Genomic DNA, 144,179 nt, shown 5'->3' on the forward strand with positions numbered 1-144,179 from the left:
ACATCGTCGCCGTCGTGCTAACTTGTCGTACGTGCATTTTGGGCAAAATTGAGTTAAAGCCGGGGCCGTGGTGTAAGGGTAAGCGTGGTTGCCTCTCACCCAGTCGGCCTGGGTTCGATCCCAGAAGGTCCCGGTGGCAAATTTTGAGATTTGTCTGATCACGCCTTCCGTCGGATGGGGAAGTAAATGTTGGCCCCGGTCTAACCTAGGTGTTAGGTCGTTAGCTCAGTCCAGGTGTAGGAGTCGTCTCCCTGGGTCCTGCTTCGGTGGATTCGTTGGTAGGCAGTTGGACTCACAATCCAAAGGTCGTCAGTTCGAATCCCGGGATGGATGGAAGCTAAGGTGTAAAAAGAGGTTTGCAATTGCCTCAACAATCAAGCCTTCGGACACCTAGTTTCGAGTAGAAATCTCGCAATCGAGAACGCCAAGGCAAAGCTGTAGAGCGAATAATTTGATTTTTTTTTTTGAGTTCTAGATTAAATTTTCAAAACAACCTATCCCTCATGGGTTTCCTATGCAGATAGGGCCTTTTGAAAATTTAATCGAGAGTTAAAATGCCATTTTGTGCAGCTCTCAATGCCTCACCTTTTGACCTTCACAGATCCCCAAACCTCGATTTCAATCCTGAGATATTCAATAAAAACCAAAAACTCCGTGCATTTTTGTCACTTTTCATATGAAAGAAGTTTCAATCTTGTCTTGCTATCTTGTCACTCCCTGAAAATTGATGTAAGTGCGTCAACTGGCCAAAGGGATTTCAGGTCAGAACGCGTTTGACGCACGTACGAGTTAGACTACCGTAAACATTTGTAATTATAACTCGGGACTCCAGCAACCAACTTCAACCAAACTTTGGGACAATGCACATAATGTTCAGCCAAACAAAACGTGTTTGTTATTGTTTGCATTGCGTGCTTTCGTTTTTGTTTATTCAAGGTCAAACATTAAAATGCGTTTTTCTCGGAACGGCGAAATGGCGGGTGCGACAAGATAGCCCGACTACGCCGACATGGGGATTATTGGAAGAAGAATAATTAATAATCGTATCCACTATATTTTTGACATTCTGTGCAACCGATGTTATGGAATATTCTTTTTAAACTAATAAAGAAAGACGAAAACTGAATATTAATAAACGAAAAAAAAACAGCAATTTAGTAAGTTCTTTTTTTAACTTTTTTATTTGCCAATTTCAATCGCTCATACGAAGCTGAAATCAACTCAAAACTCTGTAATGTACGCACAACTTACATATTTTAACTTGATTGTACTTTAATGAAACTGAATTGAATTAAATTGTAAAGTAACGAAAAGAAATAAGGTATGTTTAAGATCAACAAACTTAAATGGGTTGATAAATATCTTTTGTTTTAATTAGGTGCATACAAATTCAAATTGCTTTCAAAATAACCCATTACGATTGCTTTCAAACCCATATAGGACCCCACAGCGCGTCGTCCAACTGACCTACCAAACATGTGCTGTGCCTTCACCAAGTCCGTCACCGTTCCAAGGTGACCATCGCATACGTCAGAAACATTAAAACACACAGAAATTCCCCAATCAAATTCCCACTGTGAACGTTGATCGCCCTTTGGCGCTGCTCCTCTCGCACAGTTTGAGAAGCTAAGCTAAAGCGATTTGATATTTGATCGTACAAATTACAGATTATGAAATAATTACAATAATAGTGTTTTTTGTTTTCGCTGCTTCTTCTTCACTCTGCCCTCGAAGTTCATCGTGCGCGAGCGAATTGAGGGGGCTCTCTGCTTCGCAATATTGTTTCAGGTCTTTGCTTTTAGATTGGATTTCTTGGACTGGGATTTGTTGCGGGATTGAACAGTACAAAAAGCATAATATTCACTTTAAAAAAATGAAGTTTTTTGAATCCTGAGCAAATTTAAAAAAATTTAGATCAGTTTGATATTTGTGATGTTTATTTCATTTGAAATTTGATATGATTTTGTTGTTTTCTCTGTGCTTCTAAAGGTATTGGTGGGCCATACCAGTTTTATTATTATGATGATGATCGGTCGGTCGGTGGATCTCTCGCTCTCCTGGGGATAAGCCACCACACAACGGAGCAAAAAGAGCTCAACACGACTTCAAGTGGACAGAAGTTTGAAGTCGTCCGAAGGGAAAAGACAAAGCCGCGGCCGAAGATCGAGTCCAAGCGATCGAAGGTCCGAGCGATCGACGGACCCTCTTTCGGTTTCTTCTTCATCTTTTGCTTCGTTTTTTTGTTTGCCCGCGATCGTGTGGAGTTTTTAGTGCCGTTTCGATGGTTTTCTAACTACACATTTTTCCCTTCTCTTCGCTTCTCTCTTCGTGCTATTCGTTTTGTGGAAGGCCGTTTTTGTTCCTATGAAGGGTCTCTCTCTCTCTCTTCTTTCGATTACGACGAACGAGAGTGGTTTGGCGGCTTCCTGTGTGGTGGTGTGTGGTCGGGAGCATGGAATTGCTAAAAAGGGAAATTAACCTGGCCGCGGTGATAAAAATTAGAAATTTAGGGAAATGAGAATAGGTGGTTAAGTGATTATTTTTGTTAAAGAGTTGAGTTAATTTTCGACTTTTTATGTGTATTTCTACTTTTTCATTGCAATTGCAAAAAAGAGTGAATTTACTATGTCAAATTTGGTTACTTTATACATGGTGCATTCTTCAGTTGGGCGGTCCAAAAATGCCTGGATATGTCTACATTTGCGAATAAACATGTCATTCCATTTTAACGAGAGAAAAAAACAAAGGTCATAATCCTCACCAAAATAGCATCAGTCACAGTCACTTATTTTTATCCTCACAAAACCCACGACGGAATCAACCATCAAATTATCCCTTGTCCTCGGTCGGTGATAAAAATATATACTTCACCTGCCCGACATACTCGCTTTACGAAGTTGCTGGTCCCAGCTGGTCCAATTTCGGCCCGGCCTCAAATCCTGGGCACCAGAGAAGGTTGAGGTATGGGTATGTAAATAAACTCCCGGACCCAGACCAAACAAGACGGCTAAAAGTTGCACCGAGTTCCTTCCGAGAAGTCATTCCGACGACTTCTATGAAATGTCATACTTTATTTAGATTCATTCTTTATTTTCGTTTCGTTTACTTTTTTTTTGCAAACCAACCATGTGCACACGTCGTTGACGACGACGGCCGAGTCGTTTTGTACATACTTTTTCAATTCACAAAACAAACAAAGTGCAGACCCATAGCCGACAGGCAGCGCGCACTCCCTTAATGCGGAGGAGTCGGTAGGAGGGAAGCGTTCCTTTGCTATCAAGGGTATCCAATTAGTGTTTAGGAACTGTAAGTTTTGAAACATCACACAGAAAAAAAAATGATGGTAATATTCATCAGGAAATGATGACAGATTTTGGCAAAAAAAATAATTTTACCTCAGAAAATGATGAGTTTTCATCAGTTTTCGATGAATATTCATCAGGTTCACATTTCTACACATTTTTTAAGTAAAATCACACAAAAAAGAGGTAATATTCAACCAACCAAATTTTCAACCTTCCAAAATTCAACTTTTTTGTGCATACTCACATTATTTTCCAAATGTAAGATTTTGTTTCTTTACTTACATTTGCACTTTTTCTTAAAAATTGAGATAAAATTACATCTCAAACCATTTTACACCTTCAAAAATTACACTTTTTAACCTTTATTTTTATTATTCTATTTTTAACGATATTTTAAGTTTTCTTTCAAAAAAATAGGTAACAGGTTATTCTTTCAGCAAAATCAGGAGGCAAAACAACAAAATATTAACAAATTTGAAATTTTGAATTCAAAAACGTCGTATGAAACTTTTATCCCTGGGCTTTGTCAAAATGAGTGTCATAGGTTTGATGCTTGTTTGGCAAAGAGTATGATTTGATTCGATGTGGAATTAAAATCGAAGTGTTCAGTATATTGCTGAAGCTTCCATTTTTACACATGGACACCACTTCATGCTGCGAGAACCCACTTTGGCGCAGTCTCAGGGCTTAATCGATGGCCGGTAAGCTGTCATCGAGACAAGGAGGCTTCCGATAGTGGAAATATCACATTTGTACAATGAACCGCTACATATGTGATTTTTCCCTATCTTAATGTGGGTGTCAGGTTAGGATGCGGGTTTTGCCTTCCTCACCTCACTGAGGCAAGGCTATAAAATCACTCGAAAAATGAACTTCTTAAATACGACTCCTAGATATACCTTCACGTATACCTATCGACTCAGAATCAAATTCTGAACAAATGTCTGTGGGGATGTGTGTAGACATGTTTTTTTTCCACACGATTATCTCAGAACCGGCTGAACCGATTTTGGCCGGATCCGCCTTATTCTGTTCGTTTTGGGGTCCCCTAAGACCCTATTAAATTTTATTCTGTTTAATGAAGTACTTTTAAAGTTATGCCAAGAAAAAGTTTTTTTGTAGCTGCAAAAAAGGGTGATTTTTGCATAACCTCAAAGGCCGGATCTTTTTGCTTACGCGCGAGAGTCGCGCAGCATGCGTAGGGATTTTGGTCCACGCGGGGGATTGGCAGCCACACCCCCTTGCAAGCGTATCGCCCGGTTGCCACATTGCTTAAGCAGTGTCTGCGTCTCTTCTGGAAAAAATCTGTATTAATTATGTTGCTGCATCATTTTGTCTCGACAAAGATTTACACGAGCTTTTTAATTTTTTTTATAACTCATGAGACTTTTCTCCTTTATTTTGGAGAGTTGGTAAAAAAAATAATTGAAAATTGCTGTTCAAGTAAAATCAATAATTATAAAAAATAAATGAAAAAAAATTAAAAAAAAACTCTTAAATTAATTTGTAAATACAACCTAAAATACAACATGAATGCGAGGAAGGCACCAACCACCTTAAGGTGGATTAAGTAACGTTTTTTAATTTAGTTTTTGTAGAATTTAGGATTTTAAAAATAATAAATATCAACTTTTTATGCTTTGCCTTTAGTTATTTAGGGACAAAATTAGTAACAGTGAATTTAGTAATTCTATCAGAATCGGTGATTTTCATTCAAGTAGCATAAAAACCATAAGGATTTGTCAAAATTTCCGTAGAGTCTCGATCAATCAATAGTGAAATTATATCGGACTAAATTCATTGATCTGTTGAACTAACGGTTGTCGGATTATGATTCTATCGACCATTGTTGCGAATCGAGGATCTACTGAAATTTTGACGATCAAATGGTCGTCTCTTTTTCAATTCACTACTTGTAAAATATGTACGGTTATTTTTTTTTGTTTTTTTTTTTTAAGAAGCCATACAGGTTTTAAAAGAAACGTTCTAGATTTTTTGGCTATTATCTATAATTTCGGGGATTTGAGATAAGAGTAGCTTTCGGATAGGTTACTTAAAATCTTGTATTCAATTCAAGTTAGGTAGTTATCCACAAATGAAAATTTGGACTTATATGAATAATTGAACATTTTGGACTTATGAATAACACACAACTGTGCATTTATTCTAGAGTCAGATCCATTCAGCGTCAGTGTTTATTTGGTCGAAGTGTACTAATTCATTGGCAGATCTGATTCTAGTTGTAATGTACGACAAGGATACTGACGGACGTGACAGGACGAGGGGCCCAGTTTAGAGGTTTCGAAATCAACGATGTGCGGCTGGATCACCATCCCAAAAAAAAAAACGTCGTATGAAACTTTTAAATTTTGATCGTGTCTGTACCAAATGGCCACAGTCAGAAAATATTTTTATCAAATTAATCGGAAAATTTCACACAAAATACTCTACATGGAAGAGAAGATTCCAAGATACAGCACTTGGAAAAAATACGCGCGCTTTGATGAAAAATTGTGAAAAGTTAACTTCTGGAGTTTTTTTTTTAAAGGTCCAATAAACCAAATATTCAGTTTTTTCCCTGACTTAAAGCGGTTTCAAAAACACCCAAAAAGCAAAATTTGGTTTATTGGACCTTTAAAAAAACTCCAAACTTGTGTCAGTGAAATGGGTGGAACTTAGAAAGTAAAGCGATAAAATCTATACATTTTTGAGCACCAAATGCTCGCAGTTTAAAACAGACATTTGATATTTATTCACTCAAGTATATGAATACCATAAACAATACCTTTTCTGATAAATTTCAACTGTTTCATCTAAATCAGAGCGCTCAAGTGATTTTTTCACATTAATCATTTTATTTTGTGTTTATATTTGGGTCATTCCACCTGAAGTGTGCAAGAAAAAATGCAAATTTGAAAATTACCATCTCCGATTCTGCTAAAATTTGGCAGAGCTGTCGAGACTATCAAAACATGCAAGAATCCCGAATTTCATCCAAATCGGACCACCTCCTCCATTTTTGTACCATCCCAAAAAATCGACTTTTTGGCGATTTTTGAGCGAAACCCCTATCTTCAAACGACGATAACTCAGGAACCACAAATCTTAGGCTCATTTTTGAAGGAAATTGGACGTAGAGTGCATTTCCGTGATCAAAATTTTGATTAAAAATTTTTTTCTACCTGTATTGCGCAATTGAAAACTTTAAATGGCCGTATCTCAAAACAGCCCTATTTATTTTTTAAATTTGACCTCACCATCGTATTCCCCGGCCAATTTTACATAAGAATCACTTATCGACAGAAAGGAATATGTTTCGTTCCAGAGATATCGAATTTTAAAGTTTTGAGTATTTGAGATTACCTAAATTAGATTTATTCACCGCATCTGCTAGAAGCACTCGGGCGCGCTGATCAATAACTGTTACCTGGTTATTTATTGAAATAAGATTTCATCCCAAATAATCATTAGCAAATTAGCCCACAGGACAGAGCTAGCTGGAAATTGCAATTAATCTTGTAAGTAACACTGAAGAAAAAGTGTACGATATAGTATGAAAAAATCTCGATTATTTGATACCCATACTGTAAAAACTGAAATTTTGAAAAGTTTTACAAAAATACGTAATTTTGTGAAAATGTTGAGTATTTTCAAAAAATATTGTTATTACATTCGAAATGTATGAAGAAATCCCGATCGTTTGACACCCACATTGTAAAAACGGACATTTTGAGTATTTTATTCAAAAATACGTAGTTTTGTGAAAATTTTGAGTATTTTCTAAAAATGTTGTTATCACATTCGAAATGTTTGAAAAAATCCCGATCGTTTGATACCCATATTGTAAAAAATTAAATTTTGAGTATTTTTTTTCGAAAAGACGTAGTTTTGTGAAAATTTGGAGTATTTCCTAAAAATGTTGTTATTACATCAAAAATGTATGAAAAAACCTGATCATTTGATACCCATATTGCAATAACAATATATTATTGATTTCTTTAGAGAAAAAAATGCATTTTCGAAATACAGAAAAAATACATTTTCGAAAAACAAAAAAAAAACTTTCATGAAATAACAATTTTAATGGATAGCTGACATCATCCCGATTCCAAAACACTCTAATTTTTTGATGTTTGCATTATTTTTCGTACGATTAAATCCAATGTCTCACATATAGCCAAAATCCCATAAGCTCTGTGCCTCGGTTATGCACGCCTCGGTTTTGCATCCCCCATATGCGGTGCTAAACCGAGGCAAGACTGTAAATATTCCTTGTACAAAAAATAGATTGTTCAAGGTATTGATTATCTCAAAATCGTATAAAATTATAAAAATAATTCATCTTACAGAACACCAGGTAGTAATTATTGATCAGCACGACTGAGTGCTTCTAGCAGATGCGGCGAGTGTAGCTGATGTAGGTAATCTCAAATACTTAAAACTTTAAAATTCAATATCTCTGGAACGAAACATATTCCTTACTGTCGATAAGTGATTCTTATGTAAAATTGGCCGGGGAATACAATGGTGAGGTCAAATCAAAAAAATAAATAGGGCTGTTTTGAGATAAGGCCTTTTTAAGTTTTCAATTGCGCAATACAGGTAGAAAAAATATTTTAATCAAAATTTTTATCACGGATTCTACGTCCAATTTCCTTCAAAATTGAGTCTAAGACCGACCCTCTATGATTTGTGGTTCCTGAGTTATCGTCGTTTGAAAATAGGGGTTTCGCTCAAAAATCGCCAAAAAGTCGATTTTTTGGGAGGGTACAAAAATGGAGGGGGTGGTCCGATTTGGATGAAATTCGGGATTTTTGCATGTTTTGATAGTCTCAACAGCTCTGCCAAATTTTAGCAGAATCGGAGATGGTAATTTTCGAATGCTGTTCCGCTTCAGATGGAATGACCCATTAATTGAAATTGTGTTTTATAACGTTTTTTGTGATTTTCAATATTAAGTTAAACGTGAGCATCTCGAAAATTTAAGAAAATAAAACGGAGATAAAGCTTATAATTTAGTTACTTTTGTGAATCGCAACTATCTATAAAGATTTTGCTGTGTTATTTTGTAAATTTTTAATTGTAAAATTCTACAATCAAAAAGTATCCTGAACTGCTTTTGAAAAATCCCTGCAAATCATATAGAAATTTCAAACACAAAATTACATAATGCGGATTCTCAGAAATTTCTCGATGAATCGTTTCATCTTTTTAATATTGAATGGATGAAAAAAAATCATTTTTGAAATTTTTCACTTTTGAAACTAGTTATGACTATTTTTCCTTAAAAGGCTATTCTAAAAAATACTCTGTAATTGGGCCGTGTCAATACTTACAATACAAGTTTGTTTCAAAAAGATTGATAGAATGATAATTGATTAAAAAAAACAGTATCTGCTGAAATACATTCTGAGAAAGAAAAAACTAAACATAATTAAATCTACGGTTTTCAGAGTGTTTTCGTCAACATTTACGTCAAAATTACGTAAACGTAATTTTCATATGCTGAAAAACCCCAACTTTCGTGAATTGTCGTTTCCTTCCGATTTAAATGTTTTCACTATTTTGAAACCAAGCATTGCTTTTCATAATATATATAAAATCACCAAATTTATTAACAACTGATTTCAATCAATTTGTGATTTGTAATTGAAAATTTAAAATTATAATTATGTAGAATCTTTGACATTGTATTTCCAATAGAAATTTCATTTATTTTTTAAGAGATTTTTTATAATATTTTCAGAGCTTCTTATAAAAATCTTCCTGATTTCAGTACTTAAGACTGAAAAAGTATTTTTTTGGATAGAAAAACAGTATATTCTAAATATTTTTTATTGCTCAAGATACAAAATTGAACAAATATTAGTCTGCATAATAAATTACAAAAAGCATAGCAATCCACTTTAACGAACCCCGGGTCTTTTGTGGTCTCTGTTGCATGTTTCTGCTCATTTCTAGGCGTCCGAAGGTTATGTGTGGTGAGTCACCCAAAACCTCTTTTACGCAAATGGACCGACGTTTTACTTCCCCATCCGATAGAAGGCCAGGAGGATAAGGCGGGAATCGAACCCGCGCCCCATAGCAACTTAAGGATCGGCAGCCGAAGCCGCTAACCAGTGCGTCACGAGGCCCTCATAATAAATCGATAAATAGCGAAAAAGAACTTGAAATTTCAAACCCCATTTGTATTTTGTTTAATTAAATTTCTGTTAGATTTTGCAGTCTCCTGAAAAAATATTTTCAAACTTCAAAATCAAGCCTATCATTTCAAAAGGACTGAAACTAAATGTTGGCCCTTTTTAAATGTTTATCTTAATTTTGATTTTTTTTAAGATTTAGAAATAAGAAATATTGGAAAGAATTCGGGTTAACATTGTTATTCGGACCAATAGTTGCCTAAGTATCGTCAACTAAAAAATGCAATTTTATTTAAAATCACTTTTTATTCTTTGCAATGCTCTACCTAGCCAGATATTTGTCCGATTGTCAAATACTGAAAACAGTAATTGCAGACAATTTTCTCAGCTACATGAAAAAATCAGAATAATCAATATTTCATAAAATCAAATATATTTTTTGTCTTTCCTGAACTTGAACTTGAAAACGTTTAATTGGAAAAAAAATATATTTTTTTTTCGACTGCTTATAAAAATGATGCTTGAATTTTTTAAAGTTTATTTTTGCAACTCATATTTTTTTCAAAAAATCGTATCGCCGTGAGAATGTTTTATCCATGGTTCTCTGTAGCTCGAATGTTACCTCTATCGGTCCACTAAAACAAATAAAAATATATTTATTCGGTTTTTGGTGTTTATTTTTTTGTGGAAAATTGTAGTTTAAAAAATGCTTCTCTTCTTCTTTCAAATATAAAATATATTTTAAAAAATAGATAAATCTTAAGATTTGTAAACATGTTTGATATGTTTGACATTTTCAATCTAAAACATTTCCTTTCTACAGATCCTTAAAATTACTGCAAAGAGGAACTGAGCAGGGAGTCAAGCCCAAAGAATGTAAAGTCTATGCTTTGTCCTCCTACAGCCGACCCCTCAGTTCCTTCTCTATGCCTCACTCTCCAAAGCTTCCTTCCTCCTTCCATGTAACCGAATAACTTCTCTTAAAGCCGCTGCTGCCGTTGATACTTCTGCTGCGACTTAAAACGCTAAACAATAATTGTGCAATTTTCCAACTTCCAGGCTAATCCACCTAATGCCTCCACCCTCTTAAGACGATCTCTGCGCCTCACCAGCACCACTTCCTCTCCCTTGCTGCTGCTATTCCGGTTCCAAGACTGCTTGCTGCTCCCAAGTCTCTCGACTCGACACACAACACGACTTGAGCCGAGGAGAGTGGTAAGTGTACACATTTTTTACTTCTGTTATTTTGCTTTTTGTTTCATTTCAATTTGCTACCTTCCTCACCTCTCTCTCTTCTTCACTGACTTATCTGGTTCCTTTTTTTACTCTTACTTTGCCGTGCTTCGTTCGCTTTACCTTTTAACATTTTCGCCCTGCCTGCTGTGTGTGTGTGCTTCCCGAAAAGTAGCAGTTTCAGCTCCCCGTCCAATGTGTGTCTGCCGTGTACAGAACAACGACCAGACCAGTTCGGCTACGGTTCAGCCAGAGTTCAGTTCAGTTCAGCTCGCTCCCTCTCGTTCGGCACAGAGTCGAGAGTTGAACTCTCCAGGCTTTATGCTTTATGCGCTGTGGGACTCTTGCATATCGTGGCCAACAACACACAAAGGTTGGCCGAAAAAAAAACTCGGAGCTCCCAGTAATGTTTGTGGTACCGAATTCCGAACTCCACCAAACTCCAGCTCTCTTTTCTCTGGAACAAACTGTTCGAAGAAGTGCGGTGTTGTGTGTTGTGGAGAGGTACTACCGAGAGCCGCTACCCTAAACCGTGTCTAATTTGGGTTTAATGCTGGAGAAGCGAACGTATTTCGGGCAGTGTTGCAAGCTTGGTTCTGGGCTGAATTTTAACTTTTTTCGCTTAATAAATTTGTTACCAGAAACGTAGCCATTTTTCTGTAAACATATTTAGCACATTTAAAAAACATTTGTTTTGTTTAAGTTAAGGCCATTGCACATTTGATTGCAATTTTTGTTCCCCCCTTCAAAAATATCCCAAAAAATAAGAAGGCAGAAAAAATTATTGCTAAAAAAAAATCACTGAAAAAACTTGTACAATTGATTGTAAACTATTTAAAATACATTGTATATCGTTCATTTTATATTTGTTTAAACAAATAGAGCACAATTTTGAGTTTTGGGACCACAGAAAAAAAAAACATAAGAAAAAAAATCATTAATTCAAAGAAATTTTGCAAGTTTTTGGGAGTAGCATGTGTGTGCAGAAAAAATGGTGTTGGATAATGAACACGTAACTGGTTTTTAGGAGATCTTATGACATTGCTGCCAGATTTTTAAATTCTTCGAGTTATCAAGTTATCGGTTATTTAAATTTCAAAAAATCTGTCTCTTGCTAACGGATTCACTGATCGATTTGGTGTCTCAAGGAAAGTGTTTAGGACCTTAAAAAAAATCACACTTTTAAAAATCCTCTATTTGTTTTAATTTACTTTTAACTCAAAAAAAAAAGTTTTAGACGACAAACAATTCCAACTTTTGAATTATGGGACAAATTGATACACATTCATTTAGCAGTGTTGCCAATTATCAAAAATTATACTTTTTGAAATACAGTCAAGACTTGATTATCTGAAAGCCTTGGCAAAATTTCACTTCGGATAATCAAATCACGAAAATTTATTTTTTCTTTGTCTTATTTTTGATTGTTAAGATTATGTATGATCCCCTAATTTAAAACTACTCTAAAGTAATTTAGAATTTTAAAATCCAAGATGGCGGCCAAAATGGCGGTGATGAAATATTGAAATAGTAGTTTATGCAACAAGTTGCAAAAAGAGGAATTTTTCAGCACGAGCCGTACACCGAGTTGGATAAATACGACCAGTGCTAAAAAAATCAAGTTTTGTATGGAACTCACAATTTTTTTTGCAATTCCGAAAACACAAATTTTAAGTCTAATTTTCATGTATTGTGTCAATAAATCGTTTAAATCAAAAAAAAGTTGAAAAGTGTTACTTTTCAAAACAAGTGCTAAAAAGTTCATGTAGTTTCACGATGGAATTGCAAAAAATGATTTTTTTTTTAATTTATAGACAATCATGGGGTCGAACTCGAAATTGATGTCTAAAATGAGAAAATAAGAAAATACAAAACAAAATGTTTTGTTCGTGATTCGTTTATCCGAAGTCCCATAAAAACCTTCGGAAAATCGAACTTCGGATAATCGAGTCTGGACTGTACCATAACTGTAATACTGTTAGTTTCAAGAATTTTAAAACTAAACTTGAAATTAGAATTTTTAAGCTTGAAAAAAATATTGGTTTTTGATCCTTGCTTTGACTTTGACCAGGAGCAAGATACATTTTTTTAATTTTTTATTGGTCTTTTTCTAATTTAAATATGACTGAAGTTTGTAATGGCAATTGATTTTACATACATTTTTTTTATAAGATAATATGATAGTTTAAAATGTGCAAAAAGAAATTTTAAATTCTTAATTCAGCTTTTTAAATATTTTTTTAATTTAACTATTTCAAAAACAAAATAAATAATAATTTGGCAATCAATGGTTTCCAAAATAGCTAAGCAGACGATTTTTTTTTCGGTGCTGAAATATCGGAATTTTATAAAAAATCAAAATATTTTTAGACGTGCCCGGACATGCTAAATATAACTTTCAACGCATTATAATGCATATCAAATTTTTTTTAGTTGATCAGATAAACTTTGCCCCATTATTTTTTGAAATACTTTTGAAGAGTAGGCGACATAAACTTCGATAAATATTTGCAACAGTATATTAAAAAAAAACAATTTGCTAATTTTTGACATAATTCTATTCAGTTGGGAAAGGACTAGAAAAAAAAAATGTCAAGTAAAATAAAAAAAAAATCTACGCTCACTTATGCGCTAAGGGTTTGCTGAGCAAACAGAACCATTTTAAAAATTACCATTGAATTATCAGAAACAAACAAACAAACAGAAATATAAAAATAAAATGCTTCGATTTCAATACATACGTGATAGATATTTTGTTATTCGCAAAATATATAAGGGTGTACAAATTTACAAAAACAAATCTTTAAATACTTAAAAAATAAAAAATCGTATCAAATTTCACCTCATTTTTGCTCAGTGGAGTATCAAAAATTAAGCGATTATGTATTAACACTTTTTAAAAGTACTAATTTGGAGCTCTTAAAATTGAAAAAAATGACTTCGTTTTTAAGTCAAATGGAATGATTTTTGAACAGAAATTGTGTGTTTTCGCAATTCGATTTTTTTTCATATCATAAATTTCAGGTTGAATCGCCTATTTTTAAGCTTTTGTATTTTATCGACTAGTTGTTAGATCAACAAAGTTTCAACAAGTTGAGAGTAATTTTTCGATTTCTTGGAATGTTTTTGTTTCTACTATGTTTCTTATTAAAATATTGAGAATGTATTTTGCTTTTGTGAATTTGTGAATTTCCAAAAACTTTTTTGTTGTAAATCGTAACTCTGGAGCTATATTTTACACAATCAGGCATTGTGTTTATAAGATTAAATTTTTCGACTCTAAAGAGATTTAACTTAATTTTAATAAACTGTCCATAAATGTAATGTTGTGTTTTTGAGATTATTCAAAAATACTTCTTTTATCATAATGTTTCGAGAAAAGCAAATCGAATCGATACCTAATTTTGAATTCTTTTTAAATACAATTTTTAGATGGTCAAGTCAAATTGTCCCATAAGAGTCGCGAAAATGTCCTTTTTCATTATAATTAAATTAGGAAAAATAATTGGAAAGACGGATGGGACAAGTATGCGTGTATATAAAATAAGGTTAGGAAAAATTACATAAAACGCGTTTTACCCATTTGCTTTCAAATGCGACAAATATGCGTTTGTCAGCAGTAATGTAAAATGAGTAAATGCCTAAAATTTTAGAGACCTTAATTTTGTCGAAGACACCAATCCGATCAGAAAACCCTTCAAGATACAGATGTGTTTTTAAATTTAAAACTATTTTGTAGATCCTCGTAGTATCCTCTATCAATTCCAATTAGACAACCATTGCACAATTAAACAACCTTACCCAACCAGTTTCCCTTAAAAATAAGAAAACCTTAGGAAACACCTGGCAACCCTTCACACACTCAACCCAATCCGCATCCCGATCCATTCGTTCCAGCCGCCTCGCCGTCAAACAACATCCAAATCCCACAAAAGCCAAGACCGTGCTGCTACGGACGACGACCGACCGACCGTCAGTCCACGGAAAGCATCGCCAAAGACCTGGAATGTTTGTGTTGTTCAATGAAAAACTAACTTAATCCACCTATGTGGTTTATGCCTTCCTCATTTTGAATATATGTGGTTTGCTAGCTATTTTTTTTTAGATCCAGAAAAATAAGTACACAGATATAACTTAAGTGGTCATAACTCGAGACATGGTTGCCAGATCTTCAATGTTGTGGACTCGTTGGAAAGGTCTCTCGATTACCTAACCAATGATGGGTCGCATGATGGATCCGGACAGCGTTTACATACATTTAAGTGAGATCCGGCTTCAAAAAGTACATAAATATCACTTAAGGGTGCACAGCAACGAAGGAAGTTGTTGTCTTCTTATTCCAAAATTGTCAAATTTACGGACCCAATCCTGCAAAAACGTGATTGTAAAAATAGTCAAACTTTGTTGTAAATTACTTTGTGGACAGTGCTTTAGGGGATGAATAAAAAAATATGTCGATAGTACCCGTAGTTTTGAAGATACTTAAATGTCTGTAACAAAAATCTGGGTGCAAAAACTCTGGTTGATGTGCACCGTTAAGTGGTCATAACTTGAGACAGGGTTGCCAGATCTTCAATGTTGTGGACTCGTTGGAAAGGTCTCTCGATAACCTAACCAATGATGGGTTGGATGATGGATCCGGACATCGTTTTCATACATTTAAGTGAGATCCGACATAAAAAAAGTACAAATATATCACTTAAGTGGTCATAACTCGAGACAGGGTTGCCAGATCTTCAATGTTGTGGACTCGTTGGAAAGGTCTTTCGATTACCTAACCAACGATGGGTCGCATGATGGATCCGGACAGCGTTTACATACATTTAAGTGAGATCCGGCATCAAACAAGTACATAAATATCACTTAAGTGGTCACAACTCGAGACAGGGTTGCCAGATCTTCAATGTTGTGGACTCGTTGGAAAGGTCTCTCGATTACCTAACCAATGATGGGTTGGATGATGGATCCGGACATCGTTTTCATACATTTAAGTGAGATCCGACATAAAAAAGTACAAATATATCACTTAAGTGGTCATAACTCGAGACAGGGTTGCCAGATCTTCAATGTTGTGGACTCGTTGGAAAGGTCTTTCGATTACCTAACCAACGATGGGTCGCATGATGGATCCGGACAGCGTTTACATACATTTAAGTGAGATCCGGCATCAAACAAGTACATAAATATCACTTAAGTGGTCACAACTCGAGACAGGGTTGCCAGATCTTCAATGTTGTGGACTCGGTGGAAAGGTCTCTCGATTACCTAACCAACGATGGGTCGCATGATGGATCCGGACAGCGTTTACATACATTTAAGTGAGATCCGGCTTCAAAAAGTACATAAATATCACTTAAGTGGTCATAACTTGAGACAGGGTTGCCAGATCTTCAATGTTGTGGACTCGTTGGAAAGGTCTCTCGATAACCTAACCAATGATGGGTTGGATGATGGATCCGGACATCGTTTTCATACATTTAAGTGAGATCCGACATAAAAAAAGTACAAATATATCACTTAAGTGGTCATAACTCGAGACAGGGTTGCCAGATCTTCAATGTTGTGGACTCGTTGGAAAGGTCTTTCGATTACCTAACCAACGATGGGTCGCATGATGGATCCGGACAGCGTTTACATACATTTAAGTGAGATCCGGCATCAAACAAGTACATAAATATCACTTAAGTGGTCACAACTCGAGACAGGGTTGCCAGATCTTCAATGTTGTGGACTCGTTGGAAAGGTCTCTCGATTACCTAACCAATGATGGGTTGGATGATGGATCCGGACATCGTTTTCATACATTTAAGTGAGATCCGACATAAAAAAGTACAAATATATCACTTAAGTGGTCATAACTCGAGACAGGGTTGCCAGATCTTCAATGTTGTGGACTCGTTGGAAAGGTCTTTCGATTACCTAACCAACGATGGGTCGCATGATGGATCCGGACAGCGTTTACATACATTTAAGTGAGATCCGGCATCAAACAAGTACATAAATATCACTTAAGTGGTCACAACTCGAGACAGGGTTGCCAGATCTTCAATGTTGTGGACTCGGTGGAAAGGTCTCTCGATTACCTAACCAACGATGGGTCGCATGATGGATCCGGACAGCGTTTACATACATTTAAGTGAGATCCGACATAAAAAAAGTACAAATATATCACTTAAGTGGTCATAACTCGAGACAGGGTTGCCAGATCTTCAATGTTGTGGACTCGTTGGAAAGGTCTTTCGATTACCTAACCAACGATGGGTCGCATGATGGATCCGGACAGCGTTTACATACATTTAAGTGAGATCCGGCTTCAAAAAAGTACATAAATATCACTTAAGTGGTCACAACTCGAGACAGGGTTGCCAGATCTTCAATGTTGTGGACTCGTTGGAAAGGTCTCTCGATTACCTAACCAACGATGGGTCGGATGATGGATCCGGACATCGTTTACATGCATTTAAATGAGATCCGGATTTATGTGAAAACACATTTTTATACATAACTTTTGAACTAGTTATCGAAACTTCAAACAATTCAATAGCGATGTATGGGACCATGAACCAAGTCGAATGCAACCGGTTTGATCAAAATCGGTTCAGCCAGTGCTGAGAAAACTCAGTGAGAATTTTGGTCACATACATACATACACACACATACACACACACATACACACACACATACACACACACAGACATTTGTTCAGTTTTCGATTCTGAGTCGATATGTATACATGAAGGTGGGTCTTTGAGCTTTTAATAAAAAGTTCATTTTTAGAGTAGGATTATAGCCTTACCTCAGTGAGGAAGGCAAAACGCCAACAACAACAACAACTCCATCTGTACGCGGAGCGTATTTGAGAAGAGTTCAAAGAGACGAGAGAGAAATGTTGGGAGAGCGCAACTTTAAACTAGTATTGGTGCGAGGACGGGATTGCACCAACATCACCAAGCGAAAAGAAGAGTTTGGTTTTAGTACAACGCAAGTTTCGAGCATGAATGGTTTGCTGCGGTATAACAGTACACAAGAGTTGCACAAGGGGAGGATGACCGAAACAAGATGGCTTCATGTTTGAAGGGTGACACACACGGCTCACGGCAAGAAGCAGCAAAGAGATTGAGAGTAAAGAGGGAATCGTGCGCGAGAGTGTTGAGGTTGTACTAAAATCTATGCTGGTATACGGTCTGGAACGGGGTTCAAGAGGTCAAGCTGGGAAGGTGTCCCGCAGGGACAGGTTGTGAGACAAGGTTTGGGATTAATTGAAGGAAGGGTTTTTTTTGGGATTAGGCAGATTGAGGAAGAACTTTGGACGGGATTAGCTGATTAATGAAGACTGTTGGGGAAGAGGTTGACGGAACCGTTCGGAAGCTCTCGCAAGAGAGATTGTCTCTCTTGGCGAAGTCGCGTATAACAGTTTCGCGACGGCGGACCTCGTAGTGGCCGCGCCGCGAGAGTGGCGTTTAGTACTGCTCGGGATCGACGTCAAGATGGCCATTTTGTTTACTCCCAGCGCTGGTCGGCTCGTCTAGGTTCGGGGTATTACCATACAGAGGTGGAGTAGCTCCATAGGACACCATAGTGGTGGGTTCCGAAAATCAATAAAATCCTGAGCGTGTGAAGAGTGTGTGCGGACCTGGTCACTTCCGGCGGGGCTTGTGACACTCCTCTGCGGTGGAGAATCGTGCGTTCCGGGACTCTCGAGTGCGAGGTGACCTCAATTCCGCGAGATTCGGGAGAGGTCGAGTGAAGTGACGGGTGCGAGTTCGATCCCCGGAAGATGGTGTAGGATTTTTTTGTCGGGTATCGCTGAATCGTCGTCGTCGCGCAGACGACAATCAAGAGAAGGAAAAAAGTGGAATGAAAATTCGATAAAATTTTCCTTTTCGGAAGCGAAAAAAAGAAGTGAGTGTCTGTGTCTGTGCAATAAGGCAATCTCTGTGTGTGCTCGGGGAGAGTCTCCAAAACCGGATTGTGCAAAGTGTGTGCAAGGAAGATCAGCAAGCACGAATTTTTCGAGGAGTTTGGCGAAGCAGATTTTGGAGTTGCGGAGAATCAACGAAGCAGCGGTAGCCGAAATACAGAAAAAAGTGGGTGATTAATTCAGCAGTTCCAGCGGTCCCGTCCCTAATTTTCAATTCAATGGCAGTAGAGTTTAATTCGAGTGGAATTCCGTGAAAAATTGTTGATTTTTTTCGCTTTCGCGTCTTGTGCCCTGGCCAAAGAAGCTAGAGAAGAGCGTTTTGTATGTAGGAGAAGGAGAAGTTTTTTTTACCTTTCACTTGGAAGAGTCGAGGCACCGCCGCCAACTACGATGAAGACACGACGGTGAAGAGAGTGGCGGTGGAAGCAACCGCGGGTGGAGTGCGCGAACGCACGAGGCAAAGGAACAGCTAAACAGTGCGAGCTCTAAACCGCGGCAACATCAGCAAAGTTTGGTGCAGCTACAACCTAAGCAGCAACAACAACAACAACAGCAACCTTTCCAACAACACAAAAACAACGACGTGAAGTTGCGAAGCAACTCCAAAAGAAAATCGAAACGAGAAGGTATCGCAGCGAAGCTGCGGTAGATGCTCTACCGAGTGGTGCTCACGCCAGAAAGAGAAAGAGCGACCGAGATGAGATGAAGCAGCGCATTTCTTAGAAAGAATACACCGAAAAAACGAAACGTGAAGCAAAGGGTCGCGCGCGCGACATAGACGGGGTTGGAGCAAGACGGTTGGACGGTGTTGGTGAAATGTGGGCCCCGAACGAAAGGTTGTCGGAGGTTGCCGTCGTCGTCGTTGTTGCTGGTTGATGAAGGTGTACGTACGCCGTGAGGAACTGTAGAGTTGGCGGACTCACTTTATTTGAAGAAGAGGGCACGACTTTGCGCGGATGCTGGGCGCAAAGCGCCCCAGTGTTGCCAGATAATTGCGCTTTCGGGATTATCTCGGCGAGGAAACTATCAAAAAGCGATTACCGGCTCCGTACGGAGTACGGAATCGATACTGTTCAGGCGGGTTGATTTCCCCGGAGGGGAACATTGACCAGTGCGTTGTTGTTTTTTTTTTTTGCGGAGCATCGCGGATCGTGAAGGTTTGTGACGGAGAGTGGGAAGGGGGCGAGATGACATGGGGGAAAGCAGCTTGGGTGGTCCGAGAGTTGGACACGGAGCGCTAAGCGATTCGGTGGAGGTGGAGGTGGCGCTAAGCGTTCAGAGAGTATTCTTGGAAGGATTGCGCAGCGCGCGCAGTAGCTGGGAGGAAAGGGTTTTTCGAGAACAGGTGGATTGGAACATTAACATTTCTCGGTGGAATGGCTGAAGGGGGGAGTTCGAAGAATGGATCTTGAACTCAGTTCTAAAATGACCACACATAGGTATACCTTTGAAAAAATGCGACTTTTTTAAACTAAATTCTTGAACAATATAATCTCAATTTAGTTTAAAGTCTATTCAACTTTTCAGCACTTGTATTGAAAAGTAACACTTTTCAATATCATTTTGATTTGTATAGTGAAATGTTAACATTTAACCCTCTACATCCCAACCCCGTCTTTAGATGGGCTTCGATTTAAAAAATCGCCAAAAATCATTTTTTTTTAACCAATTTATGATCATTAAAAAGCATTGGAAAGAAGAACTCTTAAAATTTTAGAAAAATTTATGGGTTTTCTTGTTTTATGTGACTTTGCCATTTTTTTCAAAAATGTTATTTTTCTAACATTTCCTATATTTTAAGTAAAAAGAAGTATGCAGTAATTTTTGTAGTGTCCCAGACTATGCCTCTATGCATTTTTTTACAACATAAATTATAATGATGAAAAAACAAGCAAAAAAATGAAAAGGTGACTGTAAAAACATGAAAAAATTAGATAGGCAAAATGTATTGATAGGAGGTGATAGAATAGACAAAATACTACCAAAAACAAACATTAACTAAACAAGATTAATGCAAATTAAAATACTAAAAATGAAACAAGAAAAACATAAAACCAGAGAAGTAATGTTTTTCGTAGAACAAAAGTTGCTCAAAATGACCTCCTGAACATGGGAAAAATAACAATTTTAGAAAAGAAATTGGGCAGTAAGGGGTTAAAATTGCATTCAAAGAGTGTTTTTCAACTTTACGAACCGGTACTCAATGCAAAACTTGATCTTTTCTGCACTCGACGTATTTATCCAACTCGGTAAATCTCGTTGGATTAATTTATGACTCGCGCTTAAAAAAATTTCCTTTTGCTACTTGTTGCGTATTATACTATTCTATCTGATAGTTTTGAGAGGAGTTAAACGTTAAAGATATTATTTCAAACGAAGTTTTAATTAATCTCTGTCAATTTCAATAAATTTATTACTAATATTTTTATTGAGTTTAATAACTACCTGAAATTTTATAAAATTTAGCAATATTTTAAATATAAAAAATCAACGTTGAAAATATGTTTTTAACACGTAGTACTAGTGTAAATAATTTGTATGTATGTTATTTTTGGCATTGAAATTTAGATCGCACAATATGAACTGTAAAAGGAACCATCCATAAACCACGTGGACACTTTAGGGGGGGGGGGGGGGTAAGCGATTGTCCACGCTCCATACAAAAGTTTTTTTTGTATGGACAATTGTCCACGATGGGGGGGGGGGGGGGGGGTTGAGATTTCATAAAAAGTGTCCACGTGGGATATGGATGGTCCCAAAATTGGCATGTTTTAATAATCTGCTTTTATTTTTGTGAAAAATGTAATATTCCTACGAACTTTTTATATTTTTCTCAAGATTCAAGATTCTTTAATATTTAATATAACAAAAGAAAAATATGCAAACTAATGTGTCCATAGTTTTTATAGATAAAATGACTGTAAAATGCATTCTTCAAGATTACACATAACTTGCAATCTCTAGTTTGTATGAAATCTAAGTGCTTACGATTCTAATTTTTAAAAATATATGAAAAAGCAGGAAAATGTATTAAAATGATATTGGTCGATTGTATTCCTAATTTTATTATGATTTTAATGTTTTAAGCTTAAAATAGTGTCAAAAATTAGCAGAATATATTCAAAAAACTCATAAAATTATTCATTTTGCCATTTCGGCTCAAAATTTAAAAAAAAAATAGAGTCAATTTTGACTTAAATGTAAAAAAAACTGGTTCAACAACATAAAGAACACATTTCAACACCTTGTTTAAAATCCGTCAACAAAAAATGCTTTGAAACAAATTTTCGCGAAAACAAAAGAAGCAAATAGTCTAAAAAAATACTTGAAACATTTGAAAAAAATATAAAAAAGTTTTTAAAATTCAGACAAAATTTTGAACAATAAAAAATATCAATGATGGTAAAGTTTTTATTTCAATAAAAAACATATTTTAATTTTGCAAATATTATCAAAAGCCCCAAAAATCAAATTAACTTTCACAAATCTGGGAGTGCATTTGAATTGAAAACTTTTTTTGGTAAGTTTCAGGAACTTAACAACTTTTTGAAAATGAAGAAATTTCAAAGATATTAAAGAAGAGGGAGTTGATATAAAAATTTATCAAATCATGATGATTTGTAATAATCCTGTTTTAAAATATCCAGAAAGAATTTTAAACACTCTTTTATGTGAGGCTTTCAAAAATATTTTCAAACAAGATATGAAATTCAGTAATTTTTTATTTATTTATTTCAAGGTTCTTTCATTTGAATAAAGACAATAAACATAATTCAATTGATAAAATATGTTTGCATTGGTGTTGCTTGATTAAATATAAAAATAAAACATTCGGTAGAAATGAAAATAAACAATTTGCAGGCGAGATTTTTTTTTGAAGATGAAAAATGTAACTCCTTCAAAATTCTTTTCAAAAAACATTACCAAAATGAAATTTACCGTACAATCCAACTGGTTTTTTCAAATTTGGACTTTATTTATGTGATTTTTTGCATAATATTCTAAGCATAAGTATCATGCATTTACTAGTATTTTTTTTTCATAAACTTGACAATTTAGTTTAATAAATTTAATTTTAAAGCAAATTCTATTTACAATCTGATTTGTACTTTTAGAAAAATATTGGAGAGCCTGTCACATTTCTTAGCAATTTTGATGATTCATTAGGAGATTCTTCGAGAGAAACATAACTGTTCCTCCACAAAACCTTCCTAATGATTCCTAATAAAAGACTACATTTCGTTCAAAGAGTACCCTTAATACGCGGTAACGAGTCCCATCATCTTCTTGCTCATCAATAGCGAGCTCATTTTCTGAATACTTATTTTTCTGACACACAACTGTCAAATCATCGTCGTTCCACCTGGGCACGTTCCCGGTGCTACCTTCAAAGAATCCCAAACATTCATCTGTCACCTTTCGCTCCCTCAAGAAAAAAAGAAGACGAAACCCTCGTAATTGATTAAGACCCGCCGCCGCGACTCAACTCCGAACGAAATCATCATAATAATTAAGGTGAGGCGGTTGATCCCTCCACCGCTCGCGCGGCACCATGAGAATGCTAATTCTTAATCGATTATGGCTATGAATCCATTTCAAAGTTCCGGCCAGGTCGTAAGACCCGGAGATAACGAACAAACTTCAACTTTGATGGAGGCGAGAAGAAGAATAATAGGGAAAAAGCAGCAACCAGTAGAATGCTTCCCCTTAATGAACCTAACAATGGCCGGTGGTTTTTTTCGTCGACCAGTTTCTGGTAAAGTAAATATTTGAAATACTTTTTTTTCGGGTTTTTTCCCTCCCGTCACATTCCTGCCCTTGCCTCTGTGAGCACTTATTTGTTTCCTTTCAACACCACCACCAAATCCATCTTCTATCGAGGTATCCTTGTCTCACCAACACACACATCTGCACCAGCTCGGTGCAGTTGATCTTTGGTGAGGAGTCTCAGAATAAATAAACTAAATTAAAAAAATAACATTTTGCACTCCGAACCAAGAATAAACTGAAGCAAGCAGAGAGAATTGAGTAATCGAGAGAATTGAGAGTTGTTCTTTTGCTCACTGTCTTGCCCACAGATTGCACTTTAAACGAGCTTAATCGTTCATTGTTTGTCAGAATTTCGCTGCAGATATTTCAACCATTGCAGAAGGAATGAAATATGTATCCTTGCAGGGGAGGACAAACCAGTTGCGTCATTTCTAATCTCAATGGAGTACACTGCGAGAAAAACGTCTGTAAATCTTCGTCAAATCCCAAAACATCTCACGAGGGACCACTCCAAATTGAAACACTTTCAAATCGAAAAATTAGCATGACATTCAAACAATTTGCCACGCCAACAGATGTCAATTGATGAGTGCGCGCAAATTGCCGTGTAAAATTACATGCACTTCCATTACGTAACCTTGCGTGCGTACGTGTTTTTTTTTTGCTGTGCCAGCTTCGCCTGTCCCCTTCGTCGACGAAAAATCATCAAACCGTTCACCCTTATGTTATTATTATCGAATGTATAAAATGCTGCCCGTCCCTTATGGCTGCAGGGAATGCATTAAATGCCGCGATGACTCCCGATAAGATGAGACGAGGGAGCGAAAAAAAGCCCCGACTCATCATCGAAGTCATTGTGAAGCGATTGAGTTTAGTTTCGGTGGTTGGTTTCCAGCTCTTTGGGCGATTAAAGGAAACGAAACGGGAATAAAGTTGAGTGTGTTTTTCTAACATTAACGACGCTTTTCGAAGGAACGATTCGCCCCGTGGTCACTTTAAGGGGAAAAACGAGGGAATAATTTATTGACGGAAACCGAGTTCGGCTATAAATTGAAGAAAGATGACTCAGAATAAAATGTGCAGCGCACTTTTCCTGGAACCTAGTTTTCCTTATCAGATAACGAGATGTTTGCCAATCAATTTCAATAACCTTACGGGGTACACAATGAGAAAAAAATGTAATTTTACATCATTTACATGTAATTTTTGTCTTGAGCTGAGCAATCTTAAATTAAGGTAAAATTACATGAAATAACATGTAAATTTACGACATCCAAATTCACACTTTATTCAACTGTGTAGAATGCAGTGTGTGTCAAAGTAATGTATGTACAATACTCAGCTTTGAGCAGCGAGAGCTATCTTATCAGGGTGGCTATCAATTTGCAAGTTCGCAAACATTGGCGGCAAACTGCGATGATGTACTTCGCAAGTGAGTGGTACTGATTATTTCCTGCGAAAGTCAATCGATCATACTTGAAGGGTTATCAAGTGGGTTGCATCATCGTTTGCACTTTTTATGAGGTGGAAAAAGGAGCACCCCTTTTGAAACGTCTTTTGAACTTTTCATTAAAAAAACAAGAAAAAAAAGTTTTTTTACGGCAAAAAAAATCTTTAATTTTTCAGGCACTTATTTTGCCGAAAGATTTCGGAATTTAGACGCTTTGATCTAAGTTTTAACATTTGCATAATTTCGTAGCCGGCCTTCAAATTTTTTTTCTACGTTGAAATTGCTGTAATTTTACAACACTCATCATGTTTAAAGCGTTGAAATTTGTTTGTGTAATCAAAAAATCGAATTTAAATGCAGTTTTCTTGCCAAATTCGATTTTTTTAGCACTTGTCATATTTATCAAACTCGGTAAACCCTTAAATATAGATTCGAGCTGAAAAAGTCTTCATTTTGCAACATTTCAAATTAAAAAAAATCGCAAGAAATTAATTAGAACTTACAGCTGCCGGTGACAATTTTTAATCAAGTCCCTTAATTATTGTCAACGGCAGTTAACTGCGCTTCCCATGCATAAAAAAAAGTTGAAATGTTCTGCAATTTCCTGGAACACATAATAAAAAATAGTATAATGCTATCTAAATGAAAAAATCCGCTGTGACACATGCCCACGGACCCCAGGAACAGACAGTGGCAACTTTTAATTCGCCCAGATTGCATCCTCCTTCCCTCCCACGTGAAGTAATAAAATCCAAACTTTTTTTTCACTATAACTTTTCGAAACAACAATGAAACACCACCACCAGTAATCCGACCATTATTGCCTGCCAGCTGTTTCCAACCTTTTCCTAGAACAAACATTCCACCTCGTGGAAAAAACTATGCCAGCAGCAGCAGCAAAAAAGGGGTGCCTGCTCGTTAAAGTTATTACCTCTTTGGCAGAAATTTTCCCCAGTTTTCCCACATTAGGTGGAGGCCCCCAGCAGGGTGAACCCAAATCACCACCACCCATGAGCATCCATAATTTAAACACTTTCTTCTCTGTTTTACCTTTTTTTTGCTACCGCTGCTCAGCTCCAGTTTTGCTTATCAGTTGCCCATCACTAATTTAGTGAAGAACTTTTCATTCCGAGGTTTTACCTTTTTGTTTGAGGGAAAAAACTGCAATTTACAAAACAATTAAACTACACCCACAGGAAGAAAGTGCTGCAGAAATTGTAATTCTGCCGTTGCGACATTCAGTGGTACCTTTTCTGTCAAAATGTTCATGAAAAACGCCCGGTCACCGCATTGCGCGGTGGTAACGTGTTGAGCTACTAACTTAGAGGTTGCTGGTTCAATCCCCAATCTAAAAAGTTTTTTTCTTAAAGAAGACTTGCCCTCCTTAGGAAGATTAATCTGTTTTCTTTTTAAATTTTATTTTCCCATCGCCACATACCATCACGTTTGGCCACACACACACCACGTGCCAAATCGATCCGACGGTTCTGACGTACGTGTGTGTTATTCACGAACAAGTTTGGCGAAAGCAGCCGCCATACTTTGGCTCGGTTTTGCGTCAATTTAAATTCATAATTCATTACCTTTAGGGGGGAAAAGGGCTGTCGTTGTTGTTGTTTTTTTCCTCTGCACGTGCGAATTACGCACACGTGCGCGAAAAAAAAAATAGGTTGGGAAATTTTTATTTAAAATATTTAGCTTTACGCGTAGTGTGAGTTTTTTTCGCGTTTGGGATGATATCAATAAAAAAAACAGTGAAAAAGAGTGACGATAAAATAAATGGCTTGACGGACTAACAGCGAGAAGTGGCGCATTTTGACTTAGTTTAGCCATTTTTTAAACACACTGCAAAAGTGACTTATTTAGTGTCAGTTATATACAGTCTAACTTGATTTATAACTACATAGAAAAAAAAGATGGTAACATTCATCAGGAAATGGTGACAGGTTTTGTGTCAAAAAAATGTGTAATATTACATGAGGAATCGGTGAATTTTCATCAGGTTCACATTTTCACACATTTTTTGAGTAATATTACTGAAAAAAGTAGTAATATTCAGCCTACCAAATTTTAAACATTTCAAATTTTAACTTTTTTTCGCTGTGTACCTGTCGTTTATGTTGAAAAAAAAAAACTGGTTTGAATATTTATTATGTCTTAAATTTTTGTTAACTATTTATATTACAAACCATGTAAAGTTCAATTTATTTTCCAAAAAAATCAACAAAGATTATTTTCACGATTAAGTCACATTAATATTGAATAACTGGCAACACTGTGATAAGTTTTGGGCACTTAAGTGGAATTACAATGCTAATTGCAGTAAATAAAGATCATCATGACTTCCGAAAACACACCTTTCTGTACATCGTTGGACAGATATTTGAAAAACTTTACTGATAAGTAGGGGAAAGTGGGGCAAGTGTAACAAGCTAAGCAAATGCTCGTTAAAACCCATTAAAAACGTTAAAACATCTGTCGCTTTTTTCATAATCATCTTATTTCAGGTCTTGACTAAGACTTTGATAGAACAAATTTTGAAAAAATCCTGTTTTTCAATGTTAAAAAACGATTTTAAAATTTTTGATTTTCCGTACGTTCTACTCAACTAGTGGGGCAAGACGAACAACCCGTTGGGGCAAGAGGAACAATGCATGAAACATCATGTTAATTTGCTAACAAGTGAACTGCTATCACTTTGAAACATCAGATTAGAATGTATTTGAAACGTTTCTTTCATTTTTAGGTTAAATAATAATATTTTACTAAAAATTTGATCGTTTTTACGAAAAAAAATAATTACTTAGATGATAAATAGTAAATTTTCATAGTATCACTTTATTTTGTATAGACATTTTTTTTAAACAATTGTTTATCAGTTTTTAAGAACTTTTTTGTATTTATTTCCCAATAAAATATGTTGTTGCAGCAATTCGTAATTTTTTCCATACTAAAAATCCATATGGTACACTTGCCCCACCTGAACAAGATTTTTTAAAAGCTCTCAACAAAAATAACCAAAAGATAAATCATACTTTCTAATAGGTGCAAATCATTGGTTGGAACACTACTGATCTAGGAAAAATAGCATTTTGATAAAATGAGCCTTATAACGATCCCTAAGCCTTATTTTGTACTTTCCAAATATTATTAGCAAACAAAGGTTTTTAAAAAAAAACTTCATTAAATCTTACGCTCCATGGCGTTTACGTCGTTTTGGCGGTTATGTGGTAGTAGAATCAGCTAATAGCACTGCTAGCAACAATTCCTCATACTGGAAATAATCAAAATTGTAAAAATTACGGCCGTACGAACGACTGTTCCTCTTGCCTCATATGGTCGTCTTGCCCCACCTTCCCCTAATTAGGTTTGACTATCTGAAAACACTGTTCTGAGGTGTTATGATTTAAGTGGCATTTGTGTAACGTCCAGAAATACATTCGAAACAACATTGGCTATGTTTTAACAAAACTTTCCAATGAGTTATTAAGTTTGATTTTCTGGCAACACTGTTATGTGAGCTATTTTTATATGATTGGAATTAATAGATATTTTCAGGTCTTGGATTTCACTTATCTGTATAAAAATTATGTCTGGATCTATAAGTCGATTTTTTGGATAGGTTTTCATTAGACCATCCCAATGAGCTCAAAAGATTGTATATCTGGCAACCCTGTCATTTTTTATGACCACTTAAGTGATAGTTATGCACTTTTTTGAAGCTGGATCTCACTTGTCTGTATTAAAACTATGTCCGGATCAATCACCCGACCTATCGTTGGATGGATATTTAAAATACTTTGTCAAAGATTCTAAAAACTTGAATATCTGGAAACCCTGTTTCAAGTTATGACCACTTGATTTTGTGTACTTTTTTGAAACCCGATCTCAAAAATGTGTATGAAAACTATGCCCGGGTCCTTCATCCGACCTCTCTTCGGAAAGGTGATCGAGACATCATCCCTACGAGTCTGAAAGTTTGAATATCTGGCAACCTCATCTCACGGCGATATGATGTATACGCCATTTTGGACATTTTCAATTTTATTGTACAGTCTGATAAAGAATCTTAAAAGCTACCTCCTGACGAAAGAATTTTTCAAAAAACTTCTCTGGGGCCCATTTTATTAAGCAAACAGACTTGTATACGCCAATTTTACTCATCATGATGTACAGTCATCCCTCATAATCGGAACAGTTTACAGATCGGCCAATGTTCAAAAAATCATATCAAATCGATAATTGAATTTGATGATTCGCTTTTACCTTCATTTGAAAGCTTTTCTTGCGATCTTTCGAATGCTGTATCGAACAACTGCAAATTTTAACTTTTATATCTAGTTTTTGAAGAAATACATTGACCCTTGAAATCCACAAATTCGGAACACTTTATTCTTACGATGTAAACAAACTTTTTTTTCTCTCCAGGAGTCGTATTTTTAACAAAATCATGACTTCACACGCTGAAACCAAGGAAACTCATCCCTAGTAATGTTTTATGAATGGTCTGATAATTTTTTTGTGAAAATATCAGTAAAATTCTGGTGTTCCACAATTGTGGGAGGGACAATAACATCCCACAATTATGGAACAGGCAATTTCGAGGCAGTGTTTTGCTGCTCTGGATAAAAAAGTGTTGAAATGAGGTTTATTGTTCAAAAAGTACTACTTTTACTAGTGAAATAGCAAGAGAACGTACAAATCAAGGTCCTAAAAATAGTATGGTCGACAGAAAAGCAGCATTTGGCATTTTATTGATAAATTATCACAAAAGTGTTCCGAATTTGTGGGTGTTCCGAATATGTGGGATGACTGTATGTATACATTGAGAATTGGAAGAAGCCAAATTCAATACTGTTTGAATGTTGATTTGAGGTTTTGGGACCAAATCAAGATTGGGCAATATTGTATTACATTATTTTGATTTAATTCTTAAGGGGACGTCCATTAGGCATCATCCATAAAGTACGTCACGTTCTGAGGGAAGAGGGGGGTTTTGAGCAAGCGTGACGTTGCGTGTTAAAAGCATAGAGAAATCGTGAAAAAGGGGGGTGGAGTAAATTTTGGCTGATTTTAATGTGACGTACCTAATGGATGACACCGTATCCACATCCACGTAGACACTTTTTCGAAAATTTTAGAATCACCCACCTCCCTTGCGGACAATTGTTCATGCAAAAAATGTGTTTATGGAGCATAGACAATCGCTAAGGGAGCGTTCTTTCATTAAGTAACGCAAAAAAATCGGATTTTTAACAAACAAAATTTCCATACAAATTATAAAAAATTTGTATGGAGCGTAGCACGGCCTCCGACCCCCTCTCCCCAACTTCGTTACGTAATAAAAGAACGCTCCCTAATACCCTCCCCCCCCTTAAAGTATCCAAGTGGACAATGCATTACGGGATCCGCTCAGCTATCAAAATAGCTGGCACAAAAAATAAAGCAAGCTTTGATCGAGCAATGTATACATATATCATTGGGCAGGAAAAGTAGTGATTTTTTATTGCTATTTTTTCGACCAAATGATGTTTGTGGTTTAAAATCGTAGAGAATAGGAAAAAACAAGAAATTTTGTAGGGGCCACATTTTTATTGTACTTTTTAACAGTTTCTACAGAGCAGACCTCAAATTAGTCATTTTAAATTGAAAAAATGAACAAAAACAGAAAATCGAGTCTACAGCAAAATCACCTCAATGGCGTATACATCATATCGCCGTAAAACGGCGACCTGTATGAAAACTATGACCGGATCCATCGTCTAACTCGTTGTTGGATAGGTCATCGAAAGGCCTTCCAATGTATTCAAAATTTTGAAGAACTGGCAACCCAGTCAATTTGTTTTGTGGATTGTCCATACAGCCAGTTTTTTTCTAAGTCCTTTAACCTCAAAATATAAATTAAGAACGATGAGTTATACGGGACCTTTTCAAATTTGTATGAAGTATTCCAGGACAGAATATATTTCTTATTAATAACAAATGTTGATGTATTTTCATGTTACTCTTAGAACATTTGCCTACAGTCAGATATGTATTTACTCTTAAAGCATCTCAAGCACGTTCCCAATTAGAATCAACACCCGTTCGCCCATATGGTCGCTGGTGATCATCTTCCTATTAACAGCTCCACCACACCGGCCATCCATCTCCTAAACGTCCAATAAATCACACACTTTCCAGCATTTCCAAATCGGTTGCTGCGGTGGTGCGCTAATAAATAGCTCAACTCCTTTTTCGGGTGCCGTGTGCATTCCTCTCCAAACCTCCCCCAGCTATCTTCGAGGGGTAACACCACACTCTTCCAATCTTCCTAACAAAGACACAACGCCACACACTCTCAAACTCTCGTTGAAGCTGCTCGAAGTGGTGTTGTGGAGATCAGCGCTCTTCTGCCCGACCTCGTCTCCAAACTCCGCCGCTACGAGAAGAGGTGGTCTCCGCTGGATCAGGTTTTCCAAGCCACTTCACCCCAACTCCAGTTGAGTCGTGCTGGCAAGCCATTAAAAGATACAACACAGCAGTGTTGGAGAGCTGGAGAAGTGGATGCAGTGCGGAGACCAAGTCGTGTTTCGTTGCTGCGAGCAGCACAAAGCCGACTCTGGCGAGGAATTCCTCGGCGAGATCCACACACAGCGAGTTAGTCATGGAGGGTCTGGCTAGTACAAGTTTCTCAGCATCGTCGACTCGACACGAACCGACATTTAGATGCAGTGAATCATAGGATCGCGAGCGCGCTGTGGTCGGTGGTTTATTGGCGTTGCCACCTCCAAGGACACCCTGGACGATCGGCAGCTTGAGCAGCTTTGAGGGTGTATTACAACATGGACGGGGCCGCACCTTAACAAAGAACCTAACCTCTATTCACAAGCCCATAAAACTGACCCTTTTGGCGAAGGTAACTTAATGAGCCCGGGGGGCAGGTAGGGACACGGTTCACACGTGTCATTCCGAACGTCCTCCTCCTGGAGGAAGGCAAGGATTTTATGGGGAAGAAAACGCCGTGGCATAAATCTAAACCCGGTGATTAATTATTTACCGACTCATCATCGGGCGTGTGATGGAAGGTGGCCCCGGCTTAGATGATGATGATGGTGATGGCCATCGTTTGGACGACCCAAGGTGATTTGGCATAATTTGGGTCGGCGATGTGTCACACGGGCAGCGTCAATCAGGTGGAAGAGATTTGTGATGGTTTGGTGGGGGAGAAGATTTTTTTTTTGCTGGCTTTGAAGCGATTTCAGGAAATTGCTCAGGATTAATTAATTGAATGAGGAACGGGAGGGGTCAAGACCTGGATGACCTGGTGAGTTGACCTTGGGTTGACTAATTGCGGAATTAATGGGAAAATTGGGAGTTGACCTGGATTGAGATTGAATTTTAGAGGATTGATAATCGTTTTTTTTTATTTAAATAATATTTGGATATGAAATTAACGCAAAAATGTGTTAATTTATAATAATTGTATTCACGATAATTACTGAAAATGTTAGCAGTACACAGCAAAAAATCCGATGGTAACATCGCATGCAAAAGCATGCACATGACATTCGTCACAATAGACACTTAATATTACACACTGCATGTACATTTTTTGCATACAAAAAAAAAGTTGCAACCGATGGGATTCAAACCGAGCACCAACAGTAAGGACTGGCGCCTTAGCCCACTCGGCCATCAGACCAATGTAAATCTGAATGGATAAACGGATATATGAGCTTGATATTTCGGTCAAGTAGGTTTCCCATACTGGTGGGCTACATATTTCAAGGTGTAAAATCACATAAAATTGCATAAAATAATGAAATATTTATTTTACACCCAGGCCTTTTACACGCAGCTGGATTACTACTTTTTTAGCTGTGTAGTTCAAGATACAAAACATGTCTACACAGCACAAAATCCGATGGTAAAATCGCATGCAAAAGCATGCACATCCCCTTCGTCAAAAAAGACACTTAATATTACACACTGCATGTACAATTCTTGTAAACACAAAAAAAAGTAATCGACGGGATTCAAACCCAGCACCATCAGTAAGGACTGGCGACTTAGCCCGTTCGGTCATCAGACCGATGATGAATGGAAAGGATAAACGCAGTTATGAGCTTGTCATTTTGGTCAAGTAATTATCCCATACTGTTGGCCTAAATATTTCAGAGTGTAATATTACATAGAATTTCTTAAAATAATGCAAAATTTATTTTGCCTTTTACACGCAGCTGGATTACTACTTTTTTTGCTGTGTAGCTTATAGGACATTAAAAAAAAGACTCTGGAAATACTCACAATGATTTAGACTAAGCTGAAAAAAACATTTTAAAATAATCTTGTTGCACACAACAAAAAAAGTTGAATTTTGGAAGGAAATATAACATCTTATAAAAATATGAATATGATGAAAATTCACCAGTTCCTGATGTAATATTACACATTTTTTGACACAAAATCGGTCACCATTCCCTGATAAATATTACCATATTTTTTTCTGTGTTAATATCTGAGAATTGCTCTTGTGAGAAGAAAATCATTCTGTTTAACAGGATTTTTAAGAGTTTAAAATCATCAACAATTATTCAAGAAATTATTTCTTCCACATGAATTATTGAAAATCCAAATTTCGTTCCCGTTTCGTAATCTGTCGATCTAATCAATCAATCTGTATTAAATCGAATTGTTAGATTCTGTGTTCGAAAAAATCTGTTATAATGCTTCTAAAAATATGTATATTTACATGTTTTATTTGTAATTTTGCTTATTCCACATAAATTGATCTAATGTTACATCAAAAATAGGTAATATACACATGTGCTTCGCCACGTAGCCTAGTGGTAACGCTTCCGCCTAGTAAGCGGTAGATCGGGGTTCAAATTCCGGCTCGGACCAACACAACTGGTGATCTTTTCCCTTCTGGATTCGATCGCTTAGTAAAGGGAAGGCAGTGTATTGTCACAAACTGGACCTTATCACGACACCTTAGGAAGGCGACCTATGGAATGTTAACATTAACCTTAACATGTTAACATTAAGTTGAGAATGAAATTGCCACTGAATCCGCTTTGTAAATGCCGGCCCCGATACTCTTCAAGGGTGTTCCCCTCAGGAACTGGGAAAGATTTACTTTACTTCGCAGTCAATCGTTTAAAGGAAAAATACCTGAGGTTAGAATACTCCTAGTATTTTTCTTTTGATTTATTAACATTTCAATGCCTCTATACTAACTTGGCAAGAAAGTTTATAATTCAACGATGGCTCCGTTTTGGATTACGGTTATATCAACGAGATGGTCCCAAAGACTTTGATCAAGAAATACTTTTTTTTTCGAAAATACTTCTAAAGATTCAGTATTTTTTCAATAAATTCTGATAAGACCATAATCAATTTCAATAAACAATTTTTTCTGCGACTTTCAGATATTATCCGATTGAATCCGAACTTCAGACAGTCGAGGCTTAAGATAATTAGTCTGCACTGTAGAAATTGCATGCATAGAACGCTACCTCGAGAGCATTATCCTCTTAATGACACTATTTCTCTTTCAATCCAAATCAGGATAATTTAAATCAAGACTTTGTTATTACGTATGTGATACGCATTAAAAATATCAAAGATGACTTTAAAAATGATAAGTTCTTTAGCCTTAAAAGACTCATCTTAGACCAAAATCCAAAGCAAATTTAAAGAACTTATCCATCATCACTAGGCTTAGTGATTTTTCACGCTCGAAAATTGCAAATTTCACGGGGACCTCAATTTCAAAACACCAAATTTCACGCAAATTTCGCGGAACTTGAAAAATGTTAAAATAACTCTGAAAATCCTATGTTTAAATCACAGAAACTACTTTTTATGCTTCATTGTGTATTATTATGTAAAACAAATCTTTACTAAATTTGAATGCGACAAAAAAAATTCTTAAAAAAAAAAAAAAAATCCAAATATTTTGAAACAAAATGTAGGGCACGCCTATTCTCATTTACTGAACTGCTCTTTTCGCTAATTTGCTTCTGTTATATCATTTTACATTTTATTGAATTTCATATCAAAGCTAGATTTGTCCAGTCAAAAAAATAAATTGAATTTTCTGCGTCATTTAGCCCATTAAACATATTTTTTAGGGGTTTTAGCTCATTTGTCAAAAACTAAATTTATAAACATTTTGCAAAAATAATATAATTTTTAACAAAATCGAAATTTTTATTCTAAATGAGATCGTTAAAATTTAACAGGCCCAAAACAAATTTGTTATATTAAAAAAAATGATTCCAAAGATAAAAAAATACTCTTAATTTTATTTTGAATAAAACAAAGCTTGATTCTTTTAATTTCTTTCAAAACTATACCTTTGAAATAAAATAGCACTAAAATTTTTAATACAGCGAATGAAAATATTACTAAATTTTGTTAGTTTCTAAAAAACTCAAAAATCACAACATTTCTTCAAATGGTTCATATCAACTTGACACACATATAAGTTATAAAACGTCCATTATGAAAGGGTGGTTTCTTTTAATTGATTACTCCAAAGTGTTGGAGTAGCAACCGTAGAATTGTAATTAGCTGTAGGAGGCTACGACTTGGGAGCCACAAATAAATTAGTTCATTCGTTGTCTATCACTCGAACCTACAAGACCTACTGCCTTTAGAGCAGCCGGAAGGATTCAAGGAATCAGGTGCCCCCACGAAAGTCTGTAAGCTGCGGAAGGCGCTGTACGGTCTGAAACAAGCCAGCCGGGTATGGAACCAGAAGCTGGATGCCGAGCTGAAGCGAACTGGGCTGAAGCGTTCGGCGTACGACACGTGCGTCTACTTCAAGCTGGAGGGCAACACGGTCCTTATCGTTGCAGTTTACGTGGACGATTTGTTGGTGTTCTCGAACAACCAGCAGTGGGTGACCAAGCTGAAGAAGGGCATGGCGAGCAAGGTTCTTGGCATGCGAGTGACCAGAGGCGACGGCAAGGTGATGTTGGACCAGGAGCAGTACATCAACGAGTTGCTGCAGCGATTCAACGTGGCCGAGTGTAATGCCGTCTCGACGCCTGCTGATCCGACTCAGAAGCTGACCAAGGAGATGTGCTCGAGCACTGTCGAGGAACGGGAGCAGATGGCGAAAGTTCCATTCCGTGAACTGGTAGGCGGACTGCAGTATTTGGCGCTGTCAACCCGGCCAGATATCTGCTACGCGGTGAACGCGGTCAGCCAGTTCAGCAGCAACCCAGGGAAGGCACACTGGATTGCGGCCAAGCGAGTGCTGCGGTACCTGAAGGGGACCAAAACGATGAAGCTGACCTACTCGAAGCACGGAGACCAGGGCTTCGTCGGATACAGCGATGCGGACTGGGGAAACGATCCTGAGACCCGTCGATCGAACACTGGCTACGTATACATGAAGGCTGGTGGTTCGATCTCATGGAGCTGCAGGAAGCAAACCACGGTGGCGCTGTCGACGATGGAAGCGGAGTACATGGCCGTCTCTGCTGCTACTCAAGATGCACTGTGGTGGCGCGGACTGCTGAAGGAGCTGTTTGGTGTCGCTCAACCGGTCACGATCCACTGTGACAACATGAGCGCGGTGCACCTGGCGGAGAAGGAGATCGGCTACTCGCCCCGAAGCAAGCACATCGATATTCGGCACCACTTTGTGCGCGAGAACGTCGAGGAGAAGCTGATCAAGCTGGAGCACGTCGCAACGGAGGCGCAGAAGGCGGACGTGTTCACGAAGCCGGTAGCTGTTGCGAAATTTGTTGAAGCACGGAAGGCTCTCGGGATTCTCGGTTGAGGGGGGATGTTGGAGTAGCAACCGTAGAATTGTAATTAGCTGTAGGAGGCTACGACTTGGGAGCCACAAATAAATTAGTTCATTCGTTGTCTATCACTCGAACCTACAAGACCTACTGCCTTTACAAAGTGTTGAGTTTGACGGTCCAAAACGTTCTGATTTTATTATGATCGAAAAGTCCCCCAGAGCCTCACACACGAGGTACTGAGGTTTTTGCTTACTGAGCATTAATCGAGCTACTTGCTTTAATCGCAGCGAGGTAAACGGAGTTTAGCTTTGTTCGCAGTTTGGGTTACTGTTGTCGGCTGTGCTGACGATGTTGGTGGCGTCGATCAATTATGCGGAAAGCAATTTCCGTAACTTATATAATCAAGCTTTTTAATTTCTTTTCTTTTTGAATGAAATATTTATTAAGTTGTTAGGCTGGTACAAATTTTATTAAAAGTTTTTGTCTCCCCCCCCCCTCACCCTCCCTTCGAAGTTGGCCCGAAAAATCAGGGGACAAAAAAAATATTTTTATCGAAGAACTTGAAAATTTCAATGGATCAGCTGAAATAAATTTAAAATTCATTCCCCTGCGTTTTTCATTCCATTTTTAGAATGTTTGGGATCATTTTAAGAATGTTTGGGTTGATTTAAAAATCTTTCGAATTTTTGAAAATTTTCGATGTTTGTTATCGCAAAATGTTTTTTTTGCCTTCCTCACTTTACTGAGGAAAGGCTATAAAATCACTCGAAAAACGAACTTTTTAGTTAGACCTCCTAGACCTACCTTCATTTGTACATATCGACTCAGAATCACCAGCTGAGCAAATGTCTGTGTGTTTGGCTGTATGTAGACATGTGTACCAAATCAATGTCACTGGAATATCTTGTCACAGGCTCAACCCATTTTGGCCGGAATGGTTTTAATCGATCCGTCTTAACGTCCCCTAAGTTGCTTTTTAAATTCATGCAGTTTGATCATGTATTTAGAAAGTTATATTAAAAAAACTGTTTCATATTAAATTAAAATTATGGTAAAAAGGGTGGTTTTTTCATGAAACCCTCAAATGTTATATATTTTTAGAAAGCATATGAGAAGACCTTTCTTGTGGATTAAGAATTTTCAAGATCTTACTTACCTATCTAAAATTACAAGCAGTTTAAAAAATGGTCTGAATTTACATAACCTCAAATGGTCCCGTCTGATCTCCACGAAAAAAGCCTTGTAGAGGGATGCCATTTTCCTGAAAGGCGGTGTCTGTATAATCTTGACAAAAAATCTGTAGGAAGTCTGTTTTTTTTTACTCGTCACTTATTTTTATTAGGACCTCTTAGGTGCTGCAATCACGTTAGGGGAGATCCATAAACCATGTGGACACTTTAGGGGATTGTAATCACTCTATAAATGAGAGGAAGGCACCAACCACCTAAAGGTGGATTAAGTTACGTTTTTTTGCTAAAATTTTTGTTTTCGTCAAATCTTACATTTTTTGAAAACTAATGATTGCAAAACTACTGAACTAGTGTAAAATGCATTTTAAAACACTTTTTCCATGCAAATCCAGAGTTTTTTTTTGAAAAGGACCAATAAACTATTGTCTTTCATATGTTTATAGGACCTAATAAAAAAAAAACTCTAGAAATGTTGAAACTATGGCTTGTTATTTCAATATTTATATTTTTTATTTTTTTGCCCAAATTTGCATTTAATGATTCGAGAAGATTGATAAATTTCACGAATTTCACGCCGTCTACGAAACCGTCAAAAATCATTAACCCTATATTAGTAATAAAACTAGGGTATTCACTCGCTTTATTCTACAGTAGTTCATAACATTATTTTTATTCCTTTTAAAGTTTGATAAGTTATTTCATGAAAAATCGTTACATTTTCACACAAACATAAAATTTCACGGGATTTCGCGGAGAAAGCCAAATTTCGCGGATTTCACGCTGTCCGCGAAATCGTGAAATTTCACTAACCCTAATCATCACTCATAAAAACTACAAAATCCCACAATCCCGTCATGATCGGCAACAAAAACGCTTGCCACAAAACCATCATTCTTTATATTCCGCTGCCATCTCCGAACATCATCTCTCCATCAAGGCTCACACAAACATTGCCGTCCACGTCATCGCAGCGCCACCCAAAGTCCTACATATCAGCAATCCCGAACCACATTTGCATCTTTTTCGCACAAAACTCCAGTTTTTTGCTCTGTCCCTTTTGGCATCCGAAGAAAATCGATACCCTGGCAAATACACACATACACTCAAGCCAGAAAAAAAACACGCAAAAATGTATCCAGTTGGGTGCACTGAAAAAAAAATCAACGTGCAACCGCGTCGTATGCATCGTATTAACGACACGAAAAGAACACAGGAAGAAAAAGAGGAGGAAAAAAATCAGTGTGTCCCACAATACCTTTTCTCGTGGAAGATTTTTCGCCTCTCTCCTTCTCCCAGGTTCTTAAATTCCCGACGCAAACCCGTCCTGCAGTCGTCGTCGAGCTGCATTCACACCAACACACCGCAAAAAAAAAATGTGTACATGGAGAAAGAAATTCGAAACTGTGCTACGCGACGAAGAAGAAAGGACCACACTAATACAAACGGGTGCGCGCGAGAGTTTTTACTGAAGCACACGCAGACACACACACAAATCGCGCACTGGGATAGAAAGAACGGTTCTTTTCTTGTTTCGTTTGGTTCGTTCGATGTTTCATCCAGCATCCACCACCGAAGTGATGGTGAACGAACGACGAGGGTGTTTCTTTTGCTGGAATCAACCTCGGAAAGTTGAAAACAACAACAACAACAAAAAGTGCTGCTGCTGCTCATGTTGGAAAGCCTATCAGCTACACACATACTCAAAATTAATAAAATTGATTAAAAAGTTGTCCCCGCCGCCACAAATTGAATGCAATATTCTTGGTTTCGGTGACCTGGGCTTGTAATAATAATCAGTAAATCCAATTATTTAATTAATTTCGAAGCCAATCAGGCACTAGGCCATTAAAAATTGGATACCGAGCAGCTCACACGCCAACCACAAATTGGAGGCTGGGTTTGGTTCCCAGTCGAAACATTTTTTTTGTTGTGGTTGGCATAAAGTCAATTTGGTGAGACCACAAGTTCGATCTGGTGATCAATGTCTTTGGAAAAATAAGCTAGATTTTGTTTTGAATTGTGTCAGCTGAATCCCATGAATCCAATGTGTCAATTTCATTCAGTGTTTTCAGGTTTAAATTTGAAATTCCTGATTTCAGAACATGAAAACAGTTTGATATTGTTTTGTTTCGAAAACTAACCCGAGACCTAAAATAAAGGAATTTGAACACTTTGTTACACCGAGAAAAATTAGTTCCCAAAATCGTGAACAAGTGTTCATGAATTTGGGAACCTGAAACAAAGTGTTAAAATGTTCATCTGTCAAAACTTGCATTAGAAAATTTATTTCGTACTGACAGCTCATTCCCAATCGCTGAAAACTGTGAGAAATCGGCAGATTTATCGCCACCGATTTTCATCACCCTTTCCCAGCCCAAAGTTGGCCACTTGTGCAAGAACTTTGGCGTCGTCGACGTCGACATCGTCAGTCACGCCAATGCAGTCAGAAGGGAAGCAAAAAGGTGAACTCTGTGGGCTTTTTGATTTGATAGATCTTGGGGAGAGTCGTTGAGAGTCGGTACCATTACCGACTAAGCCATAAAGCGCCGCTCCCCCCAAAGCACCGATAGCGATCTCCGGTCTGGCATCTCGTCGAACGTCTTGAGTCGACGTCGGCAGCTCCTCCAATCATTGCTCCATCCGCGTCCGTCCAAAGTGATGCTGTGGCGAGGCCTCGCAGAGATAATGATGTGCTACTTACGGAGAAGGCCCCACGACGACGACCAAGATCTACAAAACGACCTCCGTCCGCCCTAGCGCAAGCCTTTAGTTGGCCTAGGTTGGATTGGGTAGTTGGCGATTGCCCGAACCGTGTCAGTCTTCCTGCCCAAGATGAGCTTTTGCGCGGGCCCAGGCCACACTAAACGGTCCGTTTTTCATTAGTGACGTGCGCGAGGAGCAGTGCGGTAATTTCTAGGTTTTGTTGAAAAGATGGCCAAATTACAAGGTGGCTGCTTAAAGGAGAAAATTTGAGAACCGTTCAGTGGTCCCAACCATTAAATTGTGTGTTTCCAACATGTTTTAGCTTAGATTAACGCATTTATTCAAAATTGATAAGATTATTTTTTTTAATGAAGAAATTTTAATTTCTGTAACTTTCAGCATGGTTCTAAACAAGAGTGGTGCACAGCAAAAAATCCGATGGTAAAATCGCATGCAAAAGCATGAACATCACCTTCGTCAAAATAAACACTTAATATTACACGCTGCATGTAGAATTTTTGTAAACACAAAAAAAAGTTGCAACCGACGGGATTCAAACCCAGCACCTACACCCAACTGGCAGTCGCATGATTGTGATGCATGGCGGTATGAAAGTATATCAGAATCTGCATGAAATCTGTCCTCATGCATTTTTTGCGATATAGGGGTATCACATTTTTGCCCGTTACCGACAATTATCGACATTACCGACGGCTGATTGATTGTATTGGAGAAAAAAAATCTAAACAGAACGAGGATTGAACCATCAACTTCTTGGTTATTGGTCCGACACGCTACCACCGCGCCATGGACGCTTGATGAATTGAGAGGGACAGAGCCCCAACATAATCTTCTCTCTGGGGTGTTGCTCGGGGACGCGCCAGCATTATATGTGTTGGTGAGAACTGCAGATCGCTGACATGTTTACATGCGGGCAAAAATGAGATACGAGCTTACTGCAAAAACTGTTAGAAAATGTAACATTTTCTGCAGCAAATCCACTGTTGCAGATTTTGATATATATTTTTCCTTTGGGTGTACAGTAAGAACTGGCGCCTTAGCCCGCTCGGCCATTAGACCGATGAAAAATGTAAAGGATAAACGTATATGTGAGCTCCACATTTCGGTCAAGTAGGTTTCCCATAGGGACGTGGCGTTACATCGTGCTGCCACCTGGTTTTTTTAAGCGCAAGAGTGTAAAAGTGCTGAGTCATCGTCTAAAAATAGACGGCGTCCTATCTCGCCCAGCAAAATGAAGTCGATAAAGTAGTCGGTTTCGATGAGAAAAAGTGGAAAATGTGGTCTAAAAATAGCGACGCCATCCCCCTATACTGATGGGCTACATATGTAAAATTACACAGAACTTCATAGAATAATGCAAAATTTATTTTACACCCAAGCCTTTTACACGCAGCTGGATTACTACTTTATTTGCTGTGTGCTTGAAAATGGTTAAAAAGATTTGTTTAAAAAATCTAGATTTTAAGGATTTCGAAAAGATAACCAAAATCTATATGTTGTCTTTTTTCCTTTTTTTTAATTTGTATCTAACATAGATCTAGGGCTTTTTCTCAAAATTTATTTTCCCTAAAAAAACACCCAGTTAGCAAAAACGTAGAAATATGTATCCTCCCTGCAAAGGCTTATGAATTGATCTCAGTTGAAGGTTCTCCAAATCTCTGAATTGCAAATGTAACATCCTGGAGCAGAACTTTTAAATTCTAATAAAAACACAATTGAATCAAAAATAATGTTTTTTGCAATTCCGTCGTGAAACTACTTACTTTTCCTGTCATTCTTGAACGACGAAATAGCCTACTTTTCTGTACCAAAAATAACAGAATCGAATAGCAACACTTTTCAAAATAAATGCTGAAAAGTTCTACTTTTCAGCACTGAAATGGGTGCTGAAAAGTTGAACTTGTCAGCACTTGTTTTGAAAAGTAACACTTTTCAACATTTTTTTGATTCGAACGATTTATTGACAAAATACATGAAAATTTGACATAAAATTTCACTCAATGGGTGTTTTTCGGAATTGCAAAAAATGTTGTATGGAACTCGTTGCAAAACTTGATTTTTTCAGCACTCTTCGTATTTATCCAACTCGGTGAACCTCGTTGGATAAATGTACGACTCGTGCTGAAAAAATCCACTTTTTGCAACTTGTTGCATAAACTACTATTTTAAACGTTGAGAACTTCTGTAAGGTTTGGTTATATGCTGAATTTTATTTAAAATTTCATTAAAAATGTTTGTTTTTGAAAAATGAAAATTAATAATCAATATAAATAAAATAAAATAATAGTCTAGGAGGAAATCTAACAACATAGGTTAAGTACCATTGCTGTAGCAAATCTCAGCAAATCTCCTGATTTTTTATTATATTATTGTTTTTTTTTTTTTTTTTTTTTGAGAATGTTTTAGATGTTTCAGGTCCTTTTCTAGATAGATTTAAATATAAAAAAGAAGCGATGCATTTGTCAAAAATAAAATATTCAAAATTATTATTTCGACAAATAATCTCTAGTTTTTATGTACTTCTCAAAATAATTTTCCTAAAAAGCATTAAACATATTTTTTTAAAAACTCAGATATAAAAAAATAAATATGTACCCTCAAAGTTTCTAAATAATCAGAGACAAAAAAAAAGTTGGCTCAATCTTAACAAGGTTGCTAAAAAAAAGAAAACTAAAAAAAGAGGCCTTCTGAAAAAACAACATATTATATTAGAAACAATAATTTGCGTAAAATCTAAATATTTTCTTACCAAAAAAAAAAAAATGAGCAATGCTGTAAAATTTTATGAATTTAAATGTTTATTTATTAATTTTTTGAGTTGTTTAAAAAATATGTTTTTAAATATATTTGATGAATTCGGAAGAGGAGTGTTTATTTTTAAAAATGTTTCCAAAAGACTTAATCATCCATAATGTTGCATGTTTTATATAAGAAAAAAAAAACTAATGGGAAAAAAATAGAAAAGATTTCGTTAACGATTTGATGCCGTCGACAAAGCAGTAGGTTATGATTAAGGCTTTTTTAGTATAAACAGGTTTGTAGGATATAGATTTGCCTATTTTTTTTTTTGGTTTTAAAGTTGAATTATCTAAATACGTATTTTTTGCCTTATTTTTTATGTTTTAGGAACTAAAAAGGCATTTTTTGCTGGTGCAAAATCATGTACCAGAACCATACATTTTTGAAAAAAATGTTGGAAAAAATCTAATATATTGTCGAAAAAAATTTAAAAATTCGGATAAATCATATTATCACTCGAAAATGTGCACTGTTTTCAAATTACCAGTATATTAAGTGAAATTTTTCGTTTTTTTAACATTTTGCAAATATAAAATACTTTGCGACGTAAAAGCAATCCCTCCAAAATATATTTTCTATAAGTTGAGAAAATTTGCTATAATTTTCCTATTTTGAATTTGTTGATTCCTTTTTTGAGCTGATGCTTTTAAAATATAAATTTTATGAAAACTTAGTTTTTTTCAGTGTCATCTAATTTGCTCTTTAATTCCATCTAGCGATTTCTTGGAAACTATGCTAGGCAGGGCAATTTTTGTGAAATTTCCTGCTCTTTCCAATAAAAATTGTATTGAAATCTGCCCAACATTTGAAAAGGATAAAAATAAATGTTTTAGCCCTTTCAAAAAGTTATTCCTGATAATAAAATTTCGAAATTATATTTCTTGGAAGGAGCAAAAATTTTCTCAAATGTGGCTTTTTTAGTCCCCTAAAACATAAACAAATCTGGCAAATTTGAAAATACATATTTTTGGATTTCAACTTTTTATGATAAAAAGTCAAATTAAAGATCAGGATTTTTTCCGTGTACCGGTTTGTTCAGACAAGTCCCAATCATAACCTACAACTCTGCTGAAGACACATAATCGATCAAGAACACGTGGAAAACTATAATATTTACAATATTTATGTTTTCAAAGACAAGTTTAGAATGATAAACTTGAAATAATATTTCAAATATTGGGAAAAGTGGACAAAACGAATTCTTGACATCAACTTGAATTTCGTACTACGAAAAACTTTCTTAAAACAAAAGATTTCTGAGCAGTCACCCTGTAGCTTCTAGAGGTCCGAAGCTGCAGAATCTCGTCGTCGTCGTCAACATCCACAGCTCCGCCGTGGAGGAAGTTTTGAAATTTTCCTCCAAAACAGAGCAGCGGCACCAAACCTAGCGGACGAAACATCTTGATTGGGGGCTCTGCCGGTCGTGGGTAAATTGGTGATTGCTTCTCGCTGCTTGTTTTTCTACACAACTTCCCTCCCTCAATCTGGGGCTCGCTTTTTTCGCCCTCAACAACTTCAATTTGGCTTCTTCCCCTGGCCCCGATTTCGGGCCCGGGTCGGATACTTTCATTCTTAAATAGACTTTTTTGTTGTTTGATGTTATTTCTTAAAGTTTTTTTTCCGCTTCTTCTGCTTCTTTTGAGTGGGTTCCTCAACTCCACTCGAGGTTTGTAATGCACGTCATCGCATGTACGCATGTACACGTGAAACTTGAGCTAGTCTTGAGGTTAAATTACGACGACGACGACCCACCGAAACTTTGAATAATGGGCCTCCCCCCACCAAAACAACTCCGCGGTCGAAAATTAGAGTATAGACCCTGGGCCTAGCTGGGGTAATGGGCTCTCTACAAGAAGGCAGTTAAGACGCAAAGGAAACTCGAATCAACTCGAAAATCAACCAAGCGCGTAGAACATGCAAACCGTTTCTAAAACACAAAAAAAAACGTTTCCAAAATAGGAGGAAGGTAGACACCGACTAGTTTTGTGAATGATCGTGTTGTTGTTTTTTACGGGGAGGGGTTCAAATTACCCTAGTTTTACTAGCTTTTTTGGAGTGTGCTGTGCACCCCGGCAGAATATGGATCTTGGGTCGCGGTAATTTCCGACTCATAAATGTATGCCAACAAGCACAAAAACAACAACAACCATGTTCGTTCGAGTGTCTGGTTTTTAGAGCTGAGAATGGGCATTGTTTTTTGGGGGTAAAACTTTGATGAAGATACACCGCGGCGAGGAAGTGCTTGAAGGTCTTGTGGCGATGAAGGGGATTGTCGTCGGTGTACTACATGGGTTGTCAATCGGGGGGAGGAAGTTCACATACGTAGTTGGAGTGTTTTCGTGAATGTTGCTTCCGATTTGTTGACGTAGGACGACTGAATTTGGAGAGGGGTATTTTTGGACATTGTTAGCCTATAATTTTTTAACTCAAGTACAGTACTTAATTAAATAACTTGTAACTATCAGAAAATGACTGATCAAGTTTAACAATAAAGTTTAATTATTCCTTCCCAAAAAACGTCTAACTCCAAGCGAAACTTATTTGCGACAACCGTGGAGATTTTCCCTTATCCTCTTAAAAAAGTGGAGCATCAACACTTCCCGTCTTCCAAATCCCTTCCCTTGTCCCTGGTTTTCGGTTAAGATTAGAGCGGCTGGCAATGAAATAAGCTAAAATTAGGTTGATTGGAAATCTAGATTGAAATAACATTATTCAAACCAAAAAACCCGATTTAATATCACCAGAGGTGAAATACAGCCTTTCTTACAAAATGATGAAACTCCGACAAATATATTGGTGAAATTAATTTTTCAAAAACAAAATGAATTTGACCTAAAGCTTCGAATATTTGTAGGCTAAACCTCGAATGCCACTTTTTTTAATTTCAGAGGTACATTATGGGTCGCAAAATATTTAAATTTAATAAAGTAAAACATATTGGATTGACATTATTATAAAAAAATAAAGGGTACTCAGTCTTTAATTTTAGTCTATGATTAACTTAAAAATATATGTATCGCTATTGCACTTTGTCGATCTATTATAAGAAGCCAGAAAGAACACTTTCACGCGCAGCGTAAAACGCGCAAGCGTAAATGTGCTGGCGTTTATGCTTCGACTTGACGACTTTTCGAGCGAGAACGAGCCGGGACTTCGAATTTGATGTTCAGTATATGATTCCGTATAAAACCAAAAATTTAATAGGAAAAAATAGGGTAAAAATAAGACGAAAAACACTAATATGGCTATATCTCTGGAAATAAATTTTGGAAAAGCTTAAATTTTGGGCCCAAGCAGATTATGGCGCATGTTTTCGAATGGATTTTTGTTTGAAACTGAATTCTTTTAATTTGATAGTGTTATCTGTAAAATTGTCCAAAAAAATACCTCTATAAATGGCTTTGACCACATTTATTGGTCGAAAATTATGAATCGAAAAATAAAATGTTTGTCTTCGACCCCATGGCTACAAATCTGAAATATAAAAATTGTGGGTTTTACGAGCGGTTTTCCAATGATGGAAGACACAAATTTTTGAGAGCATATACAGACATCGCTCAAGTATTTCAGGAAAAGAGCTCTCAAAAATCAGACTTTGAGTTCCGGGTTTCGGGCCAAAATTCAATCGAAAGAGCGCATTTAAACCTTCAATTTAGTAATAGGATTTTTTTCTGGGACGATTCCTCGCCACACACGATTTTTTTAAGATTTCTGAGAAAAGCGTTTTTCCAAAAGCAAACCTTAAACCTTTCTTTTGTAAGAAAGGCAAAAATGTTGAATTTACTAAATTTATTGATGACAATTCTGTCAGGTTAAAACAGTTTTTTTGAAAACTTGAGGCTTGCAAGTAGTTTCTTGTTGGCCTAACTGGTTTTCTGGTTAGATTTACCAGTTTTGTATTCCGGGATTTTTGTTTTTTAATCAGCATCTTTCTTAGAAAGCCAATACAAAATTCGTCCTAAATTCCAAGCTCTGGAGTTAATGAACGTGTTGCACTTTTACTCGGAAAAATCGCTGCTCCCCTTAATCAAAAGGCCGCCAAGCCCTCACTTAAGAAAAAACCCTCTCATCCCAAGTTACTTTAATCCATCGCCGTTGATCCACGGTTCTTCAAAGGTGTTTGTTTTTTTCTGACACTCACTTTCGAACCTTGGTCGTGATTTTTTCCCATGATCACGCCGCGCGGCTTTCTTGGGCAAATCTTAATCAACTCTCGAAGGCCCCTCTTTTTGCTCTCTTCGTTTAGGATTTTGCACGGTTGAGGCCGGCCTGTGGCCTCTCCAGGAAAAAGAGAAAGAGATTGGCGGTTTTTCCTCAACCTTGATTAATCCACATAGCAGTAGGTCAACCCGATTAGAAGGCGCCATTGTGGACACAGTAAAAAAATCTAAAATTTCAAACATTTAAAATTTGAATTTTTAGATTTCACTCTTTTGTTTTGATTTTCTCAAAAAAAAAAAAACTATAAAAAAAATTATTTTGTTAAAGGTGCAGAGAAAGTGACTATCAATTTCAGCGCCCCCCCACCAAAAATGCCCTCAAAAGTGAGCTTTTGCTAGACCAGCGTCGTTGACGCGCTCGCCAGGCGAGTTTGAAAAAGTCTAATCGACGAGGGAGTTTGAGTGCCAGCCTGGACAAAAAAAAGCCCTAATGATAATTGCACACTCTTCAAAGAGCAGGGGGAGAGAGCGAGCCTAAATTGCATTATGACGCCCAGGCAACTAGGAGGCACCACTTTCTAACACTTTGGCCGGGGTCGAATTAAGTTGACACGGATTTGGGGCTCAAATGAGGAGGTGGAAGCTGTTTCCCCCCAGATGGGAAATCGAAAATTGGTTTGTTGTTTGGGCGCAAAAGGGCGCCACCATTAAAAGGTGGCAGGAACGCTGACCTTTTTGGAAGTTTGTTCCTGGTTGAGGAGAAGGCTGCTAAATGTTTTGTGGTGAAATTTAATTGAAGTTGAAGTGGTTTGGTTAAGTTCATGCAAAACATTGGCAAACCTTCTCAATTTATAATATTGTTTGAAAATCATCTTTCCAAGTAGAACATAAATTTCTAAGAAATCATTAAATCAGCGCTCAATGATGAAAATGAAATAAAACGAAATCAGCCGGAAACATTCAATTCATAAAAATTAGACTGATATTTTGAATTTTAAGTTTCCCAGGAAACTGGCGAACTCTTTTGAAAATTCCGGTAATTTCTACAAAATCTGAATAATCTCATATTTCTACAAAAAAAAATCTTTTAATTCGTGAACAAAAATTTAATTCAATTTGCTATTTTATTTGAAAAGTCTATTATCAATTCAAATTAAAAAAACACATAATATTTTCTTGTTTTTTTAATATTTTTTTTTGTAAGCTTTGGTGATAAAAGAAAAACTTTACCACCTCCGTGTAAGCACGAGAGCAAGCAGCAGTCAAGTGCTCAGTGCTCCATCGTTTTTTCGATTTTTTTTCGCCGTAAATTACCGTGATTACCCGCGAGTTTGCTCCTGCAGCATGCCAAAGGCCGGCCGTGGCCGTGGCAGTTCGAGTGCGGCCTCGAAAAACCCGCGAAGTTCGTCTACCGGCCGTGTGCAAAAAGGTAAACAAACCAACGCCGTGTCGACCGCCATCGCGCAGGGGAGCGTGAGCGCAGAAGGCATCGACAAAAAGTTACTACATCCCGGATATGTTCCGAGATCACCAGTGCGAACCCGTTCAGGTACTTCCGGTGCCACGACCAACACGTCAACATCCGCCAACATTCCCATCAGGAACGAGTTCCAGATGCTGAGCGACGACGAAGAAAACAACAACAACACCGACGGTAGCAGCACTACCGACGACGACGACGACGATCGTCGTGCACGGAAAAAAGTGCCGACGCCAAAAACGAACAATTCTCCAAAGGAACGTAGACCACCTCCAATTTTTGTTTTGGACACGTTGGTGGACGATATTGACGAGTTGCTGGAAGGCCTCGGATATTGTCTGAAAATCGGTAAGTCGTCAGTGCAAGTCTACACATTTGACAACAAGAACTTCGACCTGGTTGTGGAGAAATTGAAGAGTAAAAACTTCAAGTTCTACACATTCGACCCCGTGCAGAAGACAGCCGTTAAGGTCGTCTTGCAGGGGTACCAAGACCGCCCGATCTCCGACCTCAAGAAGGACCTCTCGGGTGCTGGAATAACGCCGCGTGACATAAAAGTCCTCTCGCGGAAGACAACAGTCACAGGTACACACACACTGTACCTGTTGTACTTCGACCGCGGCACCGTCAAGATTCAAGACCTGCGACGAACTAAGGCGTTGGACGGGTTTTGGGTAAACTGGCGGTTCTACTCAAAGAACCCGTCGGACGCAGCACAATGCCACCGTTGCCAGAAATTCGGCCACGGCTCGCGGAACTGCAACCTCCCGCCCCGCTGTGTGAAGTGCGGTGAAACACACCTCTCTGAGGCGTGTGCACTGCCGTGCAAGGCGGACCTGGGGGACAAGGCAGAGCAAACCAAGGCGCGCATCAAGTGCGCCAACTGTGGAGGTAACCATACCAGCAACTACCGTGGATGCAGTGCACGAAAAAATTACCTCGAGGAGCAGGAAAAGAGGAAGAAGAAAGCAGCAGCGTCCCACCCTCCTCAGCGAAGTACGAGCGTAACCGTGCCGGCTGCTGGGCAGCGTACGGTTCCCGCGGACAACTCAGCATTCCCCCCTGGCTGGGGGCGATCGTTTGCCAGCGTGGTTGCTGCCGGTAGCGGCAATGCGGCCCAGCAAGAAGTCACCGGGGAAGATCTCTTCACCCTGCCAGAGTTCTTTGCTCTCGCGGGGGAGATGATGTCGAGGTTTCGGACCTGCCGTAACAAGGCGGAGCAATTTCTAGCCCTTGGGGAGCTGATGATCAAGCACATCTACAAAGGATAAAATACTGTGATTTAGTTATAAGCTTTTTCTCTTTCTTTCCCCTTTCCTTTGCAATTTTAGCAAGTTTTTTTTTTAATTTTTCTTGCTCTTGTTAGTGCCATAGTTATAGAAATAATTGTTCCAAAATGGATTATGATGCAACACACAGCTGAAAGGAACTCCAAAACTCTGTTATGAATTGCAAAAGAACTGATTGTATCTTGATTATTCACCAATAAAACCGAATTGAATTGAAAAACTTTACATAATTATTTATTTGCTTAAAAGTTTTGAAATCATGCACATATTTTTTCAAAGTGCTTTTTGATGTTTTTCCTACCAAAATTATGTTTTAGACAGAAAAAAGTTGCCTTAATTCCTTTCCCAAAATTTCTTAAATTCATCAAAAGGAATAAAGGATTATTTTTGTAAATTCTCACAAAGAAAAGCTGAATTATAATAGCTAGCTTCTTAAAAAAAATAATGCCAAAACTAATGCTAACAGCTCTACCAGCAACCAACTGAATGTACTCAAAAAGTTGGTAATACAATAAAGTATTGAACAATTTACTACCCTTTTTTCCCTAAAAAAAATCTATGTTTCGTCTAAGGTTGACAAACTTGATTATATTGTCCTCGAAACTATTACCACAAACCAGTAAAAATCAAATTGGTCAAATATCCGCACCAAGGGTACAAATTCGTACAATATGGATAAAATTAGTAAATTACCTATGTTTGAAATAAATTTTTACAATATTTGAGAAAAACATCAACATTTTATTGGTATGATTTGTTGTACTGCTGAAAAATGTTGCAAAATGTTAAAAAAATCATTTAAAATTGTTTAAAATTCAATTTTGTATTTTTTCTAATCAATGTCTTAGAAAATGATTTGTTTTAAGTTTGAAGAATTCCGAAATACAAAGAAATAATTACAAAAAATGTAACAAAGCATCACATTTCAACATACATTTTAAATAATCAAATTCGATTTTTTATGTAAAATGAATGTTTCCTTAGGAAAAAAAGCAAATACAATATAAAATAAAAAATAAAATAAAAAAAACAAAATTTCAAGTCGAACAACCTTAAAAATTTTGAAGCAAAAAGTATCACATAATGATTTGCAAAAACTTGAAATGAAATTTGCAATGGTCTTATTGCAGTTGTAAAATTTTCAAATTTTATAGGGTATCAAAAATTTGGAAAAGTCGTGCTTCGTCTTTTTCAAAATTTTCTTTGTTGGCTCCGAAATTCGTAAAAGAATTAAAAGTTAAATTTGTTAGTACAAGTTTTTTAAAATAAATTTGATTTTTAAGGATTTTTTGCATTCTTTATGAGAAATTTTTGAAACTTGAATTAAAACTGGCCTTGCCTTCATTGCAAAATTTAGAACAATCAATAGTTAATGTTTAATCCAACTACAGAACCCAAAATTTAAAAAAAATCTTTCAGCTTTTTAATGCTTCAATGTTTTTTTTTTCGAAACAAAAAAATCTTATTTCCGTGATTTAGAAAATTCTCGGTATTTAGAATATGTTAAACAAACATATTCTTATTTTTGAACTTAATCAATTTTTAAGCTATCCTCCTTTTCTATTTAAAAGAAATAAAACATTATTTAATATTAAATTATAAATCACTGAAATTTTTAGAATGTTGAATCCTTTTTTCTATTTTGTGTTATTTTAAAATAATGCAAATTTGTAAACTTTTCTGAAAAAATTAGCACACGTAATTTTTGTTGCCGATCTGTTATTTCACTTTTGAAATACAAAAAAATGAACCCCATTTGATTTATTTGATTTTTTGTTATGTTTTTGTGGACCAAAAATGCCAAATTTTGAGCTGTAGTGAACGGACGGACGGACGTTACTAAATCGGCAAAGAAAAGATATTTGTTTGAAAAATAGTGATTAATTGAAAAAACATACGACTATGGATGTTAAATTGAATATGGAATCAACAAGTACTTTGGTGAAACATTAAAAAAAATCCTCGTCCATCCTTGAAAAAAAAAAAAAAAATGGGGGAAATTGTTCTACAATTTTGGCTGAAATATGGCCTTTGAAAGAAGAAAATTATTAAAAATAATTGCTTTTGAGTGGAACTCATTTGGCCCTTAATTTTCAGTCGATGATATCTTGAAAACATTTGATTTTCAGAATATTTTTAAGAGTAAAACATTAAATCTGTGTTAAAATGTATAATTTTGTTTTCGAAGGTTATTTTTGCATTTTTTTTTTCCTTCTCTGTCCAATTCGTTCTCCTTAGTACCAGTAAACTCTCTCCCCATTTCGAACAAATCAGCTGTTGAAAGGTAGTCCATATCTCAGCTCAGGATAACAACTGCACCAATGTAATTGTTAAAGCAACCTAATAAAAATGAAATGAAAATGATAAATAATTTTACGTTTTTTCATAAAAACAAAAAGAGGAAAAACAAATTAACCCGGGCATGGTCTTCGGGTCTATATGACCCAAGAGCATGATAAAAGTTATCGTAACTTTTGACCTTTGGCACTTACAAAGCTGAAATTTTATGACTTTGTGCATCTTACCAAGACACACATTTGAGCCAAAAATGGACTTCCGGTGGCCACCGGAAGTGCCCCCCAGAAAAAAAGTCACACTTATGGTACTCGGGTCTATATGACCCAGAAATGTTTTTGGCTGCCAAAATTCGGAACCTTGACCGATTTTGGATGTCTTGGCCGCAAATGAAAGGTTACAATGTCTACTTTGCGATTCCGACTGGCAGAACCGGTTTTGGGCACTGTGGCCACCGGAATCCTGCTACAACTGAAAAAAGTCCTTTTTGAGGCCCCGAATTTGAGGACCTGTATCTCCGAAACAATAACACATAGCGGGTTGCTTCCGGTCGGAGTTGACGGGTAATAACCTCAACTTTAAGCTCCCGTAGAGATGATTTGTTATAAGTGGACACCGGTTCCGTTAACCCGGAACATCCGAAAAACATGATTTTTTCAGCTTTTGTTATAAAATCAACACATTAGTCAATTTTTTCAACCGGATTTTTTGTAAATCATTACATACGCACACTACATACTACCTCTGACTGTTTGGGATCGTTCCGGCCAACTGTGGCCAATCCGGAACCGGTTCCAGGGTACCACCAAAACGGTTCCAATAATGGTATCGCTAGAAACCCGTCATGTTGCATATCAAACTTCATGAAATTGAAAATTATGATCATCTGAGGTCATGCCGATATCCTCTGATGCCAACCTGGTCACTCCGGAACCAGTTACCGATGGCCACTGGGGGACACTTCCGGAGTATGCAGGAAAGCATATCATGCGACATATCAAACGTCATGAAATTGAAAATTATGACCATCTAAGGACATGCCGATATCCTCTGACCCAACCTGGTCACTCCGGAACCGGTTACCGGTGGCCACTGGGGAACACTGCCGGAGTATGCAAAGAACCCTACCATGCGACGTATCAAACTTCATGAAATTGAAAATTATGACCATCTGAGGTCATGCCGATATCCTCTGACCCAACCTGGTCACTCCGGAACCAGTTACCGATGGCCACTGGGGGACAATTCCGGAGTATGCAAGGAAGCATATCATGCGACATATCAAACGTCATGAAATAGAAAATTATGACTATCTAAGGTCATGCCAATATCCTATGACCCAACCTGGTCACGACGGAACCGGTGACCGGTGGACACGGGGGGACACTTCCGGAGTATGCAAAGAACCCTACCATGCGACGTATCAAACTTCATGAAATTGAAAATTATGACCATCTGAGGTCATGCCAATATCCTATGACCCAACCTGGTCACGCTGGAACCGGTTACTTGTGGACACGGGGGGACACTTCCGGAGTATGCAAAGAACCCTACCATGCGACGTATCAAACTTCATGAAATTGAAAATTATGACCATCTGAGGTCATGCCGATATCCTCTGACCCAACCTGGTCACTCCGGAACCGGTTACCGGTGGCCACTGGGGAACACTGCCGGAGTATGCAAAGAACCCTACCATGCGACGTATCAAACTTCATGAAATAGAAAATTATGACCATCTAAGGACATGCCAATATCCTATGACCCAACCTGGTCACGCTGGAACCGGTTACCGGTGGACACGGGGGGACACTTCCGGAGTATGCAAAGAACCCTACCATGCGACGTATCAAACTTCATGAAATTGAAAATTATGACCATCTGAGGTCATGCCAATATCCTCTGACCCAACCTGGTCACTCCGGAACCGGTTACCGGTGGCCACTGGGGGACAATTCCGGAGTATGCAAGGAAGCATATCATGCGACATATCAAACTTCATGAAATAGAAAATTATGACTATCTAAGGTCATGCCAATATCCTATGACCCAACCTGGTCACGCCGGAACCGGTTACCGGTGGACACGGGGGGACACTTCCGGAGTATGCAAAGAACCCTACCATGCGACGTATCAAACTTCATGAAATTGAAAATTATGACCATCTGAGGTCATGCCAATATCCTATGACCCAACCTGGTCACTCCGGAACCGGTTACCGGTGGCCACTGGGGGACACTTCCGGAGTATGCAAAGAACCCTACCATGCGACGTATCAAACGTCATGAAATAGAAAATTATGACTATCTAAGGTCATGCCAATATCCTATGACCCAACCTGGTCACGCCGGAACCGGTTACCGGTGGCCACTGGGGGACACTTCCGGAGTATGCAAAGAACCCTACCATGCGACGTATCAAACGTCATGAAATAGAAAATTATTACCATCTGAGGTCATGCCAATATCCTCTGACCCAACCTGGTCACTCCGGAACCGGTTACCGGTGGCCACTGGGGGACACTTCCGGAGTATGCAAAGAACCCTACCATGCGACGTATCAAACGTCATGAAATAGAAAATTATGACTATCTAAGGTCATGCCAATATCCTCTGACCCAACCTGGTCCCTCCGGAACCAGTTACCGGTGGACACGGGGGGACACTTACGGAGTATGCAAGGAAGCATATCATGCGACATATCAAACTTCATGAAATAGAAAATTATGACCATCTAAGGTCATGCCAATATCCTCTGACCCAACCTGGTCACGCCGGAACCGGAGGCCACTGGGGGACACTTCCGGAGTATGCAGAGAAGCATATCATGCGACGTATCAAACTTCATGAATTTGAAAATTATAACCATCTAAGGCGGTGGTCACCAAAATGCGGCCTGCGGGCCGTATGTGGCTAACCGAGGTCTTCTGTACGGCCTTCGGGATGGTTTTGAAATTATTTTGGAATCCGGCCCACTTTGCGTTCTCATATGAAGTTCGCTAGAGAAATCATGAACTAAGTTTCTTTAAAAAGAAAAAATATGTTTTTTTTTTGACGAAATAACCATAATTGATTTCTGATTTCTACAATATTTATAAGGTCATGGGAAGTATTAAACTAGTGGTGCCTTATTTTCCTGTAGAATTTATAAAGTGATTAAATTTCTAAATTTGTAAATAATGAATATGAAACATTCATTCCTTTAAAAATATAAAATTATGAATGTGATAGTGTGACAAAAACTTTGTATTATCTGGGAATCACGTTGCTAAAAATACTAAGAATAAATAAATATCCAACAGTTCTAAACATCAGATCACTTTCTGACTAAAACTTGTTAGAAATACTGAATAAGGAAATTATAAAATATGAATTCCGAGCTAATATCTTTTGGTTCAATTTTGTTATCCTAAAAAATCGACAGAACATAAAAATTCTATTTGATTATATTTTTGATCTTTTTTTTTTTTGTGCCCTAATCTTTGATTCAAAATGAAACGAGAAGATTGTACTTCGTACGAAAAGATCTTAAAAAATTTCAAAATCATTGAAAAAACACTTTTTTATCTTGTTCAATAATACAAATTTTTCGAACCAAAATAAACTTCTAAATTTCAATAAATATGATTTTTTCCTATAACATACGGATAATTCAAAACTTATTACTGTTTCTTCAAAATTCACTCAAAAAATCATTGAAAAAATGTTCAAAACATTCAAAGCTTAAATAGAACAATCAAACCAAATGTGTTCGCAAAACCAAGAAAATAATTATAAACAAAAAAAAGTTAATATAAATATAACAAAAAAATATTTTTTTTAAGTGAAATATTGTCGAATTGTACAACATTTATATTTTAAAACATGAAATATGATGAGAAAAATTTATGAAGAATGTTGATTTTTTTTCAATTGATTATGTATAATTGGTGACAATTTCTAAGTTGTCAAAAATTTAGTTGTTTGTCAAAATTTCAATTTCAAACTATTCTACTCTACAACTTATTTTTTATTTATATTTTACATGTTGCCCACGACTCTGGGGCAAATTTCCAAATAAGCCCGCGATGATCAGCTGGCTGAGGACCACTGATCTAAGGTCATGCCGATATCCTCTGACCCAACCTGGTCACTTCGTAACCGGTTACCGGTGCCAGTGGGGGACACTTCCGGAGAATTCAAGGAAACATATCACGCGACGTATCAAACATCATGAAATTAAAAATTATTATCATCTAAGGTCATGCCGATATCCTATGACCCAACTTGGTCACTCCGGAACCGGATACGGGTTGCCACTGGGGGACACTTCCGGAGGGTCTGTAAGTTAGGTAATTTTGGAAGGTTCAACTAAATTTATCTACTACAGAAAATTAAAACCACCATCAATTAAATGGTTCCGGAATGGTAATCGGGCTCGGTTGTGTAGCTGCTAGTGTGATTGCGTCCACATTTCTTGTGACGAGTAATGTGTCATCACGCCTTCTATCGGATGGGGAAGTAGAACGTCGGTTCCAGCCTCAGTTGTTGTACGGTCATTTGATCATTCCAGTTTTCTCCCTGCTATAAGTACAATCAACACTCCAAACCAAGCCTGCTCCGGTGGAGTCGCTGGCGGCGGTTGGACTCCCAATCCAAAGGTCGTCAGTCCGAACTCTGGGATGGAAGGTTCCTTGGAAAATGAAAGGATTTGGTGCTCTCCCCATTAAAACCTTTTAAATCTTAGGTTCGAGAAGAAACTTCAAACTTGGTTCTTTGCATGTTTCACAAATTTCCTCCATTCCCAACCCATTTTCGGTTCCAAATTAATCAGGATGGGCCGGAGGACATCGCCACCAGAAATTGTCTCACAGTGGCCAGGTTGGATTAAAAGACGTGGGCAAGACCTTTGGTGGTCATAATTTGCAATTTCATGAGGTTTGATATGTCTCATGATATGCTTCCTTGCATACTCCGGAATTATCCACCAGTGGCCACCGGTAACCGGTTCCGGCGTGACCAGGGTGAGTCAGAGGATATTGGCATGACCTCAGATGGTCATAATTTTCAATTTCATGAAGTTTGATATGTCGCATGATATGCTTCCCTGCATACTCCGGAAGTGTCCCCCAGTGGCCACCGGTAACCGGTTCCGGCGTGACCAGGTTGGGTCATAGGATATTGGCATGACCTTAGATGGTCATAATTTTATATTTCATGAAGTTTGATATGTCGCATGATATGCTTCCTTGCATACTCCGTAAGTGTCCCCCCGTGTCCACCGGTAACCGATTCCGGCGTGACCAGGTTGGGTCATAGGATATTGGCATGACCTTAGATGGTCATAATTTTCTATTTCATGAAGTTTGATACGTCGCATGGTAGGGTTCTTTGCATACTCCGGCAGTGTTCCCCAGTGGCCACCGGTAACCGGTTCCGGAGTGACCAGGTTGGGTCAGAGGAAATCGGCATGACCTCAGATGGTCATAATTTTCAATTTCATGAAGTTTGATATGTCGCATGATATGCTTCCCTGCATACTCCGGAAGTGTCCCCCAGTGGCCACCGGTAACCGGTTCCGGCGTGACCAGGGTGAGTCAGAGGATATTGGAGTGACCTCAGATGGTCATAATTTTCTATTTCATGAAGTTTGATACGTCGCATGGTATGCTTCCCTGCATACTCCGGCAGTGTCCCCCAGTGGCCTCCGGTAACCGGTTCCAGCGTGACCAGGTTGGGTCATAGGATATTGGCATGACCTTAGATGGTCATAATTTTCAATTTCATGAAGTTTGATACGTCGCATGGTAGGGTTCTTTGCATACTCCGGCAGTGTTCCCCAGTGGCCACCGGTAACCGGTTCCGGAGTGACCAGGTTGTGTCAGAGGATATCGGCATGACCTCAGATGGTCATAATTTTCAATTTCATGAAGTTTGATATGTAGCATGATATGCTTCCCTGCATACTCCGGAAGTGTCCCCCAGTGGCCACCGGTAACCGGTTCCGGAGTGACCAGGGTGAGTCAGAGGATATCGGAATGACTTCAGATGGTCATAATTTTCAATTTCATGACGTTTGATATGTCGCATGATATGCTTTCCTGCATACTCCGGAAGTGTCCCCCAGTGGCCATCGGTAACTGGTTCCGGAGTGACCAGGTTGGGTCAGAGGATATCGGCATGACCTCAGATGGTCATAATTTTCAATTTCATGAAGTTTGATATGCAACATGACGGGTTTCTAGCGATACCATTATTGGAACCGTTTTGGTGGTACCCTGGAACCGGTTCCGGATTGGCCACAGTTGGCCGGAACGATCCCAAACAGTCAGAGGTAGTATGTAGTGTGCGTATGTAATGATTTACAAAAAATCCGGTTGAAAAAATTGACTAATGTGTTGATTTTATAACAAAAGCTGAAAAAATCATGTTTTTCGGATGTTCCGGGTTAACGGAACCGGTGTCCACTTTTGACAAATCATCTCTACGGGAGCTTAAAGTTGAGGTTATTACCCGTCAAATGCAACTGGAAGCAACCCGCTATGTGTTATCGTTCCGGAGATACAGGTCCTCAAAGTCGGGGCCTCAAAAAGGACTTTTTTCGGTTGTAGCAGGTTCCCGGTGGCCACAGTGCCCAAAACCGGTTCTGCCAGTCGGAATCGCAAAGTAGACATTCTAACCTTTCATTTGCGGCCAAGACATCCAAAATCGGTCAAGATTCCGAATTTTGGCAGCCAAATACATTTCTGGGTCATATAGACCCGAGTACCATAAGTGTATGTACGAAACGAAGACCATGGCCAGGTTAAGATCTTTTTTGTTTGAAAATTAAATTTCTGTTAAAAAAATACTTTCAAGATAATTTTATTCCCAGGAAAATCCATTTCCCACAAGCCACACACTGGATTAGGTCCACACCCAAACCTCTCAATCTCACCCAGCAGCAGCACCAAAAGCTGTGTAACACATGTCGCACTTAGTTGCGGTTAAGTTGCAAACCACCCAGTGGAAAAAAAGGAAAAAGAAACGAAAAATCCAAACACGCGCCACCTTCTGGCCCAGACCATGTCGCCATCTGGCGACAATCGCCCCCAAAAATTGCCATTTGAAGGTGAGGCTGCAGACGAGATACGATTTGGGATTTGGTCGCCTTTTTCCCAAAAATGGCTTGCGGCGGCCTCTGGATCCGATTTGGGCATTTAGGGCGATGGCCGGCCAACCCAAGTGGGACTTGTTACTGATTGAGTGGGAAAGCACTTGAAGTCGGAATGACTTGGCTATTAAGGCCTATCTCTCCGGTTCTCTCTCTTTGGGTGAACCGATTTGCGGCCACATAGTTAGGATCCGGAGCCCGGTGATTGGTGAAAGTCTCTTTTCAAGGGGGTTCGACATGCTCTCGAGAAGCGTTTCTCTGCCCGCCGGAGTAATCAAGTTGTTAATTCTTGAAAACAATTGAAAATCGCCGTAAGTGCGTCGTGCAACGCCTTAACGTCTTAAGGGGAACCGGCCTTTCGAGGAGAGTAGAGTAGTAGAGTGTGTGCAATTCAAGTGTCAAAATTGCTACACTTCACACGCCGCAGCGCACAATTTGTGGCGGCGGCTACGGTACTAAAGTGGACTGCTCTGCGACTGACAGATCAAAGTGACGGAACGTCATTTTGGGGGGGCCCGAAAGAAGTGCGCGCCTTATGTCGCTAATTGCACGCGGATCTTAATCTTAGAGCGGGGCCCGCGAAGAGATTTATTACGCTGATTAACGAACAAAACTGGAGCAGATCTGTCACGCAAAGCGGGACGACGAAAATCTTTTGCCTACTTTAATGTCTAAATTTAAAGCGCCGCCGCCGACGGAATTATGTGCGGCGGCGACGACGCCGTTGCAGCGATTTTAATTGGCCGAAATTCCGGGTCCGTACCGTGTTAGATCTCTCTGAAGTTTAAATCATGAGAACGATGTGGGATTAGCTGGTAGTTAACTGTTTGATATCTACATTTTGTTTGGCGAGGAATTAACCAAAAGAATTAAACAGCAAATTTCTCAAATGCTGCACCAACAAGAAAAAAATGCTGCACAAATTGTCATCCTGGTCATCAAATGAGAGCTTATCTGTCAAAATGTACATCAAACGCGTCTAACGCTTTTTTCCGTGCATAAATTTGACAGCGAATCTGCAGTACTCACCAATACACTTATACAGTTGCTGGCTCAATCCTCGTTCGATTGAGTTTTTGCAGAATTTGTCATTATTTCGGTTGAGCATTGCAAAAAAAAGCATTTGTTCGCAGAAATTTAAAAATCCAATAATAAAACAAGCTTTTTCCCTCGAAAGTGCCACTTTCGACACATGTACCACGGAAAATTAATCCATTTCGATCAATTTCATCAGAACCAACAAAAAAAAAAGAAGAATAACCCATCGTCAAACAAACAAACTTCCGACCAGCGGCAGGTTCTCAGCTTTCATTCCGACGACGTCGGCGGGGTTCAGCAGCTCACACATGCTAAAAATTACGTCATTCATCGACTGACATAAATTTTCGGCTAAACGAGGTTCCAACCCGGGCATGCCAGCAGCAGAATGAAGGGGGTTCTACTGTTTGAAATTGGTCAAATTACACAAACCTTCAACGGGCGAATTAGTGCAGACACGAATGTATTTATATAATGGAGAGCTTATAAATATATGTTTTATGATGGACACACGCAATCTAATCATACTCGTTATCAGGGCTCAGGGAAATTTGCATGATTAGACAAGTTTCATCGGAAATTGACAGCACTTCATTGGAAAATATCTTTTTTGTTTTTTTTTATTTCAAGATTGACTAATTATGAGAAAAGCGCTATTCTGATAGAACTTTACTTGCTTACTTAATATCAAATAATTCATTTTATACACCTAAACAAAACTTCACTGCAAGTCAATGTTGAGAAAGCTGCTGACATTCATTTGCAGTACTACTGCAAATGGTTGATGAGATAAAAAGAGAGCTTAACAGCCAGGAACACTTTTGGCCTACTTCCTCTCCTCTACCAACTAGCTCTCGTAGCTCAGAGGTAAAGAGTAAGGTTATTATCCAAAGGGCTTGCGTTCGGAACTCGGTGTAGGCAGAAAGTTTTTGTGATATCCATTTGCAAAGTGTTTTTCTAACCCAAGCATCCAATAAAAAAAAATTATTTTTCAATGAAACCATTTATAATATAAGAAACGGTTTTACTGGAATTACTGACTTTTGAATAATTTTTTTTCTATAATTTAAAATCTAGCTCAACATTTGAAAATGTCAAAAGTAAGTGTTTTAGCCTTTTAAAAAAGTTATTTTCACTTTTTAATCTAATCTAATCTAATCTATCTAATCAGACCCTAGCGCAGCCAATCTTTCGAAGGGATCCTGGAGAGTGCCTTAGGTTAGATGACGCCTAGCACTCTTCTTGTCATTTATTAACATTTGTAGTGCGCCATTGCATAAGATTGCATTGAAACATCACAAGCATTAAAGCGGCCAGGCCTACTGCGTAAAGCCGTATCGCAGAGATGACTCGTAATTGGGTTGAGTTTGAGCACTGAGTGTTCGAACAACAACACAATTCTGAATCGACAGGGGAGGAAGAAGCGTGGGGACACACCACCATACGCTCCGAGATTTTTGGTTGTATTCGTTGGGAGCACTATGCTAAGAAGGTTTGGTACTCCGGGACCCTCTGGGATGGGACATTGTATTTCCACGAATGCCCTGGACACTATTTGCCGTGGTTATAGCGCCACAACTCGCTCTCTGTAACAGTATTCCTAATTCCAGTCCACGCTCACCAAGTCGTCATGGCCTAGTGGTTAGCATTTTTGCTTACCAATCCAAAGGACGGAGGATCGAACCCCGTCTCGAGCGATTTTGATTTTTCGTTCATATTCATCATTTTAAATTTATGTGTTCTTAACTTTCTCGTTGGGAGCAGATGGGAATCGAACCCAGAACCATTCGCTTACAAAGCGAACACCGTAACCAGTCAGCCACGGCTGCTCCTTAAATAAAAAAAAAGTAATTTTCACTTTTTACTTATAAAATTTCTAAATACCTTTTATTGAAAACAGCAGAAAATTTCTCCAAATTTTTATTTTTAATGTTGAAAATCGGACCATTAGTTCCCAAGATATCAATAATAAATAAAAACTAGGGCTTATTGGACAACACTGAGAAAATCTCTTTTTTCTTGTTATTATTATATTTGCATTGCCATCTACGAAGTTCAAAAAAACCAAATAAGCTCTAAGCTTTTCGAGAATATATTTTTCGAAAGGGGGGAACTTTTTTTAAGGAAAAAAATATTTTCAAAAAACAACTTAAAAAAGACTATAATTATCTCAATCTTACTAAATAACTTTTTGCAAATTTTTTTTATATTTAAAAAATGAATAAAAAAAATTATTCCATATCTTAATTTTTTTTTAATTCGCTATTTTTAAAGAAGCATAACTTCGTCAAGGAGTTTTTGCCCATTCTTGATTTTTTCAACAAGAAGGCTTTTTATATCCCCTAAAACTCGAAGAAAAAGAATGAAAAAATAGGGTTTATTTTGGAAACACATTTTTAGTGACAAAAAGTCATATAAAAAATTTGCAAAAAAATCTCTGTACCTTTTTTTTCGGTGTAGTCCTCAACCATAGCTACAATTTTGCCCAAGACACCAAAAAAATCAGAAAATTCCTTCAGAAGATACAGATTTTTGTTTTAAATTACCATTTTGGTATGGAAAGCTGCCAAATTTGTATGGAAATCGATTGATAAATGCAAAATAAAATGGATTTTCAAATTCTCTGAAGATAGCTTTATTAAATAACAACTTCTTAAAATAAACTACTTCAAACTAACTTCTGGTAGACTTCGAAAAATCTTATTAACTAAAAAAAATATCTTTTTGAAAATTTTGCCAAGTCAAAAGAATTAGGGTTATACAAATTTCTGCATTTTTACTCACAAAAATATCAAAAAATTACGTATTTTTATAAAATCACTAAAGAAATATTTGCGGCTTGGGTAACAAATATCGTATGATTTGAAATTTTCATAGCTAAATTAAAGATTTCAATTTCAAAACTGTAACTTATGATTTCAAGAGTATTTTTTGAAAAATAAATATAAATGGTGCAATGTGATTTTTTTTAGTATTTTACACTACAAACTCAAATTGAGTAAAAATCCATACAACATTTTGTGTCATTTTAAACCCGTAGGCATATAATAACAATTTTAGAATTTTTTTTTTAAACCAAGATGTTTTGTGAAAATTTGACTATTTTACAAAAACAACTCTAATGCTGTATGTACCCATACAATGTTTCGCATCATTTGATACCCATTATGTAAATTCTAAAAAAAATAGTATAAAAAAACAGTATTTTGTGGAATTTAAGTACTAAACTCTACAATATTTGATAAAATGATTTTTTTTTCAAAATTTGGAAATGAAATTCAAAATAAAATATCCATATTACAATTAAAGAAAATTTGATTATTTTGAAAAAATACGGATTTGGTTAAATTTTGTATAAGTATGGTGACGTTGTTGTTGAAAAACGGTTTCAAGTGTTTTATAAACATCATTATTTCAGTGGTATTGTTTTTAAAGGTCCAATAAACAAATTTTCGTTTTTTAATAAACAAATTTGTTTTAGTTTAATTTATTCAAGGCATTCAAAAATATCCAAAAGGCTAAAAATTATAATTTTGGGTATTAAAAAAAATATCTAATTTTGTTATAGTTTCCTTGAGTGTTAAATGTTTCATTAGTTCAATCTTATGTTTTATTTAGCCAAGTAAATATATTTATAATACTAACTTTCGGGTTCAATGGATATATTTCTGTATAAAGAAGTATTTACGATTTTTATGGAAAAATCGAAGCTTAATTGTGAATAATTTTAATTAATTCTCGCGAAATTTCTGATCCCAGACATAAGGAAATCAAATATTTAAATTGCATTTATTTTCAAAGTTTGTTCGCTTTTGATTTCTCATCATCGATACAAGTTTATGTGAAAATATATAAAAGATTGATAAAACAGTGTTATTTTAGTCATGTCATCAATCGTCTCACTAAGCATCTTTATATCGGTATTTGGAAAACTCTGAATATTTTGCAACCCTGCCATATAATTCAACTTTTTATGGAACTTCCAAAGCAAATTTTAGTAACTATTTATTTATAAAATGACATTCCGAATTGTAAAACTGGATCGATTTCCAAAAGATCTAACAGATGAGTCATACACGTTAAAGTTTTGACAACCCTGTTGTGTGAAGTCGCTACTTTAGTCAAATTGCTTTTAAAACCTGATGGAAATCACATCTACGCTTTTCTTAAATTGTCAATCATGCTTTCTCACATGAATCCCATGTAAATTTACATCCCCCTGCTTCTAACCTCCACATCCCATTTAAATCAAGATTTTATTTCCCTCACTCGCCTCGTATCGATTTAATTTAATGACCTATCACTCTCGACTCGCTATAGTTTCCGAGAAGGAAGGAAGAAAGAAGCACTCTTCGGCCAAGCCCCGGGTTCGAAACATTCTGTGTGTCTGTGACGCAAAAACAAGTTTTCGGTCAGCAAAAGTGCGCTGCTCTCCCCCCTGTCTCGAAAAAAAAAAGCACACGCACACACATTTATCTCTTTTGCTCGAATTTAAATCTCTCTCGCTCAATTTTTCCTCTCTCAGCTTGATGGATGGTAATTTTGGTTACGGTTTGCGCGTACTACAAACACTCTCACACACTAAAGTGATTTTAGCGGGGTTTGAGGGGGAGTTCTAACCTAACCTAGACGGACGGCGCTTTTAGTCCGAGTGTGACCAAAAGGCAAGGAATTTAAATTACTCCAACTAACTAACTGCTGCTTTTTTCCTTCGACTTTTTTACGGCTTCGCCACCACCCTCACAAACACACACATTTCGTTTTGTTGTCCAAATTCTGGACATGATTGCCGTTGAATCGGAGAGTCGAGAGTGAAGGAGGTAAAACCGGAGAGGGGGGAAACCATTTGCTAATTTTATGTTCCTCATTAATAAAATATTAAAGCTACAGGCGAAATGGTTGGCCGAACTTTTTTTTTTTTTTGGGGAGGCTGTCGGAGGAAGAAGATTTCCTAGACCCAAAATTTGGCTCCGGCGTTCATCATCATCGTCGGGGCGGGTAGATTTGGGCCCAAAGTGAGAGAAAAATACATAAATTTGTCCGAAAAGCCCAAAAGTTTGGTCAATTTGAAGAAAGTTAGCTGTTAATTAGCACCTTGCAATTTTGTACCGCCCGGAATAATTTATTCCTAGCTGATGGACTGACCAGGGTCGTAAATTTTAGTTAGAGCAACCCAACCAACAAACTAGCCACGGGGGTTGGGCTAGCGAGAGAGAGAGAGCGGTAGTAACTAATCAATGATCATCGAAATCCCATCGAACCTGTTGGATTGGCCCCCTGGTGGAGTTCTTGGTGAAAATCTACGGCTTCAGAAATGGAATTTTCAAATCGCAGCGAAAGCTCCCGGTGAATTATTACCCGAACTAAATTAGGTCATTTGATTATTTCGGAAATTTATTTCCGTGCGCGAGCGTCCAAATTGGCAAATTGGATTTGGATCGGTTTCCGACTGCGTCGGAATGTCCGTCCGTTGATCAAGCTTGGAAATCTGCAGAAATAAAAACGAGTTAAAAAAAAAACGCTGCAAAAGAAAAAAAAAACTGTTGGCAATGGAAATCGATCCGGGAACCTTTGACTTGATAATCCCATGCCTTTACAGGAACGACCACCATAACTCGATGAGTTTGACTACGTTCATGGCTGAATGACGATTTTCTGTGCGTAGATTCGAGAGTTTAATGCTCTCGTTGTTACCAAAATTATCTCAATTCAGATTGAGATCAATTTACTCTCGACGGTTTGGTGTATTATAAACAAATCTAAATAAAAAAAAAAAGTTTTTGACAATTTCTGAGTGCAACTAAACCTTCTACCGACTTATCACCCTCCCTAATCCGTCCCGATTACGAAACATTCCGCACGGCCGCCGATCAAGCTGTCTACCGCGTTGACACTTTTCGATTTCGGATTAGATATCCGACGGCGCGGGTACGGCAGACAACTCAAGAAATGGTAGAAATTCACAACAACCATTCCGTTTGAACTCTCCTCACGCCCGGGCACAGCTGAAGTCAAGACCGAGCTTGTGTTCCCAACATCTGCCGTTGTTTTACTTCTCACACGGTCCGGGCGACGACTGTGACTTCGACCTGTCCACATCCATCAACTTGATCTATACGTGCCCGCGGACTCCGTAGCCTGGGCGATATTTGATCCCTATCGACGGCGCGTTGACACTGGTGGAAATTTATTGGAGTTGAAACCAGTATTGTTTGGGAAATTGACGTTTCGGTCGACTTGCGATCTTCTTCAGGGTTGCATAAGTCAAGATTTGACCTAAATGGTCTAAAATCGCAAATTTGAAGTTTTTTCACAGTGCAGCGGCAGCTGCTCCAAAGTTGTTCTCCACAGAGATCAAAACAGCGCAAAAAAACACTGAAATCAGAGACCTATTGAACACTACCGCGGGCGGGTCGTTCACGACGAACTAATTATGGCCGCCAGACCTGTGTGACGCGACGACTTTGGAGAAAGGGCCTTGCCCTCGCCGTCGTCAACTCATTACCGCTAGTAACAGCTTCTGTCGCGTAGAGCGTTGGTCGTGGCAACCCTGGTCCACTCGGTGTGTCCCGGAGCAATTACCGTGAAAGTAAATTATCAAATTACCGCCCAAACATACCCGGACAAATGCCGAACTCTCGCACACACACACACACAGAAAAACGCACAGCGCCGAAAATAATAATAACAATAATAGTAATGATGATGGTGGCGGCCCCGTAACTAATACCTCGTACTAGGCGTGAGTTTAAGCCATATTTTTTTCCGGCGGGGCCCAAAAATTCGTCCGAAACCCATAAAGTTGCATTAAATTTAAAACCCGCCGACCATTTACAACGGACAACTGAGAAAAAATTACCGCGGCATGCAACAGTCTGAACTCGTGGGGGAGGAACGCGGAGGAAACCTCTGCTATTAAATTGATCAATTTAATTATTACTCATCATCATCAGCACGTATCGGTCCATCAACCAAGTTGCGAAGAGATAGGGGAGATGTGGGAGGCTGCTTGATGAGATAGTGAAGCTGCACAGTTGCAAAAAATGGAATTGACAACTCTCAGCAACTCAACAACAACTTACAACAAATCACAGCAACTCACAACAACTCAACAACAATCTACAACAACTTAGAGCAACTCACAACAACTCAACAACTATTCAGAGTCACTCACAACAACTTAGAACAACTCAACAACAGCCCACAACAACTCACAAGAACTTAGAGAAACTCACAACAACTCAACAACAACCCACAACAGCTCACAACAACTCAACAACAACCCACAACTACTCACAGCAACTCACAACAACTCAACAACAACCCACAACAACTCACAGCAACTCACAACAACTCAACAACAACCCACAACAACTCACAACAACTTATAGCAACTCACAACAACTCAACAACAACCCACAACAACTCACAACAACTAAGAGCAACTCACAACAACTCAACAACAACCCACAACAACTCACAACAACTTAGAGCAACTCACAACAACTCAACAACAACCCACAACAACTCACAACAACTTAGAGCAACTCACAACAACTCAACAACAACCCACAACAACTCACAACAACTTAGAGCAACTCACAACAACTCACAACAATCCACAACAACTTACAGCAACATAAAACATCACAACGACAATTCATTGAAATGAGTTGAGTTGAGTTGAGTTGAGTTGAGTTGAGTTGAGTTGAGTTGAGTTGAGTTGAGTTGAGTTGAGTTGAGTTGAGTTGAGTTGAGTTGAGTTGAGTTGAGTTGAGTTGAGTTGAGTTGAGTTGAGTTGAGTTGAGTTGAGTTGAGTTGAGTTGAGTTGATTGAGTTGAGTTGAGTTGAGTTGAGTTGAGTTGAGTTGAGTTGAGTTGAGTTGAGTTGAGTTGAGTTGATTGATTGAGTTGAGTTGAGTTGAGTTGATTGAGTTGAGTTGAGTTGAGTTGAGTTGAGTTGAGTTGAGTTGAGTTGAGTTGAGTTGAGTTTGAGTTGAGTTGAGTTGAGTTGAGTTGAGTTGAGTTGATTGAGTTGAGTTGAGTTGAGTTGAGTTGAGTTGTTGAGTTGAGTTTGAGTTGAGTTGAGTTGAGTTGAGTTGAGTTGAGTTGAGTTGAGTTGAGTTGAGTTGAGTTGAGTTGAGTTGAGTTGAGTTGAGTTGAGTTGAGTTGAGTTGAGTTGAGTTGAGTTGTGTTGTGTTGAGTTGCTTTGTGTTGAGTTGAGTTGAGTTGAGTTGAGTTGAGTTGAGTTGAGTTGAGTTGAGTTGAGTTGAGTTGAGTGAGTTGAGTTGAGTTGAGTTGAGTTGAGTTGAGTTGAGTTGAGTTGAGTTGAGTTGAGTTGAGTTGAGTTGAGTTGAGTTGAGTTGAGTTGAGTTGAGTTGAGTTGAGTTGAGTTGAGTTGAGTTGAGTTAATTTGAGTTGAGTTGAGTTGAGTTGAGTTGAGTTGAGTTGAGTTGAGTTGAGTTGAGTTGAGTTGAGTTGAGTTGAGTTGAGTTGAGTTGAGTTGAGTTGAGTTGAGTTGAGTTGAGTTGAGTTGAGTTGAGTTGAGTTGAGTTGAGTTGAGTTGAGTTGAGTTGAGTTGAGTTGAGTTGAGTTAGTTGAGTTGAGTTGAGTTGAGTTGAGTTGAGTTGAGTTAGTTGAGTTGAGTTGAGTTGAGTTGAGTTGAGTTGAGTTGAGTTGAGTTGAGTTGAGTTGAGTTGAGTTGAGTTGAGTTGATTGATTGAGTTGAGTTGAGTGTTGAGTTGAGTTGAGTTGAGTTGAGTTGAGTTGAGTTGAGTTTGAGTTGAGTTGAGTTGAGTTGAGTTGAGTTGAGTTGAGTTGAGTTGAGTTGAGTGGAGTTGAGTTGAGTTGAGTTGAGTGAGTTGAGTTGAGTTGAGTTGAGTTGAGTTGAGTTGAGTTGAGTTGAGTTGAGTTGAGTTGAGTTGAGTTGAGTTGAGTTGAGTTGAGTTGAGTTGAGTTGAGTTGAGTTGAGTTGAGTTGAGTTGAGTTGAGTTGAGTTGAGTTGAGTTGAGTTGAGTTGAGTTGAGTTGAGTTGAGTTGATTTGAGTTGAGTTGAGTTGAGTTGAGTTGAGTTGAGTTGAGTTGAGTTGAGTTGAGTTGAGTTGAGTTGAGTTGAGTTGAGTTGAGTTGAGTTATGTTTTTAGCTTTCCCAACGTTATTTTTCACAGTTCCTGCTCAATTTTTTTTTCTCCAACATTTTCCACATTCCGCCTTCGGGCGAAAGCTTCCCACAATGGCAGCCACTGAAAATGCCGCAGTGTAAATTGCTCAAAATATGTACCCAACTACCACCACAACCGCCGACATTGGCTAGTCACTCGCCCAAACCTACCCCAATTCATCAGTTCGCCGTTGCACTAATTAAATTCAATCCCCTTTTTGTCGATTTTCAGCCCTGCACACACACACTCGCGCGCGTTCCTAAAATAGGAATTTGCATTTTCCAGCTGGCTGCCAATCAGCAGCCAGTGTGTGAGTGGAAAATATCGAAATTTGATCGGCTTTGGTTCGATCCCACCCCCGCTCCACAAATGAAGAGCCGCCAGAATTTCGGGAATTTTCACCCAAGTGGCATTTGAGGAGTTTAATGTGCTCATTTCGGAACAGTTCGTGGAATGCATAATTAGTGAGAAATTTGTAAAAAAAATGGCGCGGAACTGCGAGCATTTTAACTTTAAGAAGCTTAATGAGCTGGAAAATTGTGCAGTCAGACTCAAATTATGGGAGCAGAGTTTCGGCACTAGTTGAAAGTCCTTAAATTTTTTAAAAGAATCAATAAAAAAAACTTTACACTGCGGGATTCGAACTCGCGTAAAGTGAGGTAAAAATTTTTGACCTGCGCCCTTACCAACTGAGCTATTGTCACCTTTCACAAAGTGCTGGATTAAAAGCCACTACATTAGGGTTGGCAGCAAAAATGCCTTTTTAACCAATTACGGAAATGTCAACTCAATCAACTCAATTTGTGCTTCACAAACAGTGACGTAAGCTCTATTATGATGATTTTTGTTTGTGCAATTCCGCAAAAGCAATTGCCCAAAAGCTCACAAACAAACCACCTTAATTTCAATACCTTTTACAAAAACCAACGACGAAAACAAAAAAAAACGCTGGTTGACCCCATCATCAAGCGCACTCTCGTGTTCCCGAAGTGACCTCAGTCAACGAACCGTCATCATCGGGACTCGTATAATTGCAGCAGCGTCCGTCCGTCCGTCTGTGTGTATGTTATTAATATTTTCCAGCTGACCACAATCAAGCCGCGCGGGGGAAGCGACGCGAAACGGGGTCGCGGCACATACACACAGTCGAGTTTGTTCCGATTCCCACACCGGTTGGAGGAAAAAGGACGCGGAATTAATTACTATACCATCACCGGAGAATCCTTTTTCTGAAGTAGAAACACTCAAAACTACGAATTCATATGTTTGAAAAACTCTAATTTTGAAAAATGACTAAATACAAATCAATGAAGAAAAAAAAAGTTCCCAAAATAATTAATAATTGACAAGAAATTATAAGTTTTAAAAAAATCTAAAATTAAATTTCAACAGCAAATAACAATCAAAAACATTTCATTTATCAAATTAAAAATTTGAATTTAAAAACTAGTAGTAATACAGCTGCGTGTAATGTCAAGCTCATTTATGCGTTTATCCTTTTCATTCTTCATCGGGCTGATGGCCGAGCGGGATAAGGCGCCAGTCCGTACTCTTGGTGCTGGGTTTGAATCTAGTCGGTTGCAACTTTTGCTTTGTGTTTACAAAAATTGTACATGCAGTCTTTTTTACAAAGGTGATGTTACCAACTGATTGTGTGTGTGTGTGAGAGAATCATAAAATTGAAAAAAATAACAGGAAATTATTTAAAAAAATCATGCTAAATGCAGCTTCGTAACAAAATATTAAGCAAATTTTCAAATTTTAAGTGTATGATCCTGAAAAATATTAACCATTTAAAAATCGTATGAATAAACATAAAACAAAAGGAAAATAATAAATTTTAAATAACTTCAAATCCAAACGTAAAAAAAACAAAACATTAGCTGAAATAATTGATTTCTTAAATTAAAAATTTAAGTAGTCAAAAAATTAAAAAAAAGTTAAAAAAAACTCTATCAATGTTTGGAAAAACAACAGACTTTAATCCTATTTGATAATCATTAAAAAAAAGAAATTATTTATTTAAATTATTTAAAAAAAGCAATTTTAAAAACTAAAAACAAGACGATGAATTGATGAATGAAACAATTAAACAAAACACATGAATAAATTAAAACAATTTGAAATTGAAAACTTAACAAAACCATTAAAATGAAGATTTTCTAAAAATACATTTAGTTGAACACTTCAAAAAGATTTTTTGATGGAAATAAATAAAAGCAGCTTAAAATTTGTACATTTATTATAAATAAAAAAAAGATTTTTTTTAGAAATATTAATTTTAATTACGAATCAAAAAAAACAATCATATTAAAACGTATACAAAAAATAAAAGAAAGACTTGAAAATGAAAATTGTCCATAATAAACAATAATTAAAACATTTAAAATAAGAAAAAAAAAGCTTAAATAAACAAAAGCATTCAAGATCAATTAAAAAGTCAATGCAAGTGTTTATTAATACTAAAATAAAACAAATATCTGTTTAAATAAAAGAGGAAAACATCTCTAAATTGATTTTTTTAAAGTTCAACTAAAATAAAAAAAAAACTTAAAAAAACAATATTTAAAAACTTAGACATCTTAAAAACGTCAAAAAAATATTTAAAAAAACTTCAGATAAATTCAGAAATTTTAGAATTAAACAAATGGAATTTTTTTATTAAAGATAAAATAAAAAGAAGGAATTATTTAAAATGTCTTAATTCCGACAGGTGCAAATATTTTTCAAATCAATAAGGCATAAAAATTCAAACAGCTTGAAATTTTAATGTAATTATATGTTCAATCAACTGAAAACAATTTAAAACAAATTTTCCTTTACTGATAGGCATGAATGAAACAGTTGATTTTTTTTATTGTGTTTCGATAACCAACCAGCACCGCAGAAAAAAAGAACTAATTTTTCAAACTTCATTGCAAACTCCAAAAAAATGGTCAAAAGAATCTCAAAATAAAATTAAACATTATTCCAGTTTTGCAACTACCGAAAATTTGCAAAACATTAATGAATTTATGAAAAAAATCTATAAATTTTGTTTAAATTTTCTGAAAAATTTGCACTGTATTTAAAATTTTTGTATTTAAAAAATGAACCTATCTGATAAATGAAATTAAAAATTATAAACTCAAATTGATTTACTTTAACAATAGTAGTTTATGCAACAAGTTGCAAAAAGAGGATTTTTTCAGCACGAGTCGTACATTTATCCAACGAGGTTCACCGAGTTGGATAAATACGACAAGTGATGAAAAAATCAACTTTTGCAACGAGGTCCATACAACGTTTTTTGCAATTCCGAAAAACACCCTTTGAACAGAATTATAGGACAAATGTCCATGCATTGAGTCAATGAATCGTGTAATTCAAAAAAATGTTGAAAAGTACAACTTTTCCAAACAAGTGCTGAAAAGTTCAACTTTTCAGCATCCATTTCAGTGCTGAAAAGTAGAACTTTTCAGCATTTGTTTTGAAAAGGGTTACTATTACATTCTGTTATTTTTGGTATAGAAAAGTAGGCTGTTTCGTCGTTCAAGAATGACAGGAAAAGTAAGTAGTTTCACGACGGAATTGCAAAAAAATATTTATTAAGCTTAAATTGATATTTAACCATTAAAACCAAATTAAAAATACGTTATAAAGACAAAAGTTATCAGAATAAAGAAATATGAAAAACTATAAAGAGGATCCCCATCAAACTGTCCCCAATTCACAGTCCTCTCCGAGGTGTTCCGTGGTGAAGTACGTAAAACCCCGGCGATAAAAATGGCAATATGCAAAATTGAAAATGGCACACAGGAATAAAATTGGAACAAAAAAAGACTGGAACCCACTCTCACCGGACTCTGTATATTTCACCACATCACTCGAAGTCTGCAAAATAGAGTTTCGTTCCCAACTCCGCAGAGGAGGAGGGATGGAACGGTGCAAATTAGTCATTCACTCAAATTAAAATCAATATAATAAATATTTATTGAATTTTTTGCCCGTCCCCGTCACTTGTGCGTCGAACTCGCCGATATGAGCTTCCGGTTTCGCTTTCCAGTTGACTTGTTCGCGAAGCGAACTCCAACAAAGAACTTTATGGAGCCGGAACTCCGAGGACTTGTGGGAAATGTGGCCGCATTTACTTTTATTACCGTTGGAAAATTTCGAATGATTCCAGCGAAAAACCACAATACTTCATCAATTAGGAACTTTGGTGAGAATGGGGTGCTCCACAGATAATCAGACTTTTACGTTGATTTAGTTTCTTGCAACGAATTGTCTCTGCGGCAAACAGCACGTAAGGTAGGGCTGGCCATTTCTGTTTTACTGTAGATTTGACGCAGCAAACTGTTCTTGCATTCAAATGTCAACGAATCGTCTCAGCGGTTAACATCACGCGAGGTAGGTCTGGCCGCTTTTGTTTGCGTGACATTTCATCGCAGTAGGCTGCTCTTGTACACTCTGATTTTAATTCGCTTTATTTCGAAAATCAAAGCGAAAATTATTGCTCGAAATGCAATAACAACTCCCATTACCACAACCCATTTGTAGCTCCATTTGTCCAGTGCAAAACCGGTTCCGCGACCTCCTCATTACCCGGTTTAAGCCCTCGCGGGGAAAAACGGTGCTAATTTCGATGTCATATGCCTTCCAGCGCGTGCTGTCCCTCGTTTTCCGAATATGACATTGTTTTAATGAGCCTGACAAAGGCAGGCCGGCAAACTAACGAACGGACCTGGGCTAGGACCCCTTTTTGTCGACCCCTTCGGGGGTTGGTGGCACGACGGTTCTGGTTTTGTCTCCGGTTGTAATTGTCATTGCCGAGGTAGGCCATGAGCCGGTATGGGACCGGAAAATTTTTGGTTTTTTTTGAGGGGGGGCGGCGTTTGATGTTGTTGTTGCTTGTCAGTTGTTTGGCGTGTAACATTAAGTGTAATGAGTGAGGTTTCAACAGAGGGAGCAGGTTTTGTGTGATAATCGATTTCGATGTTTATGGTGGAGAAAGTTTTCAAGGTGAATTTAGTGAATAAGTTGTTATGCTTCATAATCACAAAATATAATGTATTAATCTTCTGATGCCAGGTAGATTCTGTTTCGACTATTAAAGAAGTTTTTGGTCCGAATTACTCGAAAATGACAAAATTTTATAAAGGTCAACTGTCATTTGTTGGGAGTTTGCACTTTTTTTATTCTAAAGGTAACTCTCCGAAGGGCCCTCTTAATATTATACTAAGAACGCCTTACTAAGAAAAAATAGTCTTAAAATTAACATTTTCATTGGAAGCAATTCAGATTTCCAGAAATTTTTGCTCGTGAAAGCTCTATTTTGTTGAGAAGCCACGTTAAATATATAAAGACACTCCAGAGTGATTCTGTAGAATTTAGCAAAAAAAACCAAATTCAATAATTTTTTTCTGTGTTAGATTTTGCCAAAAAAAAAGGATTTTTTAAAATTACTTTTTCCATATCGGGACCATCCATAAACCACGTGGACACTTTTTGGGAATTTCTTACCCCCCTCCCCCCCCACTTGGACAATTGTCCATACAAAAAAAACTTTTTTGTATGAATCGTGGACAATCGCCATAACCCCCCCCCCCCCCCCCCCCCAAAAGTGTCCACGTGGTTTATGGATGGTCCCATCATACAATTCATAAAAACCAAAATACTTTGAAAAATATTTGCAACAGCCTTACCACTAAAAGTTGAATTCCCAAAATACAGTAAAGATAGCTTATCCAAAACCTCGATTATCCGAAGTTTCGATTATCCGAAGTTCGATTATCTGAAGTTTTGTTTGTGACTTCGAATAATCGAATCATAAACAAAAAAAAAAAAAAATCGCGTTTTTCTTTTTTTTGCATCAAATTCGAGTTCTGCGAACCCAATATAGTCAAATTTGAGTAGTTGATTGCCAATAAAATTGAAAATTGCATTTTTCAATATTTCATCACCTTCATTTTGGCCGCCATCTTGGATTTAAAAATTCCCAATCACTTTAGAGTATTTTAAGGGTCTTCAAGTGATAGGCACTTTACGATGATTTTTTTCGAATGAATGTTCAGTATTTTGCTATTTGAGAAAAAATAAACTATGAAGTAATAGCATCCAAGCAACACAAAATTCTAAAATGTTCACTGTTTAAATATAAAACATTTGTGTAACTTTCTGATTTTTTCTATAAATATAATAAGTGTTTCAAAAAGAAATGATTTCAGCCCTTGATCCTAAAATTCTGATTTGATTTTTTTTATAGAAAAAAAAACCAGAAAATAAAAAAAAATTATCTATTTCAACACGAGTGTTACAATGATACAACGAGGTTTACCAAGTTGGATAAATATGACGAGTGCTGAAAAAATCAAGTTTGTTTTTGCAATTTCTAAAAACGCGTTTTGAATGGATTTTTTCTACAAACGTACATGTATTAAGTTAATTCACTGTTCAAAACAAAAAAAAAATAATAATAATTACTTTTTGATACAAGTGCTGAAAAGTTCAACTTTTCAGCACTGCCATTGAAAGGTATTAATTTTTCTTTCTGTTATTTTTGATGAAAAAAGAAAACCGTTTCGATGCTCAAGAATGACAGAAAAAGTAAGTAGTTTCCGAGGCGTGCGAATATAAAAATTAATGAAATGACACTGAAAAAAAAATCGTTTTCGCAAAATCTATGCTTTAAGGTTAACACCTCGTTCAACAAAGTCAAAAATGGTAGAAAGTTTTCTCAGCCTTTCGAACACATTTTTGCAGCTTTTTATTCTTAGAGTTTTTTTTAAATTGCATAAAACTGAACATTTCTCGAAAAATTTCACCTGAAATTACATTTTTGATTGAATATTTAATTTTACTTCTAAAAACTGTTTTTTTGCTGTCTATCTACATTTTTTTCCGAAAAAGAATGTTATTGTTTTCAAAATTTCTTGTCTTTGGTACCGGATTTTACACCCCCTTTAACACTATTAATTGCAAAAGACTAAAATTACTCCCCTAAATCATACCAGAAAATTTTAAAAATTGCAAATAAAACGTTTTTTTGGGACTGCAACTTAAAGTGATGAAAATTCTGGTACAAAATCTATTTTTTTTCATAAACCTATTTTTTCTGATATTTTTAGTTCTAGTTATAGACTACAGTAGTTTTGCCTAAGACATCAAAATGGCTCAGAATTGCGCACAGTTTTTTTTGTGTTTTTTTTTTAATATTTGAGTGGCAAGACGTATGAAAATGTTTCGCAATAAATTGAAAAAATAAAAAACTAGAACAATCCAGACGACTTTTTCTTGCTTCCGAGAAACTTTAATAATTCCGGATAAAGGCATTATTTCTATTTATTTAGCTTCCGTACAATTCAAACTAGAAACTTCCAGCTTAATCCCAACCTTCCCACAAACACAAACACACACACCCATGTCTCATTCTGTCACAAGCCAAGACCCAGCGCCCAAAGCCAGCCCCAACAACCGCACATATAATTCCATTCGACTGTGCTGCTGCGAGCGAGACTTAACTTCTGAATGTGGCCATAACACATAAAACAAACGGAAACTTTCTAATGAATTTCATCCATTACGATATGGTGCTGCTCGTGCTTAGTGCAGCAACGTCGTCGTCGTCAACCGATATTAAGGGACGACCAAGTCAGGGAGCAGGTCCGCTGAACTGAAACTTTGAAAAGTTCAGGCCCCCGTTCGAACAATTCACGCATTTTACGAGACAGAGACGGACGACGCACTTGCTGCGTCAGTTGTTGCCGGTAGGGTGACCCCCTTTGATTCGGACGGGATTCGAACTCAATTACCAGCGCGTGACGCGCGCCTTTGCCGACTGGACTGTCACCGCGCATGGCTGGAACGCTTTATAACAGAGATTCGACGCGTTTGTTCAGATTTCAACGAAAAACGTTCGGTCAAAAGCGATTTTGTTGGCAGGTCACCCTACCCGAAACCGGACAATATACTAATTTGTTTGAATGGTCCCGTCCATTTTACGGCACTATTATTGCGCGTCGTCGTCGTCGCTTTTGTTGCGGTCGTCGCTTGTTTACTGTGTGCGGCCCATAAGGCCTCCGATTGTTGATGCCTCCTAGGGGCATCAAGTATCGTAATACTCAGAACGCTGAAGAATTTCCGTCACGAGGCGACACTCCGGTTCGTCACGGTTGGTCGCGCCGGATCGTCGACGGTCGTAATAACCCCGGGCGAATAAATCAATGAAACATTTTGTCAGAGGCGATCCCATGTGACGAATGGGATTACCAGGCTCAACTCGGGGCTGTGACAGCCAGCGCAATTTATTGGTCAAAGGGGGAGGCTGAATGCTTGACATTGTTGAGGTTCTTTGTGGTGTCCCTAACGGAGGCTGCCGGGGATGATTCAGAGAGCCCAAGGGTAGAGTAATTCGCCGCAAATGCCTCAATAAGTGCATCGCGCGATGGGATTTGTTAATTGGGGCCAAATTTGCATGCATAAGTACTGCGCGATGGAGACCCGCTTGCAAACACCTGCGGAGAAAGAGCCACGGTAGGCTGGTTCAAGTTTTGGGGGGGAAAACATTCAAAACAGCCCTGAAGAAGACAAAGTGAAGGATCGAAACGTCAGTTTATCGGAGACACCTTCTTAATAGTATTTGGTCAACTTTGTCGAAGACCGCTAGTTGATTGGGCCTTACCCAGCAAAGTTACAGCCGCTTTAAGATATGTTGGGGCAATTATTTTTGGAGTCAAATGGGCTAAAAACGCAATTTTTTTTTTGTATTTTTGTTAAAGAGTTTGGACTTGAAGAAAATTCACTACAAAATGCAACTCATTTGAGTAATAAAAAGAAGCACATTTTTACAGCAAGTTGGCCATTTGATCCCTAAAAAGATTGCCCCACAAAAACTTGAAACAGCTTTAACTTTGTTGCGTTACTTCCTATCGAGTTGTGGTCTTGGACAAAGTTGTTCGAATCGTTACTGGGACGTTGAGTCAAACCTGGACGTTCACAACGCCATCTATCGGCAATTTTCGCCAACAAAAAAAACTCTTTTCTCAAACTTTGAACCAACCTACCGGCGAGGGCCGGCATCGGATCGCGCAACCCATCAAGAGCGTTTTGCACTCATGATTTCAATCATCATTAGAAATCAATTTCGATTTGCGTTTTTCAGCCGCGGCGAAAGACAAACAGGCCGGCGCCGCCGCCACGGCGATGATGGACCATAAATATTTAGACACCTGCGCTGAAGATGATGGAGGAGGGTTACGGCGCCCCCCCTCTCTTCTTTGAGACGTTTGACCTGCGCGTTCAAGTTCTGCGTTGAGTGGCTGCGAGCTAAAATGCAATCAATGGATTTAATTGCCGAGTGTGTGCTGGTTGAGTCGTCGCGAAGACCTCCTCGCTCACAATAAAAGACCTTTTTTGCGCGCGTGATCGATATATTAACGGAAATTAATTGCTTTTCGGCCGGAGGCGACACGTGGAAGGACCTCCGCGAGACGCTGATGGTGGCAAATGAGTTGACAGCGCCGGCCGGGTGATTATATTCAATTATGTGACCCAAGACTCCAACCAACTACCCCTCTAATGGAGTTCAGGGAAGGCAGGGGACAATTTACGACAGCGGGGAGCACAGCGCAGTAAGTGCTGGGGCGGTCGGTTGTCAATCAATTTAGCGGGAAAACGTAATTTTCGATTAGTGGGGAAGTCCCACACTGCAGGTTGTAATCGGTGTTCGCGGAGCAATTGAGTTCTTAGAGGACACTCCTTGGGGCGGGTGGTTGACCCGTTTTGTAATGACTCATTTGATGGATTTGGATTAGGTTGTTGTATTGAGTAATGACAGGATGACGTTTAAGGGTTCAAAGCGCCCTTGAAGGGTTTAAGATTTTTAGAAGAGGGAACTTTTAAATACAATTAGAGTTCAAATCGTAAAGCTGATCGGAAAATGTAAATTTTGAAACATTCTCAAAAAAGATTTTTTCGGGAATAGCACTCGGGAACACGGTAATGTTTATATGAACCGGTTCCACCAAAGCGGTTCCAATTGGCCATGAACTGATAATTGATATTTTTGAAGATTATTGACATTTCGTATGACATGCTCTCAGTCTACTCAATCGGAATTTTGAAACGGAATTCAATTCGACCGGTACGTGCACGAAAACGAACTTAATCGGATTGAATCGGCCAGGGTGGCCACTCAAGCCAATATCCGCAAAAATTCAGAAAGTAGGGGAACTATACCCTTTTTCAGCCTATTTCTACTATCGGCCTATCAGCACTTTGTTCATGAATTACGGCTTAAAAAAAGTGTTTTTGACTGTTCCAAAGTTATAAATAGCTCGAATTAAAGTGAGCAAGCAACTCTCCATTGTTGAAATATCTGTAAATGTTGATTTAATAGCGGAAAACGGCAAAGTGATGAGAATTGGTCGAACGGCTTAGAGTGATTAAAATGGGTATATTTCCCCTAGAAAGTAGAAAATGTGTAATTTTTATGTCAAAAATTTGGGAAAAGTCGAGAATTTCCAAGCATGCTCGCAAGAATTTTTTTTTTTTGATAATTTTGGGATATTTTGTCAATTTTTAACTTAACTTAAAGTTTAGATTCCTCTCTTTACTTTAATCTATTCAAAAATTAAAATACCTTTTAAGATCTAAAAAAAAGTCATAAAAGATATGCTGGAAAACGTAGAAAAACGTCATTTATGTCACTTTAGCCAATTTCGAGAGGCCTGGAATTTATATTAAGCGTTTTGTAAGAAAATGTATTCAAGGTACCTGAAGTTCACGTCTGTGTTTGGGAAGTTCAATCTGCTATGAAAGTATCTAAGACATGTTAAGATTGAAGTTAGAATCGACGTTTTATCAATATTTTCATTGTGATTTCCTGCGATTTCTTATTTTTTTGCGAATTTTTATTTTTTAATTCCGATGAAACTTTGTCGATGCATTCACTATGTCAAAAGAAGCATTTTTATGTACAGTCTAGACTCGATTATCCGAAACCTCGATTATCCAAAGGTTTGTCTTCGGATAATCAAATCATGAACAAAAACATTTTTTTTCGTATTTTTTTTATTTCTAACTTTTATCAAATTCAAGTTTTACGACCCCATTTAAGTCAAATTTGAATAAAAATAAAAAATTTAAATTACAAAATGCATTTTTCAATATTTTATTACCGCCATTTTGGCCACCATCTTTGATTTAAAAATTCTAAAAAAATCCGAAGTGAATTTTTTCCAAGGACTTCGGATAATCGAGGCGTGTATGAAATTCTGTATCTTGAACGGGATTTTCTGATCGATTTGATGTCTTCGGCAAAGTTGTAAGTTATGATTGAGACTTTTCGGATAAAAATATGTACATAAGCGTGGTTCACGTTTCTATGAAAAAGACAAAAGTTGTTATTTTGTCTTGCATCAACCGGAATTTCGTTCTTTTATGTCCCCAGAAGCACTCCTGAAAATTTGAGCCCATTTGGTAAGGTCTAGGAGCTCCAGTTTTAATTTGAAATTTATATTTTTATTTCCGGTTGATGCAAGACAAAATAACAACTTTTGTCTTTTTCATAGAAACGTGAACCACGCTAATGTACATGCAAAATAAATCCGATTTTCAATTTGACTTTTAATCACAAAAAGTTAAATTTTTACCTATTTTTCAACTCCCTATTTTTTTTTTAAATTTTGGGCCTAAAAATACATCTTCTGATCCATAGTGCGCGATGGTGCAAAATCTGGTTAAGGAGATATGATTTTTTGAAAAAAAAAAATCGTTTTGAAAATATCGCAAACCTGAACAAAAAAATATTTAGAATCATTTTTTTAAGCAAAATCAAATTTGCAATCGAAAAGTACTTCAATTTTTTTTAAATGTATCTTATTCAAGTTTTAGCTACTTTTAAACATAAATTTTCGTTTTTTTTTTTGCATTTTAAAAGTTTTCCTTGAAAGAAAACCATTCCTGAGCAAAATATGTTTTTAAAGTTTTGAAAATTTCCTACAATCTCTCTCTCTCTGAGACATTGAAAATCGTTTCTGAGATACAGCCTCACAAAGAATTCGAATATTTTATTCATTTAGAAATTTGGATCGATGATTTAAACAGTTTTCGATTTGCTACCATTTTTTGAGTAAAAATTCCTAGTATTAGAGGTTCTGGAAAAGTCGGGAATTTGAAAATGAGATTCGAGTGGCCACCCTAAGCCGGTTCTTCCTTAACTCTTCACTATGAATAGTGTTCAAATTTCATGATACGTCTTAAATAAAAATGAGAGGTTTAAAACGTACCGTGGAATTTGAACACTTTGTTCGTGGTTTCAAATTTCATGAACGCTTGTTCACGATTTTGGGAACTGATTTTTCTCCGTGTGATAATTGTTTTTCACTTGATTTTAGGTTATCATCGTTCTAAAGACCTATAACAGCGTATGAAGTTTACAGTTCAAATATCAAATTAAAATATAAAAGAGGTAATATTCAACCTTCCAAAATTAAATCTTCCAAATTTAGAATATTTTTTTCTGTGTTCCTAGTATTAAAGGTTCTGGAAAAGTCGAAAATAAGATTTGAGTGGCCACCCTAAGTCGGTTATTCCTTAACTCTTCCTCTTCCTCTTGCTATTATGCTTGATTTCAAAACATCAACCTTTAAATGACGCAAAAATAAAACAATTCTGTTTAAATAATCAAAAAAGCCATGTTTTTTTCTGTCATTGATAAACAATCAAATTGAGTTCAAAGAGTTGTTCAAAGTATTGACTAGATTGTAAATAATGTTTCCCGTAGTGGAATACCACCTTTAGTCAGCAAATTTTTGACTACATTTTTAAGCTTTTCGTTCTTTTTTCGAAATTCGTTTAACAAATTATCCTAGAACATCGTTACGAGTCGTCACTGACCACTTCAAAACCCCGCTCTCCACACTGCATAATCTCCGTAATCAAGCCGTTGCTCAGCGTCCATTGTGTCCATCGATTCGCCGCCATCGTCACAAATCGGAAATTGGAGATTTACCTCCGTGCGGCCGTAATCCACCATCCAGCCGAACAATGCTTTATAATACCCAGCCCAGATCCATCACTATCCAGGTGAATCGGCCGACCAAGGGTTTCCAGGATGCGAACTTCCTCTCCGGTAGACCTGGATTCCACCAGGATAGAGACGCAGAGTGCTCGTCAATTAAGAGATTACCGCTTTCAGCATGCTCTAGCCAGCACGTGTTGGAGCTATTTTCGATCCCCTCAAAGTGTACTGTGGGTTGGCCTACATTCTCCAACTCCGCCGTAACCTTCACCGTTTTATTTTTTCGCTATCCTCCGAAATCCGGATACAAGCCCCCGCAGGAAGATTGAAACTGTCGTAAAAATAGAACCGCTTCTTCCGCGCGGCGCGCTTCCCTCAATCGAATTCCGTGATTTGATTTTACTCCCACGAGTACCTTCCTACTGCCACTGAATTACCAAAACGGATCTATCCACCTACAACCCGCTCGCCACACCGATAAACATGTTTATTAATATTACGTCCTTTTTTCTCTCCTTCCAGGACTCGAACTCTCTCGCCGAACATCGCTCCGAAAGAGGACAACGCAAGGACTCTCTCTTTCTCTCGAAAACTCACTGAGCAATTTCTTGCTCTCTCATCGGTTCCAGCGCTGCTTCGCAGCGAACCTCTCGCCAGTTACCATCGGAACGGCACCGGCGTAGGAGCGCACACCCGGATTACAAAATCTTCGTCGCGGCGTAGTTCCGGCAAGTCGGAACGGTCAACGCAATTCGGGATAATTGGAAATCGAACGCGAACGCGGGGTTCAGTGATTGATTGAGGAGGGGGAAATCGCATCGCGAGTGAAACGAGTCGAAAATATTCGAGAGCGAGAATCTCTCGATTGGGAGCGAGAGCGGATAAGGTCCAAGAGTGCTCTGTACCGTGGTTCGACTGGGAGCAGGGAGAAGAAGAAGCAAATAATTAAATATTCCCTGCCCGTGTCAGTGTGTGTGTGTGTGTTTGTGAGGCTTTTTCGTGAGCCAGTGTTGGTCGGAAGAAGTGGGTTCAACGAAGAAGAAGAAGAAGTGCTTGTGTCTATGTTGCTTTCTTGATCCCCGACTAAAACGAGGGCATCGTCGAAGACACCCCGAAAGAAGAAGAAGCTCGGGGGAATGAGTAAGCTTCTATCTGCTGGTTTCTAGTCCCTCCGCTGCACACGACCTTCCGAGGTTCCGTACCTAAGAGCAGAAGAGGTTCAGCTTGGTTGGACCTGAGTTCCAGCGCTCGGTTTCGGTGTATTGGTGTTACGCTGGGGCAACGGAGAAGAAGAAGAACCAGACATGTGATAAATATGAACACAGCGGTGTTCGACTGAAAACGTCCCGAAGGCGGCCTGCACGGCCGGGAAGACCTCGCCGAAGAGGTGCTACAAGAAGAAGAAGAAGGGTGTGTGTGTTTTCAAGTGGTTCAAGAGAAGAGAAAAATGACGACGACCGAGAAAATCCTTCGGCGAAGATGTGCTTAGACAGCCGTAGTGTTTCGGGGCGTTTTTGTTCTAGTTTGGGATAATTTCTCATCAACACCATCGCCGCCACCGTGTGTTTCAACGTTTCTAAAATCGATAATCCGCTCCACTTGAGCGCGAGCGTGAGCGTGGGGTTAGCCCTCAAGTGTGTGAACACAGAGTTGCCACACCACCATGTTGGCCGAAGGGACATTGCACAAAAGGTACAGGATCTCCTGGAGAAGGAGCTCGGAGGAGGCGGCACAGCCTCCCCAAGAAGAAGTAGATCAACCACAGCAAGAAGAAGATGTCTGCCTTAGTAGTAGGATCAGTGATATCGCCAGCTGTTGCCGGCTCCGGATATCGGACCGCCCCGGCTGTTCCGACTGTTGTGATCCCGCGGAGGACGCGGACGACGACGCCGCCGCCACGGCGTCCCCGTTCCCCTTCAGCAGCTACCCTAGCAGCACCGCGAGCAGTTCTACCCGCAAGTCCGGCCGCCGGCGGCGGACACACCTCCCCCAGCTCCGGCCGGACACCGTCAAGAAAGTCCGGGTGAGAACACCCCGCCGCTCCCGCCTAGTGTTAATTAGTACGACGATCCTGCTGCCACTGCTCCTGCTCCAGCCCAGCTGTTGGGCCGTCCTGCTGGACGCCAACGGGGAAAGTGCGGCGGGGCCGGCCGGCGGAGGCGGCGGAGGGGCTCCGTTTGGGGACGGGGTCGGGTTGTCCCTCGGGGGCAGCTTCAATCTGGAGAAGAGCATAGCGGCCGTGTTTAGCCGGGTGGCGTACGGCTCGACGACGACGACCAAGCGCAGCATACCGGACAACGTGTACGTGCCCAGCCTGACGACCGTGTCGACGCCGCTGCTGACGACGTTTAGGTGAGTGGTTCTGGGTGGACTGTAGAAAAATTGAAGAATTTTCCTGAAATTATAGTTCAGAATAGTTCATGATAAATTTTCAAAAAATATTCGTACAATTGATAAGTTTTGGTACACCCACCAGCAAGAAATGTTGCAGGTATTGACATATTGCTCTTACTGCAGAAAACGGCAGCCTTTTTATCAAAACATGCAAGTTTCACGTATAAAATGCAATCCAAACATGCAAATTTGCGTCAGTTGCATGCCGTTTACAATTGAGATACCAAAGATATAACATTGTTTTGATTCGTTCAAAATATTGATTAAAGCTAATTTCTGGAGCAATATTTCAAAAGGACCTATAAGAATTTTGACAGCTAGAATTATTTGACAAATTCCGAGGCAACAAATAATCTTTGAAAAAAACCCGCTGTTTTGAAAGATAGCTTTTTGTTGCCCTTTTCTCGTGTAACTCCAGAATTTTTTATCTGTAATCAGGTTACCACAAGTTGTGGTCCACAACATCAAAATGTGAAGCTTACAAAAATCTGCAACAAATTCGCATTTTTTGAGTTTTTAAACAGTGGAGAAAAAGCAAAAAAAAAAATTAGTTAAGAAGCACAATTTTCTTTTTTTTAAAAAAAAGGTATCCCAAAATGCTTTACTCATTATGCCAGGTATGCTACTGTCAAAAAATCGCAAAAAATATTCATGAATTCATGCTAAAACATTTTTTCTGATCTGTGGTCTAAAAATTCAAAATATTTAAAAATCTTCAAAGTGCCCAATTGGATTTAAAATGCAGAATAAAAATGTATACATTATATTCTTAAAAGCTTACAATTTTTTTTTTGTCTTTTTGCTATTTTGTAAAAAAATTTAAGAGGGGACAAAAACTTGAAATAAAATTTGCATTAGTTTTAACTTGAAGTTTACTATAAATTATGATTTTTTTGAAAATTTTGTTAGTTTCTTTAACGGTACACATCAACCATAGCTTTTGCACCCAGATTTCTGTTACAGACATTTTAGTATCTTCAAAACTACGGGAACTATCGATATGATTTTTTATTCATCCCCTAAATTACTGTCTTCAAAGTTATTTACAACAAAGTTTGACTATTTTTACAATCAGATTCTTGCAGGATTGGGTCCGTAAGTTTGACAAATTTGGAATAAGAAGACAACAACTTCCTTGGTTGCTGTGCACCCTTAAAGCATCCAGTTTTTTATACTTTTAATCATACAGTCCAAACATGCTCCAATCGGATGTTATTTTGTTTTCTTACAGCAGATCAGGGTTGTCAGGTCACCAGATAAATCTGGGAATGCCCGATTTTTCAAGTATCACCCAGAATAAAAATATTCTTGATCTGTGCAGGATTTTTTCATTTTCAGACAATTTCGAACAACTTTTTGATTAAAATGGACGATTGTAGTTTTAGTATTTATTTTATTGAAAATATAAATTCAACCTTTTTGATGCCGAAAAATTTGTTAACCATCTCAATTCTACAAACTGTTGAGTTAATTCATGTCCTCCCTTCTCTTCACTATTGAAAATTGTATGATTTTCATCTGCCAGATTTTGCCAAATATTTTTTTTAACTTTGGCAAATTTTTTAAAAATTTGGCCTGGGAACCCTGTAGCAGATGCCTGTTTTACATATGTATATTTTTTCTCATACACAAAGATTTAACGAAAATTTTCATTTTTTAAGATCATATGCAGAAAAGATCATAACCGACATTAAATTCGAAAATTCATTGCATGTTTGGACAGAATTTAAAAAAAATATTAAAAAAAAGTAATTTTTAAAGAGCAATACAACTTTCGAATCTAAGTCTAGATTTGTTCTACATAGTTACGATTTTGTTTCCTTTCAGCTTTTGACTGTGTTGCAGATTTTTAGAATTAATTGTTTGACAAAAAAAAACAAAGTCCTAGCGAAAAAATATTTGTGGGTCTAATCAACAACGAATTTCACTAAATTTCATATTTGAAAATTTGTTGCTGCAGATTTTTTTTATTGTTTTTTTAAAGAGGGAGTTACATAAACAAAGCTTTATATTTACAATGGTTTTTTTCCATAAAACAAATATTTTAGATTTCTAGTATTTATTTGGTTTTAATCAGAACATTTTACAGAACTGGGGCAATTCATATAAATAAAATATTGAAAGTGACTATAAATTATTGTATAATCAAAATTTACTTTTGTTGAATGAACCTAAAATTGCTTACTTTAGAAACTTTATGTTTTGAAGCCTGAAAGGAATTTCAAATGTTGCATTGCAATTTTATTTCAAGTATTTTTTGTGTCTCCTTCAAAATTTCCTCAAAAAAATGAGGGGATAAAAATTTACTTCAATTGAACTTGAAAAATCTGAATATCTATTTTTTTTTTCAACAAATCATAGCTCGGCTGCAAATTTTTTCTCCGTGCTTCCCTTTGTCTCAAAAGTTGCGGTTTTTTCCCCTTAAACAAATTTAAAAAAAATACCAATTAAAAAATAAAGAGTTTAGAAAGTTGATTTTTTTGAAAAAAGTTTATTAAAAAATCGCAATTTTTCTGAATAGTTCTTATCAACTACCTACAACTTTGTCGAAGACACCAAATCAATCAGAAAATTTCTTTAAAAGTTACAGATTTTCGGATACTTACTTACCATTTGTATATAAACTGCTGGTTTTTTTGGGCATAGGAAAGGCCCCCACAAAGTTTGAGCCAAATAAAAAAAATCAAAAAATATATATTGTCGAAATCTGCCGTTTTCATCGGGAATTGCTCATTACCTCATTTCTTTGGCTGTTTCTATTTATCCAAAAACCATTGAAATACTTGCAATTAAAGATTGATATGATAATAGTGATAAAAAATTACATAAGTCCTTTTTTTCAAACTTTCTATCTTCCCTCTCCCTCTTTTTCAAATCAAGCGGTTTTTTTAAAGAGATTTTATAAGCTATGAGAATTCCTATTTTTATAGGACTCTTCAAATAAAACTCTATAACTGATCTTCAAAAAATAAAGGGACAAAATTAAATATATTTCAATTGTTAACTGTTTCGTATGAATTATCAAAGTTTTATTGCGTTACTTTAATAAAATGGAGAGCTTATAAGGTTTTTTTTTTATAATTTTGAATTTTTGTACCACTTATCATATATTGTCATGCATTCTTTGATATTTAACAAATTATTGACTACAGCATAACTTTTTTCATGTTTAAAGCATGTTTTTTTTATTGATAGTTTTTGTTTGAAAATTTTGAAAATTAAGCTTGAAATTTTAAACCGTTTTCTCACAGTGTCCTCCCCAATAAGATTTACTGTCTTTATTTGCCTAGACCCCGGCGACGTCGTCGCCGCCACCGTCTAGGCATTTGTCCGAAGTTCGGTTTGTTTGCTGCCGCAGAAGCGCAGAAGACCTTTCTATATTCTGTTTGAAGAACCTAGATCCAGGAGGAGACACTCACCACTGCAGTAGACAAGAACCAATAGCCCTTTTCGCATTTCAAATGGGCTCCCCTCTTTTATGGTTTCTGTCTCTCTCTCTTCGGAGGTATGATTTATGGCCAGAATCTGGTCGGGGTGGGGAGGAAGAAGTGTTTGATTACGTTACGCGCGGCGCGGATCGAAGTTCTTCGAATGTTTTATATTTACGATCGACAGTCCCTTTTGAAACGCACGTCCAGACGGTGATTTCCTGTGGAACCTCTCTGCTTCCTCCGATGGGTTTGTGGGAACATAATCACATGGTTTTGCGTTGATTTGAATTATTAGCTGTGAGCTTTTGATGTGCGTGGCTCAGACACAAGTGGCAATATAGCAGCAATTGATTGTTTACCACATCGGTGGGAGTGATTGCATCCTTTAAGGGTGTGTGGGAGATTATATCGCGTCAGAAGTGATGATGGTGTGGTGGCTAATGAATGAAATGTTTTTGAGGTTTGCAGAGATAGGCATCGGGGGGCACTTGATTGCGGTTGATTGTTGGAAAGTTGTTCGATGAACACGTGCGTGATTGAAAATTTGAAAATCGATTGAAAATTTGAGTGAGCGATGAAAACTGAAAACTATTGAAAAATAAAACTAATATTTTTGCAAAGCTTTAGGACTATCATTAGAGGACGAAGAAAGGAGAAATTTTAAAAGCATTGTTCACAAAAAAAGCGAAGCAAAAACTATTCCAAAATATTTTAAACGTTATTACAAACATTGTGCTGTCACATATTATTTATGCATTAAATTCACTCCTTCTTAAAATTCAAATTTCCATTTGTTTGGAAATCCATAAAATAGAGGTCTTTATTTTTTTTTCGATTGCAATCGATTGTATAAGTTTTCCCTTGCTATTTTCAGTTTTTTTATATTTTTTTTTCTCTTGAACTGATTTTTTGGTAACATTTTGAGGATGTTGGCTTAAGCCTATTCTTCATATCTCGGGCAGACGGTAATATAAAATTTCATGCCATTTCAATAACAAATATTGTTCAAAAATAACAGAAAGTGATATGGAATTTTCTTGAAAAATCAATTTTTGCATTAGAGTTAAATAACAGTTTATGTTATCATAACAATTTTTTTTATTGGTCTGATATTGGTTGAAAGACGAAACAACTTTGGAATAACATTTTTTGTTATGGAAGAGTACCTTCAACTGTTTTTGGGATGATCGGATTAGTTGTTGAAATAACAGAGCAATTTTTTGGAAAGATTTGCTAGATGCCCTTGGCAAAGTTCGACAAAAATTCGAAAAAATAACCTCAATTGAATAAAACAATCTTTTTCTAAGGGCCAAAATGACATGTTTGGAATTTTAACAGAAGATGATCAAAATTCATTTGGCAGTGTTGCCAATTTTCTGGCAGGATAAAATAAAAAATATGATATAAAATCAAATTTTTAATCAAGGTGATTTCTTCAAAAATGTCAGTGACAGATTGTATATAAATTACGTGGCTTGAAGGAAAATTTCCTATAAATTGCTTCAAAAATTTTAACGTTTGGACTTACTGTTCTTCCAAGTTAAGCACAAACAGGAAAAATTAGTCATTTTCAGTGTTGATAAATAAAAACCTCAAAAAATCTGGATGACAATTGCCCTTTTAATCCTATTTCCAATTTTAAAAATAAAAATTTTCTGCTGGTCCAAATTTCGAAATTGATCTCAAAATATGATGAAAAGGTTAATAAAGGAGAGAGACTCTGGACTCGGAACTTTTAAAAAGTGTATAAAAACTGGTTTGATAAGTTTTAGGTTTTACAAACAAATCCGAGGGCAGTTTTTAAAAAAAGGTAATACAATGTTTTTTTTTTGAAAAAAAAATAAATTATCTAGCGTTAACAACACTTTAAATAGTTTTAATAAATTTAACATATTTTTACGATTTAAAAAATTCTTGACATAAACATAATGAAAATTGGTTTTCAAATTTGGATATTGGTTCAAATTTAATTGCAGAAATAGGCAAAATTATGGAATACTTTTACATATGGTTAATTCCAGGTCAACTGAGTACACTTTTGGACTCGACCTTCATCGATTTGGACCAAACTTGGAGGGAACGTTCATCTATCGATAGTTAATAGAAATCCCAAGTTTGGTGCTGATTGGACCATCCCTTTATTTTTGACATGGCCCTCTTTTTTGACGATTTTCTGAAAAACTTTTTTTTCTTTTAATCATAACTTTGCAACTATTTGAGCAAAAGACTTTCTACAGGTTGAATTTTATAGAAAATTGTCCAAGGAATTCGATAAAATTAATTGTGAAAATTGTCCAAGGAATTCGATAAAAATAAAATTTTAACCTTTAAATGCCCCCTAATATTATATTTTAACGTTTTAAGTATTAAAATTAAGTCTTGATCAATTCCTTATATTTTTATCTGTTTATTTTATCACCATCGTGTTCCCCGGACAATTTTACATAATAATCAATGTAGACCTCAAACTAAAATGAACTATTAGCGAGATACAGCGATTTTACTGAAAAAAGTTTGATTTTGCGCAGCATTATCGAATTCCTTGGACAATTTTCTATAAAATGCAACCAGTTGAAAGTATTTTGCTCAAATAGGTGCAAAGTTATGACTAAAAGAAAAAAAAGTTTTTTAGAAAATCGAAAATCGATAGATGAACGTTCCCTCCAAGTTTGGTCCAAATCGGTGAAGGTCGAGTCCAAAAGTGTACTTAGTTGACCTGGAATGACCCATATTGGAAATGTATCCAAAATTTGCCTTTTAAGATTTTTTTTTATAATAAGATAGCATTTTTTAAAATAAATTTAATCGTTTGCTAAATTTACTAAATGTTAAATTTTTTAAAAGATTGAAAACAAAAACTAAAGGAGTAATTTTTCTAATATTTTTTCAAGTTTAACCATCTTTACAAAAAATTAAAAAAAAAAGTATTTTCATAATTTGATTAAAAAAAGACTTCTTTTTTATTTTAAACAAGTTATTTCACCACCTGAAATTTACAGAAAACAAAAAAAATTGGAATCGGGTGAACCTTTTTTTTATGCAAACATAGTTGTATCTTCAAGACATTGTAAACTGTCAACAAAGTTTTGGATTGAAACGCTGAAACGATTTTTGCTAAAGAATTTACTGTATAATAAAAAGGTTGAAAATTTTATTGGCTGAATATATTTTTATTGAGCAATTTTAACTGAAATAAAAATGAAAGTTTCACCAGTTCCTAATGTAAAACTTCTCATTTATGTTTGACAGACAGATTAAAGAAGAAATTCTCTGAAATCTTGACACTTTTTATTTCTTTCTTGTTAATTATGGGATTCAAAAACAAAACTTTATATTGTAATTTTGTTGACTTTAGTTCAAATCTAAACCTAAACCCGAAAATTACCTGCCAACAATGTGATTAAAACTTCAACTCTTGTACAATGTTATAAGTTATTCATGTGACGACCTGCCTCATTCTAGACAGTTCGCCCCCTCTCTCACCCCTTCCTGCCTCTTCCAAGAAGGAAAGAACAACTCAAGTGAAACGGTTTGGTTTGGACAGCTGCTGGAGCAATTCACCCCTCCCCCTTTTCCCTTCTTAATCCAGAAACAATGCCAAGACGTTGCTGGATTGAGGTTGTGATCTGCACCGGGCAGCACATGTTCTAATCCGTGACAGTTTGTCGCTTGCACCTGTCAGAGTCGATTTCACATGCAGTGTGAATTGTGTGCATTACGTTACACAGCACGACGACAAATGTTGCAATTTTCTTCTTTCTTAAGTGGGAAAAGTGAAGCCTGCCTGATTTCAAGAAAGGAGGACGACCTGTCGTAAACACTTGTCGGTTCGTGTCTTGGCTGCTACTCTGAGCATCGCGTTCGATGAAACTTTCAATTTAGGAGGCACATGAAGGGACGAGGACACATAAAATTTCATGACCACGATGTTTTTCTATACCACGGTCGTAATAATTCTAGGGCAGCTGAGCTGTAAACCTACGACTCCACGGCACACACATACATCTCGGAGTCGAAAGACATAAACGGTTTGGCCATCAGCCAGCTCTAGCTGAACAAAAAAGTACAGTCTGAACATGTGTAGATATAGGAGAGAAGGAGGTTAGGGTTAGGACCACGGGAACATAAAAATGCAATGTTTGATTTGGAATTGGTTAAGGGGAGGAGGAGGAGGAGGAGCAGGAAAAAACGCTGGTGAAACGATGCTGCTCATACAAGGTTTTACGAGCGTGTCGTTTGGCCGATGCGTTGAAACTTTGATTTCCTAGTTAAATTTACGGTCGAGGAGATTTTTTTGCTGCTGCTGGAGGCCCTTCTTGCTCACAGAGATATGTGGTAATTTGTGGGTTTCGTTAAGCTAAACAGTACTTGTGAGGGCTAAATTAAACTCATTTGCATAGTTTTAGTACCGGATCATAAAATCCCGGTTTCTTTTAAATTAATCTAAACATTCCTTATGTGCAGTCGACACACATATTTGTTCTGTAATACGTTTATGCTTTTTTCGACAATTAGTTTACTTTTCATGTTTTCTCTTAATTTTTTTTATTAAAAATATTAAAAAGCCGAAAAGTTAAAAAAAAATACTTTAAACATAATTTAGAATCTTGGATACTTCATCAAATCAGGGTTAAAATAATCAAAATCAATTTTATTGACTATTTCATTGAAATTGTTTCGAGAAACGATTATAAACATATCTTTTACCCTGAACACATCAAAATATTCCAACAACTGATTGAAATCCAATCAATGTCACCCCGGTTTACGGCACTTTTTTCATTGAAATATTGAAATCATGGTTTGCAAATTAAATTTGTAATTTTTAATTATTCTGACTAAAATAGCTCAGCTTCTTTTGTTACTAATAATCTAGAGTATCCTTTGCTTTGTAGATTCAGAAAAAAAAATGGTCAGACTAAATCGTCCCACCTGAAAAAAAAATTGTCAAAATGTTCTATAGCATGTAAATCTGTATAGCAGGCTGGTATGACAAGTAGGCATTGATGATAGATTATGGTTCTCTAAACTTTTAAGGCTTTTGTCCCATTTGCTGAAAAATGCACATGAGACAATTATGCATTATTGGGCAGTTGAGCTGATAGATGGAAATGAAAAATCAATGTCTTGACTATTTGCTTGCATTGAAGCGTTTTGCAGTTGAACGTAAAATGAACTTTTTTTTCCAAATAAAAAAACATCATAGTCGTTAATCATTAAATAACCCACAAAGATAGCTCATCAAATAATAACCATCCCCCGATTATCAGCTTCCGTAATCAACAATCAAGCACATTTTTTTCAATCCAGCAATTTCGTCCCCCATAAAACTACCGATATTCCGGTTAATAAATTTTCCAAATCTGTTCCACTTCCGATAACAACCAAACAGTCGTCCCAGCACAGCATGAAATATTCATCATTATTTATCGTCCCAATCACCGCTGCTGTGTGACATTAATGGGAGGTGGGGGAGGAACTGCACTTTTTTTTTTTATATTTCACGTCATATTTGCCGGCTTTTGATGGCCTATTCAGATTGAGCATCTTCACACGACCGGGCACGCTTTTAATGCTTTATTGTCCGGGCAGCTCTCTCTAACGGCCAGGTAAGAGCACACTAACTAGTCGTGGCGTGGGTCACCGGAAGCACTTTATTGGCCACCGGAACCGTGTCTCCTCGCATTATGTGTTTTATTGCTGGTAACTACAACGTGTAATAACTTTTTTTTGAGGAAATGTTTTCTATCCATTTTTTTTCGGAAGCAATCAAATGGCGCCGTTAAATCCGATTGTTTTTGCTTCACTTCTGAATTTCCGCCAGCATAATTTTAAGACCGTTGTTTTTGTTTAGTTAAGGGGGTGGGTGCACGTTCTCAGAATTCTTAAACCTTTCGGCCAGACGGGGAGCCGACATTCGCCTCAAAAAGAAATGTTTATTTTTATATGACTGTCAGCCAGCATGAGGCAGCAGCAGTTCAAAGATGATCCCCGATAATCCAGGTAGATGAGTTTATTGCACAGTAAAATTATCCGTCTTTTTTCAACCACTTTTTGACGGAAAAAAAGAGCCCGCTGGGAGCACTGCTCGCGACAAAGGGGGAGAAAGAGCGAGAAGAAAGTACTTCTTTTTTGCTCGTTATTGTTGCTCGTTTAAAAAAAAAGTTTGCGTAGGATTGCCCTTGGGGACTTTCAGGCGAGAGAAAGAGAAAAAGAGGGTTAAAAACGGACAGAACTCAATTACATTTCACTTTGGATGGTTGCCAAAAGAGAGGAGGGGGGAATTATTGGAAAGAGTGAGAGAAAGGGGAGCAAAGACAAGAAAGAGAAGGGAAAGAGAGTGCTGCGCTGGTGCTTGGGAATAATAATAATTTGAAGAAACTATTTTTGGAGTCGGGTGGATGCAATCCTCTAACGATGATGATGATCTTGTGTCGTCTCGTGATGAAGATGGAAATGTTGGACATTTTTAGGTTTTTCTGTTTGGGGACGGAATTATTAGCTGGAAGTGGCCGTCTGAGAAATGGGAGTTCTAATATTGAAGATGATTGAATGGGAACGAAGATGGAATGTGGGAAATATTTTTGGAAAATTAGAATTGCTTTTGGAAGAGTTTCCTTTTTTTACCAAATTTTCTTGAAAAAGCATTGAAATTAAAGAGATTATTCTTACCATATTATCGGTGTGACTTATTAAATGTGACTTGGCCAATGTTTTGAAATATTACTTCATTTGGTGAATAATTCTTGCCGTGTTTCTGAAAAATATTACGTTTATTTTAGGTGATTGTGCAGTTTTTGATAATGATAATGATGACCATGAACCCACTTCTTCTTTTGTTAAAAAATCGCTTTGAAGCATTTTTTTTCAACTTTTTCTATGATTGTAGTACGTGGAAAAAAGATTTAAAAACATTTATAAAATGAGGAGTTTGTCGGAAGGGCTAACGTTTTTAGAAAAAGAGTAAACATTAAACAAGAGAAGAAAGTTTTTCATAAAACAAAAAATTAACAAATTCATAGTTATCATTCTTATATTTGTGTTAGATAATTTGAAGTTATGTTTTCCGCAAATCCGCTACAACATCTCTCAATTTTATTTCGATTTTCTTTCTTAATTTTATTTTTTTCTTGTTTTGTTCTATTTAACTTTACTCATTTTGTTAAATAATTTCTTATATTTTTTACTGCATTTAGGTATGTTATTTAGTTTTTATTTAGATTTTTGTTAAAAGTATTAGGAGCGGTCGTGGCTGAATGGTTACGATGTTCACTTAATAAGCGAATGGTCCTGGGTTCGATACCCATTTGCTCCCAACGAGAAAGTTCTGGACTCATTGAATTTGGAAATTAATGAAAAACATGAAACTCACGGCGGGGTTCGATCCCCTGTCCTTAGGATTGGCAAGCAAAATGCTTTCCACTTTACTATGGAGCATTGGTAGCTTGAGTAGGACTTAGACTGATATAGTTGAATCCAAGAAACGGACGAGAATAAAGTTGAATGCAAGTTGAATATCAGAACATACAAGAATGCATTGCATTGCATGCATGCAGGCGCATTTGAAATGAACCTACATTACCTCGCTATAAATAGCCTGGGCGACTGATAGAATTCATCCAATAAGAGATGAGAAGAATTGAAAGCTTTCCCATTAGAAATGAGAACACACGAAGAATTCGAACAACAATGCAAACGGTCGTTACCACTCGCCTAGGGTGGCTCCTCAGACCATTCACCTTCCCAAAAACCGTCCAACTCCAAGCGAAACTTACTTGAGGATACCGTGGAGATTTTCCCTTAATACTCTGAAAAAGTGGAGCATCAACACTTCCCATCTTCCAAATCCCCTATCCTTGTCCCTGGTGCGCGGTGGAGATGGGAGCGGCCGGCAATGGACGGCTGCCATGGTGGTGAGAATCTGGTTCAGGTGGAATTGGTTCTATTCCCAATTATCGATTCCTAGGCAACTTGGGCTTATACAATCATCACATCACATGGCGAAAATCCAGTCTGCAATTCGCTAAAATCACCGTCTCCTAGCGAAGCGAAGCGAAGATTTTTATTAGAAGTATTATTGACTTACCACATCATATTGTTTTAGTCATTTTTCAAAAGCTTGTTTGTTTTTCACATGTTTTACCGTAAAAGTATCAGAATCAAGTTCTATGAAATTGCGTAAAATTTGTTAAAATTATATAATATAAGATTTCCTAAAAAATATATATATATTTTTCGTAGATTCAAAATCAACTTAAAAAAATAAAATTTGGTTGGTTTGCAAATTAACAAAACATTATTCCAAAACAAATTTTATTTTATGTCTGTTTCAATGTTTTTTTTCTATGTTGTATAAACAAAAAATATTAATAGGTAAAAAAAATGTATTTCAATCGGTCACATAATCATCAGACATCAGCACATTTGCAATGTATTTTGTTTAACTAACTAGTAGACTTGCAAATTGGATAAGATCAAGCAGATTTTATGAGTGATAATTTGAAAACAAATCTATATTTCTAAGAAAATCTTAAACTTTTCTAAGTATGTTATTTATATTGTGAAACTATAAAAAGTGGAAACACGCAATTTTTTACCACAATTTTGCTCATTACTTTGAGAAAAGTGGGTTGTCTGATTTTTCTAGATTGTTTTGCCAGCCTATTTTTATAACTCTGGGATCAAGTTCAATTTAAACATAAAATTTTTGAAAAACTTATTGGAACTTCAGATGAAAAAAAAAGTTTAAAATTAGGTTAAACTTAGTTAGCTAAATTTTCCATGTTTTTTTACCTGCGTATTGAAAGAATTTTATTGATTAATTGCGAGCCTAAATCTTGATAGATTGCCTTCGAAATTTTATTTTGTTCGTTAAAAACTTTTTTTTTCAATTTAAACGAAATTATTTCACCATTTGGCATTTTTTGACATTATCAAGGTTCAAGCATTTTGTGGAAACATTGTTTGAATAAAATGATGATTGGGCTTGGATTTTCAAGACTTTTATAATTATATTTTTGCCTTTCCTAGATTCCTGTCGAAGTTGGAGGACCAAAACATCATATTTATTTGAAGACTGAAACTCTATTTTTCTTTTGTATCAGTTTGTTTTTATTAATTTGGATAAGTTGTTTTTTTGCAATGTTTTTTTTTGTTTTCTTGGATAGAAAATGTATTTTTGTCCACACCCTAAAACTCGGATTTTTTATTATTTTGGATTTCAAAATTGATTGCTTTTAATTTATTTAAACAATAAATTTAAGTAATAAAAATAAACAATTGTATAATTGTCAAACTACCTGTCGCATAGATGTCCTAAGTGCATCCCTTTTGAGTTAATTATACAATCTTGTTCATGAACATTTGAACTTAAAGAAGTAAAAAAAAAACATGATAAATATATATTATGTTGTAGCAAACTCGACGAAATCCCACTTTTTCACAAAATATTAACATGTTACCGTACCGTATCGCCAGAAAAAATGTGTAATTTTACCTCTGAAAAAGTGTAATGTAATTTCACCAGTTGTCTGGTGTAATGTCACTTTTGCAGTCTAAATTGAGGTAAAATTCTTCAAGTCAAATTTCTTTTCCTAAACATCTTTTCTAACAAATTTCATTTCACCAGCATACGTTTTTCGTTTGCGAGTGATAAAATTAAAATCAAGAATTGTTTTTTGATTTTATCTTAATTTGTTTTCGTCCTCCTAAATTATCAAAAAAAAAAAACTATACTAACAAACCGGTGCAATCGCCGAAGAAGGTGCATCCTTTAATTTACAACTTCCCCCACCTTTCTTTTCTCAAACACCAAACAAAAACCTACAAACTCCCCTAGCATGTCTTTTTAAAATGGTTTTTCACCAATTTGCACCTTTCACTACCAATAATGCGCCCGCTCCTCTAGAAATTGATACAAACAAAATCATCACCAGGGCGAAGCTCCCTGCAACTGCTGCGCCAGACATGTGACTTGGGTTTCCCCTTAAATCGAAGGCAAAAAAAAGTAATTTGTCCAACAGAAGAAAAAAAAACACCGACACCATGTGCATGATGCAACGCGACCCTCCTCTTTTAACAATTTCTTTCACCCAAAAGGGAAAAATGGCTTTTTAAATTTATTTTTCCTATTGATTCCAATCAAGCTGCTGAAACACAGACAGGAACGGACGAACGAACGAACTCCCCTTAACTTGAAAATTATATTTTTATTGATGATGCGCCTTCTTGCAGACTAGCTTGGTTGCACGGAGAAATTTTTTTTTAAATTTTGTGTGAAAATATTAATGTTTTTAATTGTATCCAAAAAAAATGGTTAGTAGAAGAATTTTAAATTTGTGATAATTTTTCACATTTTATTTTTCTGATAAAAAAACAAAAAAGAAGCCGCTAGAAAAGTAAACGTTTTTGGCAAACACACACACACACACACCAAAAAGCTTAAGGCCAGGGCCACACATCAACTAATTCCGCCAGAGCCCAGAGTCCCGTCCCGGAGTGTCCCCTGCTGTCTTCAAACTCTGTGTTTGATGTAGAATAAGAAGACGAGGAATGGGTCGCCTTTGTCGGAATTCATCAATGAGCATAATTCATCGAAAATGTTTTGGGATCCGAAAAAGAAGAAAGTCAAGAAGAAAACTGCTTATTGGCTTTCTCCCTTGTCTCTGATCAGTTGCTTTCTTGGTTTGCTTTTTTGTGTTCGTTTTCATTATTCTGAAAAAAAAAAAAATGTTAAAATTTGTGGAAAATGGAGAAATGGAAGAAAATTCCATTGGCACCCACCTTTTTGCTCTCTCTCCCTCAATAACGATCCGTAACATCTGTTTGGCAGGTAATAAAATACTAAATTTCATGTTTCTTTTTCCCTTTTTCTCAATTCTCACACAGGTACCGAGAAAAGGACAAGGACCCTGGCATGAGCCTAGGTGGCAGCGGAAGTGGCGGGGGAGCGCTCGGCGGAACTGACCTGCTTGGTCCGGGACCAGGACCAGGAGGAGCCGGAGGAGCGCCCCACTACAACCAGCAACAGATTAGCCAGAACCACCGGGGTTACGAGCTGGACCTGGAGCGGGACCACGTGTTGCCGACGTCGGCGCCGAACGCGGAGATTCTGAAGAGCAACAGCAACCCGACCTATCCGAATCCGAACCGGCACCATGGACACGATCGGCATCGGCACTCGAACTCGACGCCGTACCCGCATGGTGAGTTGATTGGTTTATTGATTGATGATTTATAGATGATAGCGACAATTTTTGGGTTAGCTGGCAATAGGATCTAATCACTTGCAGTTAACAATGCTGATTTTCGATCCGATCTTTGTCAATTCAAGAATATTAAATTTGGACATACTTAAGGAAAGTTGTTTGCCTGTTCAGTTTTCTTTTTGCCATTTTGAAACAAATTTTCAATCGAAAACGACTTAATAATCATTTCAATAAAGTGCACCGTTTTCAAGTTATACGCATTTTAATGCGAATGTTTTTGAAAAATGTCCTGTTATTTTTTGCAATTTCAAACTACTTTTTGAAGAAAAAGCAACCCAGAAAAAAAGTATTTGAAAAGCTGGGAAAATGTCACATAAAACAAGTCACACTTTTAACCCTAAAATTTTCTTAAATTTCAAGAGTTCTTCTTTCCAATGCTTTTCAAAGATCGAAAATAGGTTGAAAATGGATTTTCGACGATTTTTTAAATCAAAGCCCGTCTAGAGGCGGGGTTGGGTTGTAGAGGGTTAAATTTTGTGAAAATGAGTTTTCTCGGTGTCACTTAATACGCCCTCATTTTCAAATTTAGATATCTCGGAAACTGTTTGTTCGATTTTTATTGTTGACAGATTACGACATTTGCGAAATTTCCTGCTATTTTCTATAAAGATAATTCTGAAATTTTAAAATCTAGCCCAACATTTGAAAATGTTCAAAATATGTGTTTTTCCCTTTTTTTGGTTCTAAAATTTTGAAATCATTTTCATTAATGAGCAGAACATTTCATCGATCGAAACAATTCCGAGGAAAGTGGGCTTATAGATGACATATTTTCACAAAATTTAAATATAAAGGAGACTGAATCACAGCAACCAGCAGTCTGTTGAAATTTGACAATTTTCGAAAAAGTGCCTTAAAATACTTTTTTGCAATTCCGTAGTGAAACTAGGGGAAATCTACCCTTTCCAATCAAACACCTATCTTCGTCATATGGAGAGTTTGATGCTCGATTAAAGCTCCAAAAATACTATTTGGGCTATAAACTTACCAGCAACAGCACCGCCTCGAGTAAGCACGCAAATGTATGCCACTTACTGGCCAAAAAGATCACATTTAATGCACTTTTGATCATAATTTGTATTTTGCGAGACCACTTCTCATCATTTTGTTGGCACACACAGTGACACACACGAGAATCCCTCAAACGCTTAATGAATATCGCCAAAATTAACTTTTCACTTTCGCTTACTTTTTCACGGCGCTTAAGATATGAAATTGCTTCCAACTACCGGCAACATGTTCTTTTGATCATTAGTAAGGCACTCACTTGAAGAATAATCCCGAAAAATGTAATAAATTAGCAAGCGCCATCAAAAAAACAAACGCGCCAAGTCGTTTGACGTTTCAATTTTCACTTTGCATTCCAAACGAAGGCTGAAGAAAACCGAGCGAGAGACGAAGGCAAAAAAGAACAAAGGCTGGCCGTCAACACCACCAGCAGCACAGCCAGCGATGCCAGGAAACTTTCCCTATAAATGCCACTTTTCGTGAGTGTTCGTTTGAACTGTCAGCGCAAATGGCAACACTCGACAGAGTGTTGGAAGAAAAAAGAACTAAGCCGATATTAGAAAAATGGGCGTGGCCCAATGCATTCGCCTCGATTAGAATACCCTTGGGAATTTTTTTTTGTTAAATGCTTGGTAAAGAAATAGAATAACTTTTAGTGAAAGTGAAAACAAACAGAAATGTTCACAAAAACTTGCTCTACTCGTTGGTGTACTTGGTTTTAGTAAAATTCAAGGGAGACTCTAGATTATCCAGCATCATTCAAACACGACCGCTTATTAGGATTAAAATGGGTAGATTTCCCCTACTTACTTTTCCTGTCATTCTTGAACGACGAAATAGCCTACTTTTCTGTACCAAAAATAACAGAATCGAATAGCAACACTTTTCAAAATAAATGCTGAAAAGTTCTACTTTTCAGCACTGAAATGGGTGCTGAAAAGTTGAACTTTTCAGCACTTGTTTCGAAAAGTAACACTTTTCAACATTTTTTTGATTTAAATGATTTATTGACAATGTACATGAAAATTTGACTTAAAATTTCACTCAATGGGTGTTTTTCAGAATTGCAAAAAATGTTGTATGGAACTCGTTGCAAAACTTGATTTTTTCAGCACTCGTCGTATTTATCCAACTCGGTGAACCTCGTTGGATAAATGTACGACTCGTGCTGAAAAAATCCTCTTTTTGCAACTTGTTGCATAAACTACTATTTTGCAATACCGTTGTGAAACTGTCAACTTTTCCTGTACTTCTGGAGAAACGAAACGGCCTACTTTTCCCTACCAAAAATAACAGAATGGAAAAATAAAACCTTTCAATACCAGTGCTGAAAAGTTCTACTTTTTTTTAGTACTGTCATGGGTGCTGAAAAGTGGAACTTTTCAACACAAGTATCGAAAAGTAACAATTTTCAATATATTTTTTTTTAAGCGGTGAAATTAACTTAACAAATAGATATTTAACACAAAATTATATTCAAAAAGCGTTTTTCGAAATTGCAAAAAATGCTGTTAGCAACTCGTTGCAAAACGTGATTTTTTTAGCACTCTTCGTATTTATTCAACTTGGTAAACGTCATTGGATAAATGTACGACTCGTGCTGAAAAAATCTTCTTTTTGCAACTTGTTCCATAAACTACTATTAACTTACATAACTGAACGGTGCACTTTATTGATTAATGTATTGAGTCGTTTTCGAATGAAAATTTCATTAAACATCTAAACATAATTTTGGAAATTAGTTTGACACTATCTTTTTTTTTCCAAAAAATATTTTTTCTCTTGGAATCATATTTTTGAATCTACAATTTTTTTTTCAACTCTAGCGCAACAAATGCCGTAAAAAAAATCGAAAATTTTCAAATCGTATTTTGGGAAATCAATTTTTAATAATAAAATGTAAAATAAAAAAAAAGAATTTTTCCTAGTGCCTATTTTTTCAGCCCTACAACTTTACCCAAGACGCCAAATCGTTCAAAAAATACCTTCTCCAAGTACAGATGACCGAAATTCAAAATCTCGAACAAAATCGGAATTCTTGAGAATTACTCCAATGATTGATCCAAATACTGCAAACTGCTTTGAATTTTATTAAAGTTGGGCCGCTCTATTTTTTGTAAAGTGTATAAGAAGAAGTCTTTAAAAAATAAGACGGAAACCTTAACAATATTAATTTTTCAAAGTCTATGTCGACCCTCTCCGAAACTAGCTCGATAAATCAGGGGGCAAGAAATATTTTTTCATAAATAAAATCAAATTATGAATTAAAATTTACGGATTAATATGCATTTTCCTGCGTTAAAAATCATTTTTAGCATAATTGAAAAAGTTGAAAAATATTTTAATTTAAAAAAATTAAAGTAAAGAAACGCACAAAGGATTCTTTTGTTGATCGAGTGGCCAAACTGTTATGATTTTTTTAAATAATGTTTTTGGCCATTTTTTCAGCAAAGAAAAAATATTTGTTAAACAACTTAAGCTAAGCCCGTGTGGATCAATCGGACCGCGCACTGGCTCACAATCCAGAGGTTGCTGGTTCGAATCCCGCGGCGGGCGCTCTAAAATTCTTTGTGTAAATATGGGTATTCGGCGCCGTCGCTCCGTGCCATACTCTAGTACACTTAGGAGCCCAGGGCGGCGAAGTCCTTTTAGTTAAAAAGGAAGACACTAGTGGTTGGTACTAGCAATGGTGGCCGACAGCTATAAAGTCAACTTCGTTCACTTAAGCTAAGCTGGGACCACCCTGATGGCCAAATAAAAAAAGTTGTTTGAAGCAAAAATCCTCGTAAAAAATGTTGAAAATCATTTTAAAATTTTGAGTTTAAATTTCATATTTTTAAATGAAACAACTAAAATTAACTAGACATTATCTTCACACTTTTAAGCTTTTTATTTTTTATTTAGAATAAGAATTTTAAAATAGAATTAAGTTTTGTAGAACAAAGCACTGCATATTTTTAGGGTTTTTTTTTCTGAAAGTGCAAATGTTTTTGAACCAAACTGCATCATTAACTCAAAAGAGATGAAATGCATTTGGGAAATTTTTGTGAATAGATGATTTATACCTATCACCGGATATAAAAATCATTTTTATTTCTAAAGTGTATAAATGTTAAAGAAAAAAATCGATAGCCAACTTTTCAAAGATATTTGGTTTTAGCCCTTGAATTTGGAGAGAAAAATTTTAAGGGGTACTAAAACATTTGTAAATTATTGCTAATGACTAATAGGCCGTTGCAAATATTTTTTGAAGTTTATGTCCCTCGACTCTGACCAAAGTCGAGGGGGGGGGGGGGCAAAAAAATAAAAAAAGTATAAAAATTGAAATTACGAGCCATGGTTTCAACATTTTAATGAAAAAGTGTTTTAAAATGCATTATACACCTGTTCATATGTTTTGCCATCATTAGTTTCCAAAATATCTAAGTATTGACGAAAATTTTATTTTTTGCGAAAAATAAAATTTTTGCGGTGCTCTTCATTGGAATTTCATAAAAATTCAAAACATTTTTAAACAAGAAAAATGCATTTTAAATTGTTTTCAGTTGATTAAACTTCTATTTTCATGGAAATTTTGAAGTTTTTTGGAATTTTTTTTTTGCCCCTTGATTTTTCAGACCAATTTTGAAGGGGGGGAGGGGCGACATAAACTTTGAAAAATATTTGCAACGGTCAAATAATTAAAAAAACAACTATCGAACAGTTTAATAATTTCATCATCTCTCGCTGGTGATGATGTCAATTTCTCAGAGCAGCGCGCACCATGTGCGTGCCACCGTCAATGAACGGTCCAGCTAATTGACCGTGTCTGCCATCGGCGCAGCCATCGTCTCTAACTCCGTCATCGCCCCATCTGACGTCGAAACGGTTATACCCCGTCCGGAAATGGTTCAAAGTCCCCTCCGGGCATCAGATCCCTTTTTTTTTCAGAGGAGGCACGCAAGAAAGCACACTCACAAAAGAAATTAGGTGGAACAATTTATTTGCTCTCTTTTTCGGGCGGGGTACCTTTTCTTATTCTTCTTCTTTTTTCGGGACACGTGGGACACGGCCACAACTCTTCACGTGGCGACCGCCACCGACCAAGAAGAAGCGGAAGAAAGTAATGAACCCTTTTCACGCAATTTTCGACGTCATTTGAATTGTTCTCTCTCAGCTGTGTGTTTGTGTGCGCCAAGGACCAACAAATGGTTTCTGGGGTCATAAATTTTGTCAGAAGCCCGGGAGCTCGACAAACCCCCCAACTCGACACCGACAGGAAGCAGGACGGGTTGTTGGCTTGTTGGATAGATGAATGGGTCCCCGGGAAGCGACTTCCGACCGCTGCTGCTGCGTTGAGTTGCTGTGTTGGGTCGTGTGGAGTCGTGTGGTCGCCAAGGATTCAACCGCAAATGGCACGACCGTGGAAGGCGAACCACTTGACGTCGGTCCCGGCTTGGAGCTTAGAGGGTGGTTCTCCAAGGTGAACCTCTCTTTAATCTTTTATCTATTTCTGATATAATTTCCTTCGAAATTTGTAAGTTTACAAATCAAAAATTAGAACTTTTCAGAAAAAAGAGTAATACTCTAAAAAAATACCCGTTTTCAAAACGACTTTTCACAAAAAAAACTTTTTAATGCGCAAAATTACCAATTTCAAAAATTCCCATTTGTGGGAAAAAATTGCCTTGTTAAAAAAATTGCAAAGTCTTTTTTTAAGCCAATTAAAATTATTATTTTTTGAAAAGTCGAATAAAAAATGAGTAAATTAGTTTTTTCAAGAGTGTAAATTATTTTTTCTTGAAAAGTCCTGGGCAATGTCTACAATTTTGCCGAAGACACCAAATTGATCTGAAAATCTGAAAATAATAATTTTTGAATATTTGAATAGCTTGTTTGTATGGACAGCTGCCAAAATTGTATGGAGACTGACTAGTAATGACGAACTGATTTGGTAATAGAAAAGGTACACACAAGTTTCATCCAAATCGAAGAATACAAGAATAGAATCTGCAAAAATTTCTCATTCTTGGGAGAATTTACCAATAGTAGTTTTCTGTTTATTTTTTTGTTCACGAGAAATTCTCTTAAAATTTCTGATTCCGTGATATTTTCATTTCTGTACAGGCGCACTAACCTCTTTTTTCGGAAGAGTTATTCTCTCGGTCTTGTATTGGGGGTGTAAATATTTTAAAATCTGTATCTCTGTATATCAATTTTTAATTTTTATCTTTACATAAAAAGTAAAATTTTGTGGAATATTTTTTTTGACTCAACAATTACAACTTTTATGCCACAGGGTTTTTATTCAAAATATTCAGAGATTTTTTAAAATTCATGATCTAACCAAAAATAAATTGAAAAATCATTTTGTTCGATGGAACGTTCCGTTTCATGGTCAAAGCCATTTGAGGGTTTACTCCAGGTAGTTTTTTTTTTTTTTTTTTTTTTTTGAATTAATACCCTGGTTGTCCATTTCTTAAATCTTTAATTTTCCAAATCCTCTACAATTTTCCTCTTGAAAATTTAAGAAAATTTATTTCTCGAAGGTTTTTTCAAATAAGCTTTAATTTATTGGCTAACGATTCTCGATAATCATAAATCCGATTTTCAATGTTCAAAACTAAAATCTAATCCCAGAATTTTAAAGTCAAGCCCATAAGGACTAGAGTTTTGTTTCGGGCAATTATTTGTCTCCAAATTTCAAAGTTTTAAAGGAAAATTGTAGAAAGTTTTCTTAGCTAGGTATTTCAAGAAAAATATTTTTTAAGTAGATATACATTAAAAATATTTCATGAATCAATAATTATACTTTTTTCCACTTATTAAAAACAAAAAAAAAATAAAATTGGATTTAAAAAATATTGAAATTGAATTTCAAATTGCCAAAATCATCCGTATTTTTAAAAGATATTTACTTTGATATTATTAATAAGATATTTTTCAACCCAGAATCTCAAACACCACATGTGTTATTCCGCTTGAGTCGTCCTCGAGCCGGAGGTTTCGCTCTGTTATAGATCCCGCAGCGCTTCCAAAGCCAAGGACATCGAACCTCCTAGGAAGAAACCTTTTCCCCTCCTCTTTCTTGAGCTCCTTTTCAAACAGTTCTGTGATGTCGTTCAGCAAACTGGAAGCTTTCCGTTCCTAGGTATGACTTCCTTCTTCTTAGTTTTCTCCTTCTTGCCTCACTGTAGACGACAAGTAATTAGAGATTCGAGCGGAATTTTTACACAGACGCAATAAATCACCTCCAGTGGAGTTTTGTGTTGTGTGTGTTTAGTCGTCGCTATTTGTTGTGAGAAGAAGACGACTTTGTGAAAGTCACGAAAAAGTTTGTTGATGAATTTATTTACGGGATTTCGTGCATTGTGCTTGGGGAGGAAATTTGGAAGGACAATGAAGCGTTTAGCTCAAGACTGATATTTTTATTAAAGAGATTATTAAATTTCATCATCAAAAAATCATCAAATCACGATTCTTACAGTGTCATTGCAAGCTAATTTATGAACCTGAAATTACTTTCCGAAACTAATGTCCTGGCATTCTTCAACCTACCAAAAGGACGGATTCTCACGGGCGTTAAATTTGTAGGTGGTCCCGGGCGATGATGGTTCGGATCACGCAACAGCTTGAGCCCGCCATAAATCCAACTATAGAGTCGGCTACAAACTAGTCAACGCGGAACCATTTGTTCCAGCAACAAAAAAGAAAGAAAGAAGGGCCCCCCAAATTAGGCATCATCAGGTTGAACCGCGCTCGTGTGACGAATAGTAATGACCCCGTATTTTTCAAGTTGAACCTCCCGCTTTCCTCGCCGATACTAGGCCCATGGCGTCATTTACTTGTCAGAAAATAGATTTTCCCAAACTCACGGTCTATTGAACGGGAGGACGACGATTCTGGCGGAAATTGATGAAGTTTTTGTTGCATGAGGACTCATTTATCAACGGATGGATGTCGTCGAGTGTGTAGAATTTTTGGGGTTTTCCTTTCTGCTATAGGACAATGAGTGGAATTGTGTTAGTTGGGTTTTCTGTTTGGTGGTATAAACTCATAAATCACAGATTTTTGGAATACTAATAGCAAGCAAAAATTTCATGTAGTTTTGAGTATTTCTTCTGACCCTTTATGATATGTTTAATAAAGAAATTGAACTTGTATTTTTGTTCTTTAAAATTTTAAACAAATGCTTGATTTGAAATTTTAAGTAAATTTAGAAGTATGTCTTATAATATTGTTTAGACTTATGGTATGCTGATGCAGATTATCTCAGTCCCGGGCATTTGGTGGCGTTAGCCCTCGCGCTGCTTCCAATGACCCATTTGAGAATGGCAGAGAGCTTGATGGCCAAATTTCGAGGTCGTTGGGCTTTTTTTGTCTCTGCTTAAACATACTTTTGTCAAATTTTGTCGTTTTCGAACTATTTTAAGGCGTATTTTTTTTAATGTTTTTTTTTTTATTCTATTGTTATGGAAAAAATAGATTATTTAAACATTATTCTTTTTTTACATCTAAATTTTTGGTGCCGCCTAGAAATTATGTAGCATTTACTGAACTTAGATTTTATGAGGATCCATATAATATGGTTGGATTTTCATTTAAAAATATGCCACGTTGAAATAATTTTAATACTCTACAACCCAACCCCGCCTGTAAGCAGGCTTCGATCTAAAAAATCGCCAAAAACATTTTTTTTTCAACCAATTTTCGATCTTCAAAAAGCATTGAAAGAAGAACTATTAAAATTAAAGATAATTTACTGTTTGGAAGTGTGACTTGTTTCATGTGACTTTGCCAATGTTTTCAAAATGATTTTTTTTTGGGTCAACTCTGTTTTTCGCTAGTATTTTCTATTTTATATGTAAAAATAAGTATTTCTTTAAGTATTTTTAAACAATTTAAATGATAATGGTTTTAGTCTAAAGTAAAAAATGTAAAAAACATGCAAAAAATTGAAAAAGTGGCTGTAAAAACATGAAAAAACTAAATAGACAAATGGTAATGATATGAGGCGGTATTATTAGTCAAATAATATCAGAAACAAACATAAACTAAACAAGATAAATGTAAATAAAAAATACTATAAATGAAATAAGAAAAACATAAAACAAGAAAAGTAAAGTTTTTCGTAGAATAAAAGTTGCTCAAAACTACCTCCTGAACACGGGAAAAATAAAAAATCAAAAAAACAAATTGTTGGCTGTAGAGAGTTAAATTTTTAAGGGATAAAATATTTTTAAAATGTTAAGTCATTTGTGGATGGCACCTTGTTTAAAATGAAAAATGAAAACGTTTGAAATTTTTTCCAATGGTTTTTCATTAAATTTCTGTTAAAAATGCAAATTTCTTGGTAAACAAATTTAAGTGAATAAAACTTGTTCTTCAAAATTACTTCTACATTTCAATATACTTGAAAAAATACGATGACAAATTAAAATAAAAACATGACAATTATGCCTATTCAATTTGCAGTTTAGTCTTTTCCTACCAATTTTTAACCAATCAAACTGAGCTCAAATAAAAGGGAAGTCCCTTTATTGATTCTTGACTTAAGTTGTTTTATAATAAAATGTTGTTGGTTTCGATTACCGTCTTCAAGGGTGACAAATTTCTGCATTTTTGTATGACCCAATCTCACAATTAAAATAATAATAACAATAATTCTAAACACGTTAATCTTATAACTTAGTCATTGATATATTTTTTTGATGGTTTTTGTTTTTCCAACATCAAAATTAAATAAAAAATAATCTTGAAAATGATATTTCTGTTCAAATACCAGTTCAAACTAGTAGGAACACTCATGAACAGTCAAAACTAACATTTCAAAAGGGCGCAATATTGGATTTTTTACCCTTTTGAAATGTAAGTCTTGAATTTAAAGTTTTCATTATATTTTTTTCGAAGAGATCAGAAACTTCAACAAATGTTTCATTTTAACATTGAAAATTGGACTTTTAATTGCTTAGATATTTTCAAAAGAAAATGAGGTAAATTTTGGCAAGACTAAAAAATCTTCAATTTTCGAAAAAAAAACTTTTTTTTCTTTAATCCGCTGGCTGAAAAATCGAAAAAAATATTTTCAGAAATGGAAATTTTCTAGTTAACCTCAAACTTAAAGTGCCTATATCTTGAAAACTGTGCACTAAATGGAATTTTCTGTAAAGTCGTTTACGTAGTACGTAGTTTTACGTTCTTCATTTATTACTATACTATGCTTTTTTTCGCAAAATTATATTTTTTAGAAACATCATAGCTCGGCGGAAAAAATGTGATCCGTACATCTAAGCAAAAAAGTTACGGGGTTTACATATAAAACATATAAAAAAAGAATAACGGATTTTGTGAAATTGGGTCCTAAAATTAAGCTTAGATTGCTGATATTAATTTTTACAGCGATAAAGCTTATTTTTCTGAGTACATTGACCCTTTGTACGACCACAAAGAGTTTAAAATGGATTATTAAATCAATTTTGAAAAATTAACCTTGCGGTCCTTCTTGACAGAAAAGTTCCTACTTGACAGCTCGTTCCAAGGGGACCCTAGTTGATCCATCGAAAAAATGTTGTCTTGTAAATTTTTTTTGCATTAAAAAAATGGGTTTTAATCGTGTTATTTACCGTTGTACATAAAAATTGACATATGGCTTAAGTACCCAATTGAGTTTTTGTGAAGAAAGTTATTTTAAAAAATCGGTTATTTTTCCGGATGTCTATTTCTTAATAATTTTCATCAACACCAACTCAAAACAACTTTCCCGATTCGATTAGTAAATTCTTGCAAAAGATAAAGAATTACTAATATTAAAGGTATACTTTTTGAAATTTAAAAGAATTCTATTTAAAATTCAACATCTAATATTCAAAAAACTCTTGAAAATTTACTGTATTCCAGGACCAAAAAGACAATCTTTTTTCCCTGCAATTGTAAAACCCAAGAATCTAAAATAATTCCAAATTATAGGTTATAGACATCTTGCATAAAAAAATAAGCTTTGTTAACCCTCACTCCAGAGCTCCACTCATTTTTAAGTTCAAAATGCAATATCTTGACGACCAGACAATTTTTCAACCTGATTCAACCTGTACTACTTTATATTGAATGTTATCTACCAGCATTTCAAATTTCTTTTCTTTTGGTCAAACCAGTGATTAGATATAAGCAAAAACAATTAAAAATCTCGATTTGTTGTGGGCTAGAAGGGGTTAATGCTACAAGCATAACCATCTTCACAAAGAACTGTTTACACAAGAATAAGTCATTTTATATCAATCAATTCTAACCTATTTTTTTCTCTACTCTCTCCCCCTTCCTTCACAGGCCACCCCAAGAAGGGCTTCCCCACGAACCCAATGTTCCCGGGGGACATCCCGTCATACTCCCCACCATCTCGCGCCTTCTTCACCCCACCACTGCCCCGCAACTACACGAACCCGTTCGCGGACAAACCGACGCTGCGCGGAACCAACAGCGACAGCACCATCATCAACACGAACACGTACGTGAACCGGCGCCCACTGCCACCGCCCTCGCTGATGCCGGGCCACGAGAGGATCCCGATTCGGCCGGATTTGAACGGGAGTGGGGCGCCTGCGGCGCCGAAAGTTGAGGAACCGGTGCTGGTGACCGGGCCGGCGAGTTCGAGTCAGAGTATTGAGGCGCAGCGGAGGAAGCCGTTGAACACGCCGAGCGAGAAGAGTAACAAGCTGGAGGGGGGTAAGAGTTACGGGGTGGATAGTAAGTTCATGCTGGACGGGGGCGGGAACTCGAGTGCGATCCTGCCGAACGGGATGCACTTTCCGTCGATCTCGCGGATATTGAGTGGGAGCAACGGGCGGACGCAGACGATTCCGGATGTGCTGCTGAGGTCGGTGACGTCGGCGCCGAGGCCGAACCAGCCGACGTTTGATTTGAATGCGGGAGGGTTGCCGGCGGTGACTTCGTTGAGTAATGCTAAGAACTTGAACAAGGGTGAGGGGGATGAGGATGGGGATGGGTTCGAGGGTGGGAATGAGAACAGTGGGAGTAGGGATGAGGGGGAGGAGGAGGATGATGATGATGATGGGGGTGGGGATGACGAGGAAGATGTTGTGGGGGAGAAGATTGACGGGAGCTTTTATTCGACGGCGAGTGTGGCGACGAGTACGGTGAGTTCGGCTGGTGGGCATCCCGCGTCGTCTTCTTCGCCGATCACGCAGAAGATGCCGAATTTGAACTTGAAGTCGGTGATGATCAAGGCTAACGCGAGTGGGGAGGAGGTTGGTGGTGGGTATGGGAATGATCGTAACTTTGCGACGGATATTGAGGACATTAGCACGTGGACGATCGCGTGGAACATTCACGTGTATTTGTCGGCGATCTTGTTTACGATCCTCGCGGTTTACTCGATCTTCAAGATCATCTTCTACGACAAGTTGACGCACCTGTTCTCGCAGTCGTACTTTATCAGCATTCATCTGATCTTGATCATCATCTGCCTGTTGAGGATCTTCTATCTGTGCTACGACGCGTACAACATCCACTTCAGCTTTAACCTCTTCACCTCGGAACTGTTGTTAAACCTCCCGCTAACCTTCCTCACGACGACCTTCGCGATCCTGATCCTGTTCCTGCTGCTCCGATCGATCAACCACAAAACCAACCGCTACAGTTCCATCCTCCGTCCGCTCACGATCATGATCGGATCGGGAGTTCACGTGGGACTGTGCGTAACGCTGCACCTGGTTGAGTCGTACGAGACCCAGCAGTTCTACCACAAGCAGACGCAGCTGTTGTCTCGCGGCGGCGCCGCCGGTCACGGCCCCACCAACATCCAGATCCCACCGCGCGTGCTCTCCCTGATCTGCCAGATCATCTACATCTTCATCTGCCTGTCGCTTGGCATCCTGTACCTGTACATGTACCGACTGCTCAAGCGGATCCTGCACAAGTCCCAGAACTACATCCACGGGTACAACAATCTGAGCTACGCGATCCACATCACGATCGCGACGGCGCTGCTGTTCATCCTGTTGGCGGCGTTGCAGATCTACGGCGCGATCAGCATCAGCTCGCAGACCAAGGTCAAGCTGTCGCCGGCGAACATGAACGATGCGGCGGCGGCGAAGAAGACGCTGTGGGCGAGCCACATCGAGATCGATTGGTTCCAGTGGGGTTATCAGTTCAGCTTGCGGTTCATCGAGATCGTGATCATTGCGCTGCTGTCGTGGGTGACGGGCTTGAAGACGGGGACGTCGAAGGGAGTGCCGCGGGAGAAGGACATGGAGCAGCCGAATGCCAGTGGTTTTGCGCTGTTCCCGTGTACGAGTAGTTCGAGTCAGGAGAACTTTGAGACGGACTACCCGGCGGTTTGTAACGCGAACACGAATCTGCACACTTATACGCTGAGGACCGGCAAGCCGATCTACGACGATAACTTTGCGTTGAACTCGCTGAACTTGGAGCAGAACTCGGCGCAGGATCTGCAGCCGAACGACTTCCAGCGGTCGATCGAGACGAACAGTATGAGGTCGAGCTCGCACAACTACAGCAACAACTACAACGGAAGTCAGCAGGCGGATCAGCACGACGACTTTATCAACGATGGCGAGCAGATGCCGGACCACTACGAGAACCCGAACTTTGAGCTTAAGCACCACCATCGGGGAGAACCCCCGGGTGGAGGTCCGCAGTACCACGACATCATGGACAACTGCTACTCGGAACCGATCAACGCACCTCCGTACGACACCAAGAGTCTACGCGGAAACCCCGGTCCACCTCCCCCTCAACCGATCCACTCGCAGCAAAACTCGCGCAACTACGACTTCCAGAACTTTGAGCGACCCTCGTTCGACCAGGCCGCCTCCTCGCAGTCAATTTCCCGCGGCGAGTTCCGCGCCTCCAAGAACCTCAAAACGCTCAAGTCCGGCCAGGCCGCGGCCGCCGCTGCCGCAGGCGGCTACGACGGCGCCAACACGATGGGCCACCACCACTACAACCACTTCAACAACTACAACGACTCGTTCGAGCGGCGGATCGGCGTCCGCAAGTCCGGCACGCTCAACAACATCGGCCACTTTAACCAGCACGGCGGCGGCTCCGGTCGGAACAACAACAACTCCACCTCCTCCGCCTCCTCGTCCGCTTCGTCCAACAATCGTGCAATCGCGGCGCAACAGGCCGCCGGGCGACCCCCTCGCGGTGGCGGCCATCTCAACGGTGCTCAAACGCTAGGCGCGGGTCGCGCCGATCACCACCACCATCACCATCACCACCCGCAAGCCGCGCCCCGGAATCTGCCCCCGAGCGAGTTCCCCGTCCACCCGGGCAGCTTCAACGATCGGCTCGCCAACGGCGGCGGCTCCCAGGACGGCATCAACAACTTTGACGACAACAGCAGCAGCGCCGCCAGCGGCGCCGGCAACTACTACCACAGCAAGAAGCGCTCGCGCGAGTCGTCCAGCTCGAGCTACACCGGCTTCAACGGCAATGGCGCCCCCGGTCTAGAACATGGAGTGCCGAACGACGCCGGAAGTTCGTCGCCGACGGCGTCCGGCTCGAACGTGCCGATTAACGGGCTCGGAGGAAGTAGTTCCGGAAGCAGCAGCGGAGTCCTGCCCGGCAAGATGGGACCTCCCCCGCAGCAGCAAACTAATGGTGATAACTCGTCGATGCTGGTCGCCGAGCAAGGTTTCGTGCGGTTCCGGGCGCTGGAAGAGCCCGCGCTCGGGTCCCAGCGGACCGCCCTTAGGGATAAGAACAAGCTATTTATGAATTCTTAGAGTTTAGCGCCGTCGAGTCAGTAGAGAGGCGGTCTCCTCCTTCGTTTCTTCGTTTTTTTCGCTCTATTTGAAGTTGGTAATCGTCGTCGCAGCTATGAAAGCGTTTCTTGGGTACCGACCCCCACCTCCCCCTCCCCCCATTTCTCTCGTTTTATGGTTGGATTAAATCATTGTGTAAATAGTTGACGCGAACGAACGCGCGTGTGTCGGGGGTGTGGGAACGAAACAATTCAGTCACAAGTGATCAATTTATTATACTAATAAAACAAAAAAGTATATAGATGAAAAACAAAATGGCGCGAAATGCTACGATTTTAGTACGTAAGGCTGAAAAAAAACTGATGACATTTAAATAGTTGTGTATAAAGCTCTAAATTTAAAAAACTCTCAAGTCGTGAACAGAAAAAAAATAAACCAGGATTAAGAGGAAGTCATGTCGCATCTTCGCATTTGTTCGTTGTAAATTATTGTTCTTTTTCGCCCCTTTTTCCGCAAACTCGATAAATCGAAACACAGTGTACAGTTAAACACACACTTAAAAACACAAACATTCACACACAAACAAGGGATATAAAAACAAAAGTTTTCGCCTTTCCTCCTCCTCCTGTTCCCCTTTTTGTCCATCATCAAACCTCTATTTCGAGTGTGTTTCCGCTTTTGAAAAACTTGTGCAAATAATAAAAAAAACTAAATGTGTAAAAAAGAAGCACTTTACCTGTTATCAACTTCCTCCCTTCTACCCTCCCTGCAAGTTTAAGGGTGTTACGAGACAAAATTGATTATGGCTGAAATGATTTTTAAAATAACTCAACAGCCTTGTTGGATCGAAGCATGCGGTGACCGTAAGGTTTCAAAATATATATTTTTGCAATTCCGTCGTGAAACTACTTACTTTTCCTGTCATTCTTGAACGACGAAAAAGCCTACTTTTCTGTACCAAAAATAACAGAATCGAATAGCAACACTTTTCAAAATAAATGCTGAAAAGTTCTACTTTTCAGCACTGAAATGGGTGCTGAAAAGTTGAACTTTTCAGCACTTGTTTCGAAAAGTAACACTTTTCAACATTTTTTTGATTTAAACGATTTATTGACAAAATACATGAAAATTCGACGTAAAATTTCACTCAATGGGTGTTTTTCGAAATTGCAAAAAATGTTGTATGGAACTCGTTGCAAAACTTGATTTTTTCAGCACTCGTCGTATTTATCCAACTCGGTGAACCTCGTTGGATAAATGTACGACTCGTGCTGAAAAAATCCTCTTTTTGCAACTTGTTGCATAAACTACTATTTTTATTTATTGAAGGTTTTTTTTTCGGCTCATGCGAGCTGTTGACAGAAAATTACATTACATTATTATCATTAAAAAATTGTTTATTACAAAACTATAGCTTTTTCGATCATTTTTAACAAAATTGAGGAATTTTCTGAACAAAACTAAAACATTACTTTTCAAATGATTTTCATTCTTGAATTGATTAAAATTACCAAAAGTAGTGTACTTAAGGAGTAAATTGCGAATCAAAAAAACTCTTACTTCGATTTCAAGTGTTTTTTTTTCTCTTCATTATTTACATTGTACTCGGAAAATACAAAACAAATAATAACTTAAAAATTACTTGAAAAAATTAACATCAATTGTTTAATATGCTTTTGAGTTAATATATTTGTTCAGCATTGTTATCGATATAATTAACGTTATTTATCGATTCGTGGTCGGTGATAAATTTTGGCAGATCAAGTGTCGCAAATTTTGGTGCATTTTGTAGAAAATTTAACAGTTTTCATGATCTGAAGTATGGATGGATTTGTGGCAACAAAAAGTAAACAAAATCCCAAAAAATCACAAATGTTGTTTTTTTGAGACTAGGATTCCAATATAAGTATAAAATTTTGTAAATTTTGAATATATTTTAGTTATTAAAAAAAATTCTTTGAAAAAAAATATTCCCAAAACCTTACTAAAATTTTCAGTTATTTCAACAAATTATGTTTTTGATCACACACTTTTATGTTGCTGGAATGTTTTTTTTTTTCTTTTTTTTGTAAAAAAATGTGTAAGGCTACTAATCTGCTTGTTATGAAAATTCTTACAAATTTTAATTTGGCCCAAATTAAAATTTTCAACATTTTTAAATAAACAAAGGTATTTGTAAAAATGTTTTGTAAACAAATTTTGAACAATGCTGATTTTCTAATTTTTAAGTGCTTAAAACTTTCTAAAATTTAGTTCCCTCAAGATGTCTTAAAAAAATCAGGGGCAAAAAAATACATTGCCGGAAATTATAAATTTCATGAAAAAACTTGCACAACTGATTTAAACTTTTGAAATAGATTGTACTTTTTTTTGTATTTTTAATCAAATAGGGAAAATTTTGAATTTTGGGGCCACAGATTGGAAAAAGACATAACAATAAAGAAAAAAAATGTTTTTTTATAAACTTATTGCCTTTTTCCTAATTTTTGATAAGAGCGTAACTGTATTATTTTAAGGCGTATTGTGATACTTTTTGCATTAAAATTTTAACAGTTGGGCCTGAAATTTGCAGTTTATTTTTTTAAATAAAATTTGCACCCAGCCAGAAACTCTTCTTCGATAAAAAAAAATGTATTTTTGTTCTAAAATTTCAATGTAAACCATTTGTAAACTAATATTTTGCAAAAAAAGAGTGAAAATAAATTATTTATTTAACTGACATTCAGTTCTTACTTATGAAAAGTTAAGGAGGTGTTAGACTATGACAAACAAACAAACTCGCACTTTTTGTATTTGACAGATTGCCAAACTCGCAAACTTGTTTGAGACAAACTCACAATGAAATCACAATGTATGCAGGCCGACGTTTCTGTAATCAAATACAGGCAAACTGTCGATAAGTGCGAGCTTGTTTGTTTGTTTGTCACAGTCTAATACCTCCTTAATAATATTACCTAGTTTTTTTTTTTTTAATTTTTGCTGATGAAAAAAATAATCGTTTTTCAATCTCAACATTTTTAAATTACCATATTAATTGTTGCAACATAACAAAAACTTGATAAGAAATGCTATAAATCTCGACCAAATTATTTTTTTCATTGATGTTTTTGTTCCATTTTCAAGATCATTTTTTTTACTTTGTAGGAGCTGACAAAGCAATACATAGTTGGCATGAAATTAATTAAATATGCTGATTTTCAGAAAAGTGATAAAAAAACAAATTTCGCGACAAATGATACCGGATTTTTTTTATATTTTATTTCCATTTTTTTATTTTTTTTTATTTTATTTTTTTATTTCCAATAAATGCAACTAAAAGGGTTATTCGAACCTGTTTGACATGCACAGAAAAAAAAACTAGTGAAATACTGGGAAATACTCAAATGTCATTTTTCTTCAATTGCGAAAATCTGCCTTACCTTATTTTATCTGAGAACCATGGCAAACTGCCATTTTCAAGTTGCAAACGTCAAACCAACTTTCACCATGCACGCTTTTCTTTATCGATGTCGCCTAGCATCTCTCTATCTGTCAGACACGAGCATCCCGAGCAGAAAAGAAACTTTTTAAAATGTTTCTTTTTTAATTATATTTAATTTTTGAAGTTTCACAAATCATTTTCATGTTTTTTAGATGTTGATTTTTTTTATATTTTATATTTATGCTAATTTTTGATATTTTTTGAAGATTTAAAAAAATTGTCTGTGTTTCTTTCTCCAACGTTATTTCCATAAGTTTTAAAGCCATAACTAATTTTGTCTCACAACACCTTTAATCCTTCAATTCCCTACAAAACAAGCCAACAAGCCGAAACGCGCCGTCTATTAAAAATAGACGAAAAAGAGAGAAGGAAAGTGTTTCACACACACTGAAACGAACTGCAATTAGCCGTTTGCCCCTCAACCTCCCACCCCTTTAACCACGGTGTTATTAAGAGATGAATAAAACAAACAGAGTTAAAAAAACAGATACAATGCAACCAATTGTGATGATTTAATCCGTCGTTTCTCTTTACCACACACACAAACACACACACTGAAAAAAGAAGCATCCGCAAAAATAGTACGTTAATAAATGAAATAAGCCCTGCGCAGTGGTCATCGTTTTGTCGTGTCGCTGTCGATGTTTAGTCGAATAAGAGAGAGAAAGTAAAATCCCCGCAAACCGAAAAAAAACACTGAGAAAAATAGCCACACTGAGAAAAAAGAGGTAAACAAATAAATGAAACAAAACAGATGATTTCGTGTTACAAGTATTGAATCGATGTGTTTTTTTTTATTAGAGTGTAAACGAAATATTTTAAACATGCAAATCTTGTGTATATTTACAATTTGTTGGTTTTAAGTTTCCGAGCATTTTTTTTAGACTTTCCAACAACCGCGCACGGTGGGTTCGCGCGAGCCCGTTAGCCGACGAAAGTTTTGCAAACAAAGACTGAAATTTGAGACCGAAATCCCTGCAAAAATCGTATTCGTTGGCAATTTCAAATTAGAGAAGAATCACGTATTAGTCTTGTGCCATAGAAGATGTTTTAGTTCGCACAAATCAGCTCAAACTTGTTTTTAATTTTAACTTCACAGATTAAACGCGATCGGACCCACTGTGCGAAAGGTTGACCTCTTAACTTTGCATTTAACTTTACTTCTCAAACTTTCACCAACTTACGAAATCGTGTGCAGCTTTGCGAAACGAATATTATAAAAAGGCTAGTCTCTATTGTTTATTTAATGTTTTTTGTTAGAAATTCCATCCACACACACTCACAAACACTCACTCGCATACGAACCTAATTGCGTCCTTTTTGTTTCCTAAAGAAATCTATTAAAAGCAAAACTAAACTGAAAAAAAATCATCTCATTGAAATCGACTCTTGCCGCAGCAGTTTACTAATTAGAAGATCGAACTAATACTACTTAAGCAAAACGTCAGACAAACACACACACACACACACACACACACTTGTAAGAAGCATCACGTCCCATTTGCAAAACAAACAAACAAAAAACTGTTCAAAATATTACAACAATGAAAAACTCTAGTAAATAAATCGTGAAAATTTCTCTCTTCTCTAAACAAAACAAACAAAAACACGCGCCATCGTCGCCATTCATTCTTTCCGTTCGAAAATCTTTTACCAAAAAAAACAAACAATTAAAACATGGAAAATATCGCAAAAAATCACACTCACACACACGCAAAACAGTCCTCTTGTACATTTTATCCTCCTGTGAAAAAAAAGCAAACAAACTTGTGTAAAACAGAAAACTTTAAAAATATCGAAAAAAGGAAACGCTGACGAAAGCACGAGCTGATCGAAACTCGTACATTAAATTAGTAAATATTAAGTCAGAAACTGCGAAGAAGAAAAAAACTGAACAAATGAAAATATAATGAAATTATAAATATTTAATAAAAACAAACAAATCTGTTGTAAAAAGTCACTCAAATCCCTATCCGCATCTCTCGCCTCCCCTCTTTTTCCATTATAAAATATTTACCTTAAAAACAAAAAAAAAATGATACCGGTTTATTTCCTTTTGCATCTTCTTCTCAAGGAAACAAATGAAAATGAAAAGAAAAATAATTCAAAAAAAATGATAACGTAACACAGAAACATACAAGGAAGCCGACAACATGAAGAAGATGAAGATAGTGAACAAGAACCTTTTTAGCCAGTAAGTTATTGAAAAGAATGATGAAAACAAATAAAAATCACCGAAAAGAAGAAGAAAAAAACAATGTGAACAAGTGAGAATCGTGCGGCAGTAAAACAAAAAAATATTATTTTATATATATTATATAAATAATATTCTCTATAAATACTGAAGAAGAAGAAAAAGAAAGCCGGAAGAAAGAAACAGAAAAAAAACAAAACCCTATGTAATTGCAAATAATTGAAAAAGTATATACTCAGTAAAATAAAAAGTGAAAAATCTGAAAACTGAACTGTTTTTAGCGCAAGAAAAAGTTGAGAAATTCCCTGGTTTACTTTTGTTGTTTTCCCTTGGTTGTCTAAGTCAAAAATTATTGCTTTGTTGAATTCATGTACGTTAGGGGGCCCAGAAAAAATGGCCCAGTGCTCCACAAGCAAAATTAAGTTTTTGTGGGTTATTTTAAGCATTTGTATTAGATTTGCGATTTGATTTGTGCGAATTTTGAAGGTGTTTGGCGAAGATTATCCCATTGATATTCGAGGCTAAAGAAGGTGAAAAAAATTATGACTTTTTCAAATCGCTAATTACAAATTCGACAAATTTGTAAACAATTTCCTATGAGAATCTTACTCACCTTTTAATAAAGACGTAAAAACATTCTAAAAAACTACATTTCAAATAAAAAATTAAAAAATATTGTGCAATATTGTCATTGGGGTAAAATTTACATCTTTTTTGTTGTAATCCACGTTTTATACACTTTTTCTTATAAAACTTACATAACAAAAGAGACACATTCTTATTTTCAACCTTTCATATTTACGTAGCAGTTGTTGGACACATTTTAATGCCATTGAAAAGAACCAAATTTTTTTAACAGTTTTTGATAATTTTGCTAAATTTTGATTTTTTTTATAAGGCCGTTGCAAATATTTTCCCCCCCCTTTCAAAGCCGGGCAGAAAAATCAGGTGGCAAAAAAATATTTTTTTCAAAAAACATCAAAATTTCAATGGAAATAGAAGGCTTTTAAACTGAGCACAATCTAAAATGTATTTTTCTGCATTGATAATCATATTCAGCATGTTTGGGCTCGTTTAAAAATAATTTGAACTTTTATGAAATTACAAATTAAAAATAATAAAATATAAATATTGAAATAACATTTGCACAAAAACAGGTTTTAAAATGCGTTTTACACTAGTTCAGTTGATTTGCAATCATTTGTTAAAAAAAATTAAGATTTTTCGAAAACAAAAAAAAGATGCGAAAAAATCATTTTTGATAATAAGCATCGAAAATTTTCAAAAATTCTAGAGATTATTAAATCATAAAAATTTTGAAGCTTTTTGAAAAAAAAAAAAATTTGCCTCCTGATTTTTTTGCCATCTTTCAAGGGGGGGAGACAAAAACTTTAAATTAAATTTGTACCAGCCTTATTGCAGATTCGAAAAATTCATTAAAATTCCAATAAATTGAAATGTCCCAATTTTTTTACAGTTCAGTAACAGAAAATAGCGGAATTTTTGAAACTATTTTTTTTCTGATGAAAAAATACGTTTTTATCGGAAATCTTAGCACGCCATCAAATAGTGTGTCCAATTTCACATAATAGTCCCGTTGACACCAATTGTCCATTACTTAGAAAATATCCAAAAAGCTTTGCATTTTGTGTATCTGTACACTAAAATTTAACAAAAAAAAAAACTTTGGCAAGCCAAATTAATGCTGATTTACGCTCTCTATGAATATGAATTCTATAAAATCCAATCGTTTGCTAAGTTTTCAACTGTTACACTGTTGTCAGTGTTTTTTCAGACCAAATTATGATTTTTTTTTTCAATTTCGGGAAAACCGAAATAATATGAAAATTCCCGGATTTCAAGAATTTCTGATTTTGAAAAGTTCCCTGAAAAAATGATTTGAGGCATATTGAAGTGTAATTTCCGATTCACTGGTTTTTATTATTTTTTACTTTGTATCAAACACAGCGTGAATTATTCAGCTGTTGAAATTTTGTTATTTGCCTTTAATTCAGAACTTCTGATTCAAATTCTTTTTTTCCAATTAATTGGGTTGAAACTGTTCCATTTTATTGGCACAAACATCACTCTTCTCATATGGGACCACCATATCAGGGACAGTGCCCGATCTGGGATTCAAAAAAAGGATACATCATTCACAGTCGCTTCTCCCCCCAGCAACAACTCAAGAGTCCCCAGCCGAGAGAAAACAAAAAAACAACATGAAAGATTGCTCCGTCGTTTTCTTTTCGCACTTTTTAGTCGTCCTCATCGTCACCAAGAGTGAAAATAACCATCAGGTAATTGCCTTATCCTTCGGCGCAGGATCATCCTGAGCTCCCCTCCTTCCTTTCTCCCCCTCTCAAAGTATGAGGGAAAACGCTTGCACGCGCCCACTTTCAAGCTTATTTAGCTCTCGGTTTTCCTCATATAATGAAGCAAGCAAGCGAAAAAAAACTTGCTCTGCTGGTGGAAAAACTGGGCCTCTCTGCCAGGAATCATCGTCGGGGAAAAAAAACACCTTTCAATTGAAGTGGTGGTGCCGCGTCAAGGATGTGTTTGCCTGGGCCAGCACCAGCACCTGGCCACGTGTACGACCCACGTGAAATGCAAAATTCGACCAGCGCAGCGAGACGTGGAAAGAGGACATCTTTCAATGAGGTTCTTTTTTTTTTCTCTTTTGCAAAGTTTATCCGAGAAGATTTTAGGCCTAGGAGGAAATACAAAAATACAAAAATACAAAAATACAAAAATACAAAAATACAAAAATACAAAAATACAAAAATACAAAAATACAAAAATACAAAAATACAAAAATACAAAAATACAAAAATACAAAAATACAAAAATACAAAAATACAAAAATACAAAAATACAAAAATACAAAAATACAAAAATACAAAAATACAAAAATACAAAAATACAAAAATACAAAAATACAAAAATACAAAAATACAAAAATACAAAAATACAAAAATACAAAAATACAAAAATACAAAAATACAAAAATACAAAAATACAAAAATACAAAAATACAAAAATACAAAAATACAAAAATACAAAAATACAAAAATACAAAAATACAAAAATACAAAAATACAAAAATACAAAAATACAAAAATACAAAAATACAAAAATACAAAAATACAAAAATACAAAAATACAAAAATACAAAAATACAAAAATAAATCTTAAGAAGCCTTTTGGGTGGGCGAATTTCGAATAGTTTCTTAGAAATTGAATCAACTTTACCAAAAATAATATTTCTCTTCGGCGCAAAATTTCACTCAAAAGTACGAAAACTCGCACATTCTCCTTACAAAAAGTAGAAAAAAAACTGTCATCCAGCTGGCAGAAACGCAGAATAAAACGTGAAAAGAAAGAAAAAAAAAGCTCGGTGGAAAATGGTGTGAAAAATATAGGCTCCACGCGACACACATCACATCACAGCGCACAATAATGTATGGCCTCGCTCGGTTGGGCTCGTGTTCTTGGAGCTTTTTTGCAGAAGGAAAATTTCCTCTCAAACCCTCCTTTTTCAACCTTCTTCTTTTCAGTTGAGGCCGTGTGAATAGGCTCTTTTCAGGCGATGTAAAACTGTCGACCTTATTTCGCGAGAGGAGGACTCTTTTAAACAGAAAATTTTCCTCCTACTTCCTCTACTTTTCCAGTTCCCTCCTCTATTCAGACTATTGCTGCTCTTTATGATGATGATGGGGAGGAGGGGAGGGGTTTTGGGCTGGTAGAACGACAACAAAACGTGATGATTTTAGCTTTTGACAATTTATCCACCGTGTTGCCACCGAACCAAGAAGCAAGACCCCGTCGACATCAACACGTCCATCCCAGGAAAAGTTGCGTGAAAAAGTCAGGCTCGCAGGGAGGTTGGAGTGAAAAATGAGGCTTTTTTTGTGAATCGCCTTTTTTTTGGGAAAGAGCGAAGAAGTTTATTCAATTGAATGATTTCGAATTTTGAGAAAAGATCTAGCTTTGACTGCGCTGTTAAAAATTTTCGTTAGCATTGCCAAATGTAGGCCAAACTAGCCTTCACAGCATTACAAAAGCACCCAGTGAAGCTAGCGCAGCAAAAACATACTGCGAGCTCAGCCCAGCCCCAGCTCAACATTGAGAAACATCAACACAATAACGACACCGGGATCCTCCAACTATTAACAGCATCCACCCACGCGCGCGCACAGCATTTGAAACTGTTTTTGTCTATGTGTTAAGGATACCCACCCACCTTAAAATCCTGCTTCGCAGCAGTGAGGCAAGTTTCGTGCTGTTTTTTGTTAAAATTTTCCTTTTCAGCAGCCCTCGAGCAACAATTTTCTTTTGGGTGGGAAAAACGGTGAAAAGTTGGGTGGAAGGGGATGGTCTTTTAATCCGGATGAGCACCAGTACAGAAAGAAAAAGGGGAAAGAAGAAAAAGTAAGTACTTTGTATAATTTGATACGGTAACTAGTTGAAGATGTTTGCACCGGCAGATAGTAGCAGTTTAGTTTCCGAGAACAAGTTTAGTCTCTCCCACACTACTGGAAAAGTCAGCAGCAGTCAGTTTGTCTGCGCTGGCGGCGTAAAGAGTGAGTAGAGAGTGGAGTAGAGTTTCTATCCCGGAGGCAGCTCAGCTACTTGGAAGTTAAAACTGTGCGTGTTTGCGAGGGAAAGATCGTTTGACTTTGGTGGCACTCGGCCCCCCTTCCACTTGGTTCTGCTGCAGCGGAAAATAAATTAATTAAAAATTGTTTCATTGCAGATTAGTGCGCGCGCGAGACAGCGTTGCATTGCCGCAAGGAGTTGGGAAACTGTGCAGAGAAATGATGGAATTGTTTGCTGATCTCAAGTGGAGTCAGTTCAAAGGAATTTTGCAGAATCTTAGAAAGTTTTCTTCAAATGTAAATCATTTCAACCAAAAAGTCTTAACGGCATTTCTAAATTAAAAGCACATCATTCAAAAGTTGTTTTGAAAAATGGTCAGATTGCTCTGATGAAATATTTTTTTCAGGTTATTTTTCAAACATTCAATATTACACCCTTTTGAAATGTTAGTCTTGATTTTAAATGTTTGAAAATATTTTTTTAGAAAAGATCGGAAAATTTCACGAATGTTTCATATTTTAACATTGAAAATCGGACCATTAGTTGCTGAGATATCGACATTAGAAAATTGTGGGTTGTTTGGGTGAGGCTTAGAAAACATCAATTTTCCTGTTTTTTAACCTTTGCATGGTAATGCATGTGGGTCTCGTGGCGCAGGGGTAGCGGCTTCGGCTGCCGATCCCGATGATGCTATGAGACGCGGGTTCGATTCCCGCCTTATCCACTGAGCTTCTATCGGATGGTGAAGTAAAACGTCGGTCCCGGTTTCTCCTGTCTCGTCAGAGGCGCTGGAGCAGAAATCCCACGTTAGAGGAAGGCCATGCCCCGGGGGGCGTAGTGCCAATAGTTTCGTTTCATGGTAATATCTCAGCAACTAAGGGTCGTATCAACAATGTTCAAAAAAGCAAAATATAGAGAATTTTCTCAGCTTTTCAAAAATACCTTTTTCAAAGGTGGGCAAACATGGGCAATTTAAACAAATTAAAGCTGCGACTATTTTTAACACTGGAACGCCCAACGCATGTCCAACTTACACGGACGCCCAAGCCTCCCAAAAAAGTTGGAACGGTAACTTCAACTCGCTGGTTCTCGGGCATAACTCAACCAATCGGGACGGTTCTTGTTTCCAGTAATTTGTAAGAATGTCTAGATGATCCTAGAACTTTGCAGAACTTAATTTGATCAAATCTGTAATTTCTGCGACCGAAAACATCGTTCCACCCTTTTTTGAAAACGACTGCCTCCGCGGAATTTTTGGTGAATTTTTTTTTGCACCCGAAAAAAAAAAGTTGGAACGATGTTTTTTATCGCAAAAATTACAGATTTGATCAAATTAAGTTCTGCAAAGTTCTAGAATCATCAAGAGATCCTAAAAAATCACTGGAAAGAAGAATCATCTTGATTGGTTGAGTTATGCCCGAGTTCCATTGAGTTGAAGTTACCGTTCCAACTTTTTTGGAGCCTTGGGCGTTGGAATGTTAAAAAAGTTACCTAAAAATGGCTATAACTTGAAAACGGTGCACTTTATCAAAAGTTCACTGAGGTACTTTTTGATTGCAAATTTGATTTTATATCGAAAAATTAAGTTGAAATTTTTTTGTGACAAATATTTCAAAAAAAATGTATTGATTCAGAAAATCATAACTCGGTCAAAGATTTTTTGCCCATTCTGGAAATTTCCGAAAAGTTGGCATTTTATGTCCTCTCAAACATATCAGTAAATAAAAAAAATAGTTTTTTTTGCAAATCAAGTTTTAGTGACAAAAAGTGAAATTAAAAATCACCGAAATTTTTTTTACCGTGTATCATTTTTTTCAGTGTAGTTCATATCCATACCTACAACTTTGCCGAAGACACCAAATCGATCAAAAAAATCCTTCAAAAGATACAGATTTTTGAATTATCACATATCATTTTTGTATGGACAGCTGCCAAATTTGTATCGAGAAATTAAAAGTGAGAGTGTGTGCAACATGGAGTTAAACTTTCTGTGCAGTTGCTGTGAAGGTTTCCATGGAACTTTGAAAAGTTTAACTCAATGTTGCACGCACACACTCTCACTTTTAATTTCTCAATGGAAAATTATATGAACAAATTAATGATGCAAAATGGCTTCTTTGGACATACCGAAGGCACCAACAAAGTTTCAGCCGGATTAAAAAATACAAAAAAAATCGAATTACCGAAATCTCAGAGAATTGCTCATTATACACTTGTCGAGTTGTTTTGCAATCATAAGTTTTAAAAAAGTATCTAAGTATTGAAGTTTTTTTTTGCCTCAAAAATATGTTTTTGATTAAAATTTCATAAATATTCAAAAAAAATTTAAACGTTCCCAAGCATGCATAATATGATTATCAATGCAGAATAATGCATTTTAACACATATTCAGTTGATTAGACTCCTATTCTTCCAATTTTGGAGAGGGGCGACATAAACTTTGAAAAATATTTGCAACGGCCTAATTTGCACAAAGACAAAACGTCCATCGTACCCTATAGTTAAAAAGTTGGCACTTTTTGTCTACTTAAACGCATAAAAAAAATAAAATAACCTTACAATTTTACCAAATACATTTATTTCTTTGGAATGTTTTAAAAATTCATATTTAAGAATTTTTAAACATTATTTCAATTTAAAAATTTGTAATACATTGTTTATCGGAAAAATTGTAAAATTTAATAAATAAATGTTCGTTTTTTTATTATTTGTCTTTGTATCATCTTTCGAAATAAAAGATCATAACATTTTGACTCTTAGAAAACCCTTATTCAATTATTTTTGCCCGTATTTTGTATGCCTGAATAGTTTTCCTTGAATAATTTAGGTCTTTTTTGATGACAACCCTATTTTTTCGAAAGTCCATTGAGAAAATAACGGATAATTTTCTCAACTTCTAAAAGAATTACTTAAAAAATGGCAAAAAATAAACACTATTTTAAAAATATTGAATAATCCGTTTTAGGCTTAAAAAGGATATAACTTAAAAATGATACATTTTATTAAACAAATTGTAAAGTATTTTTTTGTAAGAGCAACTCTCTACGAAATCGGCCGATTTCAACCATTTTTATTTTTTGTATTTTTTGATTTGGCTCAAACTTTGTGGGGGCCTTCCCCCTCAAATAAGCTATTTTGCGTCATTGGTTTACCCATACAAGTCTCCATACAATTTTGGCAGCTGTCCATACAAAAATGGTATGTAAATATTCAAACAGCTGTAACTTTTGAGTGAATTTTCTGATCAATTTGGTGTCTTCGGCAAAGTTGTAGGTAATGTTGAGGACTATTGAGAAAAAAATAGGTACAGGGAAAAAAAAATTGCAGATTTTTTAATCAACTTTTTGTTCACTAAAACTCAATTTCCCAAAATACGTATTTTTTGATTTTCGAGATTGTTCGATATGTTTTAGGGGACAAAAATCCGCAACTTTTGAGCCATAGAGAAACATGGTCAAAAAATCTGCCGCCGAGCTATGAATTTTTGAAAAAATAGTGATTTTTGGAAAAAATCAAAGTTTCATGCAAAAACAAGTTTGACATTATTTTTTAATGCAAAATTGAATTTACAATCGAAAAGTACTTTACAGATTTTTTTATATATTTTATTGTTATTAGGATAACTTTGGGGTTTTGTACATTGCTGGTTTTTTACATTTTAATTTTTTTTTGGTTTACGTTTGAGACTTCTGAGCAAATAGTTCAAATAGTTATTTTTTTACATTATTAATTCAATGATTTTCTTTTAAATGGTATCTTATGCAACACATTAATACAATCGCATTTCTATTATAAAAAAATGAAACAAAAAGATGAAATGATATCGCTAAAAGGAAAGAACAACACCAACGACGCCCACTAAATATTGAATGTGTGAACTCCTGCCTGAGCCCGTCCGGCCGCTGCCCAGTGAGAAACAGAGAGTGGGTAGAAATTAAAAAGAAAGAAAAAAAGAAGGCCAAAGAAACGAAGCAAATAATTATTTATAGTTTCTCGGACACCGGATGCCGGAAGGAGCCGGAGGTGGAAAACTGATTCATTAAAAAATAAGAAGCTCACAAAAGCTCCTACTCTACTTTTCTTTTTGTTGTTGTTGCTGTTTCTTTCTCACTTTCTCGCTATCACTATCTCGCGCTGCAAGGAATTGAATCCTTCCCAGAGACAATGAGGTTATGATTTTAGTAATTTTTTTCCAATAACATAAAAATTACTTCAAAAATGTTCAAATTATTTATTTAGATTAATTTCAAAACTTTTTTTTTAAGTGCAAAAAAAACTTTTTCCCCAGTGAATCCTCTTCTGAAGTAAATCCCGCACACAGCAATTCAGTGCAGCAAAGAAGGTTTAAGGACGACGTTGAACGTGTCCTTTTATAATTCCATTCTCCTGCGGGGCACACGATTTCTGTCTTTCCTGGTCCTGGCCAACAGAGCAGAGAGAGATCCTTGATGGTGGAGCTCGTTTTCGTATTATTGTGTCCACTTTTATTCAGCCCGGCCAGGCCGGAGCTGGTGCTGAACACTTTACGAAGAGCTTCGAGCTTCAAGGTTTGGTGTTGGACGATGATTGGGGGTGGAAAAGCACACCCCCGGAACCCCGGTGGCAGAGCAGAGCTTAATGCGATCACCGCCCCCATTCTAACCAACCTGAAGATGATGATGGTTTTGATTGCGTTTTGTGAGCTTTAAATTCTCCAATTTGAGTTTGGTTTCTGGTTTCTGAAATATTTGTGCTTCTTTCTACAACAATAATACTTTTTTCTGAAATTTGTTAAAGTCTTAAAATTTTGAATAAGATATAGTGGCGTGATGTTGAAAATAAACGCATTAGTGGCAAAAGTGCCCCAAAAAATTTAAATGATATTGACATATTGCTTCTTGAAATACAAAGGATTTCAGTAAAATTTAAAAAAGAGTAAAAAATCCACCTTGATATTAATTTAAGGAGGACAAACTAACAAAACTCAAAAAATAGTTTATCAAAGATTTACATTTTCTGAGCGAAAATTCTCATAGATGATCAAAATTCAAAGTATCGCAGCCGGCAGTAACTTTCTTCATTCTCCCATCTCTTCTGTATCTCTCAGTCGCAATAATAACGATTAATTTGCATAAAACATTCACAGCAATGAAAAATCAATTAATAGCAATAAAAACAATAACAAACGAGCAGCTGATGAAAAAAAAAGTTTGTCTTTTCTCATTGTCTCGCTCTCTCTCTCACACCCTTGTTGCCTGTTGTGAGCTCGTCGTTGTCGTGTTATCTTGTCGCACGTGCATTTTGGGCCAAATTTCGATTTCAATCCTGAGCAGACAATAAAAACAGAAAAAACTCCGTGCATTGTTGTCACTTTTCATATGAAAGAAGTTTCGTGCTATCTTGACACACCCTGAAAATTGATGTGATATGACAACTGGCCAAAAGGAATATAGTCAGAACGCGTTTGACACACGTACATGACCGACTATCGTAAACATTTTCAGTTATAACTCGGGACTTTGGCAACCAAATTCAACCAAACTTCGGGATAATGCTCAGAAAAATCAACCAAAAAGAACGTGTTTGTTTTTGTTTACATTGCGTGATCTAGTTTTTGTTTATGCAAGGGCAAACAAAACACATTTTTCCCGGAACGTCAAAGAGCTACGTGCGACAAGATAGCACGACAACGTCGAGCTGCAAGTTAAAGTTGATTTGCATTTTTCTCATTCACTCATTTCTCCCGAAAAAAGACACCGACCGACGAGCTGTTCAGTCACTCATTATCATAATTATCACTGTGATGGGCAAGATTTTAAATATTCATTGTATTGTTGTTTTTTTCTCTACTGAAGCTTTAAATTGGGGGCTGGTTTCAATCATCACTTTTTCAATTTCAAAATTTTCAGATGGAAAATTTATTAATCACAAAAAGTCATGTTTCAATAGAAAATTTTGTCAAAATGGTTGCAAAAAGTTTCTTAATTTTTTTACGATTTAGATCTGGGTGATGAATAGAGAGAATGCGTAACGTGATTTTCGAATGATCCCACTTTGTTTACATCAACAAAGTAGGAGGCTGTTCAAGCACAAGCATGACTTTTTTCTTACTGATAAATGAGTTATTTTATAATCAGTAGTGTGTGTTTTATTTTGTCTAGTTTTGGACATTTTTTGCAGGTAAATTGTGTGCGTTTTCAAGTTTCGATCGGTTAGAATATGTTTTTCTTTTTTACGGGTTACGAAGAACTGCGGCTAGAGTGTTATCTGCGATATTGCAGATAAATTCCCTGTCTGATTTTGGAATCCTGCAGCTCTTACTGGTCCAACGAAAAAACATCGCTAATTATAGCGTAGCTGATCCAACAAACAGAGAAGATTTTCACTAAACCAGTAGGTTTTCAAACGGAATCAAACCAGAAAGACAGCTTCTGGATGGATATAACCACATCGACTCCATAAACAACTTCCATTCATAATTCTAAAAAATGGCCATCTCGCCATCAACTTTCTTAAGATTTTTTGATTTCAACTCCAAATCCTCAAAAGCCACACATTTTTCATTCTTGCGAAGAAAAAAACTATTTTTAATGATCGATAACAATACTCTCTACTTTTGGTGAACAGTAAATTGGTGCCACTTTGACAGTTCAAAATTGAGGCCGTTTTGCGAACCACTACACGGAAAAAAATCAATTCTCGAAATCGTGAATTAAATTCACGAATGCGAGAACCACGAAGGAATTTATGCACGTTTATAGTGCAAATGCACCATACTTATGAATAAATTCCTTCGTGGTTCTCACATTCGTGAACTTAATTCACGATTACGAGAATCGATTTTTTTCTGTGTATTCAGCACCCAGATTTAGATGATTAATAAATTGACAGTTTGAGCGTTTTTGCTGTATTTTATTATTTTTCTTTTTTCCTGCTGTTCCCTAGCGTCCCACTGTCACAATTTCGGGGAAAGGCAATTCATTAAGTCTTTCGATTTGGTGGAGCCTAACTTTGCATATAAATGTGACGCCACGAGAGTGGGGTATTTCGAAGAAAAAAGTTTCAAATTGAAGCAAAAACTAGAATGGGTCATTCGCGTCCGGTTGACTGTCAAATGGTCGATTGGGGTTAATCGTGCGGTATTTGATTTCAATTTATTGCATTTTTGCGGCCTATTTGATGGGCATTGTGGTTCAATGAACGCTTGAGGGGTTAATTGAATTTTAATAAAAATCAGCAAAAATCAACTTGTCTTTTTTTTAACTGGTGCATTTAATTACTAAAGAATTCATTTTGCGTGATTTAGTCTTCGATTGAATTTATTTGGAATATTGAATAAATTTTATTACATTGATTTAATTCTCATTTTTCAACTAACAACATCTGTTGAGTCGGTGAAATTGCATGCATGCATACATTATTACTTCCACTTAATTGTATCAAATTGTGCGCAAATCCAACCGGAAGTTACCAAAATCCACCCGAAATTATTCACATAAATTACAGTTCTGTACCGATTCCGATAATGAAAGAGACCGGCTTGCCTCAAAAAATTGGCGCCACCCACACCCAGTACAAAGTTTATCCGAACATGAGCTCTCGAAATTTCATGGTCCGAAATAACGAGTGGCCGGAAATAACGCCAAACCGCGCGCTCGCGTTTTGGGGTCAAAACAAATTATGGAATTTAGCGATGCTGCCCTGATGGTGGCAATTAGCACATTATGTTAGTGATTTCGTCCCGTGTGCGAGCACACGGAAAATGGGGTCTGACGTGTATTGAGAGGGAGAACTCAGGAATCATGGGCCATGCGGACCTCAGAACTACGTTAGCAGGTGTTGAGCTTCGATGCATTAAAGGAGGAAAATTTAACATGACATGTTATTTAAATTCGAATTCGAGGTGTGGGTTTGAATCAGTAGCGTGCCCAGCTCCTTGAGGAAGGTGGGGCAATAATATGGACGTTTTGAATATAACGTCGTTTATGGACACCCCCTGACCAAATTTAGAACAAACTTCTGAGGATGGTGGGGCAGTTGCCCCATTAGGGTGTAATATGGTTGTATGGAAAAAAATAAAATTGTCCAAATTTAGCGAGCACAGCAATTTTTCAGTCCCTTTTGGGGTCCTAAACAACTCCCCAAAGTTTGGGAACGATTGGTTTAGTCCTCACTTTGCGCAAAGCGATTCAATTTTCCATATAAATTTGTATGGGAAAAACCATTTTTTTGGATTTTGATATTTATAAAATCCACGTTTCACGCTGTACTAAACCCGGATTCATATTCGGATGCTCTGGAATGTGTTCTACAACTTTTCCGAAAAGAGTATGGTGCTAACTTGCTCCTATAAAAAGATACAGCGTGATCAAAACTCGTCTAAAACGTGTTTTTTGCTCGAAAATCACGTTTTAGACGAGTTTTGAGGACGCTGTATCTTCTTTCAGGGACAAGCTAGCACCATACTCTCTTCGGGAAAGTTGTAGAGCACATTCCAGAGCATCCGAATATGAATCCGGTTTTAGTACAGCGTGAAACGTGGATTTTATAAATATCAAAACTCAAAAAAATGGGTTTTCCCATACAAATTTATATGGAAAATTAAATCGCTTTGCGCAAAGTGAGGACTAAACCAATCGTTCCCAAACTTTGGGGAGTTGTTTAGGACCCCAAAAGGAACTGAAAAATTGCTGTGCTGGAAAATCGATTTTGATATTACACCCTATTGCCCCATGTTGCCCCACCCTGTGCATGCTAGTTGTATGAATTCTTCTTCATCAATTGTTTTTGTATTTAAAGTTTTAGAAAACGAAACTAGAAGCAAAACCCAAATAAAAAAAATCAAACCATCCTCATTAAAGACCCCAGGTCTTTTGCGGTCTCTTTTGCAAGTTTCTGCTCGAACCTAGGAGTCCGAAAACTTGGAGCGGCCATGACTGACTGGTTACGAATCGAACCCATGATCATCTAAAGCGAACAGCGTAACCATTCGGCTAAGCCTGCTGTTGTTTTTTTTTAAACTTAACAAAAAGAAGAAAACAATTTTAAATCAATAAAAATATAAAAAAATTAAAGATTGAAGGACAACCACATGAATCAGTTACTTTCATCAAAAAATAACATTAAGGAAAATAAAGTTAAAAAAACTAGGAAGACCAGGGTTGCCAGTTCAGAATTGAAAAAATCTGGCCAAGCAACGAAAAAAAATCTGGAAATTTCTGATAGACTAAAATCTAACAATCATGATTGAGGAAGGGTAGGGAGGATATATTTAAATAAATTGAAAAGCTTATAAAATTTTGATGGCTTAGTTGATTTTCGGCCTCAAAAAGGTTGAATTTACATTTTTTTTACAATATTTAAATAGTTTCTAAATTTGTCGATTTCCAATTAAACTCGTTCTCTTGAATCAAAAATATGATCAAAATTGACAGAAAATGTAGAATCTGCCAATAACTGTCAAAATCTGGCACAGATAATAGTAAAACTTTTTTTGCGTGACACTTGAAAAATCTGGCATTCCCAGATTTATTTGGTAACCTGGCAACCCTGATCAAGGCTGCTAAAATTTGTTAGTAGAAGGCCAAATTTCGAGAACTTGGATTTGATTATCAAGCACCTACTTCTGGTTTTTTTTCAAGTTTTATTATTAATTTTATAGTTGGAGCTATGGAAATTACCTTCAAGCGACTTTCACTCAATTGTGCCTTTTTTAATCAATTTTAAATTTTCTGAAGAATTGAATAGACTTAAAAAGTCTTTTTTTTAAATACATTCTTTGGATGATATTTTGAAAATCTATAATTTCAAATAAACATTCAATTAGTTCAGTGTCTTAAACTGTATGTTTTGTTATAATAAGATTTGCATTAATCCCTCCATACAAAAAATCTAAACAGTACACATTAAAAAAATGTGTAAATTTAGAAGGCGTAATTTAAAAAGGATGATTATTATTTCCTTTATTCTGTAATTTTATCTCAATTTATACTGAAAAAGTTAAATTACACAGAAAAGAGGTAAAATTTAATATTTTCAGAGGTATATAAATTTTTTTACATATTTTTCCTGACATTTTACTGTGTAGGGGAAAGTGGGGCTAGTGTAACAGGCTAAGGAAATGCTCGTTATAACCCATTAAAAAGTTAAAAAATCTGTCGGATTATATTATAATCATCTTATTCTAGGTCTTGACTTAGACTTAGTTAGAACAAGTTTTTAAAAAATTCTGTTTTTTATGTAAAAAATTGATTTTAAAATTTTTGATTTTCCGTACGTTCTACTCAACTAGTGGGGCAAGACGAACAACCCGTTGGGGCAAGAGGAACAATGCATGAAAAAACATGTTAATTTGCTAACAATTGAACTGTTATCACTTAAATACATCAGATAAGAATGTATTTGAAAGGTTTCTTCCATTTTTAGATTAAATAATAATATTTTACTAAAAATTTCATCGTTTTTACGAAAAAAAAAATTACTTAGATGATAAATAGTAAATTTTCATGATATCACTATATTTTGTATGGACAATTTTTTTAACAATTTTTTATCAGTTTTTAAGTACTTTCATGTCTTTATTTCCCAATAAAATATGTTGTTGCAGCAATTCGTATTTTTTTCCATACTAAAAATCCATATGGTACACTTGCCCCACCTGAACAAGATCTTTTAAAAGCTCTCATCAAAAATAACCAAAAGTTAAATCATACTTTGTAATAGGTGCATGTCATTGGTAGGGACACTACTGATCTAGGAAAAATAGCATTTTGATAAAATGAGCCTCAAAACTAACCCTAAGCCTTATTTTGTACTTTCCAAATATTATAAGAAAACAAAGGTTTTGAAAAAAACTTCATTAAATCTTATGCCCCGTGGCGTTTACGTCATTTTGGCAGTTATGTGGTAATAGAATCAGCTAAATGCATTGCTAGCAACAATTCCTCATACTGGAAATAATCAAAATTGTAAAAATTACGGCCGTAGGAGCGATTGTTCCTCTTGCCCCATATGGTCGTCTTGCCCCACCTTCCCCTACAATAATATCTGAAAAACCTCCGTGCATTGTTTTCACTCTCCATATGAAAAAAGTTTCAATCTTGTCGTGCTATCTTGACACACTCTGAAAATTGCTGTAAGTGTGACAACTGGCCAAAGGGAATAAAGTCAGAACGCGTTCGACACACGTACTTGCCTGACTACTGTGAACAATTTTAATTATAACTCGGGACTCCGGCAACCAAATTCAACCAAACTTCGGGATAGTGCTCACAAAAATCAACCAAATAGGACTTGTTTGTTTTTGTTTAAATTGCGTGATCCAGTTTTTTTTTTCATTCAATGTCAACGTCAAAACGTCAGAACATCAAAAAGCGACGTGCGACAAGATAGCACGACAACGTCGAGCTGCAAGTTAAAGTTGTTTTGCATTTTTCTCATTCACTCATTTCTCCCAAAAAAAGACACCGACCGACGAGCTGTTCAGTCACTCATTATCATAATTATCACTGTGATGGGCGAGATTTTAAATATTCATGTTGTTGTTTTTTAACTGAAGTTTAAAATTGGGGGCTGGTTTCAATCATCACTTTTTTCAATCTAAAAATTTCCAGATGGAAAATGTATTAATCACAGAAAATCATGTTTCAATAGAAAATTTAGTCAAAATGGTTGCAAAAAGTTTCTTAAAAATTCAATGATTCAGATGATTAATAAATTGACAGTTTGAGCGTTTTTGCTGTATTTTATTATTTTTCTTTTTTGCTGCTGTTCCCTGGCGTCCCACTGTCACGATTTCGGGGAAAGGCAATTCTTTAAGTCTTTCGATTTGGTGGGGCCTAACTTTGCATATAAATGTGACGCCACCAGTGAAAAGAAAATCTAGATTGGGTCATTCGCGTCCGGTTGACTGTCAAATGGTCGATTGGGGTTAATCGTGCGGTCTTTGATTTCAATTTATTGCATTTTTGCGGCCTATTTGATGGGCATTGTGGTTCAATGAAGGCTTGAGGGGTTAATTCAATTTTAATAAAAATCAGCAAAAATCAACTTGTCTTTTTTTTTAACTGGTGCATTTAATTAATGAAGAATGCATTTTGCCTTATTTAGTCTTCGATCAGTAGCGTGCCCAGCTCCGTGAGGAAGGTGGGGCAATAATATGAACGTTTTGAATATTAAGTCGTTTATGGACACCCCCTGACCAAATTTAGAACAAACTTCTGAGGATGGTGGGGCAGTTGTTCCATGTTGCCCCACCCTGTGCACGCTAGTTGTTTGAATTCTTCTTCATCAATTAAGATGTTTTTGTATTTAAAGTTTAAGAAAACGAAACTAGAAGCAAAACCCAAATAAAAAAAATCAAACCATCCTCATTAACGACCCCAGGTCTTTTGCGGTCTCTTTTGTAAGTTTCTGCTCGAACCTAGGAGTCCGAAGACTTGGAGCGGCCATGACTGACTGGTTACGAATCGAACCCATGATCATCTAAAGCGGACAGCGTAACCATTCGGCTAAGCCTGCTGCAGTTTTTTTAAACTTAACAAATAGAAGAAAACAATTTTAAATCAATAAAAGGACAATCACATGAATCAGTTACTTTCATCAAAAAATAACATTAAGGAAAATAAAGCTAAAAAAAACTAGGAAGACCAGGGTTGCCAGTTCAAATTGAAAAAATCTGGCCAAGCATCGAAAAAAAAATCTGGAAAAATCTAGCAGACGAAAATCTAACAATTATGATTGAGGAAGGGTAGGGAGGATATATTTAAATAAATTGAAAAGCTTGTAAAATTTTGATGGTTTAGTTGATTTTCAGTCTCAAAAAGGTTTAATTTACATTTTCAATACAATAAATAGTTTCTAAATTTGTCGATTTTCAATTAAACTCGTTCTCTTGAATCAAAAAGATGATCGAAATTGACAGAAAATGAAAAATCTGTCATGACTGTCAAAATGTGATACAGATAATGATAAATCTTTTTTTGTCTGACAATTGACAATTATTTGGCAACCTGGCAACCCTGATCAAGACTGCTAAAATTTGTTAGTAGAAGGCCAAATTTCAAGAAAATTTATTTCCTTCTTTGGATGATATTTTGAAAATCTTTAATTTCAAATAAACATTAAATTAGTTCAGTGTCTTAAACTGTATGTTTTGTTATAATAAGATTTGCATTAATCCCTCCATACAAAAAATCTAAACACATACAGTAAAAAATGTGTAAATTTGGAAGGCGTAATTTAAGAAGGATGGTTATTATTTCCTTTATTCTGTAATTTTATCTCAATTTATACTGAAAAAGTTGCATTACACAGAAAAGAGGCAAAATTTAATATTTTCAGAGGTACATACATTTTCTTACATATTTTTCCTGACATAACATGGTTTTGCCTTTCTTACTAAAGAAAGGTATAGGTTTTACTTTAAGGCAGGACGTCATTTCCATCTTCGTAAATATGTCGATTCAGCATCAATTTTAATCGGAAAAATCGTCAAAAAATCACACTGCATCGATTTTCGACGCTTCGTCGCCAAGTCGACAAGTTGTCAAGTTGAGCTTCGAATACTGGCGCGAGAATGCTGGCGCATATATTTTGTGGCTCGACTTATACTCATTTTGTAGTAGCTTGTCTACCGATGTTTCCTTCAATATGTAAGATATCGTAGCTTTTCGGTTTCTTTTGCCCTGTCCGTTTTTGCATAACTGTCCAATGTTTATGCAAAAACTTTTGTGACATAGGACATTCATCCGGCTACAATCAATGTGTTTCCCGTGCGCTCCTAAAATCGCCTAAATGTAGACTTCATTTTCGTAAGTTTATTTAAACGGGTTCATTGGATTTCAATAGGAGCTTTCTAAGCTTTTTATCGTTTATATCGTTTTCAAAGTTTTCAATGCTGGCGACGCCAATGGCTTTCTTCCTAAGGTTCTCGCGATTGAGTGTGTAGTGGTGCGGTTGTTAAAAATAGCTATCTCTGACCCTGTCACTTTCGTAGAAGCTGAATGGCTAGCCTCCCTGCACCTTGTGGCACACGCGGTTCACTTGTACCTCGGTTTTGCTTGTCTTGGTGCGCTGGTACGATGAACCAAAACACCAACACAGTCACACAAAAGGGCTCGTACCGAAACTAGAAAACCAAAACAGCGGTGTGCGTTGTTGGGAAGCTTGCTATGATCGCGTTTGTCATAAACGCTTGTTTGATTAGCAACGTACAAACATATTGTACGATTAAAAATATTCTTTTGGTGAAAATTGCGTTTTTTATTTCTTTTGGAAATCATATCATTCATAATACTCATAATATCATCATAATACATTGCTTTCATCATAAGACTTTCTTTTGAGCTGACGTTATAAATAAACAAAGTCGATGTTATTAATTGAAAGAAGTTCTACCATTGTTATATTCTTTAGTAAGAAAGGCTCTTTCTCACCCCAGGTGGGATTAAATCGTTTTTTTTTTACTGTGTAATTATTTTTTTTAAATGTGGTTCGCCATCAACTTGAACGAAATATTGTGAATTATATATTATTTTCAACATTTTTTAAACCCATAAAAATTGTGATTTTATTCTTCAAAAATCTAAGTAACCATTTGCTGATTGTTAACTTTTCTTGGAAACTAAAATAGACTTTAACGACTAAAATTTGCATAGCTCTGTATTAAAATATTTTAAATATGATTTACTGTAGTGGAAAATAAGTTTCTTTTTCAGCAGGAAAAAAATCTGCTGATAAACTAAATAATATTTACAGTTTTTTATAGTTAAATATCAAATTTTTATTCAATCAATTCCAAGTTGGGAACAAAGTTTGCGAGTGCTTGAAGTGTTTAACACAAAAAGTTGAAATTAATAACTTTCGAATGAGCAGAATGTTTAATAAAGTGCCTTATTCAGAAGTGTGATTTTTTCAACTATTTCAAAAATTTTGAACACTACTAACCTGTGAATAAAATTCTGTTAGGGTGGATTGTTGCAATTGTTGCAAATTGGACAAAATAGAATACATGCAATGCAATTGTTATTGATTTGGACTGCTAAAGTGATGATAAAGTACCAGCGATGGAATAATCATCATCAAAAGAAAATCTCTGGACGTTCATCAAGAGAAAAAATCTGAAAGGAGCATAGCTCTCCTCTCTCGCGCACGAAAGATCGGTAAAAAGAATCTAAAAAAATCATCATCTTGATTATTCGGCGGAACATCTTTTTCACCACTACACTTGCAAGTGTAACGTCACACGTCAAAAAATGACCTGTCACATTTTGTAGATGGGCAATGTGTGTAAACAAAATGAAATAAATATTATTAAGTGGTGCTGACAAGGAAATTCACAAAAAATCATCAGCAGATTGATTTTCTTGGAGAACTTCGGGAGCGATTTTCTTTTGCGTGATTTGCCTCCTCTCTCTTTCGCGGGTGAAGAAAGTTCGCCAGCGAAATTGATTTTTTTGCGATTATTCCATCCCTGTAAAGTACTCTGATTTAATGTTACAGTGTTTTTTTTTTAGTTCAAATAAATTCCAAACTTCACGCATAATTTAAAGTAAAAACACAAATATCCACGTTTATTTATTTTGAATTTGTTTTATGAAACTTTGTCCATTGGTTTTTCTATACAAATCTGCAAACAAATGTTGAAGCTGTTCGTTATTCATCGCCGGTTCTGGTGGCGGTATAAAAACTCTGCCCTTTTTATTTTTAATATGTAGAGGAAATCTTTTTTTCTGTATTTCATTTTTTCAATAATTTTTTTTTCAACAAGTTTCGAAACTAAATCAAAAGTATCAGCTTTTTTTTATTGGAATGTTAACATTAACGTTTACGTTTTAATGATTTACAATTTGATTCAAGTGATGAGAAGTTAATCTAAATAAGTGCACTTGATTTTCCTAGCACCAGTGCAACTAAAGCAATTTAAACTGTGTTGGCATAATTCGGTCCATTAGGGGATCCGAAATGAAAATTATTAAATAAAGTTACTTCAAAAGTTTTGCTTAAAACGGTCATGGTTAAAGATCGGAAGATTGTTAAAAAGTGGTATTTCTTGTATATTTTAGAAAAATATTTGAAGGATCTTTCCGATATGTCGACAAGATTTAAGCCGTATCTCGATTTTTTATGAGAATGATGTCAAAATACATTATGTGACCCGTAATTGAAAGGCCTCTTTGCAATGAGACATACATTTCGATAAACTAAGTGTAAGGAAGATACCAACCACCTTAAGATAAACTGAGTAAAACTTGTTTGCTATTTTGAAAATGTAAAATGTAAAAATGTTCGATTATGTCTGAAACTACCAAAATAAATTCAGAGCGATATTTTTTAATTTCATAAATTTTCAAAATGAGGTAAATTTATGCAACCAAACTGTTAAAGGATAAAGACCCTCAAAACCAGCAGCCCGCGGGAGGGCCAGCTGAGGGACTTGTTTACGGTCTAGTTAATTTAATGCAACCTGCATGCGATTGCAGCCGTCGTTACCGGGAAAAATCAATTATTTGACGGGCAGGTAAAACAGCAGAAAGAAAGCAACAACAAAAAACGCCGAGAGCAAATAGTGGAACAATCCGCACAAAAGGTGCGGAACAAACCCGAATCGAATTTCTCGCAGGTAGCGTTACTTCGGAAAAAAAGAGGTCCTAGGATTGCAACAGGATGGTGTCCTCTCAGGAATGATTCGATGTGGCAGCAAATTGTCGATAATGGATGAGGATGAGGAGGTTTTTTTTCAAACCTCCGAACCTTCGGGGGTTGATTGGAATCTAGGACGATGAGACCGAGTGGTGCTCATTTGAGCTAATTCTACGGTAGTTGGTTACAGGAGTGTGATACTTGATCTGTTTTTTTTTCGTCAGCTCCTTGTAACACACCGACTGACTGACAGGTCGGAACAATAAGGGTTGAGGAATGCAAGCTATTCAAGGCCGATTTGATTCGTTGGTTTTCGATTGACGGATTGGGAAATTGGAGGGGGTAGGAATAATAAATATAAATTTCAACAAATTGTGTTAAAAAACGTTAGTTGTTTTTATTCGTCGAATTGTATTATTTACTGAATTTGATTTAGCATTAAATCGACTCAATTTAAAAATGGAAATAAAATTTTATATAGATCATAAGTCTGCAATCGAAATTCTGATTTTTAAACGTTCCACGAAGCTTTCAAACCCGATTGCACACATGACTCCGCAAGATCCCATTGGCAATCTTTATCTCTCGGCCAGAATAAACCAGCCAAAATAAGTGATGACTAAAAGCTCGCAAATGTACGTTTTTGTGTGTGCCTAAATATCTGTCCAGAAGCAAAGCCAGCGCAAAGTTCGGGCAAAATAGAGTTAGCGAAAGCAATAAAAGCAAATTAATTAATTTTGATCGCAGCCATGTGTTTGGCACTGTTTTTAGTACTCTCTGTCCGATGGGAGCTTGTGCGGGTTTGATGAATTCGCGTCGCAGACTGCGTTGGGTTGACGGAGGGAGGGACCAAGGTGGTTCCGGACATTCCAAGTTTGATTTTAGTGGGGTGGATGTTCGTAACGATTAGTTGGGCACTGACAGATTTAATTTCAAGCATTAAAATCATCTAAAAATTAAAAACAATTTTTTTTAATTAAAATCAATATGGTAACTGTTTTGAAAAAAAAAGAGTTCCTTTTGTAATACCCATGTTTGCACATTTAAAAAAAATATATTTTTTATTTTGCTGAGATAAGGTCATGCAAAGATAAAAAAGGAAAAATGATATTTTCTCAGTGTTGCCTAATTACATAGCTTTCTTTTTTTTTATTACCGATATCTCGGAAACTAAAAAACTAAAAAAATTAAGAAATTTTCTGCTCTTTAAATATTTCAGAAATTTTATAATGAAGAATAATTTTTTGAAAGGGAATAAACCACTTATTTATGTAATTTTTCAAATGTTGGGCTGGATTATAAAATTTCTAAATTTAAATCTCAAAGGAAAATAGCAAAAAAAATTGCAAAATTATGATTTTCGCATTGAAAATTGAACCATTAATTCAATTGGGTAACACTAAAAATCTTTTTTTTTCCTGTTTTTGCTATCTTTGCATGGCTTTATCTAAAGCCAGTGATTTTTCACGATTTCACGGAATGCACGTTATCGGTTAAATTTGCCATTGGCCGTGTGATTTGGTCAATACCGTGAAATGCCTTGAAATTCGAAAATCAATTGACAAAATGCTCCTTAGTTTATTAAAACTTCCTCTTGAACATTGAAATCAAATATTATCATCAAAACACGTGAACATTCATTTTAATATTAAAAAATTCAAAAGATTGTGAAAAAACGGCGATCATTCAATGAAAGAAAACGCAAGGCAGCTGGAAATATGAAATATTTTTAAATCTTTATAAAATTCAGTTAAACAACGACAAATAAGTTGCATAGGGGAAATATACCCATTTTAATTACTCTAAGCCGTTTGACCAATTCTCATCACTTTTGCAGTTTTCCGCTATTAAATCAACATTTTTAGATTCATCAACAATGCAGAGTTGCTTGCTTACTTTTATTTGAGCTATTTGTTACTTTGGAATAGTCAAAAACACTTTATGAAAACTGTAATTCACGATCAAAGTGCTGATAGGCCGATAATAGAAATTGGTTGAGAAAGGGTATATTTCCCCTATAACGTGAAAAAAAAATAAAAAAAAGAATATTTTGGATAGTGAAGTTTAAAAATTGGAGTGCACAATATAATACATTTTGATGTATTTGAGTAGCATTTAAGGCCGTTGCAAATATTTTTCAAAGTTTATGTCGCCCTTCCTTCAAAATCGGTTCGGAAATTCAGGGCGACAAAAAAAATATTTTTTCAATAAACTTCAAAATTTTATGGGAAATAGAAGTCTAACCAACTGAAAACAATTAGAAAAGCATTTTCCCGCGTTTAAAATCATATTTAGCATGTATGAGCAGGTGTAAAATGCATTTTAAAACACTTTTTTTAAATGTTGAGACCATGGCTTGTAATTTCAATTTCTATATTTTTTTGATTTTTTTTGCCTCCCCTCGACCCCGACCAGAGTCGAGGGACATAAACTTCGAAAAATATTTGCAACGGCCTTACAATCTTTTCGAATTTTTCTGGACTTTTAAATACCAAATGTCACAAAAACTGCTCTAAATGCTATTTTCCCTAAACTTTTTAAAAATACTCTAATTTCCATTTTGCTGACAATCGTGAAAGTAGAAAATATCAATTTATTTTACTGATTCTTCGTAAATTGGAAATTCAAC

The 144,179-nt window shown here is 36.6% G+C and overlaps 1 protein-coding gene across 1 annotated transcript; it reads left to right on the forward strand.

Annotated features, from left to right (window-relative positions):
* The first annotated feature begins 18,129 nt into the window (after positions 1 to 18,129).
* On the forward strand, positions 18,130 to 120,080 carry LOC120420318 (uncharacterized). Its single transcript, XM_039583309.2, has 4 exons — positions 18,130 to 18,765; positions 83,355 to 85,184; positions 99,545 to 99,861; positions 111,235 to 120,080. The coding sequence occupies exons 2-4, from the start codon at positions 84,496 to 84,498 to the stop codon at positions 114,675 to 114,677; spliced, it is 4,449 nt and encodes a 1,482-aa protein (XP_039439243.1). The 5' UTR covers positions 18,130 to 18,765; positions 83,355 to 84,495; the 3' UTR covers positions 114,678 to 120,080.
* The last annotated feature ends 24,099 nt before the right edge of the window (positions 120,081 to 144,179 follow it).

The sequence above is a fragment of the Culex pipiens genome, chromosome 2 (genome assembly GCF_016801865.2).
Source record: "Culex pipiens pallens isolate TS chromosome 2, TS_CPP_V2, whole genome shotgun sequence".
Taxonomy (NCBI): domain Eukaryota; kingdom Metazoa; phylum Arthropoda; class Insecta; order Diptera; family Culicidae; genus Culex; species Culex pipiens.

Excerpts from the sequence above, each read along its gene's own strand:
- LOC120420318 (XM_039583309.2), top strand. The coding sequence starts at position 84,496 with ATGTTGGCCGAAGGGACATTGCACAAAAGGTACAGGATCTCCTGGAGA. Across the intron at positions 85,185-99,544 it reads CCGCTGCTGACGACGTTTAG|GTACCGAGAAAAGGACAAGG; the intron begins GTGAGTGGTTCT and ends ATTCTCACACAG. Across the intron at positions 99,862-111,234 it reads CTCGACGCCGTACCCGCATG|GCCACCCCAAGAAGGGCTTC; the intron begins GTGAGTTGATTG and ends CTTCCTTCACAG.